Source organism: Metopolophium dirhodum, chromosome 1, assembly GCF_019925205.1.
Source record: "Metopolophium dirhodum isolate CAU chromosome 1, ASM1992520v1, whole genome shotgun sequence".
Taxonomy (NCBI): Eukaryota; Metazoa; Arthropoda; class Insecta; order Hemiptera; family Aphididae; genus Metopolophium; species Metopolophium dirhodum.
The window spans coordinates 5,469,766-5,613,944 of NC_083560.1; the positions used below are offsets into that span (position 1 = coordinate 5,469,766).

Consider the following 144,179-nt stretch of genomic DNA (forward strand, 5'->3'; position numbering starts at 1 on the left):
TTAAAATGTACAAATATAATAGCAATAAGTAATCTGTGTAATTTAATACATGTAACACAGGCTAATCACCTTGTAGTTGATGTGTTTAATAATTAACTAAAAAAAAAAATTCTTTTATACTACTCTTCATAATATATTATTTGTATCTATTTATTGTATGAATTGGTAGTATAACTAAGAATTACTCTTATATAACAACTACCTTTTGTAAATAATTAACTTCCATCATATATTTTAGTCAAAAAGTTATTTATAGAAGATAATGATTACTAATGTTCACATACAAAATGTTCAATTCAAAAACTACTATTTTAATAATATTATAATGATTCAATACATTTTCTTCGATTCAATCAATTTAAACCCAAATATTTGGTATATTATTATGTTCAAAAAAAAAAAATGATTAAGTTTTATATGAATTATAAAAATTATATATATATATATGTAATATGTAGGTATATAATATGAGTTTAACGGAATATGAATATGTGTTTAATATAATAATATATGCCTTCTACCATTAAATTGTAATTATTAATTTTTGTTTTTATTATTATGCATGACTGTTGAAAACATCTGAATTATTTTAAATAAATATTTTACACCAACACTTAATAAAATATAAAAAGAAATTATTCAACATATTTTATCTATTTTTTTTAACCATGAAGTATTCTTTGTTCATAATTAATATTATGAAATTGTAATACCAATAACACAATAGTACCATCGATTTTGAAATGTAATTGTGGAACTAACGAGTTTTTTACTCTAGTCATATTTTAAAATATTACCACGATTTATTTATAATATGTAGGTTTTGCCGTCTGATTACTATTATGCATTTGTTTATTCGTTGGGAAATTAGCTATGAAAAATATGATACACTAACTGATGCCCAATATTGATGAATACGTTCATTTTGTTTTCCCATTCCCTCACGACAGTTTTTAATATAAGTAATTGATAATTATTTTTTCGATTTGTAATTTTGTTTTACTTTTTGCGTTATAAACCTATGTGAATCAGTGCTAATTATTGTATGTGGTATTCTAGTTCGAAAAAGACTACTCGGTATTTTCCACTTCGAAGAAAAGTTACGAACAGTAAAATAATGTTTTTAAGCGCCACTGTAATTTGAAAATAAATAGAAAAAAGTAAAATAAAGCATAATTTATTTTTGTAGTTTAAACATCAGTTACTCCCAACAAAGGTCTATGATTAATATAATGACTGATAATAAATTTTATGCTGAAAAAAAATATGTGTACCAGCCCAAAAACATATTTATGTTAAAATATGACGTTAAAACTAACGGCTGATTTTTGCCATGCAATTTATACAAAAAACGTTTTTCCCGATTTAAGTAAATTAAAATATGGAAATCATGCTAGCATTATAGTCTATTCACAATGAGATCATTACTCGGCGGCGACCAGTTTTCGTCGGGCGGCGGTCAGACGCTGTCCCCTGCCACGGAACAAAGCCGCGCCGATGCGCACAACTAGGCAGCCGAGTAATGATCTCATTGTGAATAGTCTTTAGAAATATTGTTAATTAAATCATTCTGTATTATAATATATTTAATGGGAGCCAGTAATTTTTACCAAAATATAAATGCATAGCTAGCAAAATGTTGTACTCGACCGGCTATGCTCACCAGCCGGTTGAGGTTTTAGAACTCTCTTTTTTATCCTACTATTGACATACTCGACGAAAGTTTATTAGACAAATTTGCCAACAATGGCAAAGAAAGAAATTTAAATTTAACGAAAACATTAAAAATATAACAAAAATTAAAATTGTGTACTAAATTCCTAACTCTTGTTTTTAATAGGCTGGCTGAATTGGGGAAAAAAACCAGAAAAAGAATATGATTGTGCTATTATAAAAAAATCACTCGCCTACCGCCTACTGCCTAAATTCTGCGTTGGATAGCAAAATTTTGTGTTAAGAAAGGTATGTTTTAAAATAATAGCTAAAAAGAATGCAATTTTCTATAACTCACAACCCTTATAGGTATAGTATAACAATATGTGTATAAGTATATTTTAATTTGGCCATAGGTATACTCACCAGTCATGTATTGTATTCTTGATGCGTAAATATTGTACGCGTCTTACTGCATGTACAATAAAAAACGTAATGACGCTTCTCCCAAGTACATGGCACACAGGACCTGCAAATGACTCAGAAATTTCCCCCCCTCCCTCACTCTTGTCTGGGTTGTTTTTGCTGTGTGGATAAAATGCGTCCTCCAGGCGGCGCGACGGATGCCGTTTCGTTCGGCTTCGAAATTGTACCTTGTGGAATGTTTATTCCATGGGTAATACTATATTCGTGTGTAGTTAGGTTAGGTTATATACGATAATACTATCATTATGCCGTCCTACTTAGTCAGTAAAACTAGTCCGTTTTAAAGGAAAACGGTTTGACAAGGGTCAATAGAGGTAAAACGATAATAGGCCATTGACAATATCGCCGTAGTTTCTGTTAAAAACGACTCGAGATTGTGTCTCAACAGTTGCAGTCGACATCTTCGACCGGTACTTTTTGTTATACCAACGGTAATTTAAAAGTCTGAAAAATTAAGCGGTTACTTAGAATATATAATATTATATAGTATTTCAGTGGCGGAAGACTATATTATTATAACAGTGGTGGCTAAATTGTCGATCTTGGAATATTTTGAAACACGATTGTAGACTGCATTATGCTCTATATCTATATAACCTAAAATATTTTTTTTTCTATCCAAAAAATTACACGATACCAGATGAAATGTAATATTATGTTTTATACTTAAAGAACATTATATTGAAGACATAAAAACACAATTTTTTTTTTAAATTTTAAGTTAATTTGTGTATTATTGTAGTCCAAATTATGAAAAACTATTTGGTAATAATCCAAAGTTAATAAAATTACTGTTGAACGAGATAACGATAGTTTATAAATTACCGTGTGACGTCATAGAGTCGACGAGTGAGCAGCCCCATGTTTTACGTGCAAAAGTAGTTACTAGTTTGATTTACACTAAGGTTTTAATAACTGAAAGATAGAAATTCAGAACTTTTCAAAAACCTAATTATATTTATTTGCTTTAGACGATGGTGTTATTTTCATATATTTTGTTATTCTATTCATATTCTAAGTTGTAATTAAGTAAAATTATTGAGTTCGTGACTAGCGTTGTGTTACCTACCGTATAAGTGACATTTTACGAAATGTACTTTAACAGTTTCATCTACAATTAAAAAAATAGAAACTATATAAAATTTATAATCACACGCCAGTGTCATAAACATAAAAAAAAATATATATTTAAGGTGGAAAATCTTAACGAGGAATCTTGTATTACATTTCAAATCTAAGAGGTCAAAGAACAATTTTTTACGTATTTATAAATCAAAATAATGTGCAAATTTTCGCGAGTTTTACGAGTTTTGTCAAAATTCTAACTTTAAAGGGCTTTTAATAATAATACCTTGACAATGAATTTTCGATAATTTTTGAATTGTATAATCACCTGATCAATTTATGAGCAACCTTGTATAACATTTTCCAACTTTCTGACCAAGCGAAAATATTGTCATAAAAATAAAAATATAGAAAGCTTTCAATCTACACACGAAAAAAAACCTGTGGAAAGGATTTTGTTAAAAACCTATGGAAGGTATCTATTAAACATTTTAAAAATATCCGTTTTTCCTTAATTTATATTTCATTATCCCAATTATAATTAAAAAGTCATGAGAATTTTCGATTTTTTAAACCGGTTTAGAGTTTTATTCATGACATGTCAGTATATTTCAAACACTTCAACGCCTATAAAATATAAATACAAAATTCATAAAAAATCCACAAAAATATTTTGAATAAATTTGTACACAAAATTATTAGGCGAGTAACTATTTATTTTCATTTATTATTTTTATTTTTACACAATGTTTGTTTATAATTAAAAAAATAGGTTAAAAACGTAATTCAAAGTGCTTCATACGTTTTTCGATACGTGTAATTCCGTAATTATTTTTCGTAAGGATACTTGAACGTTTTCGCTACTTGTAAATACTTAAATTAATTTTTAGCTATTTACCAATACCAAGAACGGCATGAACCAATTCACACCAGTTAACGCTAAAAACTTCATAAAAACAAAAAAAATATAAAACACAAATTAAATTTCTAACTTTTAAAATAATATATTAAATATGTACAATATATAAATTCAATTTAAATTAAGACAATGTAATGTGGTAATGTAATAATGATATTGTTCTGCTGAAATTGAGTAAAAAAATGTTGACTAAAAGAGTATATTATAGTTTATAGAGAAATATTGGGTATTGTTCGGTATGCTGTAACAGTGTGTAATATTGTTTTTTCCTTAACCAATTTTTATTTTTAGTCACAAATTATGATAAACATCCTAAAACTATATTGCTAAAATCATGTGAAGCAAGAAATTCAGCATGTAGCAATCAAGAAATGTTCAATATTGATCAAAGTTCTGCAAACATTTCACAGGAACTCACTGTATAAATGGCTAGCGGCACCTATATGTTATGTAAGTAATATCATTCAAAATTCTTTATAATATGTAACAATTAAAATTAAATAAATATATTTATCAATTCTAAAACTACAAAATGTATATTTAATGTTCCTGTTGTAAAATTTTTTTAGTTGCAATGAACACATTATTAAACATGAATAATCAAAATGTAAATGTTTATGAGTCTGCATCTCCTTTGTGTTCTGAAAAGATAACACAGATGTCACAGTTATCGACACTCCGCCTATTACTATCTGCCTCAGCTATACTAAATAACGATTCTAACAATTTTGCTGTAATCGTGGTGAGTTTTAGTTATGTCTTAACTTTAAGATTTTTTTAATGTAAATATGTCACGTTTAAAAGGTGACAATTTAAAACCATTTAACCATTGCAAAAACATTGATGCACTCATGTAATTTACATACACGTTACATTAAATTATGCTTTGCTTAAAACTAAAAACTGTTTATATTTACTAAAAAATATACATGAAGATATCTAATATCATGTAACTTATTGTATTTAGTACCTATTGTTGTATAATAACTATTAAAAAAATAATATTTTTCTACTTGAGATGCTGTACAGTCAAATATATTGAATCTTATATATTATGAACAAGGTATTGAAACAAATGCATATTTAAAACTAATTGATGGAAGAATGGATTATCTAGAACAAATCATAAAAAATATGTCTGGTACCCAAAATAATAATAATTCTGTAAACAGTGCATTTTTAACCATGTTTCCTTTAAAAAATATTGATTCACTTAAAGATTTTGAAACTCGTAGGTATTATAAATGATCCAAAAAAAAATTAAGACAATCGGTCGAGTAGTTTCCAAGAACATTAGCATTAAAAGTTTAAAAATATTAACTCTCTTAAATCGTTACATTATTATTTAATTGCACTGTTATATTTTCCAAGTTGAGCTTCTACTTAATGTACTATTATTACGAATGATTACCTACTCGTTTATAAATAAATAAATATTTATTTATCAATATTATATAATATATATACCTATTAATCAATATTATAATAATATACCTACTTATTTGAATTCGTTAATATGTCTACTTGAGGTCGATCAGGCCACTTTTTAAAATGTTGTTCCTAAGCTCGTATACATTTTGTTTGAATATTTAAAATGTACGAAATTTAATATTAAATTAAATATTATAAAACGTGGCCTGATCGATCCCAAGGAAATCGTAATAAAATTCACGGAATAAAAATCGCGAAATCAAATATACTTATATTATAATATAATTTATTGTACATTATAGAAATATAAAATATTCATAACTAGCTTTAAAATTAAAATATGATAAAAAGCTTATGATATTACCTGATATATGTTACTCTATCAGAATTATATTATAATAAATATTAAATATGTTTGACTAGTTAAAGTATCAAGCAGATACTTTAATTTTACAGTAGAATCTCGACGAATTTGTTATTTGGAGTCGTATAAGAATAAATTGTAGTATTATTAATTTTTCTCGTTGAGAAATTGTATTACTTAAAATTATAAAATTGTAGTATATAGAATATTAATACTATATTTTACTTTAGTTAAAAAATGATTTACGATGTTAGGGTGCATAAACATTAAACAGGTATACGATTAATTATAAAAATATTAACTCATTTAAAAAATCATATTATTTATTATCACTGTTATTGTTGCGTTATTATCTGGCTATTATCTAGCATTTGGCCGGGCTACTAATAATAATGAAAAACCGTGCTGTTCACTTTAGTATGGATAGGTAACCAGTAAATATCCCTACCTATGACACCACGGGAGGGACGACGATCACAGCATCTCAGGTCCACAAAGGACACGAACATGACTATCAGGGCAGCGGACTCCGGTCGGCCCTCAAAGAGGACCGATGAACGAGTTTTCCAGAGCGGCTGACTCCGGTCGGCTCGAGAACCCAACGGAACGTCAAAACAACTAGTTAAATGCAAATACGCATCATAAAATGTAAAAGTAAATGTAAGGGGGTAAGTCAGGGGATTGTCCTGGCTACCTCTATTTTGGCCATCGGCCGTATTGTTGTTGTCTTGCCAATAAACGACGGAGACGTCGCGGAAGAATGTGAAAACAGATCCCGCGGCGTCGTCGGTTCAAACAGCAAAAAAAGGTAACCAGTAAATATAAATAATAATACGTATTAAATACTTGATAATAATGTATTAAATAACACGACAAGTGTAGGAATGTTGGCTGGTGAAGACGTCTCTTCCCGAGCGCAACTCAAAATAATAATAATTCAGCGTACTGATTAGTATAATAACAGCAATAAATGGACAATGATAATAAATTATCAAAGTTATAAAATCATCATAAGATTATAAAATCAATTAATTATATTCTATTTTATATGAATATAGTATATTATAAGAATGAATCATGATTTTGGAGACGAATTACACTAAAATGTAAAAAAAACCAAAGAGATGCCCTAGATAACAATCTTACCTATATATTTTGTTAGTGGTAAATTCACTCTATTTTTTAAACTAACAGAGTTAGACGTGATCTGCTGAGTGCAAAATTTGCTATGTTACGCTCTTGCAACGAATGTCACGTCACTTAATGGAGACAACAAATGTCGGTGTAACGCCCTCATAAATTCAAAGAACACTTGTGTGTCAAACACAACATTACTGTGGAGCTAGAAGAGATGACTTTTGATTTAAAACACATAGGTAGTAGGTATATTATGGTTTTATAAATTCTTTAAATTTGTTGAGTGTAAATTAAATGTCCTAATGTATGTAGTAGAAAGTGGAACAAATGAATAGTGTTATGTTGACTGAAGTGTTAAACATTATTTAATATTATTAATTACAAGAAAAATGCATAGTTTTTGAAAAGATTTTTTATCTAATAAGTATTATTAAGAAATTTTAAACTCATCAATAGATGCAATTTGTTACAACACTCTCAAGGTTTTGTAAACAAGTGATTTTTGTTCAGATCCTCCACTAATATTACTCAAATTATTTCTCCAATTTCTATCGACATGCCAGGTACATAACTATATATATGTACTGGTAACGGCTAAACAGACAACAGGGATATAATGTGTTCCAAATTCAATTAAAAGGTAATAATATAATGATTAAAACTTTATAATTAAATACAAATACATCAAATACATTTTATAAATTAATTATTAATAATAACTTATATATTCAGTGACACACATCGAGGAAGTAGTAGGAATTATTATAATTACAAATCCCTACAAAACAAATCCTGTGTGCGCTACTCTATATATTTGTGTTTTGTACAGTAAAATAGTGTTAATTTAGTAGATAAGTAACTTATTATTATTTTAATATTAACTGTTAATATTAAAATAAAAATATTACATGAATATTAGTTCCAAATTATATTTTACAGTGTGATTTATCAAGCACCCTCACTCCCATTTTTTTCCTTTAACAATGAAATTATTCAAATTCTTTTTTGAATATTTGAATATACTCAAAGAGTGTATATTTTTTTAAATTCTTGAATTTTTTTTTTAGTCTTTAAGGAGTGTGGTGACTTAAACTTCTGTTTTTCAAATGAGAACCTCACTTTTTGAATGTAATTTATTTACTGAAAATATCAACGTATCAGAATCAAAATTCAAACATATTGTTTTTGAGTTATTCTTATTTAACTTTGTGTACTAAGGTTAATAGGTTCATGATAATGGGTTTAGAAGATATGGGGCCTACGAGATGATTTAAAAATATTGGTGAAATTTGCATATAAATTTTTAATATTGGTTAATATTTTAACATTAATAATTTGTAGAAATGGTCAAGTATAACAAATACTAGATCCAATATAACCAGTTTTAAGGACTATTATCTTAGAATAAATATTTTAATAATTGAGAATATACTCGTCCAAATTTTGAATTGCATTAATAAAAATTTTCAAAAATAAATAAATATCCACTAAATAGTTAACAGTAAAAAAGAAGGTTAATTTTGAAAAAAAAGTTTGTATTGCCAGAGGAAACACTTTAAGTAGTACAAAAAAAAACAAGATTTTGAAAGAATGTTCTTTAAGTATAATTATTAAAGATTTTAAAAACCTAATTTTGAATAATCGCATTATTAAAGAAAATGGGAGTGAGCTTGCTTGGTGAATCACTCTGTATATAATGGGTGTTAATGCAGAAAAACATTTATTAATAATCTCATTTGTATATTAGTAAATTTAGCGGCATAGACACTTTTTTACTAAAACTTATAAGTAAAACTATGTATGTAATATGAAATATTATGCAAATTAGGAAAATAATATTTAGAAAAAGTAATTTTGTTTTAAGTTAATTTAGTCAAAAAATATTTATATTTTAAAAAATTCTAAAAAACAAACTACTTGATTTAGATAAATGTTTTTACCATCAAAATTGTTCTTATAATCAGACTAACAAATTGGCTATTTTAAAACCAATAAGAATTTGAAAGAAATTTTTAAATTTTTAATTTCATTTTCAAGAAATAAAAATGAAAAAATTTATTCTGGAAATAGCAAATGTTTATAAATTATATTATTTAGGTAATATATGTATAAAAAAAAGTTAAATCTTGATTATAACAAAAGTTATTTCATTTGACTGGTCTTTCTGTTATACCATGTCTAACGATAAACCCGATAAGGTACATTATATACAAACTGAGGCAATTTATTGTATGTACTATATTATAACTTAGTAGTTTAAACTTTAAGAAATTATCCACAATTACTGACTAATAATATTTCATATATTTGTATAAATTTATAAATTATAAAAAAATTAAATATCACCCACCATTTTCCAAGGATATTAATGAAGTACACGAAGTTCTAATAAATTTGAATATTACGGCTAACAAAAATGAAAACTTTTTAATTAGGAAACAAATATAATTATAAGTATTATACCTAAATAAACGATTAACTTATACATAGGTTATCGAATCTATATGTATATAGGAAGCTGTGTATATAGAAGGAATAAAATAAATCGCCGCAATTTATAAAATGTATCTTATCGGTTTTGTCAAAGATCAATAAGATGTAAAAATTTTTTGTCACAGTTTACATATGAACTTTTAGAAAAAGGTTAATTTTGCCGCAGTTTACCCATCTCGTCGTGTTATTTCCACCTGATTACTGGCAAAATATTATTACGGTATTTATATATTTAATTTAAAACAGAAATACCGATACAAGAAAATTGAATACCTTTTACGCGCTGTAAATCTCTGTAGAGATATGTGAAGATTATAGTTAGAAAACAACTGATTTGATATTTATAATAAATTTTCAAATGTAATACTTTTCTTAAAATTTACGTTTAACATTTAACATTATCTTATTTCAAAATGCTCCATTACATTAATTACAGGGTTATTTTATATTTTCTAAGCACACACATTTCTCTTTAATATTTTCGTAGCAAAATTATATTCCAAATTCTTTTCTTTTTTATTTTATACTTATTATTATAGATTAATACTTTCTTTACATATTACATATATTTTAATTTTATCAAAATGTATTAAATTTAAAATTTAATAATTATTTTGTATTTAAAATGTATAAAATGTTCTACAGCCCGCATCTATCTCTGTTCTTCATTATTTTACCCTCAAACTTGAAAATATGTCTAAAAAAATACAAGATAAAAAACATTTTTTTTACAAACTTTTTAATACAATTATTTGAATTAAAATACAAAATCAAAGATCGATATGCGGGCTGTAGGAAGTCTTCTTCTTTCAGATAAAAAAATAATCCGACAATTCTACAAAGCTTGAGAGTTCTTCCCCTAAAGTCATTTTTTGCGATATAATTCACCCTATAAACACTCCCCTCCCTAAATAGGTATCAAGTAGTTGATTAGTGGAAAAATGTTACGATTGATGTGGCAACAAAAATAAATAATTTAATTTTCAAATTTTATAGAATTGTGAGAATTTAAAAAACCTGGCACCGGGACCCCTACATGAGGAATTTTTAAGGTTGAATGGTTGGTATGTTAGTTCAATATTTATTATTTAAATAGAATTTAATAACTTTGAATATAAACAAAAGTTATAATATAACCTTTTCTTGTTAAATAAAACATTTAAACATATTTATCAATTATACCTACATAGTTGTGACGTGTTGTCTTGTGTTAAAACTAGGTACGACGTAGTTCGTATAATATCTAAAAAGTAGGTACTCATATATAGTAGTTATTAAAGTAGTAATGTTGGAAATAACTCAAACAATAAATAATAAAACATAGGACAATAGAAAAATCAGTACTTTTAGGAACACGCTTATACCTACACTCAACATTTATGCTAAAGTAAAAGTAAAATTCTTTAATAATAGATAATAGAAAATTTTTAGAATAATAGATATTATAAACTTCTCATTTTATTAACGAGTTCAATATATTAAACAATTAGGAACACAGAAAGTTACCATATTCTATAGTTTAGGAATTTAGAATTTTAAGTGGGTACGTAGTACGTTTTTAGTCGATTTTTATTTATAATGTTGTGCATTAATCACACTAACATTTCGTTACCCGTATTCAGTGAGTCTGAATTAACTGAATTAATGTCTATTTAACTATCTCTTCTCTTCTTCTTTCATCATCACATACAGGAAAGCTCAAGCAAACACTACACTGAAATAATATTCATTTTTCATTCAGTATACCCCTTGACAATATAATATGTCAAGTCGCTCACATCCGTGTTATTATCAACTGTATAAACTCATCGTAATTTCGTCACAATTTTGTTTGTATACTTTGGCAGTTTCTATTCAAAAAGCTAGAAAACAATCGAGTAAAGATTAAATAACAATAATCATTTTATTTCGATGTCTTTTAATTTTGAATTTTCGAGGACACAATTAAACAACTTGGAACATAAATAATTGCCTTATTTTATAGTTAGGAATTTAAAACACGAAGTGCAAACACACAAAAGTACATATAGGTATACAAAAAGTTGTATATACAATAAAAAATATGTTAAATATAAGTAAGCAATGTATGTTAGTTTACTGTTTTTAGGCAAAAATATCATAAAACTAATTAAATAACAATAATACGAATTACTACAGCCAATAAAACATAAAATTATAAACGTAAACTCCTAACAAAATTATCGTCGTCTATAAGGTGGTAAATTTGAACGGATCGTAATTTCCGATAGCTTTGTGTAATTCATTGTGTCTATTCCATTGCTCTTTGTTATCGAAGTATCTACCGCATGTTGAACAGCGATAGACATCTTCCCCTGGTTCAATTCTAGAAAAAAAAATATAGTTATATTAATTAGGAATATTTTAATCATATTATAATTTAAATTCAAATTTTTCGGAGTAGAGGAAAGTTCAAATGCTTGATGAATTGTTTTGCATTATGAAATAATTAATATTAAATCTATTGATATGGATAGGACGGTAAGATGGTGGTCAGCCCATAGTTCTCTTATAATATTTTTAAATAACAAAAAAGTATCATCAATTATAATCTTTGAATTGCAACAAAATAAGATCGTTATATGAAAACAATATGTCAATTTAAGGGTGAATATCCAATGTCAAACTTCAAACGCTATTAAAAATAAGTGTTTGAGTTTCCGGTAATACAATTTATTAAAATATTCGAAAATATCCGACTAACTATATATTCACTGTCCCACCAGAAAAGTTACTGAAGTTGAGATTCAGAGCATTATTTCAACAACTTATCGTGCACACAGACACAATAAATACAAAATAAAAAGGAATACACACACATATTAAAAGCTCAAACATATAATATCACAGCAAATAAAGCCCTATTTAAAATATATATTTTTTAGTTAATAATGGTACCTACAAAATTAAGACAATTTACCCATAACTATCGAAAAACCAGTCATTTCTCAATGGATTTGTTTGAATTATATGCTAAATATATCTAATAATTATCAATTTATACTTACGCGGCCAATAATTGTTTGGTACATTTACGATGATATACTGCCGTCTCTCTCGACAACATGAAATGCTTGCAATTCTTGCACATGAAATAGTCTCCAATCGCGGGGTCGTTCATTTTTATAATGCATCTCCTCATGGCTATTCCGGGCATTTTGGACTAAAGAAAATTGATTTTTAGTTTATTATAATATAAACTTCGTCATAAAAAGAATAATAATAGTAATAATAATAATAATAATAGTAATAATAATTCACTGTACTATCGAAATTTGCCAAAACAAAACACACAATCATGTATATTGTAGAAAATTAGGAAGGTTATAAAATAATTTATAATAAATGTTGTATTATAAAATAATTAATTTTTTAATTCAAAACAACAAATCATAAGGTCTTATAAATGTTCTCATGAATATTTTTAAAAAATTATAGGATAGGTAACAGTGTCAAAGTACGAATAAATGCGTGTTAAATAAACGGAAACTATGTTATTCGAAGCTATATAAATAGATATATGATAACATTTTAATAGTATTATCAATTGCGTACCATTAGGGTGACATAACGGGCAATAAGCCACGGGCCATTTGCCCAAAAAATAAAATTTTATTGATATTTGTAGAAAAAAAAATAAGAAAATTGAAATTCGAAAGTGGTCATAAACAACTTAAAACGAGTCAAAATATTTTCAAAATGTTATTGTTTATAGAAAAATGTATTTTCATGTATTTATAGTTATTTGTTTTTAAATTACAACAAAATAATAAAATCGCTATATGAGAAATCAAAGTGACTATCTAATGATGAAAAAATATGGGTAACCGAAAAAAATGAATGAAAATATATCAAAATTGAAGTGTAAATATGTTAAATTGTATTGAAATATACATTAAAGTTACATCAAAAATCATATAATATCATTAAAAATAGTAGGGAGTTTTCAAGTTCCTTAATGAAGATCATATTTTTGGCTTTTGCTATAATTTAGTAGTTTATTATTAAGTTTAAGTGAAATGATAATATGGTATATATCAATTTGTATAGATAATAATTACATACGAAATTACTAGAGATACTTATAATTTGAACTTTGATGAAGAACATTACATAAAAACAAACGCTTAAATAAATAAGCAGTGCAAATTTCATGTATCTACGGTCAAAAAGTTACACCGAAAACCAAAATCCATTTTGCGTAAAAATTACCGTTTTTTCTTAATCATTGTTTTGTTTTTCCTGTTTGTCCCGATTTAAGTAAATTAAATTTGGCAATTAATCATTTGAAATGTGGTCAATTAAATCATTCTGTATTATATTTAGTGAGTTAGTAATTTTTACCAAAGTATTATTGCACGGTATAATGTCTAAAATAAAGCAAAATATACTTACGATAAGTGTATGTTTCTTGAAATCAATTGCAAAACTCTGTACTGCGAGTAACGTCCGCTTCGTTGTCTCTCGATAAATATCAGTTATTCTGCCGATGGTTGAGAGCCGGTTTGAATAATGCTGTATGTCATAACTGTAAATTGTACAATAAATATTAGACGCCTGTGATAGTAGGTACATAATATTATTACATATCCATATAGAAATATTAGATAGCAAGAACAATTAGGCGCCTATTAAATTAATTAAATTATAAATATTTTAACATCCGATAACATATTACTAAATACCTTACAACAATTAGTTAAAAATAATGTATTATTATGTGATTTCATCTAAACCGAAACGCGGATTGAGGATATGAATGCGCTATAATAAAAAAAATTCACCCGCGTCCCATCCCGCTTCCTGTCTAAATTACGTGTTGGGTAGCAAATTTTGTGTTTACTATGTTATGTTTTAAAATAATAACTAAAACTAATGCGATTTCCAACAATTCACAGCCCTTACATAATATTATATATTTATAAAAGTATATTAAAAAGTAAAAGTATATTTCATTTGGCCGTACTCACCAGTTGAAATCTCCAGCTCGTAGGTGCATGTGCGGACGTCTTACAGTTAGCTCAGTGAAAAACGCAATGAGCCGACTGCCTAACACGTAGGACACTTGAGCTGCCAGTGACTAAGAATTTACCCCCCACCTCTTACTCGTCCATCAGTAGTCTGTTTTGATAAAATGCGTCCACCCGGCGGCATGGCTGACGCCGTCTCGATCGGCTTTGAAATTGTGCCTTTTAGAACGTTAATTTCATGCACAATACAATGTGTACATATACAGGTACGAAATGGTTATACACAACTAACCCCTAAGCAATAAAACTAGTTTGGTATGTTCGTTTTAAAGGAAAACTGTTTTTTTCTATTCCGCAGTAAGTCAGAGGACACTAAATACCTATATTATATTGTAACGTAATATGGGTCAAAAAAGGTAAAACGAATATCGGTCTTTGTCAATTTTTGCTTCGGAGTTTCTATAGGTGGTGTGCCAGCAGCCTGTTTCTAAAACGTGTACCTTGGACATTTTTATATAACAATATTGTGATTTTAACTTCCTAAGAAGTTAGTTGTTTCTTAAAATATAATATTATAGTATTATAGCAGTGCCAGACTATTATAACAATAGTGCGCCCAGATTTACGATGTAGGACTATGTTTGCGCTTCTGGCTATTTACTGGCATTTGGCCGGGCAACTAATAAAATAAAAAGGTTGTGTTTACAACTTTGGACGGGATAGGTGACTCAATATAAATATAAAATATATTAAATATTTGACGATAGTATATTAAATAACACGACAAGTGTACGAAGGTGAAGACGTCTCTTACCGAGCGAAACTCAAAATACTAATAATTCAGCGGAGCCCGTCGTCTCACGGACCGGTTGCTAAATGTTATAATAAAAACAGCAGCATGTTCGAAATAGTCTATTGGGAAGTAAATTAAAAAGAAAACATATTATCTCATACATTTAGTGGGTGGATATAAAATTATATGAAATGCGGTATAAAAATCCCCATGAATAAACATTCGTCTCCGGAAAAATCCCACGCTAGAAAAAAAATCTCAGAATATAATATTACTCACAACCATATGAATGAGATGGAACAAATATTTTTAAACGATATTATTAGTGTAATATTTTACCACATTATTAATATTTAATTTAAAACAATATATACTTATACCTATCTCTATAGCATAAGAATACCGTGACGTACGGGATGGGTGATAAATCAGTTCGCGAAACACTATTTGCCGACACCTGAATTTCCGATATCCGACACATGCACACATTATATATTTAATTCAAAATTAATTACATATCATACTTAAAAATATATTTTCAAGTCAGTTTATCAACTATAGCTCAACTAACCTTATAACTTAAGTCCCTAGCGCTAATTATAGGTTATATATTAAAAAATGTGTTCGCACCCAAGCTATTTATATTATATTATATTATATTATATTAAATCACTGGTTGTCGTTTCCGCATCACAATTTATTGTTGAACTTCACCCTTTTGTAAGACAGTTGTTTATTGTTGGAATTTTTGGTTATACTTTCACTATATAACTGATAAAAATGTGTATACCTAAAAGCGCAAGTTGTTTTCTAACTATAATCTTAATATTCACACATGTCTATATTATTTTATTCTCGTTATAGATATTCAATTTTCATATATTGTATAGGTATTTCTATTTTAAAATATCTGTATATATAAAAAGACTTGTCCTGGGTGATTCATCATCGCCTAGCCGGAACTGCTGAAGCTATGGATATGAAATTTTCAGTAAATGTACTTATTACTATGTTTAGGCGCACTAAGAAAGGATTTTTCGAAATTCGCATTTTAAAGGGTAAAAAGAGCATAAAATAGTTAATTTTTAACGGTGGGTGAGGGGTTCGCGGTGCGGCAGCCGTCGACGCGCGGTGGCTAGACGTGGCCGCCCAAATTTCTCCTTCCATGTCACCGCCGCCGACACCGCCAACCGCCGCGCCGCCGACGAGCAGACGATAGAGCAATAGACCGACGAGCAGATATATAGATATGTCTCGGATATTCAAAACTTTATCGATAACACATTATAATATTATTAATTTCGATTTTAAATTAACATGGCATGACGTGTCATTTATGATTCTATTATAACGCTTGCCGCAATAATCGACGACGCACACAGGCTTTCCCAACAGGAGTAGAAGTGGGGGTAGGCATGCTGTACTCTATGGCATGCTGTCCTACGCTCGCACCACTGACCAACATACGCGTAGCGTTTATATTTCATTTGTATAACGACACTCATGGCTTGCGAACTGTTTTACTTATTATTGTAGTATTCGGCACATGCTGTGAAGTTGTGATACGTCTTTAGCGTTTTTTCATTTTCAGGTGTTTTACTTATTATTTTTGAATAATAACGCGTCTTCGTATACGCACACTTACCTACATACTTCATGAACGGTTTTTTCTACATATTGAAAATTGAAATGTATTAAAATAACATGAAGTCGTGTGTATAGGCGCACTATGAAAGGACTTTTCAAAATTTGCGTTTTAAAGGGTAAAAAGAGCATAAAATAGTTAATTTAACGGTGGGTGAGGTTCGCGGTGGCTAGACGTGGCCGCCCAAATTTCCCCTTCCGTGTCACCGCCGCGCCACCGACCTGCTTAATACCGAACCGAAAATAAACCGAACGACGAGCAGATATATAGATATGTCTCGGATGTCGGATACTCAACACTTTATCGATAACACATTATATTATTAATTTCGATTTTAAAATAACACGGTGGCATGAATCATTTATGATTCTATTATAACGCTTGCCATAATCGACGACGCACTCAGGCTTTTCCAGCAGGAGTAGTAGTGGGGGGGGGGGGGTAGGCATGCTGAGAGTTGTTGGTATAGATAAAAATGAATGGTTGTGTGTAGATTAGACCTCTGGAAAGAAGATAGGCTAATTTAAAATGTGTTAAATTTGTTTTTTTTTATTCGTCGGATTTTAGTTCGGTTGCGTTAGGCTTTTGTATTAATTGATTATATTAATCCTCCGTGGGTGGAATTAAGTGAAAATGACAAACTTGGTACAATTTTTATACTTTAGAGTTAAATCATACACTTACGTACAAACAGCACGGGGTCCGCGATCTACCGCAGGTAGATTGCCTACCTGTTAAAATGCTGCTGCGAATCAGAATTTTTATTCCGGGCAACAGAAAAGTTAGGATAAATCGTGAATACCATACACCATACACCGAATATTAAATAACGAATTGAACAAAGTTTGAGTCTTATAGAATTGGTACATTTAACGGACAACGAAGTGCCAGCGGGATCAGCTAGTATATATATATATATACCGTAATAATATTGTATAGTAAATAAGTTATCTATCAGGTAAAAAGTTAAGTTAGTAAAAATTTATAATGAAAACGCTCATTGATGAACTTAATTCAACGATAGAAATATAATATATTATTGGTATTTTAAATAATTGCAGTTGCGCAAATGACAAAAATATATAGGCTAGGTTAGGTTACAAGTCGGTAGAAGTCACCGCATAGGACCGAGCGGCTACAATATAATATAGACTAACGACACATCGCCGAGTACCTTAAAATAGCAAGGGCTGTTATAATATTATTATGATACATTGGATTATGTGTTTACAATATTTTATTATTGAGACGGGCAAAGGCGTGTCCTTAGGTGAGCCATATTAAGACGCAAATAGTTTAACTAACGTATATATTTTATATGTACACGATTGTCATAATATTTTAAGTTATAGGTGAAAGGTATTGTTCAACTAGTAGGTCGCGGGTCCGCGGGGAGGTAGCGAAAATTTGTCTGCAGGAGGGAGTCATGACACAGAAGTGTCCCTCTGCTAAGGGGCTAGTCAGGGAGGACTTTAACCCTCTCTAAAAACAATCCAGCCCACCCAATGAAATTTGTAATAAAACGTCTGATGTCACATTCTATTTTTATAAGAGTTAAATTATTAATTGTATCAATAATTATTATTTTTAAATAATGTCAATATTGTTTTCTACATTCCAACAAAATATACATTGTTAATCAAATTCTTAGATAATTATTGATGACAAAAACGTTTAAAGTAAGTAGAGCAGTCTTATTTAAATTTTGTTTAAAATATACAATTTTATATCTGAGTAAATTAATATGAAACGTAATAATTTTTGTTAAAATATTCCTTTTAGGAATTTACAGACATACAACAATAATACATATATGTGTAGGTATATATTTATAGTTTAATAAGTTTTATCTACTGTTGGGTTAAAAATTAATTTAACTGTTTTAAATTTATAAAATTAGTATATTATAGTCATATATACTATTATTCACTTATTACGATCACTTGAATGAATTTGTAGAAGTGAATTAGATATTACCAACGACCATATCGTTTCTAGCGAATACAATCGTTGTACCTGATAATATCTATATGAAATAATATTTTATTGACGATCGTCTACAAAATATGACACTACGTTACTATAATATAAATGATAAAAAAAAGGTGCCGAGTAAAATATAATTATATAGTCGCTAAAAATATTAACGTTTCAGAGTATCATTTGAATTTATCGAGTAAATTGCAATGAAATTGTTTTATGAAAACACTATTTGTTAGTCAATGTATCGAGTACAATACACAATTGACTAATAACATGTGTTGAAATACAACAATCACACGGCAAGTCACTCAATCAATTTAAATAGATAATTATTAAATATATATTGATAATAATATTCTTAATTTACGGAGATAATACATAACTTTACTTAATATAAATAACAAATAACAGATTTATGGTCAGTACCTACTTGGTTTCACAAATCCATCACTGTATTACGAATGTATAATATATAATATTATTATGATACAGTATCGCCATAAGTGTTAAAATATTTTTTTACTGAGGCGGGCAAAGGCGTGACCTTAAAGGGCCATATTAAAAGGCGCCAAATATTTATAAACATATACACGTCGACAATGCGCTGTATCGTTATAAATTTTGATTATCGGTATATGTATATAGTATATTGTTCAATGTGTCCGTTATTATACTTAGTTATTATTTTTATATTATGTCAATTGTTTTCTACAAATGGCGGGTGTCCACCAAACCAGTAAAATGTTCTTATATATACTTTATTTATGGATACTTGCGTTACAAGCACGAATGTATAGTATATAATATTATAATACATTGGCGCCATATGTGTTTACAATAATTTATTACGGAAAGGCATGTCCTTAGGTGAGCCATATTAAAAGGCGCTAAACGTATATATTAACTTACACGATTTCGTAGAAATCAGCCGGTTATGGTCCCGATATAATACAATGACGATACATCGTCGGGTATAATAGTGAGGGTTGTTATAATATTATGAGTGGACCTGTGTAATATATTATAATATATCGGTTCATAATATTATATAACACAGGCAGGCATTTGTTGTGGATTGAAACAGTTTGAATGCCTCAGCTCGGTAGTTATTATATTATATAGGTGGGTAACATAGTACATAATATATCGTCGCAAATATAAAATATTAATTAGAACTCTTCCTACTAAATGTATTAATTTATTATTAACTTATACCTATGATAATAGTTATTAATATTAGTTACAAAGACTTATTAGCAAAAAAATACATTTTTAGTAGTGAGTATATTATTATAAAACAAAAGTATTAGAATGAAAAATGTGTTTGCTATATTATCGTATATTGAATCACTGGTTGTCGTTTGCGCATCACTATTGTTAATACATTTTCACCTTTTTTAAATGACAATTTCGCATCTCTCCATTTTTAGGTTGAATATACATATAGTATGTGCACTGAAAATATAACTGATATATAATTATTATACCCAAAATCGCTAGTTGTTTTCTAACTATATTCTTAAAATTCACACATCTCCAAACTTACTCATTCCTGGCATTTCTGTTTTAATTTACATATATATAAATACCGTTATAATTTTAAGCATGTAATTAGTTATCTTCAATAGTAGTTATTAAGTAGTTAGTAAGTTATTAAAATCTATAGGGCAAACGCTTATAAATGAATTTTAATTCAACGACATAAATATAATATATTAATATTATTTTAAATATGCGCAGTTGTGCCAAAGACGTTAATATATAGGTTTTTTATGATTTACAAGTCGGTAGACGTCACCAAATGGGGTGCGGTGGTTACAATATAATATAATGATTAACGACACATTGTCGAGTACAATACAGTTATAATGTAATTATTACGAATATAATATTATATATAATATTCCTATAATACAGTGGCGACATATGTGTTTACAATATTTAATTACTGAGGTAGTAAAAGGCGAGTCCTCTCGTGCCACATGTATAGGTGCCAAACGCGTATATACTTTACATGTACACAACGACAATGCGCGGTATTGTCATAATACTTTGGTAATTGGTGAAAGGTTTAGAGTTTAACTTCTTCGATGCGGGTCCGAGAGCATTGCAAATTGTTTAGGTCTGCAGGAGGGGAACCTCTCTAAAATTGATCCAGCCCACCCAATGGAATTCGTAACAGTATGTCACATGTTAGTTTTATCAATTGTATCAATAAGTATTATTTTTAAATAATGTCAATTGTTTTCTACAATTTCAACAACATATATTTTATAATTTGTAAAAAAAACCAAAATCCAAAATCGATTTTCTCGAAAACAGATTTTGCGTAAAAATTCCCGTTTTTCCTTAATTTTTCTTTTGTTTTTCACGTCGCTTGTGAAAACTACTGGGAAATTTTTACTTTTGACCCCCCAAAGTACCAACTAGATTCACTTTTCTATCAGAAAAGTTACTATTGAAGAAAATCCAAGCACTTTTACTGTCCTAAAAGGTGATGACAGACACAAAAATAAAAAAAAATAAGAAAACAAAAAAAAAAAACACACATCATTGTAAAATCAATACATTCATCGCTTCGCTCAGAATCTAAAATGTAAACTTTAAAATATTAGATCATTAAACTATATTATATGCTCGGCTAAATGTTGACAAAAAATAAAATTACAATAATTTTATATTATATTTTTTTAGTATCATCGTATATTATAAAAAAAAATTAAATGTATTTTAAATAATTTAATGATATAATATATTATTCCAATAATCACAAATAAACGATTAGTCTATAGGTTCTAATACTACAATATTAAGTATTTATTTTTTCCGCATAGGAACTAACATTCAACGTCCCACGGCCTACGGACCCGCGAAGCACACGATGAACAATACACACTTACCTAGTATATGGCTATAACCAAAGTATTTGATAATATAGCGCATTGTTTTCATGTACATGCTCATATAAATTTGGCGCATATAACTGAAACTAATAACATTTCATTCGGAACATGATTTAAGATAGTACTAGCACACATCAGTGTCTGTGCCTTAGATAATAATATTATGCTTGTGATATAATATAATATAATATACCTAGATCTATGATCTATGAACTACTGACTATATAGGCGAAACACAGGGTGATATTATAAACTAATATCAAAAATAATTTTGATATGAAAAATAGTAAAACTTGTTATATAATTAACATCAATTTAGATCCACATTTTAATAAAAATTATTTTGGACACTAGTTTTTACCCCCCCCAGTTGCCAGTGATCAGATATGAATATGTATGATTAAACCACACTAAAAAGACCGACGGCCGTTTAGGGGGTGTCGCAGTGATGATTGTGCGTGCCCACCTGTGTGAGCACAACCCCTACCTAACGAGTAGCCCAGTAAACATCGTACCCGGGATGATTGATCGCCTCAGTCGGTGTTCGTACGCGCCATTTACACTATTTTATGTGATTGCGAGTGTGTGCGTAGACACATCTCCCAAGCATTAACCTTTGCGACGTTGACCACCGCCTCTCTCATGACAAAATAGATATGTAATCTATCAACTCATTGATTCTCCCATCATTACTTCATCCAATCTCTGATATAATATGTTATTATTATTATTACTATTATTATATCTCTTGGCGAGTGCGGCTTATATTCTTGTCGAAGTACGGGATGGGTGCGCGTTCTCGACCAATATTAGTCATCATAATATATTATTATACCAATCTATTTTGTCATGGCCTCTGTCGTATGTCGTACCTCTAGCTGTTGCGCTGTATTTAAAACGGCAACGGCTATAGGTAATAGCATTGATTATACATAGTATAATATAATATATATATATTATACTATGTAAAATCAATGGTAATAGCCATGCTCGGAACTTTAAGCGCTGAAAAGTACTCAAATATGCGTATACATATGCGTTGAAAAATATCAAATTATGCAGTAAAAAAAATGGAAAATATGCAAAACTATGCAATTTATTGAACAAAATAAATTTTACATGCAAAATTACAAATGTACATTATGTACCTCCCTAAAAATATCACCATTCATCAAACTTTAATCTTCTCGAGTTCCTACAAAAAAATTAATATATTTTTAATTTATATCATGGTACAAAATATTATTGCAGTGGTAAATTTGGATAAAAATAAATACGGGCTGGTCGGCGGTCACGTAAATCACGTATCTATAAACCTTGACTATTACCTACAATGAGTTATAGTTATAGTTATCTCTATAGTTCTCAGTACTATAGAGATTATAATATTACATAACATGATATAACACGGTATTATAAAATTTATAATTTTGGTTGTCATTATTGAAAGTGACGCTAAACGGACTAATGACTTCAGTAATAGTATAAATCAATGTTAACACGACACTATGATTAAGTTTAAGTATAATATATAATAACGTACAACTGGACTATTTAACTGTGAAAGTTCAAACACAACGTATACGCACTGTACGACAGCGCCTCTGCAAGTGAGTATTACATACTTCAAAAGCTCTATATATATGCACAACCGAGGTCGTGTTACATCCGTATTTAGTAGATACTAAATTGTACACACGTGTCAAGGTTGACTACTAATATTAATTGTATATTTCAACAGTCATAAATCTAATAATTTTTTATTAAACTATAAATTTCTAAAAAAGAAAAGGTTTTTGTTAAATCTATGAAATATGCATAAAAATTTTCTTAAACCTAAAATATGCAAATTCGTAAATAAAATAACGAAACATGCAAAATTATGCAACAATAATGTTTGATTTTGAAACATGCATATTCTGAAAGAATTTGTTTGAATCAGAATTTCAATAATATGCACTTTCTAGAAATATATGCAAATGCCTAAAGTTCCGAGCCTTGGTAATAGCTAATAGCGACGTTACAGCAATGTGTAGTCATTCTCGCGTTTCGTGTAAGTTCTGTACAAAAAAAATTACTTATTCCAAAATGTTGGTTATATATATTATAATGAATCTAATATATTATGTATATTGTACTTATATAATAAATATTTTGAATTTAAAAAACCGAATTAAAAACAGTGCCAAAAAAATTGAACAAATATTTTTTAACTTCTGAAATTACGAGGCAGTGCTTCACTTGAACCACCCCCCCCCCCCCCACAAATTACTACAATGGTGAATTATAGTAGCCCTCACTGTTGTACTTGACGGTGTGTCGTTAATCATTGTATTATATTGTAACCGCCGCTGACCTATAGGTCTACCTACTTTTGTTTCTACCTGTAACCTAACCTGACTTATATATTATATACGTCATTGGAGCAACTGTGCGATGTGCATATTTAAAATATTATTAATATATAATATTTCTATCGTTTAATTAAGTACATAGATGAGCGTTTACTCTATAGATGAGGGGAGGGGGGGGGTAATGTTCCATGAAATAAATCAAAACTATAAATATTGTATTTAGGTATTTTTATATTATTTTATACATACCAACTAAACAAATAAATATTAATACAATTTTTCATAGGTACATTTGTATACATATGCAGGAGACGGGCGACAGTGCCAGCGTCGCGCGTCGTCGCAATGTTTATTATTATTAATTACTTTATCTAGACATCTGATTTCCAGAATTAATTCCAGTATTCTAAGAACAGACTAGTTTGGTGGCCGCTTGCCCGCGCGCTCGCGCACACTTATTGATGTGCGGGTGCGGGGTGTGGTGGGTCATTCCAGTTAATATCAAATCATTTACTTGATAATCACTGTGAATCAGTTACAATGAATCTAATATATTATGTCTATTGTACTTATATGATAAATATTTTAAATTAAATTCAAAACAGTACCTAAAAAAATTGAACAAATATTTTTAACTTCTGAAATTACGAGGCAGTATTTCACTCAAACTACCCCCAAATTACGACAGTGGTGAATTATATTATTATAACAGCCCTCACTATTGAACTTGACGGTGTGTCGTTAATCGTTGCATTATATTGTAACCGCCGCTGACCTACTTTTGTTTATACCTGTAGCCTGACCTGACCTATATATTATTTACGTCATTGGTGCAACGTTGCATTGTGCATATTTAAAATATTATTAATGAGTCATATTTCTATCGTTTAATTAAGTACATAGATGAGCATACATACATACCCTATAGATTTTGTATAAAAACACTGTTATGCATATGCGATACGATATCTACATTTATATTTTAAAACAGAAATACCTATACATTATTTGAAAATTGAATACTTATTAAGAGAGTAAGTTTAGAGATGTGATAATTTTGATATCATAGTTAGAAAACAACTTATGCTTTTGGGTACACACATTTTTATCAGTTATGTTGTTGATGCACAAACTACTATATATTAACTATAACACTAAAATCAAATGATGCTTAAGTTGCTACGATGCTTAATCTTACAAAAAAAAAATGTGAAAATCAACAATTGTGATGCGCAATCGACAACTGGAGATTTAATATATTATAATAAATAGCTTTTTTGGATATATTGGCAAATAGATAGATAAGAATTTTAAATATTAATAATAGATTTTACAAGTTTTACTTATAGATACAAAATTTAAAATGTTATAAAATAAAAATATTTCGAATGATCGATACAATTAATTATCAAACAATAATTTATGATTGTAGTTACCTATATTCTTTTAAGAGAACTATATAAACATAGGTATGTTGTTTCAAATCGTGATATAAAACAAAATAATATTATTGTTTATGTTTGAGAACTATTCAGTATATACCTATTATTTTTTTTAATTAAAAGTATTCCTAAACCTTGTATATTATATTTGTAATTAAATATTAACAATGTGGTAATTACACTAATAAGGTTTTAAAAAAACATTTGATCAATCAATTTCATGTGATTGTGAGTAATGTTGTAGTCAGGGATAATTTTTTCCTAGAATTCGGGGATTTTTATTTCACAATTCGCTGTCTGTATATAATAGTTCAGTGCATTTATGTAAAATATACTGACTGTTGATGTTGAACACTTGTACAAGTGTGTTATTTTTCAATTTCTATCATATTTTTATCTTAATTATTTCACTCTTAACACTTGTGAGATCTGAATGTTTGGTTCATAAGACATGTGCTATATATCTTATGTATTTTGTTAAGCAATTTTGAATTGCGTAGGTATATTTAACACAAACGATAGATATGGAATTGAATTTTCATGAAATATTTGTGACATACTCCTTAGCCCAATTTAAGACAATATCGCAACAAACCATATCTTAATCAAGAATAACCTTATTATTATATTCAACCTTATCAACCATAATAATATGTAGCATTGATATTGAATATTTTTATAAGCTAATAACCTAAGTTATTGAAACTGTATCAAGAATAATATAATAATAAAAAACACTATAAATTGGTAATCGCATAAAATTATTTAAAATGTATTGAAAATAATGTTATTGTTTAAATGAAACGTAATAAAATACATACAATTAATGTACAAATTAAAAATGTTATGATATAAATAAATACTTGGTCACAAAATATAGGTACTTACAATAAAAAAAAAAAAAATTAAAAAAACAATACACTCAAATATTACTCATAAGTAACAAAAGAACATAGGTACTACTTTAGTTACATCATTGTTACATTATATTTTAGTCGTTATTACATTTACTAGAATACTTAACCTATATAATTCTAAATTTAATAGTAAAAACTTGATAACAAAATATACAAGAAAATAATGAGAACATATGTACACATCCGAATTTGAAGCGTTATTCCCGTCTTTGAACGTATACAGGAATGTATGGCTATAAAAATAATTCAACATTTATAACTACAATAATTATAAATATTACTAATTCATTTAAATAAATTATTGTTTTGTTATGCGTATTACCTATTTAGAAATACAATTTCCTTTTGAATCTGAAATAGGATAATTTAATAATTATTGTATCTTAGCTTCAACACAATTTATTTAATTAATTAGTCTTTGAACCATTATCTTACCAAAATCACCCAGAACTGCTGAAATACCTACAGAATTCCCATCAATAGGAAATTTTAATCGTCTTGCTGGAATTTCTGAAATGCATTATTCAATGTTTTAAACAATTATTCAAATCAAACTAGGTAAAATAATAAAGTAATTAGTGAAACAATGTTTACAATAATAATTAATATTTATGAATTTTGATATCTTTAAAAAAATTGTCTAAAACTCCACGGTAAGGAAAAGACCTACAAATTGTATTGTTACCAATTGTAACTCTGCGCACATAAAAAACAAAATATAATAAATGAATGATACAAATATTTCATACACGCATTGATATTTTTAAATTTAATACAACCTACAATGTATACTCAGACTGTGTGTTTAGTATTATTTTGTTTTTAATTTTGTTACACCAATAAAACCACACACCCAGTCACCCACCAAATGTTATATGTGTTGCTGAAACAACACATAGACCATAAGATGGCTGCCACTACTATATTTGTTGCCTACAGACTCAAAAACATATGAACGTGTAATCAATTGGTTATTAGTTTTATTAGGGGTTTGAGAGTTTCATAAAGCAAAGCATTTAAAAAATGAATACTATAATAATGAGAAATCATACTTTTAATCACCGTCTGGCATTCTGCACAGTTCCATTTCTCATCAAATCTAATCGAACTGCAGTATACATGCGTTTGTCTGTACCCACATGTTCTGCAGAGAACTAGCTTCCATCCACTGTTTGGAAAATAAAAAAATATAAATGCCAATTGTATATATAATATAATAACAATAACATAAAAAACATACCTATATACCTAATTATGTCATTTTGGATATATATTAAGATTTAATTAAGTAAGTATTTTTCAATTTGCGGGGAAGGTAATATTATATAAGTATTACATGTCAACAAAGATTAATTTTTGACTTTGATTTATTATTAATTTGATACCAATGGAATGAAACTCAATGTGAAATAGAAATTTGGATGATAATTTATTATTGATTGATGGTTAGAAATATAGAATATAAACAGAGTTAGGGATATTATTCTACACACATAAATTATTTGATAGATAAAACAAGTTTAAAATTTATAGTGAAAATGATTTGAATTAAATTTACTTTAATATGTCAAATTCATAGATATTTCAAACAATTTAGGTAGGTTCTTATGATTTAATGAGTATCTTATTAATTTACTGTACCTAATATTTAACTTTGGTGCGTAAAATTAATATTATGTTAATAATTAAAACACATTACTTACAATTCGTTTTGGAAGTTGCGTTTGCCTTCATGAGGACAGAGACAATGTATAGCATCACATTGCATAGCCCTTTGAGTGAACTCTTCAAAACGGTTCTGTAGAGTATTCAGTAAAATATTCTGTGAATACCTTCTTTTTTCCCAAGTGGCATACCTGTGATTTAAATGTTTAAGTTAACTGTATATAAAATAAAAAGTATTTAAAGCGTATTCATATTGTTCATAATTTTAAACTCCATGTCTTAGTATTTATTAAAATAATTTATTTACAGTAGGTACAATTAGGTATTATAGAATGATAATTTAAAACTAATAGTTAGGTTTTTACTAAATTTTTAATTAATTTCTATGGTTTTAAATTTACTTTTTTAAAAATTTAGATAACTAGACTTCATTATTATGAAAATTTAAATTTCTTGAAAACATTTTAAATTTGTTCACAATTTTCAATGGTATTTGTATGTTTTTTTTTTTGTTGAATGAAAACATTTGAAATTTCATATACTGAAGCAGAATATATTTTGTACCACTCCAATGTATAAAATTACAATTTTGTACAAATGATATTTGTTCCTTAGCAATGAACTAATATTAAAATATATTCTACTTCTATGAAAATTATATTTTAAATAGTTTATAATTTTTTTCTAAAAAAGTGACTTTTGAATACTTTTATCATTTTTCTATACTAGTATTACTTATATAGTTTTGTACAAACATATTGCATATTAATAATATTAGGATAAATAAAACTCAGTTTTACCGTGATGGTATATATATTCCAAGAATGAGTATTCTGCTCTTAAATTGATCTACATTTTCACATCTTGGGCATTCAATAAAGTAGCCTTTCCGCAATGCAAGATCTTGAATACAGTCTCGGTGGAACCAGCCATTAATCCTGCAACACGGCACCCATATCGAAGTTGGTGAAGCTGATGGTACAATATTATCATTACAAATGCCACATTCTACAGTAGGATAAGCGAATGGGGGTAACTCTGTTACATCTATAACTGGCTGAACGCGGTGCTGTTGGCAAAACGACCTAAAGATATTTGTTTCAATAAAAATCATATACAAAATAGGTTAACAAATGTAAAATTAACTACGTACTTGAATGGCGGAAAATAATGATGCATAGACCCATTTATCAACCCACAAGGAAGATGGAACAGTTTTCGACAGCTTACTTCACCGCACATTAATGTTGCTCCCTTTTTATTGCAATAAACGCAAGTCTAAAATTATGATGTAACTGTTTAGTACACGGTACACGGTGCATAATAGCATAATAATATAGAAAGAACATACCACCCTGGATCCTCGAATTATTTCAGCTCTAATATCATTTAATAAATAACCCCAAATCCCCTCCTTGTCTCCACCATTTTTCACGGCCCTTGATGATAACATCTGAAAACAAGTAAATTATAGTCATATTCTACTATTAACACACTTATATGGCATTTAATATCTGAGGAAATAGGTATAATTACAATGCAGAAATAATGTACTATTACATCATTTAACATGTACAGTGGACTGTTTAACTGTTGACTTATTTCTTTATGGCCACATAACATACACTTTTTCTTCTGACTCTTATTAAGCTCTACCTTCTGACTATAAGGTTGAAGGGCAGTTGACATATGTGTCTCTCGATGAACTGTAAAATTATAATATATCATTAATTTGCAGTTTTAACAATGAACAATAGTTGTAATATTCAGTTTTGTAACAAATGATTTTATAAAATTATTTGAGTTGAAGGTCTCTAAAAATAAGTATTTCAAACACTACTAAAATGCATTTCTGGTAAATATTAATTGCTCACTACTATTCCGTATCGTAGTGAAATTGGTTAGGATGCTAGGGAATTTCATCAATGGCTTTTTGTTATGTTTCAAACAAGTTTACAACAGTTTAGGTACAGTAATTGGTATAACAGATTATAATATATCATAATACATAATAATATAATATTTTATAACTTTTAAGCTTTAAATTATATTTGTCATAGTGGTCGCAGTATAAAAGAAATATTATATTATAATTTTATAGTCAATAATATGTACAATAATAATTTATTTTAGTATACTATATATCTACTATTGAGTATTTTACTTGTTAATATAGAAATATTGACACTAAAATAATTTATTAATATGTTTAAAAATAGAAATTGACAACATTAGAACACAGATATTAATTTATGTAGATGCATAAAAAAAATTATGGTCACTTTTCAAGCACCTATTAGGGCAATAATTATTGTTCCAGGCTCGACTAGAAATTGTAGTCCGTGAGTGCATAATATTTATAAGGATAACTGTGTTATCGGTACTTGAATACGATAATAATGTGTTTATCGTTAAAAAAAAATCAGCTAGGTACCTACTTGTAAATAATTTTTAATTGAAAACAAAATCGAAACGAAGTACCTATCTATTTTTATTTGAACTAAAAAATACATAGTTTTATTATTGTTTGTTATCGAAGACCACACACAATCCTAAGCATATAAATGGTTATTTCGACGGCGATGTTATTTTAATCATGTTTTGGTCGACGGTTGCCGATTTAGTAAACCACGGTCCGGCAGTGTCAATCGTAGATTCTTGTAATAAGGATTAATAATATATTTGTATCGCCGGTCGGACGGAGGGGACCCGCGGGGAGAATGAACCGCGTTTTATAAAGGCACCATCGGCCATAGGTTCACGGAAATAATATTATTATAACAATACGCCGGGCGGCGGCGGCGGCGTCGTCGTCAGTCCCTGTGCGCCGTTTCTATTAGGTTTGGTTACGGTCGTGGCGCGAGTGAAGTAAACAAAAAAACAGCGGCGGCAAGACAGTGTACATTTGTTATCTCGAAGCAGGAACAGCCCGTTTAAATGGTGTAACTTTTGATGTATTTTTTAACCAGACCTAACTATAGTTATCTACTGAATCGATTAATACCTTTGATAAAATGGAAAAAATCAGAAAAATTGTGCGGATGATCCTTTTGTAAAAATCGAATAAAACGTGCTAACATTTTAATGGGAAATCATAATGAAATCTGGAATGACGGCGGCCGCATCTCGCGTTGTTAATATACGCAATTGCTCGCCAAGTAAATAAACTATTGAAACAAAATAAACGTAGATATTTTAATCAAATAACTTAGCATTTAATTATGATATCACATCTTTAAAGTGCTTAAAGACCTGTTTTTTTTTTACTTAGCCGTTCGACGAAGTTTTTTGTTGTGATATTTAATAATCTTACGAAGTTTATGTCTTGAGCAATTATAACATTAAAGTCTCCCCAGAATTTTTACTCACTAACCACTAATGATTCTATATTAGTAAACTAAATTAAAACATCAAAACAGAATCAGTATTAAACGTACACAATAATACTATAATATATTATAATTGAAACTCAACAGATGACGAGAACGTTTTAGGTACGATTTGCTGCGGCCGCCTGCATGGGATACGGCTTATGACGTCAAGTGTACATTCGTGTTTTACCCATACCCACGAATATAAAAAAATACTAGACAGCCGACTTCGGTATTATTATTACTGTCGCCAATAAATTTACTGCCACCGTTATCTAAGAGGTGGATATTTATGACGTATATTATACAGATTTCGTTCGGTTGAAAATCGTACGGTATTTTATATTATTATTGTAAATGAGATTAGTTATATTGTATTTCATTATTTCTATAGCAGTCGTTTAAAAAAAAAACAAAATAAAACAATGTAAAGACTGTAGGTTATAGTATGTATATATTATTTATCCGTGATATGTATAAAATATTATCTGTCAACGTGTCGCATCAGTTTAGTTTGTAAACAGTAACCAATTAGATAATGACTGGCGGTTTTTTTGTAGGATCATTATTTAATACGTAGGTGTGGACTACAGCAGAAGCCGGAAATCTAGTATTTTCATATATATGTCCCCGTCAACAACAATATTATATTCATTACATTTTGAAATGTAGTATAAAAGCCAAGCCTTATCATAAAATGTAAAATGTACAGAGTCCGAGATTCGAACATACGAAAATCGAAATAACATTCGAAAATAAAAACACGAATAATAAGGGAAACTGGATACTCACCACTTCTAGTAGTCGGCGCCATGTTTGCGATAAATATCTGTGCGGTGGTTCTCTGTTTTCTCGCAAAATATGTCCTGTGAAAGCAACAGACACGTGCTCCTGGGATAGATGTTCAGCGGCAAATGAATGCGGTAAACAGTGGAGTATAGTGACTAATAGTGGTGGATGCGGGCAGCGTTCACCAGGGGCCAGGGAGCGTGTCGGTATTTGGTCATCGGGAAAAAACATCTTCTTCACCAGTGTTGTCACATGTTGTCCGCAAAGTCGTATTGACCGTCCTGAACCCATAGATAATAAAATAATTGATAGGCCATGATATCAGCTTATCACACGTGCATGGACGTTACAAGGAGTCTTATAATAAAGTAACGATAAAACCCCTTGCAAGAGTGAGAAGCACTACTATATAAAAGCAGTCTGTCTCTCATCCACATTCCTGCACGCAAACCCCTCGTACATTAATATAGGAATGGTCTATTCATAATTTTATTATCTATGCCCGAACCGGTCCAGTTGATACACGCACCATGTATATTTTTGACACCCACGACAGTTCTTAAGCGGCGGTATTCCAGGGTATTTTTTAATCATTTTTCTCTGACTGCACAAATGTATTTCCACAATTGGATTACAGTAGGGCAATTTCCTACGCAGACCAAACTCCATGGACTGTTATCCATTGAACTGTTCCGGCTATATAACTGTATACTACTGTACTATCTAAATTTTTTAATTTTACGAGACCGCATATTATTCTCAGAAATGATATGTAAAAACATCTAAATCCAGACTCTACCCATGATATACCGAATAAATAAATCGTTTTATATTAATGCACTATTTTTATTGTAAATAATCATTTTAAATTCTTTTTGTAAGTAATATATTTTACTAAGTAATATTTACTTGTAATAGGTAATTTGTTATCATAATTGTTTATAAAAATAAAAACGATAAATTTACTATGTAACTTCTTTTTAATTTTAATGGAAACATTTTTTTTTTTAATTTGAGGTTTTCGCAATATTATTTTTTTTATTATACCTACAATAATTAATATAATCCTGAAATTATTTTTTTAAACAGCAAAATCACATAAATTTTCACTGCACAAAATGTGTGTCTTTGTACACCTGCAGTATTGTAAGAATCCCGACTGTACAAATATAATTTACGTTAAAGTGACTTCCCGGATAGCAATTTGTACAACGATAACAATATTAATATTATTACATCAAACAAATATTATTATAAAAATAATCTTATAGACCAGTGGCGACAGTTGGCGTTGAAAACGGCACCAGGTCCGTCCTAATAGGCCGAGTATTATTCAAATGATATATTTTTGTTATCAAGTCGTAAAATGGTTAGGTGAGGAACTGGTAAAGGTAATAGGTAAAAATACTTTACATACGTCCAATATTTTTTTTAATAAGGCTACAGGACACTTAGGTATCAAGTTTACGTTCAATATATAAAAACGCTTGTTCTAATTTTAAAAATTTCGAGGGGGTGAGGGCTACTAATACAAGTAAATTGTATACTTTTATTTATTAAAACTGCCATAATTGAATATTAGTATATTTATAATAATAAAGTTCGACATTTGCGAAAATTCAATTGTTGGTAGTGAATAAATGTACAGATATATGGTGTACAACTGTATATAATGTACCAAGTAGAGTCTGAAAGAGTATATATGAATGTCACTTTTACATACATTTTTACTGCCAGAAAATGGAGCCAATGTATCTGAACGGTGGGCGTGGTCTATCATCTACCGAGGCAACCGTTGAGCATCGCGTATTTCGTAAGTTTGTGGAAAAGCTTTGAAATTTTTTAAATATTATCATTTTCCAGTCATAATATGGTTGATATTTTAATCGTACCTATGCAATACACGTACGTCATGTAATTTTGTAAGCGTTATCACCTAAACTGTGTTTTAAATCCTATTTTATCTAAACCATGTACTGGATGTATACTGTACTTTATACTTGAAATCCTATCGTATACAATATAAATGTAAATTTGCAATCGCTATCACCTAAATTGGTGTTTTAAATATATTTTATTCAAACCCTGTACTCAGCTGTGGAACTAATAACAATTTGTGGGGGGGGGGGGGGGGGGGGTGAGCCGGGGATTGATCAGCAGGATATTAATTTAGTTATCTATTTAGTATATTGAATTAACAGGTAGATTATTATTAATTTATTTTAACAATGTAAGATGTAGACATTGCTATCAAAATGTATCATACCTATTTGGAATTCAAAATGTGTTGCTGAAAATTGGTATTCAAAATATATTTAAGGCACTTGGAACGCAGTTTTTAAATCGATGGATTGAGCTCATCTACTTAATTTTTCCAAGTCAAGCACTGTTAATAATAATTTATTTAATATTATTAATTATTATCAATTAGGTATATTATTATAATATTAAATACAAAAATACTTTATAGTTAATATTTAATTTTATATTTATATAATTACTAGTAATATTGTTCAAGGATGTCTATTGATACAATTATTAAATATATTAATAATAAATGATTCTGAAATTGATTGGGCTAAATGATATCATGAAAAAAAAGTTTTTACTGTGCAAACAAACATTACAGACTTAAATTCTGGCTTGAATTATTTAGCTATAGAGCCAAATAGTAACTGGATGGAACATTTTGAATTACATAATCCTCAAAAGTAATTTTCTATATTTATATTTTAATTTTTTGCTTATTTTTCTTATACAATAAGATCTTAACGTTACATTAAAACATATTAAGTAATATTAAGTAAGATTTCCACATTGTTAAATAAAATAAAAACAATGAGTATGTAGGCAGGTACCTATACCTAGGTAATAAATATTATATGCTCTTAAGGTATATTAAACCTACTCAAAAAGCTTTAATCTTAATAGTTAATTCTTAAGATGGTATGTGTACATATTATTATAGTTCAGAAAAAAAATAATTTTACCTTATACTTAATATTTACTTATTAAAATAGGCAGCATTTCGGAGGGTAATGTGAAGGCAGTAGACCCACCATAAAATAATATGCTAGGTAAAGTATAATTTTTCACCCCTCAAAAAGTGCAAATTAAAATGTTAATAAATATTTTACTTTTTATAGATCTATAATATTTCTATTTTGATTTTGAATATAGTAAAAATCCATTAAATTATATTATTAAACTCAAAAGTAAATTGAGAATAAAATAAATCAAATTTTTTTTAGTCACGTTTAAAAGTTAAATATGAAATAATAATTATCATCTAGTGACTAAATAATAATTATTATTTTTGAATAGATTATAATCAATATTGTAAAAAATAATTTTAAAATTGTATTTAAATATAGATACAAGTACACTCACACCAAAAAGTACTTTAAAACAAATACAAATATTTGTCATGAATTTAAACACTTTAGTTTTAGTAATTTATTATTAAGTACAAGTGGGTATGTAAAATTGATTTTCTAACTAAAAATTAAAAATTGTAATGCCACATATTATTATAAGTGTCATTAGAACTTATCTTTGTACTATCTACATAATTTTAAAGTGAAAAATTAAAATAAATAAAAATGTATTTTATTTTAATTCTGAAATACTTCAACAATTATAAGTGAAAAATAATCAGAAAAATGATTTTTGAACTTTTTAAATAAATTAGGTAAGTATTTTATTTTTAATTAGAAATACATCCAATACAGTATTTGAATTACCTAGGTAACTTAAAAAGCGTTCTAAATATAGTTAATGTTGCAATCCTTCAGTGGTTAGCGGTTGTGTTAAATACTTTACTAAATATTAATATAGACATTTTTTTTAACAATGTGTATACAAAAAATAATCACAAATATAAAGATTGTTTGGAGGTGGGGTGTTGAACATTTTTTATTTATAATTATTCTTCCTTCCCCTTAAAATACAACCAAGTGCCGCCTACATTTATAAGTTATTAATATCTTTATTTAAGTACCTCTATTTATTATTATTATTATTGTTTATTAAACGCCGAAACGGCAATTTTACATATTATTACAAGTAGGTATGGTATAAGTACAGTAAGGTAGAATACATAAATAATTAATTAGGTACATAAATAATTTAGATAAAAGTATAAATATTTCAGAGTATACATGTTATAATATAGATAAATAGTATAATTATAAAGGTAGAAGTATAATTAGTGGCCTAAAGATTATTGGTTGTTCGCAGCTCTGAGCATGCGGTGTAGAGTGTGGTTGTGCCTATACGAGGTCTTGTGGGTTGGGACATAAAATTGTGATTGGTTTCTGGAAGAATAAGAAGGAACTCTGAATGGTATAGCTGCAAGGAGATCAGGAACGTCCAAAGAACCACTTAGAATTAAATTTAGAAAGTCTAAGTCTGCTTTTGCACGACGAGAGGTAAGAGTTGGGATGTTCAAAACTTGCCTTATGTTGGAATAATCATGATATTCGTGATAAATGTTCATTTTGAAGACAATAAAGTTAAGAAATTTATTTTGGACGCTTTCAAGTCGTAGCTGGTCTTTAACTAAATACGGTTGCCAGATCACAGATCCAAATTCAAGAAGAGAGCGGACAAGGGCATAGTATAAAGTACAAAGGCATCCAACCGACTTAAATAATTTAGTATTATTTATGATGAACCCGAGGACTTTAAGTGCTCTATTAACCATCGAATTTTCAAAAAACAATCAATATTTATAGTAATTTTGAATAATATGTAGTCATTTTTATATATGTTTGTAGCTAAGAAGCGTATAATTCTGTTAAGTTGATAGTACCTATATAATGTTAAAGAAAATAAATGGAGTTTTCTGGTAAAGGTAATATCATATTATAATCAAAAGTCAGATATGTTTTTTTTTGTATAACCTAAAGCATTTAAAAGTTTGAGTATGTTTTAAAAAAATAAAACATTAGGTATTATTTTTAATTATAGAATAATAGATACAGATGCATAGTTACATATTACTTATAATTTTTCTCCAAACCATCAGATAAAAAAATATTTTGGATTTGAAGTAAACACTATTTTGTTTTAATAACCAAAATATTTTGTCATTATTAACACCTATTTGACATTTCATGTTATAAGAGTCAGTAAATATTAATAACAATAACATACACTTGGTAGTAGAGTTCACAATATTATTCTGTTCACAAGTATCTATTTATTTTATTGGTAAAAATTTTACCAACATTAAATTATTTTACAATTACAAATTAATTGTACCTATATGATAGGTCGGTATAAAAAAAAATCTATCATTGCATTATACCTATCTATTATTTTAAACTGACTACTCAGAATAGAAACATAAATACAACATGGCAAAGTACCTAAAACAAACTATTTTATATTTTAGAGTTATATTCCATAAGTATTAGATTTGTCAACATCCAAGCTGTTTACGGACATTGTAAGTTTTCAAATTTTTTTTGCTTTTTTTCTATAATTATCAATAAAATTTTATTTGTTGAGTACAACAGCGTGAACATTTAATACAAGGCTCCTGATATATTTTTACAATAGCTGTTCAGAAATATTAAAAATATGTTGGCACAATTTTTTTTATAACCATTTAAAGTACGAATTTTGTCAAAATTTATCAAATTTAAAATTTAATAATTATTTTGTAGTTAAAAAATGTATAAAATTTTTAATTTTTATATTTTAGTATAGAAAATTTAAAAGAAAGTTCCACTTAAATTGGTCATATATAAATTATTTTATACACAATAATATCACCAAATATGCTTAGTAATATCATAGGGTGACTGATCGTCATCGCTCAGAATCGTTTTTCTTATACAATGCTATTATATAATCGAATTCAAATATAACGCCATCCATTACAGTGAAAAACTTGTAACCTACTGTACAGCAGAGTAACACCCACTTGTCCACCCTTTTTTATTATAATTTCCTAAAATGTTAAAAATTTAATTTTAAATTTATTTTTCTAAATGCGCCCGTTGCCGATACCATTTTGTCCTCAAAAATGGACTAACAATACTGCCTTTTAGAATCAACCAAATTTCATAATTTTTTTTTTTTATTGCTAGACGGAAATATTCTACTGCCCGCATCGATCTCTGTTTTTCATTATTTTACTCTCAAACTTTATAATATTATGTATTACCGTGGTGTGTGTCGCCAAAGTATATTATTTATATATTAATATATTACATATAGTTTCATTTGACATATATGATATTATTTCAGCATTATGACGAAATAGTAAAACCCAGAGATAAGAAAAACAATTATGAAGATATTCTTACCTCGTAATGATTTCGACGTAATCATAACTGATAAATAGTAAATTGGGATTATGTGTTTTATAGGTAGGTACGTAAATAAGCACGTTCTCACTATTCTCATTCGTGATCACCGTGTTGTGCGCGTTGTGTCTGTGTAATTTCGTTATATTTTCATATTTTCTTATACATACCGTATTAAAGAAGGTACATTAAGTATGGACAAATTTATAATTAAATTATATTCAAAAATCCATTTAAGCATAAATCAAAAAACGGAATTAAAAAATATAATGTACGAACATTTATTGACACTTTCTCGAAATTTAAAGAGTTATTTTCCATCACTTCTAACAACTGAAAAACAGTGGGTAGTTTCATTATATGGTCCATGTGGAGAAGAAAATATAAAAAATGCTAACTTATCTTCTACGGAAAAAGAACAATTACTAGAAATATCATCAGATACCACGTTAAAATCTAAATTTTATATGTCTGAAAATGATTCATTTTGGATTTCTTTGCAAAACGAATACCCAGAAGTGAGCAAAAAAGCGTTGCAAATTTTGCTTCCTTTTTCAACATCATATATGTGTGAATCAGCATTTTCGATATTAGAAGTAACAAAAACCAAAAAAAGGTCAACGCTTAAAGATATTGAAAGTGAATTACGCGTAAGTTTGTCAACAATTCGCCCACGAATTGAAGACCTATGTTCAATTCGCCAATCACAAGTATCGCACTAATTTCCATTATAAACTAACGCTGTTTTTATAATAATATTTTTTTAATACCTAATTTAAATTGTTTATATTTTAATAATGTAAATTTAAAAGATTTGTTTTTTTTTTCAAATAAAATGCTAACATGAACTTAAATGTATTAATTTACATAGATTTGTAATTTTTACTTTTTCAAAAATCCATAAAAAAAATTTTAAGTGTGTCGCCATTTTTATGGATCTAAATTAAGGTGTCGTCGTACAAAAAAGGTTGAGAACCACTGAGATAGTTAGTTAAATATTTATTATTTAAACGGAATTTAATGACTAAGTACGTAGTGCAAAAACACAAGAGTACAAGTAGGTATGCAAAAAGTTGTATATACAATAAAAAAATATGTTAAATATAAGTAAACAATGTATCATAGTTTACTATTATCAGGCAAAAAAATCATAAAACTAATTAAATAACAATAATACGAATTACTACAGCCAATAATACATAAAATTATAAACGTAAACTCCTAACAAAATTATCGTCGTCTATAAGGTATGCAAATTTGAACGGATCGTAATCTCCGATTGCTTTGTGTAAGTTATTGTGTTCACTCCATTGCTCTTTGTTATCGAAGTATCTACCACATGTTGAACAGCGATATACATCTTCCTTTGGTTCAAATCTAGAAAAAAAAAATTATAGTTAAATTAATTAGGAATATTTTAATCATATTATAATTTAAATTTAAATTTTTTCTGAGTAGATGGAATTTAAATTGCTGGATGAATTGTTTGCAGTATTAAATAATTAAAATGAAATCATCGATATTGATAGTAAGATGGTTAGACTTATAAGATCAATTTATACTTACGCGGCCAATACTTGTTTGGTACATTTACGATGCAATTCTGCCGTCTCTCTCGACAACATGAAATGTTTGCAATTCTTGCACATGAAATAGTCTCCAATCGCGGGGTCGTTCATTTTTATAATGCATCTCCTCATGGTTACTCTGGGCATTTCGGACTAAAGAAAATTGATTTTTAGTTAATTATTATATATATTTTATCATAAAGAGAATAATAATAATAAATCATTAAAAATATTTTCAAAATGCTATAGTTCATAGAAAATTAAATATAAACATTTAGTGAGATTTTCATGTATTTTCATGTATTTACAGTTATTTGTTTATATATTACAACAAAATAATAAAATCGCTATATGAGAAATCTGACTATCTAATGATGTAAAAATATGGGTAATCGGAAAAAAAGTCCCGAAAAAAATGAATGGAAATATATCAAAATTGAAGAGTAAATATTTTAAAATTGTATTGAAAAATACATTAAAGTTACATAAAAAATCATATAATATCATTAAAAATAGTGGGGAGTTTTCAAGTTCCTTAATGAAGATCATATTTTTGGCTTTTGCTATAATTTAGTAGTTTACTATTAAGTTTAAGTGAAATGATAAAATGGTATATATCAAATTGTATAGATAATAATATAAAAAGTTTCATATTATAAATTATTCATCATAAACTGAAAGGTAATTAGCAGAGGTAATTTTTAAAAATATTTAGTTTGTTATAATAGGAATCCATTCTGGATAGTTTTTCGAATATAGCAGACTCATAAATACATACGAAATTACTATAGATACTTATAATTTGAACTTTGATTAAGAACATTACATAAAAACAAACGTTTTTTGGTATAATAATAGGTTATATGTATACCTATAAACAGGCCTTTTTAATAGCCTTAAGTCATAACATAAGAAAGAGGTGTACCTAATCATAATATTACATTTTTATAGCATTATTATTATAATTTTATAGGTACTATATTACTATAATTGTAATTATTATTGACTATTGTATTACATTTTATTATTTTAGACTTGTATAAAATTTTATTTTATTATATTTAATATGTGATTTAAGTTATTAACATTTTTTATGATATAATATGGTTTTTTATGTAACTTAAATTTTTTTTTAAATACAATGTTAACATAATTATACTTCAATTTTGATATTTTTCATTCATTTTTATCGGGATTTTTTTCCGTGATTCAAATACGCTATACGCTCATAAAAATGTGATTTGATTTTCTTATAGACATTTTTATTTTTGATCGAAGAACATAAACTGATGAGGTATCTTGTATTACATTTTAAAAACGAAAAAAATGAGTGAAAATATATCAAAAATTACTATAGATACCTATAATTTGTACATTGATTAAGAACATTACATAAAAACAAATGTTTTTTGGTATAATAATAGGTTATATGTATACCTATAAACAGGCCTTTTTAACAGTCGTAAGTCATAACATAAATAATAGGTGTACCTAATTATAATATTAAATTATTATAGCATTATTATAAAAATTATATAGACACTATATTACTATACTAAATTGTATTAATTAAGACTATTGTATTACATTTTATTATTTTAGACTTGTATAAAATTTAATTTAATTATATTTTAATATGTGATTTAAGTAAGTTATTATATGATATTATATGATTTTTTATGTGACTTTAATTTTTTTTTTTTGATACAATTTTAACATAATTATACTTCAATTTTGATATTTTTTATTCATTTTTATCGGGATTTTTTTTTTGCGTGATTCAAATACGCTATACGCTCATAAAAATGTGATTTGATTTTCTTATAGACATTTTTATTTTTGATCGAAGAAGACAAACTTATGAGGTATAATCTTGTATCACATTTTAAAAACTTAGATTTAAAAAATAATTTTTTTGAATTTCTAACTGTTAATAATTGGCACGTTTTTGTGATTGTCATTGTAACAATATAAGTATTATAAGCCTTGTATTCACTATTCAAACTTTTTTGGCTAACAAATAAAATTTTATTGAAACGTTAAGAAAAAAAAATTGGAAACTGAAAATGTCCGTAAACAGTTCAAAACAAAACCAATATTTTGAAAATTTTTTCGTGTATAGAAAATGCTAAAATAAATAAGCAGTGCAAATTCTACAGTCAAAGAGTTACACCGAAAACCAAAATTTATTTTGCGTATAAATTACTGTTTTTTCTTAATCATTGTTTTGTTTTTCCTGTTTGTCCCGATTTAAGTAAAATAAAATTTGGCAATCAAGCATTTGAAATGTGGTCAATTAAATCATTCTGTATTATGTTTAGTGAGTTAGTAATTTTTACCAAAGTATTATTGCACGGTATAATGTCTAAAATAAAGCAAAATATACTTACGATAAATGTATTTTTCTTGAAATCAATAGCAAAACTCTGTACTGCGAGTAACGTCCGCTTCGTTGTCTCCCGATAAATATCAGTTATTCTGCCGATGGTTGGGAGCTGGTTTGAATAATGCTGTATGTCATTAAAACTGTAAATTGTACAATAAATATTAGACGCCTGTGATAGTTGGTACATAATATTATTAAATATCCATATAGAAATATTAGATACCGAAACGCGGAAAGAGGATATGAATGCGCTATAATAAAAATCGCGTCTCATTCCGCTTCCTGTCTAAATTACGTGTTTGGTAGCAAATTTTGTGTATACAATGTTATGTTTTATAATAATAACTAAAACTAATGCGATTCCCTACAATTCACAGCCCTTACATAATATAACAATAAGCGTAAAAGTAAATTTTATTTGGCCGTACTCACCAGTCATCCGTTGAAATCTCCAGCTCGTTGGTGCATGTGCGGACGTCTTACAGTTAGCTCAGTGAAAAACGCAATGAGCCGACTGCCCTAACACGTAGGACACTTGAGCTGCCAGTGACTAAGAATTTACCCCCCACCTCTTACTCATCCATCGATAGTCTCTTTTGATAAAATGCGTCCACCCGGCGGTATGGCTGACGCCGTCTCGATCGGCTTTGAAATTGTGCCTTTTAGAACGTTAATTTCATGCACAATACAATGTGTACATACAGGTACGAAATCGTTATACCCAACTAACTCCCAAGCAATAAAACCAGTTTGGTATTTTCCTTTTAAAGGAAAACGGTTTTTTTGTATTCCGCAGTAAGCCAGAGGACACTTAATACCTATAATATATTGTAACGTAATATGGGTCAAAAAAGGTAAAACTAATATCGGTCTTTGTGAATATTTGCTCTGGAGTTTCTATAGGCCGTGTGCCAGCAGCCTGTATCTAAGACGTGTACCTTGGACATTTTTATATAACAATATTGTGATTTTAACTTCCTAAGAAGTTAGCTGTTTCTTAAAATATAATATTATAGTATTCTATATTATAACAAGTGTGCCCAAATTTTCGATGTTTGCGCTGCCGGCTATTTACTGACATTTTGCCGGGCAACTAATAAAATAAAAAGGTGGTGTTTACAACTTTGGATAGGATAGGTGACTCAATATAAATATAAATAACAAAACGTATTAAATATTTGATGATATTATATTAAATAACACAACAAGTGTACCAAGGTTGGCCCGTGAAGACCTCTCTTACCGAGCGAAACTTAAAATAATAATAATTCAGCGGAGACCGGCGTCTCACGGACCGGTTGCCAAATATTATAATAAAAACGGCAGCATGTTTGAAATAGTCTATTTGGAAGTAAATTTAAAAAAAACATATTATCGCATACATTTAGTGGGTGGATATAAAATTATATGAAATGCGGTATAAAAATCCCCATGAATAAACACTCGTCTCCGGAAAAAACCCATATAATATTACTCACAACCATATAAAAGAGATAGAACAAATATTTTTAAACGATATTATTAGTGTAATATTTTACCACATTATTTATATTTAAAAAACATTGTTCAAGTCAGTATATCAACTATAGCTCAACTAACCTTATAACATATGTCCCTACTACTAATTATAGGTTATATATTCAAAAATGTTTTCGCACCCAAGCTATTTATATTTCATATATTATATTTTATGTAATAAATTGTAATATAGCGACGCTATATCGGTTCATAATATTATATAACACAGGCAGGCATGAAATTGTTGTGGATTGAAACAGTTTGAATGCCCCAGCTGGGTAGTTATTATATTATATAGGTGGGTAAGTACCTACATAGTACATAATATATCGTAGCAAATATAAAATATTAGTCCCTCGTTAGTCTGTTTTGATAAAAGGCGGCCACCCGGTGGCACGGCTGACGCCGTCTCAATCGGCTTTGAAATTGTGCCTTTTAGAACGTTTATTTTACGCAGAATACAATGTGTACATACAGGTACGTAATCGTTAATCCCACCAACCTCCCAAGCAGTAAAACTAGTTTGATATGTTCGTTTTAAAGGAAAATGGTTTTTTTTGTATTCCGCAGTAAGCCAGAGGACACTAAATACCTATATTATATTGTAGTCCGTGGTGATATAACGTAATATGGGTCAAAATTTTTTAGATCAATTTCCGTTTTCTTCCAAAATAAGTGTTTTGGAATGTGAAAGCAAATTAAGTTCAGATAGTGATATCAATGAAAAATTTGTAAGTAGATATTAGAAAAAATTGCATTACAATATTTTTTTATTTGTTTTTATTGCATTCACAACTTATATTTGATAGCAATTGATGATTTGCTCTGTTGGTGGTGTTGATGCAAAAAGTAATATAAGAAGAATTCTCTCCAAATTATTTACTAACAAATTTGCGATTGAATGTTCATGGACAGGTAGAGCTTTTGAGAAGGATGCAACTAAGTTCAGAATTCAGGATTTAAAAATTATTGCTATAATGAAAAGTGTGTTGTGTTATTTTGGTGCTATAGTATTGTGTACTGAAACATTTTTTTTTGATAGGTTTAATCAAAAATCAGTATCTCCAATATTCAGATTCAAACTTTGAATTAGATGTCCAGTGTTGGTTTAGAACTGCTAAAACGAGATTTGACAGAGAAAAACAATCTGAAAATTTACAATAATAATTGTTTTAAACTAACTTTAAATTTTACCAACTTTTAAATTGTCATTTTGTAGTTTTTCCAACAAAGTAGTTCAGAATTTAATATTTTATTTTATACATAATAAAATGAGTTGTTTTATTATAATTTGTTGCATTACCTAACTAAATATTTTTTATGATTCATTTTATTTTTGTTTTAAACAAATACTGATGTTAATTTTTTTTAGGGTCGATAACACCTCGTAGAAGAGTGAAAAATATTGGATGCATATCTAATCGGCAATTTAAAAGGCGACTTAAGAATGAACTTGAAGTTAGTAATAATAATAGTAAAATTCTTAAATCCATTGTAACCCTTTTAAATTTTTTTTTGGTTGGTAAGTTAACAATTTTATCTCACAAGTACAATTTTCTTTTAGATTTTCAATCAAACAGTAGATCCAATTAAAGTAACAAAACATTTCAATGAGCATAAAAAAGTAAAACCATCCAATGCAGAAATTAGTTTGGAACCATTATTTATTGAACACTTACAAGAAGAAACTCTGTTACCTGTAATGGCAGCACGTGCATCTTATAATGTTAGTATTGATGTAGTTAATTTTTTTTTTACATATTATTAATACATTTTTATATATTGTTTTTAGGATATTTCAAAAAAAGTTAAGCCAATTTTTGAAAACAAAGTTATTACTAAAAAAGATTTAAATCAAGACTTAATAAAACGACTTTGTAAATGGGCTGTAAACTTTAATGTATCTCATGGAAGTGCAAATGAAATATTATCTATTCTGCGTAGTATTGGTTTCAAGGTTCCAAAAGATATAAGAACTATTCTACATGAATATAAAGTTAATCATCCTATCATTGAAATTCAAAATGGTTCATATTTAGATATAGGTATATTAAATATAATTAAACCTCATTTAGTTAAACAGATACAATATATTCCTAATAACATGACAATTAAGTTAAGTTTTAATATTGATGGCCTACCTTTAGCAAAGAGCTCAAAAACTCAGTTTTGGCCTATCTTATTATCCTTTACTAATTTACCTATTTTTGTGAAAAAGATTTTTCCCGTAGGTATTTACCATAGTTATAAAAGCAAACCTGGCAACATAAATGAATATTTTAGACCATTTATAATTGAGTTACAAAACTTATTAACTTGCGGTATTAAAATTGAAAATAAACAAATTAACTTTGAAATTAATCATTTTGTAGCTGATGCACCAGCAAAAAAATCATTCTTATTAAATGTTAAGAACCATAATGGGTATTTTTCGTGCAACTCTTGTGAAGTAGAAGGAGATTATATAGAAAGAAGAGTATGTTTTTTAGATATGTCTGCTCCGCCACGTACTAATGATTCATTTAGATCTAAATCTAATCCTGAGTATCACAAAGATGGGTTAAGTCCTTTAATCGAACTTCCTATAGATGTGACGAGTACAGTTGTCCTCGATTATATGCATTGTGTTTGCCAAGGGGTAATGAAACGTCTTCTTGAGTTTTGGATACGGGGGAAAAAACCTGTTAGAATTATAGAAGAAAAAAAATCTAATATTTCTCTATCTTTATTCAATTTAAGAAAGTCAGTACCATCTGAATTTGCTCGCCTGCCAAGATCTCTTGATGACCTGGAGTATTGGAAAGCTACAGAATTTCGACAAATTCTTCTTTATACAGGAGTTATTGTATTAAAATCAAATATAAAAAAAGAATTTTATGAACACTTTCTTCTTTTAGTTGTATCAATTCGAATATTATGCTCAGATCAAATAAGTGATGAAAATAATAATTTAGCATTGAAGCTTTTACGACAATTCGTTGAAAACTATTCTTCGCAATATGGTCCTCAATTTATTAACTATAATGTCCATAGTTTAATCCACTTACCATTTTATGCACACTTGCACGGATCTTTAGATAATTATAGTTCATTTAAATATGAAAACTATCTTCAGATACTAAAAAAATCTATGAAGTGTTGTAGATACCCTCTTTCAGAAATTCAAAATAAAATATTTGCATCTGAAGGAGAAGAACTGATGGCAGTTTTGACTTATGATGAGAATAATTTAATTAAATCTTTTAAGATAAATGAAAATATTTCAAATTTTGGAACCATTTATTATAATCAAATTACTTTAAGTTCAAATAATTATGTTCTTAGCTGTAGTAATCCAAAAGATCAGTGTATTATCTTAGATGATGGTAATATTTCAATAATTAAAAATATTTATAAACAAAATTCAAAAATTGATAATACTATAAAACTAACTGTAGTAAAAATATTAACCATTAGCGATTTATTTATAAAACCCGTGCCCAGTAGACATGTTGGAATTTATTTAATTAATACCAATCATATATCAAGTCCTTATGATATTGTTTTAAATACTGTAAAGTATAAATGTTTTTTTTCTCAGCTTGTTAATAATCAAGCTGTTGTGATTTCATTATGTCACAATGTTTGATATAGTTAGTAGTTGTACAATATATATAATATATAATGTTTAAATATTTAATTGTATGTCAACATGAAAATATATTGTGTATTATTTAAATTAAATAAGTGTAAAAATGTAAAACTAAAGTTTAAATTTAAAATCTATACCTATATTTTATTTCAAAATCAATTATTTTTAATTTTGTATTAAGGGACATACAATATAATAATATTATTTACCCAACTAATAAAAACAATAATGAAGTAGTTGAATTTTATGGTACCATAATATGTAATACACATAGGTACTTATATAAATTGTATATATATTTTATATCTAGGTTTTATATGGAAATTTATTTTAAAATAAACTTATTTATGGTACAAATTGGATTTTTTTATTTTATTTTTAATTATATTTCAACTAATCTAATAACTGTGTATATTTTATGTAATTGTTAATTATCTAAACTTAAGTGTTTCCATTGGTTACTAAATTGATGATAATTTATTGGCATAATGTGTTATTTATTTACAATTATTATAATTTATAATTATACTTAAGTATAAAATTATAAATGTATATTAATATGTTTCATTGGATACATATGAGGGGGGGGGGGGGGTCTGCAGCAAATGTTCCTATAAAGTTACAACAAAAACATATCGGGAACATAATATTTCAAACTATTAATCGATAGTACATACAAACATCCCGGGAATAGTTTTTAGAAAAATATTACTGTAGTGTTTCAAAAAAACCATTCAGGTAACATAAATCTGAATACAGTTACATAATGTTTTATATAATGTTTCAAACAACATGGCATAAGGCGTTTCTGGAATGTATTTGGAACTCGTATGGAAGTTCCAAAGGAATATTCCATAGTTCCTTGGGAATGGTTCTTTTACATAACTGTAACGGTTTTTTGCACAGTGGGTTCTTCGGACATTAAAATCATCAATATTGTTATATCAAAATGTCCAAGGTACACGTTTTAGATACAGGCTGCTGGCACACCACCTATAGAAACTCCGAACAAAAATTGACAAAGACCGATATTCGTTATAACTTTTTTGACCCATATTACGTTATATCACCACGGACTACAATATAATATAGGTATTTAGTGTCCTCTGGCTTACTGCGGAATACAAAAAAACCATTTTCCTTTAAAACGAACATATCAAACTAGTTTTACTGCTTGGGAGGTTGGTGGGATTAACGATTACGTACCTGTATGTACACATTGTATTCTGCGTAAAATAAACGTTCTAAAAGGCACAATTTCAAAGCCGATTGAGACGGCGTCAGCCGTGCCACCGGGTGGCCGCCTTTTATCAAAACAGACTAACGAGGGACTAATATTTTATATTTGCTACGATATATTATGTACTATGTAGGTACTTACCCACCTATATAATATAATAACTACCCAGCTGGGGCATTCAAACTGTTTCAATCCACAACAATTTCATGCCTGCCTGTGTTATATAATATTATGAACCGATATAGCGTCGCTATATTACAATTTATTACATAAAATATAATATATGAAATATAAATAGCTTGGGTGCGAAAACATTTTTGAATATATAACCTATAATTAGTAGTAGGGACATATGTTATAAGGTTAGTTGAGCTATAGTTGATATACTGACTTGAACAATGTTTTTTAAATATAAATAATGTGGTAAAATATTACACTAATAATATCGTTTAAAAAATATTTGTTCTATCTCTTTTATATGGTTGTGAGTAATATTATATGGGTTTTTTCCGGAGACGAGTGTTTATTCATGGGGATTTTTATACCGCATTTCATATAATTTTATATCCACCCACTAAATGTATGCGATAATATGTTTTTTTTAAATTTACTTCCAAATAGACTATTTCAAACATGCTGCCGTTTTTATTATAATATTTGGCAACCGGTCCGTGAGACGCCGGTCTCCGCTGAATTATTATTATTTTAAGTTTTCGCTCGGTAAGAGAGGTCTTCACGGGCCAACCTTGGTACACTTGTTGTGTTATTTAATATAATATCATCAAATATTTAATACGTTTTGTTATTTATATTTATATTGAGTCACCTATCCTATCCAAAGTTGTAAACACCACCTTTTTATTTTATTAGTTGCCCGGCAAAATGTCAGTAAATAGCCGGCAGCGCAAACATCGAAAATTTGGGCACACTTGTTATAATATAGAATACTATAATATTATATTTTAAGAAACAGCTAACATTAGGAAGTTAAAATCACAATATTGTTATATAAAAATGTCCAAGGTACACGTCTTAGATACAGGCTGCTGGCACACGGCCTATAGAAACTCCAGAGCAAATATTCACAAAGACCGATATTAGTTTTACCTTTTTTGACCCATATTACGTTACAATATATTATAGGTATTAAGTGTCCTCTGGCTTACTGCGGAATACAAAAAAAACCGTTTTCCTTTAAAAGGAAAATACCAAACTGGTTTTATTGCTTGGGAGTTAGTTGGGTATAACGATTTCGTACCTGTATGTACACATTGTATTGTGCATGAAATTAACGTTCTAAAAGGCACAATTTCAAAGCCGATCGAGACGGCGTCAGCCATACCGCCGGGTGGACGCATTTTATCAAAAGAGACTATCGATGGATGAGTAAGAGGTGGGGGGTAAATTCTTAGTCACTGGCAGCTCAAGTGTCCTACGTGTTAGGGCAGTCGGCTCATTGCGTTTTTCACTGAGCTAACTGTAAGACGTCCGCACATGCACCAACGAGCTGGAGATTTCAACGGATGACTGGTGAGTACGGCCAAATAAAATTTACTTTTACGCTTATTGTTATATTATGTAAGGGCTGTGAATTGTAGGGAATCGCATTAGTTTTAGTTATTATTATAAAACATAACATTGTATACACAAAATTTGCTACCAAACACGTAATTTAGACAGGAAGCGGAATGAGACGCGATTTTTATTATAGCGCATTCATATCCTCTTTCCGCGTTTCGGTATCTAATATTTCTATATGGATATTTAATAATATTATGTACCAACTATCACAGGCGTCTAATATTTATTGTACAATTTACAGTTTTAATGACATACAGCATTATTCAAACCAGCTCCCAACCATCGGCAGAATAACTGATATTTATCGGGAGACAACGAAGCGGACGTTACTCGCAGTACAGAGTTTTGCTATTGATTTCAAGAAAAATACATTTATCGTAAGTATATTTTGCTTTATTTTAGACATTATACCGTGCAATAATACTTTGGTAAAAATTACTAACTCACTAAACATAATACAGAATGATTTAATTGACCACATTTCAAATGCTTGATTGCCAAATTTTATTTTACTTAAATCGGGACAAACAGGAAAAACAAAACAATGATTAAGAAAAAACAGTAATTTATACGCAAAATAAATTTTGGTTTTCGGTGTAACTCTTTGACTGTAGAATTTGCACTGCTTATTTATTTTAGCATTTTCTATACACGAAAAAATTTTCAAAATATTGGTTTTGTTTTGAACTGTTTACGGACATTTTCAGTTTCCAATTTTTTTTTTCTTAACGTTTCAATAAAATTTTATTTGTTAGCCAAAAAAGTTTGAATAGTGAATACAAGGCTTATAATACTTATATTGTTACAATGACAATCACAAAAACGTGCCAATTATTAACAGTTAGAAATTCAAAAAAATTATTTTTTAAATCTAAGTTTTTAAAATGTGATACAAGATTATACCTCATAAGTTTGTCTTCTTCGATCAAAAATAAAAATGTCTATAAGAAAATCAAATCACATTTTTATGAGCGTATAGCGTATTTGAATCACGCAAAAAAAAATCCCGATAAAAATGAATAAAAAATATCAAAATTGAAGTATAATTATGTTAAAATTGTATCAAAAAAAAAAAATTAAAGTCACATAAAAAATCATATAATATCATATAATAACTTACTTAAATCACATATTAAAATATAATTAAATTAAATTTTATACAAGTCTAAAATAATAAAATGTAATACAATAGTCTTAATTAATACAATTTAGTATAGTAATATAGTGTCTATATAATTTTTATAATAATGCTATAATAATTTAATATTATAATTAGGTACACCTATTATTTATGTTATGACTTACGACTGTTAAAAAGGCCTGTTTATAGGTATACATATAACCTATTATTATACCAAAAAACATTTGTTTTTATGTAATGTTCTTAATCAATGTACAAATTATAGGTATCTATAGTAATTTTTGATATATTTTCACTCATTTTTTTCGTTTTTAAAATGTAATACAAGATACCTCATCAGTTTATGTTCTTCGATCAAAAATAAAAATGTCTATAAGAAAATCAAATCACATTTTTATGAGCGTATAGCGTATTTGAATCACGGAAAAAAATCCCGATAAAAATGAATGAAAAATATCAAAATTGAAGTATAATTATGTTAACATTGTATTTAAAAAAAAATTTAAGTTACATAAAAAACCATATTATATCATAAAAAATGTTAATAACTTAAATCACATATTAAATATAATAAAATAAAATTTTATACAAGTCTAAAATAATAAAATGTAATACAATAGTCAATAATAATTACAATTATAGTAATATAGTACCTATAAAATTATAATAATAATGCTATAAAAATGTAATATTATGATTAGGTACACCTCTTTCTTATGTTATGACTTAAGGCTATTAAAAAGGCCTGTTTATAGGTATACATATAACCTATTATTATACCAAAAAACGTTTGTTTTTATGTAATGTTCTTAATCAAAGTTCAAATTATAAGTATCTATAGTAATTTCGTATGTATTTATGAGTCTGCTATATTCGAAAAACTATCCAGAATGGATTCCTATTATAACAAACTAAATATTTTTAAAAATTACCTCTGCTAATTACCTTTCAGTTTATGATGAATAATTTATAATATGAAACTTTTTTATATTATTATCTATACAATTTGATATATACCATTTTATCATTTCACTTAAACTTAATAGTAAACTACTAAATTATAGCAAAAGCCAAAAATATGATCTTCATTAAGGAACTTGAAAACTCCCCACTATTTTTAATGATATTATATGATTTTTTATGTAACTTTAATGTATTTTTCAATACAATTTTAAAATATTTACTCTTCAATTTTGATATATTTCCATTCATTTTTTTCGGGACTTTTTTTCCGATTACCCATATTTTTACATCATTAGATAGTCAGATTTCTCATATAGCGATTTTATTATTTTGTTGTAATATATAAACAAATAACTGTAAATACATGAAAATACATGAAAATCTCACTAAATGTTTATATTTAATTTTCTATGAACTATAGCATTTTGAAAATATTTTTAATGATTTATTATTATTATTCTCTTTATGATAAAATATATATAATAATTAACTAAAAATCAATTTTCTTTAGTCCGAAATGCCCAGAGTAACCATGAGGAGATGCATTATAAAAATGAACGACCCCGCGATTGGAGACTATTTCATGTGCAAGAATTGCAAACATTTCATGTTGTCGAGAGAGACGGCAGAATTGCATCGTAAATGTACCAAACAAGTATTGGCCGCGTAAGTATAAATTGATCTTATAAGTCTAACCATCTTACTATCAATATCGATGATTTCATTTTAATTATTTAATACTGCAAACAATTCATCCAGCAATTTAAATTCCATCTACTCAGAAAAAATTTAAATTTAAATTATAATATGATTAAAATATTCCTAATTAATTTAACTATAATTTTTTTTTTCTAGATTTGAACCAAAGGAAGATGTATATCGCTGTTCAACATGTGGTAGATACTTCGATAACAAAGAGCAATGGAGTGAACACAATAACTTACACAAAGCAATCGGAGATTACGATCCGTTCAAATTTGCATACCTTATAGACGACGATAATTTTGTTAGGAGTTTACGTTTATAATTTTATGTATTATTGGCTGTAGTAATTCGTATTATTGTTATTTAATTAGTTTTATGATTTTTTTGCCTGATAATAGTAAACTATGATACATTGTTTACTTATATTTAACATATTTTTTTATTGTATATACAACTTTTTGCATACCTACTTGTACTCTTGTGTTTTTGCACTACGTACTTAGTCATTAAATTCCGTTTAAATAATAAATATTTAACTAACTATCTCAGTGGTTCTCAACCTTTTTTGTACGACGACACCTTAATTTAGATCCATAAAAATGGCGACACACTTAAAATTTTTTTTATGGATTTTTGAAAAAGTAAAAATTACAAATCTATGTAAATTAATACATTTAAGTTCATGTTAGCATTTTATTTGAAAAAAAAACAAATCTTTTAAATTTACATTATTAAAATATAAACAATTTAAATTAGGTATTAAAAAAATATTATTATAAAAACAGCGTTAGTTTATAATGGAAATTAGTGCGATACTTGTGATTGGCGAATTGAACATAGGTCTTCAATTCGTGGGCGAATTGTTGACAAACTTACGCGTAATTCACTTTCAATATCTTTAAGCGTTGACCTTTTTTTGGTTTTTGTTACTTCTAATATCGAAAATGCTGATTCACACATATATGATGTTGAAAAAGGAAGCAAAATTTGCAACGCTTTTTTGCTCACTTCTGGGTATTCGTTTTGCAAAGAAATCCAAAATGAATCATTTTCAGACATATAAAATTTAGATTTTAACGTGGTATCTGATGATATTTCTAGTAATTGTTCTTTTTCCGTAAAAGATAATTTGATAAAAGATGTATTATTTACACCTTTTACCGAGTAATTTATTTGCCAGTGATCATATAGGCATTTTTAATATTAAACCACACTCAAAAGACCGATGGCCGTTTAGGGGGTGTTGCAGTGACAATTGTGCAGCGCCCACCTGTGTGAGCATAGCTCCCACCTAGCGAGTAGCCCAGTATACATCGTACCCGGGGAACTGATTTTAGAGACGGTAGATTTTGATCACCTCTGTCGGTGTTCTGCGCACGCGCTATTTACACTATTTTACGTGTTTGCGAGTGTGTGCGTCATATATTATTAATCCTAGCTATACTCAGCTCTGTATTTAAAACAGCAACGGCTATTGGTAATAACATTGATTATACATAATATAATATATATATATTGTACTATGTATAATCAATGGTAATAGCGACGTTACAGCGATTAGTAGCCATTATCGCGTTTCGTGCAAGTTCTGTACAAAAAAAATGTAATATTCTAATATATTATGAATCCAATATATGTATATTATACTTATCTAATAAATATTTTAAATATAAAGAAAACTAATTAAATTCAAAACAGTACCTAAAAAAATTGAAGAAAAATTTTTAACTTCTGAAATTACGAGGTAGTGCTTCACTTGTACCACTCCCAAATTTCGACAGTGGTGAATTATAATATTATAACAGCCCTCACTATTGTACTTGACGGTGTCTCGTTAATCATTGTATTATATTGTAACCGCCGCTGACCTAGGTCTACCTCCTTTTGTTTATACCTGTAGCCTAACCTGACCTATATATTATTTACGTCATTGACGCAACTGTGCAATGTGCATATTTAAAATATTATTAATATATAATATTTCTATCGTTTAATTAAGTACATAGATGATCGTTTACCCTATAGATTTTTTATGAAAACACTATTATGCATATGCTATACAATATCTACATTTATATTTTAATTGAATACTTATTACGAGAGTGAGTTTAGAGATGTGCGAATTTTAATATTATAGTAAGAAAACAACTTGTGCTTTTGGGTATACAAGTTTTTTATAGTTATGTTGTCGATGCACAAACTACTATGTATAACTCAAAAATCAAACGATGCCTAAGTACCTATCTTACAAAAAATGTGAAAATCAACAATTGTGATGCGCAAACGGTTACGGGCTATTTAATATATTATAATAAATAGCTTCTTTGAATATATACCTATGAATAACAATGAATAACAATATTTTTTTATGAGTGCCGACTAAACATTTTTTTACTAATAAGTCTTTATAACGATTATTTATAATTATAAACATTGGTACTTATATAAGTAAATAATATTAACTAATTTACTATGAAGAGTTCTAATTAATAATCGATACTTGTATGCATCTCATCTCATAAAAAATAATTATAACTAATATTGACATTAAATATTATGTTAGTGAAATAAAACAGTGCAGATACCGTCTCATTCGACCGGATAAACGACGATAATAGTAATTACTGATAAATGTGAATCTGCACGATTTTATTAAGTAGTGTAATCGCAACCGCAGACCGAATTGTACGATCTGCGTGAATCGGCGTGACGACGTGTTGTAAATAATAATTGTAATTTGATGTACATGGCCCTTCTCCGTTGCCCGGAAAATAAATGACTGTGTGTTAAATAAACTCGTAATAATCATTTTATTTTTTTTCCGCTCCGGATCGAGAGCTACTTGCTTAGATCCACGGTACTCTATATCTACATTATACAAATTGTTGATCGTTAGCCTAACCTAGACATGATTATAAAATTTGTATCACAGTAGCAGTAATTGTCTCAATATTGTAAAATTATTAAAATATTTTTTAAATGTTAACAATAACAGGTAAATTTAGAATGTTATCTATGATATCTAAATAATTAATAAAATGTAGAAGGCAGATCAACACATAAATTTCCTTCATTGTTTTTGTTAAAATAATAATCTTCAACATACAAAAATATATTTACCCTTTTCCCATCTCGATAACCAAAATGGTTATAACAGCAGAAATGTAGTTATTATCACGGAATAATAAAATTGAGTATAATATTTCACTGTTTACGGTCTACAGTCTACTCCAATAAGTAGGTGCACCTACCTGTATGTATATATTATTTTACATTTAGTTTCTTACGATAAAATTATGGTATAATAATAAATAATGCACCTACCTATAAATAATTGTTTTAACACTGTTGGCGTTCTTGCGTTTAATAGAACTACATTTTTATTATTCGAAAGCAGTCAATGGATTTTGAGTTGTGGCAGTATTGTTCTAGAGGTACTATTTATTACCGGGCTACCAACGCGAATTATTCGCTTTGTTAAATTTAATTCGTTTAATTATTTCATGATATTGTAAATTTGTATCATAAAAACCATGTATGTTATTATTGTATATGAAATATGAAGTATTTCACAAAAAAGTGAAACTTTGAAATTGCTGTTGATACAAATATTAATGATGGTTGTTTTATTATTTATCAATTATTAATTATATATAGTTAAAGAGTACTAGGTACAATCATTTATATTAATGAATGGAATATGATTTGTGCCCTGGTTGACATATTATTACTATAATATAGTATATTATATTCATATAATTTAAACATTTTTGTATGTTTTTCGTCAATATAAAAATGTCTGGTACCATTTTAAATGCTTAATACCAAAGGTTAGGTTATTTTTTTTATGTTTTTTTATTTAGCTTCCAATGTTTAAATTATTATGCCTCAACAGTAAGGTATTAGAGAGAGAAACAGTAATGAACAAAATGTTAGGTATAAATATACCATACAATTATTATGAAGGTAATTTATTACAGTTAACTTACTAAAAATTACATTTATTAAAATACTGAAATATTTCGTGGATATTTCACGATATTAAATTTCATGAAATTTTTAAACATTAATATTGTATGGACTCGTTTTTCGTATTAATGTATTATCATATTGTATACAATACCACCGTGATATTTTCATTCATGTAAAGTATTCGAATACAAGTATTTTTAATGTATTTTTTAAGTATTTTGAATACTTTTTAAAAGTATTTTCAACAAAATTTGTCTGAATGCGCCACTGGTACGCGCAACATGCTTTTACAACCGTGCAGATATCACCGCGGACGCCGAAAAACGGAGTTCACCACTCACGGTACCTGCTGCAGGTCGTCTGCCGAGTCGTTGTCGGTGCAATAAGTCTGGGTGGGAGACGAGTGGCGACGGTAGCTGCAACTGGTTCAATGGGCAACTCGATCTCGGCATAAGTTCCTGTTACTAATTATTGGGAAAACCGGCGCGAAAGCGCCTTTTGTACTGAATCTACTGATGGTTAGGCGGTTTCCCCCCTATGCGAAGTCGGGATACTATTACCTAGGTGGCTATAGGTACTGGTCTGTATGTATTTTCCCGACATTTCGTATACGGTTTGCTTTAAGTAAAGTGCTTTATTTGATAATATTAGTAGAAATTGTACTTACCAGCGTATTAAGTTGCAATAACAAAATTAATTTATTAGAAAAAGTAAAATAACTGATATAATACTATATCTATATACCCCGCCGAATCGGAAGGTACAAATTGTCTCCATCAGAGCGCGTTTTGTTAATTTGTTTTCCCAATAGTCCACGACACTATACGCACCTATGCAAGCTTTTCTTTTATAGAATTGGTTTATTAAGTAGTTATCCATACAAAGTTGAGAACAACATTTTGAAATAAACCATCAACGATGTTACATTGTCAACGGTACTTAATAGTCAATTATTGAAATTTTAAAGACCTTTTAATTTAAATGTTAAGCTCTGTAGTTTATTCTTAAAATAATTTAACTTCATAAAATCATAAACATAATATTAATAATGTCGTAGATGGTGAAGGGAAATAAAGATAACTGATATCGCGGAGGAGTATCATTTTCAATTTTTGTCGACAGTCGCCGCGCCGTGCTGCGACGCGAATGCTAAATTAACAGTTACACGAAAACATCATCTACTTTTACTATCGATCGCCTGAGCAGTCTAATGAGCTCAATATTATCTTAGATAATATTTTTATATTCCGTATGATATAATATAATATAATATTATATATTTATATTGGATTAATACAAAACAATATTTATTTCAATCAAATTTAAAAATTTTTCCGCCTAAAACTGGATTTCAGACGACTGTGCGACGGCGGTGACGAAAATATTACTCAGTAGAAATAATAATAAATACAAATAATAATGATAATATTTCCGTCGCCACGGTGATAATATTAGTAATAATAATATTATTTGATATTATTATTGCCACCGCCGCGACCATTTCTTTCAATCGCCGTCGACCTGGACAAAATAAGTTGACAACACTCAGAGTATTGTCTATTGCAGTGAACATTCTATGATTTATATTACTATCGTATTTATGGGTGGTGCCTGTGGCGGTGACGTCCGGTGCACGTGAATAATATGCAATGCAAGTACGTTCGTACTCACATGCGCGTTGTGCGGATTATCATAATCGGTCGGGTCGTGCGGGACGGGGGGAACTCGGCGGCGTCATAAGACCTAGTGGGCAGACGACCGCGGCGCGTTGTTTCGCGCGCCGTTCTCGGATGGTAGGTGCGGCACTCAGTAGGTGGACCGTGCAACGTCGACCCCCCTCCCCCCATCGCTCCACTGACCAATAAGGTGGAACGTGTCGTAGTGTCGTACTATTGTCGTCTTTCGCAGTTATGCCGGCGTCAGCGTTCAGTATTATATTTTGAGGGCAAGAACAAAGGTTTCGTTGTAATACGGCCGAGTCACAGTTACATTGGTATTATAAAATATTATAGTATTATTATTATTTATTTAATATTATATTAACAAGTAGCAATGTTTTTTGGAGTCGACCAACGGCTTTACTCATCTTTAGTCGTACCAGGCGGCGTGCGTTAGCCGCCGGCGATGACGTTCCGACGTATAAAATTGTGCCCATAGTTATAAACAGTACGATTGCGGTACATTGGTTCAGTGGTGTGCAGGTGCAGAACGGTAATTTCAGAGGCAATTATTTCTGAGATTTTTCTTAATAAAGAGGTGGGTATAATAGCCGGTGGGTACCCAAGTAAATGTATCTAATCGTTTCTCGTAATATTATTATATTAATTTATACTATAGTGAGTGAGACGCGTATAATATGCGTTAAGTAAGTAGGTACGTTAAATTTCAATATTGTCATTTCAGCTATTCTTTCGTAATGGAATCAAAAAAAATCAATTCCGTGTTATATATATGTTACGGGCAAAAGTCGAAATCGGTCAAACCTCAGAAATGCCCGGGCAAAACGCGAACTGCCCATAACCCTTGGGCAAAATGACACATTTCGGCTTTTAACTGTGCAAACCTAGTTATGACCAACCTCATTTGGGCAACACCGTATACTGACTTTTATCGTAATGGCAAAATCGTAGTGTCTTATAAACGTTATTTATTAAGTACTCATATAAAAATACACAAATAATAATATTAGGTACTCTTTTAATGTTAAAAATGTTAAAATTAATAATTAAAAAAATTAATACATAATAGACCTCATTTGGGCAAAACCAGCGTCTTAAATAACATCACTAATATTAAATACAAATAAATAAAATAAAATAAAATCATAAAATATTGTAGAAATATAATTGAATACACATAAACAATAATAAAAAAATAATATTTTTGTTTATTTGTTGCTACACATATTAGACCTATGGCATTTAGAACTACACAAATTTTTTATATTCTGAGCGAAGCGATGAATGTATTGATTTTACAATGTGTGTTTTTTTTTTTTTTTTTTTTATTTTTTTTTTTTGTGTCTGTCATCACCGTTTATGACAGTAAAAATGCTTAGATTTTCTTCAACAGTAAATTTACTGAAAGGAAAGTGAATCTAGTTGGTACAAAACAAGGCTCCAAGTAAATAGGTTATATATAAATTACTTTATTCACAATAATATCATCAAATATACTTGGTAATATCATAGGCTGACTGACTGTTTTCGCTCAGAATCGTTTTTCTTATACAATGATATTATATTATTGAATTCAAATTTAACACTATCCATTACAGTGACCCACTTGTAACCTACTGTACAGCAGAGCGACATCCACTTATCCACCTTTTGTTGTTTACATTTATATCTTCTCGCGGTACACTTAGTTTTGCAAAAACAAAAAATAAATCCTTGTCCTCCAGTTAATGAATTTTGAATACTTGAAGTCCTCAATGGTATTTCGATATTCGGTACATCATCGCTACTAATTAATTGTTCCTTGCACTGAAATATTTGGTTTCTGGCATATAGTGATGACAAAATTCCATTTATAGTTCCTATTTTATAGAATCCATTGTCAGTAATACTTAATATGACACCTAACACATTATTCGCATCAACTTTTCATCTATCAACACAAGACACTGGAATTTTCACTGTAGTTTCGACTGTTAGAGGTGGAAATTGATTTTCAATCAATAATTTCATTTTTTTCGCTTGCGCCAATCCAATTATTTATAGAAAAAAAAATAAAAAAATTGAAAACTGACAATGTCCGTAAACAGCTCAAAAAGATTCAAAATATTTTCAAAATTGTATGGTGTATAGAAAATGCTAATATAAACATTTAGTGAAATTTTCAAGTATCTACAGTCATTCGTTTTTTAATTACAATAAAATAAGAAAATTGTTACATGAGAAATCATAAAACCTTCGAAAGTCGAATATACTTTGATGTACCTACTGGCTAGAGCAATGGAATCAGTATATACTCTTTTTACATGAATGCTAAAATAGTGTACTCAACAACAGATAATGGATCATATTTTGTTAAGAGTTTTATGTATGATTGAATTGAATTTATATGTAATTTATTATTTATTATATTTGGTTCATAGTAATAACGGTCTTAATCAGAGTAAACTATAGTTGTTATATCCTTTTTCAGAGTTTATGGTCAAAAAATTATGTCGATTGTTGATTCACAAATTGAAAATAATATCACTATTTTAACTGATAGTGAAGATTCGGAAAATTTAATTGATGATATAAGTGATGAAAATACAAATGGTTCAGCTTATATAAATATTGCAGACTTATTTGATAAAACAGAAGATCTAAGGTAATGAAATACGATATAATGTAAGAAATAACATTTTTATTAACGTATATCTTTTATCTAGCAAATAGCAATTTAAACTGAATGATTTATCTTATACTTTCAGGACATAGAAAAAGAATTGGCTTCTGTAAAAGGTAAATTTTCAACACTATAAAGCTGCAAACAGCAAATTAGAGCTATTTTTGCTAAGACTAATAATCTGTGGAACAAACATACTGCTCCACTCAAGTTGCAGAAAGTATTAAAGAATGTTTTGGTGTGTATCTAGTGACTCCAAATGAAACTAGATGGAATTCCACTTATGATTCCATTACCTTTTTATTGAATCATATTAAAGTGAATTTTTCAAAATGTGTAAGATTGTGTGACTCAATTGGTATTATGCGTTTTTAAAAAGAAGATATTGAATTTATGGAAGATTATATAACTATCATGGAACTTGTGGCAGTTGCCCTCTATGGGTGAAAAAACATATATTTAGTTTATAACTGCCTACTATTTCTATATTGTTATCAAATCATGATGATATTATGCTTACAAAAAAGAGATTAAATTATTGTGCAACATTTGTTAATATTATCAAAACAAGCATTGAAACACGTTTTCGAAATCGAAAAAAGAACAAGGAAATAAGTTTTTGGATATTGCTTTTTTTATCTCATCCATATTTTAAGACATTGTGGATAAAAAATAATATAATCAAGATTTGGCTGCTATTTTTATTATTAATTTGAACTGACTGTTTATATTTAAATAGTATATATAACTGACACATGTCATTACGATTTAGTTTAACACTAACTAAAGATATAATTATGTATTAATTTATGAAATATTGTATGCGACATAATATTATTATTATTTTATTAAATGTTTTTAAAATTTGATTTAAAAATATGCAATGTATCTAATTAAATAAGTATTTTTATTAATATTCCTTTTTAACTAATTTTTTAATTGGATATTTTGTCCTATACCATTGGTTATTTTATCCCTGGATATTTAAACTTAGTAGGTAGCCTATAATGTGCACTAGTCACTACCATCTACCCCAGTGTAACACCCACCACTGACCACCACGGTTCATGGGCTACAGCACCACCCACCTTTATAAGGTATGCCCGTAACCTCACTCCAAAAAAAAATTTAAACATAAGTAAGGTATTTTTACCTTTTACCTGTATTAGTAGGTACCTCTCTCAACCGTTTTACACCAATGCATCATACACATGATATTATTATGTATTTATTATTTTCATTAATTGTTGTATATTTTCATAGTATTTATAAAGTACATAAATCATTATTAATAAACTATTTCAAATTTGCTAAATTGGTTTTATTTACTGATTAAATGTAGTCCCTGGGTAATTGTTTTTATATATTTCTATATATAATATTATCCCTAAGCTGTTGTTATTGTAATTCAGTAACTGGTAATGTTAGCTGTGAGCAAAATCTTAATGCCATACCTACATTTTTATAAACATTACCAAGATTTTAATATAGATTTATTGTAAAGCTTAAATAGGTGATAGAAGTACCTTTTTGGCTTTTTTATTATTATTTCTGAAATAAGGTTTAGGTTAAAGTTCATTGTATGGTGAATACAATTACACTATACAATTCAGTTGCAATTACCTATATATCCATGTTTTTAACTATCTGCAATAGAATCTGTAGATCATAGCAACTCTTTATCAATGTTCTAAATCAACAGCAGATAAATAATTACCAATGTCAATGAGAAATTCAATATTAATTTTGTTTTTTTTCATTTCGAGATAAATATTACCTATACTTTTCACAATATTTTGTCATGCTTTAATGTTACCTTAATATCTAATTTAAAAAATACAAATTCCAAGCAATACACAAATTATGTACTTATTAAATAATTGTTTGGCAAAATAAAAAAAAACCAATTAGTTATTTAACAATCATTAATATTATTTTAATTAGTTAATTAATACAAGAATAAACTAAAATTAAGAAAAATAGTTAACTGTGAATCAATCTGCGAAATTGTCAATTGTCATAAGGGAAGCTACTTTATGGTAAAGTGACTAACAAAAAGCTTCAGACATTGTATTGACTCTCTTAAACTGTCAGTTCTATAAGGTAAACGTTCAGCCATGCATTAGGTATTCTCATTGCTTGACCTGAAATTTAAAGGAAATGTTGAAATGTATAAACTATAAACTGAGATGCGACCACAAATTATTATTATTGGTCTTGGACTAGAAAAAAAACATTGTAAATTTAATCATTATAATATTGTATTAATGAGTTTCTTACGATGGTTATTGGTATAAGTCCAATATGTGACCTGGAACCGTGTATGTTTGAGGGATGTTCTCATCATTAAATGAATGGAAAATGAAGTTGAATTCCACCCTACATACTGGACAAGTTGGATCACGCTAAAATATATAAAAACATAACTGTTGTTTAAAGAGTAAATATAGGTAAGTATGAAACTATTCAATAAATTCCTAAATGTTTTAACAAATAAAATTTACTTAATTTTCTTATTTATAATGAGAAAAAAATTAAAACATTTTTGATACAAAATGATATGAGTATGTTCAATAATTAATAACTTTTAAGTTTTTACTAAACTTACAAATTTGCGTAATTTCCAACATTTCTTAGACCATCTTTTCAAACATTTAAAACAAAATAAATGCATACATTTTTCTGTATAACATGTATTGTTTAAATCAGATAAACAAATTGAACATTTATCCATATTGACAATTTAATTCTAAAATAAAAAAGTTATATTAACTATAAAGTACAATATACTTCATTAACATTAGTATAAACATTAATTTTTACAAATTAATTTCTACACATTAGAATATGAATTAGATTATCTAATGACATTAGTACATAGTATGACATTGCTATTTTTTTAAAGTTTGTTTATTTCTCTAATTCAAGAACTTTCAAACATTATTGTATGTTAATATAATATATTTTTGTAATGCTATAAGATTATATCTGATAATCGTTGACAGCAATAAATACAATGTTTATTATTATAATTATATTATTATTAAAATAAAATAAAAATACTACACATCAAATATTTTAGTATAATATAGTAATTATTAGTCTAGTAATTTACCGGTGAATTTCTATAAAGATTTTAAATTCAAAAACTCATAAAAAATTAATATTACATTTAATTTTTAGTTAACTTGACTGACTTAAATATTAAAATATTGTAAGAAACTACTGACAAAACACAAATAATGTTCTTACATTTAAGTTTTGATTATTAGATTTCAGTTCACTCTAATATTTAAGCTATCAACACAAAATTTAAACTGCTAGTACATTTTAGTATATTATGCATTACCTACAGTGTTCGGAACGTTCACTAAAAAATTGAATTTGCCCACGTTCACGTTTATGTTCTTTGAAAATGTGAATGCGTTAATTTAATTTATTTTATCTTATTTTAATGTATTGTTTAAACATGAATATAAATTCGTGGAAATCATAATATTATTGTTATTTTATGTGCAGGCATGTCCACTGGAATTTCATTTATTTTATTTTTATAATTCGTAATATATTATATCATAATAGTATCAATCAATAATTATTAAATAATAAATAAATATGAACGTCTTAAAAATTTAATTAAATATATAAACGTCATTCACGTTTACGCTCTATTTGAAAAAAACGAGTGACGTTCACTCGTGAATTCGTGTTCATGAACGACGTTCTTTCCAAACACTGATGCGTTCGTATAGTAGTATACTAGACGGAAACAACATACGGTGGTACGACGTTCGCTTAGTCTAAGTGACTTAGATATACAAACCTGAGATATTACCGTGGTAGTAGTACACACAATGATTTAATATGATTTAATATTTAACACAAAATATATTATAAATTTTTTAAGGATTTGTTTGTGTACTACTCAATAAATGGTGGTTCCGCTGATATCACCAATGTAACAAATGACACGACAACCACAAACTACGTGCACCTTCGCATAAGTCCTAATGACCTAATAGAATAAAAAATATCCATACCTGCTAGGTTAGGTCACCACACCCCCACCATATGAGTGTGGCAGCATTACCCAACCAATGGGTGGCGACGCAAAATTGGGTTGCGATGTTTGTACGCTAAGAAGAAAACTAGTTTTGTTGGTTCTAAAAAGAAAAAAGAAAATAATTTTAGACGTAAATTTATTAAAAATGTATGTTATATTTTATTTCATAACTCAAACGTCTCAAACCTACTCAACTATAATAATAACGAGAAGTATACTGGGCCGTATATTATTATGTATTATAATATACCTACCTATTTAAATTTATTATACATAATATTATGATGAACAACCCACCTTTTAAATTAATTATTCAATCTTGATCAAAATTAGTTCTGGCCTGTTTATAGTAGAAAATATAGCGTAAAAGGGCCTAATATAAATGTTGTATTCTAGGAATAAAACAGAAATTAATTAATTTCGTGTTATTTTTGTCTGTTCTTTCGAATTAATATTTTTTTTCTTCGACCAGCTACTTATTATTATTGTTTTTTAAAAACTTTGTACCTAATTCATCTATAAATATTAGTAATATTATTTTATATTATTATATTAAACAGTATGTTTATTTCATCAACTGCAGACAAAACCATTTTATCGATCGCGGTTCGACTGAAACGACATAAAACGTCGTAGGTGGTTGTGGGCTGGGGCAACTATTCGGTCCAGGAAATTTATAATTTGACTGGTCCGTGTCATTTCGTCGTCACAAAATGTAAAAACTTAAATATGATAGGTACCAACGTTTTAACAAATTAAGGTTGCATCCTTTACTCGTCTTCAATTTTCTCAGGAAACAATTTAAGACTAAACGTGTTTAGTCATTTATCTCAAGTACAGTATATTACTTTTTTTCTATTGCTAACTAACTGCATTCTAACTTGATTTTTCTGAAAGTTTCCTTTCTCTCTCTCTGATATTATATTTTATTATTGTGTGCAGTACCTATATTTATATTATATTTTTAGTGTGTACGAAATGTTAGGTAATATTAAGTAAATACCTACTCATTGCTATGGCTAGACGACGTGAATATATTAATAGATTGGTAGACGTGAATATTACAAGTGAGGCGACCCTCTAAAACCGCCACTGTAGCTATTAAGCACGGTTTTTTTTGATAATCATTTTAAGAAAAAAAATACAAAATATACCAAAATGGCAAAATTTACAAATAAATTATTTTTCATTAAGCAATTCAATTGATATTACTTTAGCAAACCTGCAATTTCCTAAACCAATACAAAAACTAGCACGAAATTAGAAAGAATAGTACAATTTATTTTTAGTAAGTATTTAAAAAAATTTGTATATACGTAGGGTTATACGTAGGCTTATACGCAGCAAATTATGGCGGCGTCTAAGAGTAGTACCTAATCAACTCAATCAATGAAACTGCGACTGCAGTTGAATTAAGTTCCGGGAACCTATAGTAAATACAATGCCAAACTATAGGTGTGCCAACGGACTAACCAAATTTTTATGACTTTTTTTTTTTTATTAATTTATGTCATACAATGTAACTTACTCCCTACTGATTAAAATGAAACTGTTTTAGTTAATGTTTGGTTAACTGGAGAAGCAGATGAATTAAAATTGTCATTTTTTTTTTTTAAATGCTCGTAACTTTTTAGAATACCTAGTCATGATTAATTCATATTATGTAATTATAAGTTTTGCTAATTATAAATAATTAGTTTAATTTATCTGGTTGAGATTCAATAGGTTTTATTTTATTATTATCAACTTGTAAAAATCTTTCATATTAATATCATTATTATTTCCAACACTGTCCCAATCATTACCAATTGCATAGTCATCGTTTAATAGTTTTTTAGTAATAGTTTCTGTAACTGAAAATTAGATTATAGTTAATAAATTATAATATAATGTTTCCACATTAATATTATATTATGTACAATGAAAGACAATAATTGGCAAGGACGTCATAGGTGGTAAATGTTTGTAAATGCCTAAAAATAGCTATTTATACTGGCAAATGTTGTACTAAAATGTTCATCTTTTACTTCCAATGTCGTCATTACCAACAACAATATGCGTCTTAAACTGAGTATTATATATTTACACCAACATTAGTTTTTAAAATGGTGAACCATTTTCTTGCGATAGCTGTTTACGCTTTGAATAATTTGAGAAATTGGACTTATCAAAACTATATACAATTGGGATGTATTATTTTTATTTACCTTTTTTTAATAGGTATTTAAGAAAAGTAAGTATTTAACCCAAATTTCTTTTTTTTAGAGACTGTGACCATCCACTATACATTAGTGTATTCCTAGCTTTAGGTTTATCGATACTATTGTCATCATAGTCCTCAGACGCTAAATTAAAAAAAAAACTTATTTGCTTAACAAATGTCCAAGTACTTACTTTAATATATTTAAAGAACCTGAGTCAGTTGGGCACGAGGACTTGGGCTCCATTATATTTTTTAATGTTGTAGACTTACTCTTCCGCTTGGTGTTTACATTATCATAGTCTTCGGAAGATGATATATCTGCTCTAGTTAAACTTTTTTTTGTAATTTCTTGAGCTTTAAGCAAATGAATCTATAATATTGTAAGTATAATGTACAACAACTATGAATATGATTATAGTATGAAATATCAACATGGTTTATTGATGTTCTTATACTGATTATTTATAAATTTAAAATATAAGTTACTATTAAGGTTATTTTATAGCAGGGCTTGAAATCGAAATAAAATTTTTCGATTTTAATTTCAATTTTGCTTATCGATTTTAGTTTTTTTTGATTTAAATTTAAAAATAATTTATCGATTTTAGTTTTTTTCGATTTCAATTTAAAAATAATATATCAATTTTAGTATTTTTTGATTTTGATTTAAAAATAATATATCGATTTCATTATATTATGATTTTGATTTTAAGTATAATTTTCTTTTTTTCAATTTTAGATTACATTTTAAAATTTAAATATCAAATTTATACTATTATTATTTCAATGTCACTGAAATATTTTCAATTTATGAACTTAAACTATACATTTTTGATTATTCTTTATTACTTTTACATTTCAATCAATGTGAAATTTAGATTAGATTTTAGATTCTGATATTGATTAACTTTATCAATTAAATTTCTGTCGCAACCAGGCCCGTATTTAAGGGAGGGCTCGGAGGAGCAATTGCCCCTGGCGGCAGTATAAAAATTAGGTTTAGGGGCGGCAAAATATTGAAATGGTCAAAAATGTAAAATGAAGGTTAGCCCCTGGCGGCAATATTTGTTAATACGGGCCTGGTCGCAACCATTTAAAATTTAAATAATAATGCCCAAGATCTAACGTTTACCTAGTGTTTAGACTTTTTTAATAACAAAACACTTAAGAGCCACCAAAATTAAAGATATTACCCAATAGATTGTTATGCTTTTTCAATTTTACCTTCAATCTTACATACGGACTCATTTTTGTCAATATTGTAAGAAAAAAATAATTTTTACACGGGATTAGTTTGAGGTCTACCCATTTAAAATGATATAATATGACAATTTTACAACGTGATAACTAATAACCGGGCATGAGCGGCATACACGGCAAGCTTCAGCAAACTGAACAGTCAAATCGACAAAATGTAATGATTGAGATTGACGACGCGTAGCAAATTAAATTATTAAAACTATTTTAGTATTTTAGGTTATTGGTTTAAACTTAACAACATACGCGCCACACACTAAGATATTATTATCTTACCTCCATAATACAAAATATCTATATACGGAATAAATAATGTACGATAATGGAAAAATTATTTTTCCAAGCATTTTACTTAATAATAAGTTAAATGTGTGTATGGAAATAAAACTTGCAATAACAACAACTATCGCCTGTCGAACGCTGATTCCTTTTATCCTATAATATGTAGGTACACTATATTGTAAAGATTCTATTTTAACTTTCAAGAAAACAAAATATTAGACACAAGTTATTAATTATTACTAGTAATTAGTTATTACTATTGTGCATAATACGCAATATGGTCATTATGTAAGTATATAATAGTCAATGCTATAACTTATAACCCAATATATCAATGCGTGTGCCTATTAACAATATAAAATATAAATAGACCTGATGGCTGTATGCCTGTATACTTTTTAATTTTAAATTAAATGTTTTTTGTAATTTCTTTAAAATCGATATTATTATGATATGATTTCGATATTGATATAAATTATCGATTTCAACTTTTTTCAATTTTAATATAAATTTTGGAAATCATTAACCAGCATTAATGATTTCGATATTACTTTTGATTTTTTAAAAAATTTTTAACGATTTTTATCGATATTTAAAATCGATTTTGAAATCGATTTCAAGCCCTGTTTTATAGTAATATTATGTTTATGTTATAAGCAGGACTTATTGCTGTTTATATAGCTATAAATAAGTGTCATATGGAAATCAGATTCAAGATATAAACCTTTTAGGGCTTATTTATGAATTCTTTTTTTTTAGTGCACAAACTTACAAGTTATGGTGGTTTAAAATAATCATTTCTCACTTGGAATGCAAATTAAAAATTACTAAGATATCCATAGATAATAAGCTATAGCTAAAAATATAACATATATACCAATTAAAAAATAATTGTTATCTTGGCAATTGAAAAATATTAAAAATACATTGTCACTAAGAAAAAACGAGGATTTTTAAGGAAAACCTGTTTTTGACAAAAACTATATAGATTTTTTTGATTTAAGTAAGAAAATAATAATAACCGTTGATACCTTAAATTTACACCAAATATTTATATGACACTTTAATATACATGATATTCAAAATATTTTGCCTCTTTTTGAGCGGTTTTAGCTAACCATGACAAATATTAGATTTTTTTGAATTATTGTCGATAAATAATTTTAAAATATCTTAAATTTAATAAAGGGTTACTCATAATAGTTGTTGTTAGTGGAAATTAAAAAAAAGTTGAGCGTAAATCCAAAATAATAATTTATGTGCGTATAAAGTTAGAATTTTGATAATTTCGCTGATAAATGTGAAAATTTTATAATTATTTTGTAATTATAAATTCATATTTTGTTATAATTTAAAAATATTATTTATTGGTACATGAAAGTTTTAAGTACCTATATTATTATATTTTATACAAACAATGATATTTTTAAATGCGACTTTTTATTATTTGTCGGATGTCGCCACACCCGTTTACACCAAATAGACTTATTTGACGCAGAATATCTGGTATAATACAATAATAATAATTATTTTATAAGATATATTTTAATTCTTATATTTTTAACACAACAAATAATATATATTATATAGAAATTATATTTAAATGTTTTTGAAGGGGTTGTTACGGATGTTTTATATGAAATTAGATCTCCTTTACAACTTTTAACCAAGATACTTTGCTCTAAAACCATTCAGTAAGCCGTATTATTGGAACGAAATTGGTATATTTTTGTACGGTATTTTCTTCCGTGTGGGGTCCTCCTAAGTTCACCGTGCATCACTTTATCGCGTTAATCGTCGTCGTATACTTGTATTATAATGTATCTACTATGTCATTAGGGTGACAGGTGTTGTTTATGTTATGCACCTATCTTAATTGACAAATTGCGAGTGCGATAGTTCCTACGTCCATATAAGTCTAAAATAAGGTTTCAGAATCATATACGATATGTCATTCCATATAATATAATATAATAATCTATAATAACTGATGACAACTCGATATCATATTGGAAAATTAGCTAGATAAATTACAATTCATTACTTTTGTAGGTAAAGATCATGGTACTGACTTTGTTCGAACTTGCCGCCGTTTTCATTACGCCGTGTGGCAACCGGTCCGCGAGACAGCGCATCGCGCGGCCTGTGGACGCCGCCGGCGACACTAAATTGTCTTTCTGTTGCGCTCGAGTCGAGCTATCGCGTCCGGCCGTTTCCAGCCCCTGCGCGTTCACCTCGTGTCGCGTATCTATTAAGTTTCAAGTGCGTTGTTGGTTTTCGGCGGCCGTGTCCACCGTGTACGGTTTTGCGCGGTTGTTATTGTCGCCGACGTTGTACCGACTGTCGTCGATCCGTCACCAATTGTGTCCAGTATTATAATCGGGTCTCGCGTGTTCACCGCGCAATGTCTGTGGTGGTTCGCTGTGCGTTTTGGTCAGTTTATCGATAGAGACCTGGGCCCGACGCGCTGCAGTCCACGACGAATTAGTCGAGTTGGTATCGTGTGTGTGCAATTCGTCGCCCACCGTCGAAGTTGGAGTTTCCGCGTATCTCGTACGACGCCGTCCATATCGCTGGGATTACGTAACATGGAGCGTTACGTAATCCGGTCCTTCGTCGTCGTCCAGCGCCCGCCGCCGATAGTCACCGCCGCTCACCGCTCATCAGCGTGTCTTCGACATCGTCGCTGCAGCTGTTGCAGTCACCGCCGCCGATACACCGCCCCACCGCGGCGCATGTGCCATCTGGTAATTTATTATTATTATCATTGTTATTTATCGTTGTTATTATACTTATTATTATTGGAATTTGCGCTCGGGAAGAAACGTCTTCACCGGCCAACATTCGCACACTTGTGTTATTTAATATATTATTGTCAATTATTTAAAGCGTATTATTATTTATATATATATATTGGTTACCTATCCATACCCAGGGGGGCATTAAGGGTTTATATATTTGGGGGGGGGGGGGGAATGTGTATTTTATGAATGTACCTATATGAAAGTATAAAAAACTTAAAAAAAATGTCCTCGCTATGCACGGAATTAAAGTTAGTAATTTACATTTCATACAGTTATTATACCTACAGGCTACATAGAAATATTATTAAACTAATTAGTAAATATCTATTTAGAACATGGAACAATAATCCTTTCTTTTTAATAGTACCGGAAATTGGAATATTTATTATATTTCATTAACTATTAAATACCTACCTAATAAGTAATTCCTATATATTTTTAGTTATTTATGGAGTGCCTATGTATTAAGCATTGACTTGTAATAATAAATGTATCTTTATTAACAATAAAATATTATTACTTATTATAAAACTATTTAAATGACAAATATTGGAGAATAGTAATTAAAATATTTTTTTTTCTTATTTTTTTGTTCACAAACTCTTTTATAATACTTGACCAATCAATACTTCTAAGCATCTCATTTTATATTGACAACAATGAAAGGGAAGATATTTTATCTTGAGATAAGGTAGATTTTAAATAATTTTTAACGCGTTTGAGCACTGACAATTATTGTTCCCCTCTCGCATTGATGCAAGGCATACAAGCAAAGATTCTTAAAATTATAAGAACATTGTAAATAATTGCCAAATTTATAAATAATACTTCGATAACCTGGAAATGTGAGAATTTTGAGTGTATTAATTGTAGTATATTACGAGTAATACTGCAGTAATAGCACACCCGTTGTTAATGTTGTTATAGTGTTATATAGTGTTTTTATTAGACTATGGAAAAATTATATAATTTTTGACTAATTTTCAATCACCCTTGTTCTATTTTTATGAAAACTATAATTTATTTATTCATAGTTTTCTTAGAGATTTAAAACTATTTTAGGTAGTTTTTAGGTATTAATTATATTTTATAATATTAAGATAATGTAATTCCTACTTAGCTGAACTGGTGTATTATATATTTATACATTCAAAGATAATACAGTTTACGCCGTTATTAAAATTTAATAGATATTTTTAACAACTTAAATAAAACAAATTAGATTTAGATTTAAAAAGATAATGTAATAAATTATTTAAGTATAAAACTATAAAGATTTTTATTTATTTATGATTTAAAGTGACTGTGGTATTTATACATTTTTAACTGTATTACCTATAAATAGTTATAATTATTTTAACTTATTTATGATTTAAAATTACTTATTATATTATATACTACGTTTTTACATTATATTCCTTTTTTTTTTTTACTATTAATTTTCGCCGAAATGGTCACTCGCCGAAACGGACATCGTCGAATCGCCCTCGCCGAAACGTCCTAGATCCAGAAAACACATTATACCCAAAGAACCAATTATTTTATATATTATATAGTTAGTCATAAATTTATATATTATATATTAAAATATAGAACAAAACGCGATTTTAAATCTTGACGAAATAGCACCATATATGACATTATATGCATTTACTATTTAGATATGATCGCAAACGAACAAATCGAAATTAAACAAGCTAACATACGTGATTAATATTATTGTATTTTATTTGCTCGCGACTGAACATGCGTCTTTATTTCGTATAGGTATGCAATGTATATTGTATATAATGATATTGATAAATGTAACGCCCCTGAGCACCATTCCTTTAGTGAAAAGTATATTATTAGGATATCATAAATAAAATTAAAGTTTGAGATCAGTTTGAGAATATTAGGATTTTTTTTTCATTTAATTATAAAAAATTATTGAAGTATGCTATAAAAAAATTAAAACGCTACGACACAGATAAAGTTGTTCCCTATGCGCTGTGAAATTTCGGTAATTCTACTATAAATGCCAAGGGAGTGGTTCTATCCCGCGCAAAACAGTTTTTTGCTGTGTTGTACTTTTGTAAGACAGAGACAACGCATACGGGTATCACGTCCTCTTAACTTTTAACTTAGGTATTAACTCGTTAATACCCAGCCTTACATTTTATGATATAGAATCGAAAATAGCATCACCAAGAATTATTTATTATCTGTATTAGTTAGCCATTTCAATTAATTAAACAGCAAAACTAGTTACCAGTTCAGTTGTTGTCGATTTTTATTTCTAGTTTTTCATGAACACAAGCACTAACTAACACACAATAGACATTTAATGCTGTGGTTACCTATTTAATGTACCTAATTCGTCTATCAACATTGTTAATGGTGATTAGTTGGGCACGGTAAATTCAATAGATTACAATAAATTATAAACTAACAAAACATGAATATTATGTTCTTAAAATATGCGTCATGCACTTAAAATTAATAAATTTCATTAAAAATAATTATAAAACAAATTACCTACAGCTAAATGTTTATTTATTAATTTATTATCACTTATCTAATTATAATTTCCATTGGCCTAAATTCTAATATTATTCTAATAATAAATATTTCTAATTTTTGGATGAGTCTCGTATGGTATAGGTGAATATTTAGTGCCTATAGGTATTATTATAAATTCGTAGATTTTAGTCGGATTGGTTTTAGTTCGGCCTTACATATTATTATACAATATTTCGTTTAGTCGACTTCAGGGGTATGAATACCGATGGTTTTTAAGGTGTTCAATATAAGCAATTTTTATTTGTGTGCATGCAGGTCGTGTAAATTGTGTGAGTAGTAAGTGATCATTGAAGTCTATACCATTTTAAATGATATAATATGTACCTACCAACGAGCATATAGTAAATATTATAAAAATAATATTAACGTTAAATAAGTATACAAAATTCGTGAACAGATCTACAAACATCTGCGATGAGATGAAACCCAACAATTATTATTGAACCGTCGAAAAGTAAGTGATCGAGTGGTAAGGGAGGAGGGTGAAACAATATACCTTGGTATTTAAAACATCTATGTTTTGCTGATTATATGACACCGTTGTCGCTCGTCCAAGTCAGTAAAATAATTGTCACTTGTCGGTGAGCTTTTTTACGCCGTGTTATTATATTTTAGCAACCCATTGTTTACGATTAAAAAGTTAATGCATTTTATAATGCTTATAATCTAAAAATAATAACAATTGTTGTATTGGAACAAATGCAGTTTAGTTCCCACGTGATTTTTTCGATTTTTTTTTTTTTTAATGTGTGTTTTAAAGTACCAAATACAAAAGTCCAATTCCAAAATGCTCGCATTCTTTTACTTAAAAAGTTATACCAAAAAAACTATAAAACAGTAAATTTTTCAAAAATACGTGATATCCACGATAAAAACATCGAACAAAATTTTTTGATTATTTTTAAAAATTGTATGATTTTTTATGATGGATGGAAATATGCAAATAGATTTTAATAATCGTATTAGCTGTTTAAAAACTCGTAAATTGAAACCAAAATTTACACAATATCACAACTCGATATCACAATGTGATATTAATATTCCTCGGCAGTGACTGCGCGTGTATCGGCACTCGTCGCTTCGCTCCACAAATTGAAAATATCCCCCGACGTGCTATGTAAAACCACCTCATATAGGTCACACTGGTCACAGATATATTAATTTACATTTTTCATCAAAACTACTTTAGAGAATATTATAACAAGATAAAATAACATAATTAATAAGAGGTGACAATCCAATACGAAAACTTTGGAAAGCAAAGTGCGTGAATAAATACGTAAAATCGTAAATTTTGGAAAAATATAACTTCCAAAATAATCATTTGCGAGAATTTTTGAATTAGACTTTTGTATTCAGTGCTTTATAACACACATTTTTGGTAGAAAAAAGTCGAAAAAATTGCATGGGAACTAAACTGCATTTATACCGTTCTATTAATTTGTTGCCTCATTGTAATTTTGTTGAATTTAGGTTTTGCTATTTAGTTAAAAAATATGATATTGAAATAATTATGGGGTGGGGGGTGGGTGGGGGAGGAGGTCCAGACCCCCTGGACCCCCCTCAGAAACAGCCTTGCCTATGGGATATGACCAATAACTATATTACATATATATTATAGTCTATAATATTAATGTTTATTGCAATCATTATTGAACTGTCCGTTCAATCTTCCTAACAAATTAAGAATCCAATTTATATGAATAATATACGTAACCCAAAACTGGTAAACTACAATAAAATTTAAAAATATTCTTTTCAAATAAACGTCCTAATAAAACCTGTGAATATTGTTAAGCTTTAATAACTTTTTGTTGAATGCTAATAAATATTTTTTAAAAAAGTGGATAAGTTGGTGTCGCTTGCTGTACAGTAGGTCAGAAGTGGGACACTGTAATTGTATGGTATTAAATTTGAATGTGGACATGTAGATACATAAAATGTATTTTATTCTAGCATCCTGGTGAAAAGTTCAAACTACACCGCTAGGTACTTTAATTATACATAGCTCAATAGCTGTCATACGCGCAAAATATGGCCCAAATACTACCCAAAAGCGAATAAAACACGTATTTTGAGCACAAACCAATCATGTTTTAAACTACGTCCATGCGAAAATAATATATATTTTACTGCCGAGTGCGTATACACAGAACGGGTTTTGTAATTGGATGCGTATCAATTAGTATTAATATAAATTGTAACTAAATGATTCACCTAACGAAAATAAAATATATGCTTAACAATAGGTAGGTAATTAATACTTGATGCTTAATTAATCTGAGAAATCATTATTATATTTTAAATAAACAATTAAATTAAACACATTTTTATAACTGAATAAGTAATTAGCTACAATACATAAAACTGTGTAGAAACTATTAGATTTCATTTCTGATTGATGAATTAAATTAGTAATTACCTAGGTAGCTTATATTATAATATACATTTAAGAAAATAAAATGATGTGAAAAAAATCTATCTATTGTCTTCAATTGTATAACTTGCCACATAGTATACGTCATTTAACTTGAACATTATCACAATATTTAATCATTGTCATCATCTGAAATTAAATCAATACCTGCAAAATGTCAAAATAAATATATATACTCAATCTTATCAATACTAAATAAAAAACAATATTCGCACAATCTATTTAAATTTTAAACATCTTATGCAATATTAATATTATAAATTGGATATATTCTGAAAAATATGCGTTTATATTTTCTAGATTCTAGTATTCATACAGATTAAAAAAAATGCATTTTCCATATTTTTCTTTTATAAGAGTAACCTCATAGAAATAGGTTATGGAAATTGGCAATGCTAACGCGCACTGAACTTCACTTCATTATTTCAATCGCCTAGCTAATATTAGTATGCCATTTTCCGCCCATGTACAATTGTCGAAAACTAACGTAAATGAAAACCGATTTAATTGAGAGTATGGCATGTCAATCTTAAAGTATTAACTGGGCCTGATGGAACAGGATAAAAATTGATCGCTTCCTGAAGTGACTCTTATATGAGACGTTGTATAGTATAATAACATACAATTTAAATTATACTGAATATTATCATACGTATATATCATACATAATATTTTATTACCTATATATTATAAGTATTTAATAATATTTTAATTAGAATACTTACTCATTGAATGGTTTGCAAAAACAGGATATCCATGCCTGTTAAAAAAATCACTCATAAAGCCTTCTTGAATTGATCCGTAACTAGATATTATTGGCAACTGTATTTGAGGCATTTGCTCAACTTGTTGTTCATCGTCAGATATACACTAAAAATAGTTGAACAATTTATTATAGTATGAAAATATATTATTTGGTGGTTAATAGACTGGTAGGTAATTTAAGTAATTAAAAGCATGTATTTACATATCCAAACGCTATGTTATCTGAATATCTATAAGTGCTGTAGTAATTATGTTGACATGTATAATTACATATTTTCTGTATACTATATTATAATAAATATTAAATAAAATTTAGAAAAACGTGTTTACAAATAGAATGTCCAAATGTAAATTAATACAATTACATAGATTAGTAAATTTTTTTAAAAAAATTAGCTCAAATATTAACTTATAAAATTGCAAGAATGCAAAGTAAAAATATGTTCTATACGAAATAGATAATTATTATTAAAATACTCATGTCTAAAAGCACACTATTATTGAATAATATTTCCAATGAAATATAAAATTATTTTAACATTAATAATTCAAATTATCCACTTGTATTGTGTTATATTGGTACTTAGACAATATTGTCAATGTGTAAACTATTGTAAACATAAGCTGTTCAAAGCTAGTATCAATGTATATAGTAATACATTTGGCTAAAATGTAATATATGGTAAATTAGTATGTGGGCCAGTACTTTTTTATTCTCCTGGGCTGAAATCCCCCCTCTCCTTTCTGCCTTTGATTTGAATTTTTATTTGTTTTGAAAACAATGATAAAAAAATAATAATAACAATGTGTTTTAATATACTATTTGACTATAACGACTTATGTTTGTGGGTTATATTTTGTGATTATAGTATATAATAATATGCTATTAAGAGGTAAGAATATCGACCGTTTCTAAAGATTTCAATATAGGCAATTTTCTATTTGTGTGCATGTGGGTCGTGTAAATGTGTGCGTAGTAAGAGATCTGTAAGTGACTGTGTATAAAATAAATAGCGGAGCGCTCCGGCATGACGTGTCCACACATGTCAGTAACAGTAACAGTATTTTCTATAATAAGGAGAATATGTGTATTTACTATCAAATCGCTCAATAAACTATATTATTGGAAATACAAAAATAAATTTTCATAGAATTTTTTAATACTATTCATACCCCTTAAACTAATGTATTTACTATTATTAATACAGCGTAAGTAGGTTGATTTAATTTTAAGAGCTTATGTTATAAATTAATATTTAATCTAATTTTATAAGAAAATAAATATGTTATCTTGCAGGTAATCTACATGATTGAATTATTTTGCATTTTAGCCAATATTTTATTTCTTATTATTATTAAAATGTTTTTCATGTAGTTTATAAGTTATCTAACCTAAAATAATTCTAACCTAACCAGAGCAGACGCTGAATGTACATTTTTTATAATACTAAGCATGTTAATTATACTGTGTAGTATACTAGTATCCGATATACACAGTAGTTGCTGATTTATATTACGACTCATAACACTGTTATACATAACATATAATATGGTCAAACTTTTTATTATATTCTATAATATATCCTATCTTATTATAATATACATTTAGCTTCAATATAATATCTGTGTACTTCAACCACAACATAAACTAGAAATCGGCTGAAAATATTTTAAGTGTATTACCTGTACACTGCTATTACTATCATTGCTGTCATCTGAATCCAATATAAGTATTGAATCATCTATGATACTATGACGTTTTTGAGATACTTCTCCGTTGTGAGTCGAGACTTGCCCTTCAGACATACTCGAACTTCCACTACAATTTTCTAATTTAATTTTCTTCTTTGCTGCATCCTTATCTGAAATTCAATATTTAATGCTTTATAAAAATTGTTTGAACAAGTTAAAATCATCAAGTTACCAGTGGCAAAAATATTTTCTATGTGTTACATTAAATAGTTGAATACTAGAATTGATATTCTCGTTTAATAGCTAAATGAGTTAGTTTTTTATATCCACTTAACAGTAAAATAAATAACAATATTTAATATTAATGAATATACAGAGTGATTATGTCGTTGTAAATGTGTTGTATTCTAACCAGGCAATTAATAATTTAACTCTTATAAAAACAACATCTGTTGTTCATTCTGTTGTTCAATTCATGTTGAAATGTAGATGGGCTTAATAATTAAAATTTTAAAAGAAAACCTATGAGGTTCACTAGATAATAATATTATTCTTACACCTAAATTTTATAAGAGGTCAATTCAATCTAGTTTATAAACTAACAGACCTAAATGTATATTTTGTGAGCGTACAATTTGCTATCTTATGCATTTGTAAGACAGAGAGAATGTATGCGGGATAGTGCCCTCTTAATCAAAGATAAAAAGTGACCACACCATTATTATACTACATTGTTGTGCCTGTTGGTTGACTTTTATTTCATTGGACTTTATTTTGGGAATTTGTGTTAGGTTAGACATGTATTAATCAGTTGGTTATTGATTTTTTTGAGTGAGTTTCATATATTTAGCATATATAACAAATTAATCAAATAATAATAAATCATACCTGTAACTCTTTTGCAAACTGCACAGCACCACTCTTGTTCAGCTTCAAGAAAACTGCACAACCTATGTGTTCCATTTGATCCACATGAATTGCACAAAAGAATTTCCCATGGTCCGCTGTTTAGAAAATAAAAAAAAAGTATATATTAACGCAACGTGTATTATTATTTTTACATATTTTTTTTAATTTTTAATTTTTTATAATTAAGTTTATCTATATTATAACAAAAAGTTGAATATTTTTGAATAAGAATCAAATTTATTTTAATATATCAATGTCACAAATATTTCATACGTTATTTAGATACATATGGATTATTTAATGCTGTTAGTTTAAAGCTGGTTGCTTTTTTGTGCATTTAATCCAATATGCAGAAGATAAAAGTATATACAGTAAACTTTCGGTAACTCGAAGCTCACAGAAAAAGAATTTTAAGTTATCAAAATCTTAATGTGTTGTTGGTATTTGGTAGTGAATTTTATTCGTTTGAGGTGTCGAGAATTTTGAGTTATTAATGTTTAATTACCGACAGCACACTGTACTTCCAGAAGTCCTATTTTAATTTTGAAAAATATTTGAATTCCCAATTCTCTTTGCTTAATAATTAAAACTATTATTGTTATAAAAAAAAATTACTTACGATGGGAGTTGATACTCTTCGTTATGTGGACATAGACACGTTTCTATATTGCATTTTCTTTGCCTTTCCGAGAGCTCGGCAAAAGCATTGGGTACAGTTTCCCAAGAGGGGTCCCTGTGAATAAATTTTTTGTTGAAACTTTTTATAGTATTAAATAATTTAAAGCGTAGATTAAATAACACTATAGATAGTACAAACTATTATAAAATCTGAATAATGAGTGACAAATGGCTGCATTGGTGTTGCCTATATCATATTATATTATAGTGTTATTTAATCTATGGTATCAGTGAATGCATATTAATTTTGTACAAGACTTAAAAGTTATTAAGACCATTTATTTACAATACAATTATAGAAGGATCATCTTTTAAAACTACTTAATAGGTAATTATTAAATTAGTAACTTCTAGTTCCAAATTTACTTAAAAAAAAAATGATATTTAACGTATAAAGCATCTTTAAACAAACAAGGTAATTTTAAGTGCTTATTAGTTTGAAATATTATTCCATTTGATAAAAATGTATTAGTTTCTTTTCGTGTTTTCTTTCGAATGATGAAAATTTTAGTTTCATATTCAGAAGCAGAATATTTATCGTAGTACTCCAAGATTCATGAAAATAAAATCATATTTGAATCGAGCCCATGAAGTAATATAAAAATTGAATTCTTCTCATATGAAAATTAAATTTTTTATTGTTTATAATTTTGTACTTGATAAGGGAAACTTAACACTTTTTCTTATGGTTTCATACATACATACTTATTACATTTCAATAATTGGGATAAATAAGACTCAATTTACCTTGATGGTATGTATATTCCAAGCGTTAGCATTCTGGATTTGAATTTTTCAACATCGTTGCATAATGGGCATTTAAAATAGTAGCCTGTATTTAAGGCCAAATCTTTAACACATTCTCGGTGAAACCAAGCATCACCTTTGCAACACGGTGCCCAAATAGAAGTTGGTATAGGGGACGGTACAACAGCATCTTTACAAATAGCACATTGAGCAGTAGACTTTTTTAACGCAGATAAATTAACAGTTTGCGTAACACAATGCTTTTGGCAAAACGATCTAAAGATATTTGTTTCAATAAGAATGATATAGAAATAGGTTTACAAATATAAAATTAAATACGTACTTAAATGACTGAAAGTATTGATGTATTGATCCGTTTTTCATGCCACAAGGTAGATGAAACACTTTTCGACATTTTCCTCGACAGCATGATATGGAAGCGCCTTTTTTTTTGCAATAAAAGCAATTCTAAAACAACAATCATGATGTAACTATAATCATAACAGCAATTAGGTTGTGGCTTGGGGGGGGGGGGGCTTAGCCCTCCCTGATTGAATTTAAGCCCCCCTATATTTATTCATATATTAAACCTTGTTTTAGTTAATCTAATATTAATTTATCATGTTTTATTGATAAAATGTGCCAAACAATTTTATTAAATGTTTGAATGTACTTTAAAATAATATTTGACATTTACTTTTTTACTTTTTAAAATTAATTTGTAATGAATAACTCTAAGGATTTATGAAGTGTTTGGAGGATTTCATAAGATCAGAAATTGTTGTTACCAAAAATGTTTTAAAAGTTATTGGCTTGGAAATTCTGCAAAACCCCTTAAATTCATTGAAAAACTAACAAATTTTTCCAAATTATTAAAAACTATTTATTATAGCAATAACTTTGCTATTTAATATGAAAGTTTATTTTCGGTCTATGCGAATATTGAAAACATTGATAAAATAAACAATTTATGCTACAAGAACGATTTAGTTGTGTTCTTCCACCCTTTCTCCCTTCTATTGCAAGTTTTTTCAATTCTTTGTAAGTTCCTTTATCTAAATCTAACATGATTTGTTTCATATAAGACCGTCTTCCTGGTTTTCTTTCAATTTTCAAATATTTTTAACTATTTATGTCTATAATACTAGACACTGTAAAATATAGGAAGAACATACTTGCTTAGATGCTCGAGAAAGTTCAGCTCTAATATCTTTTAATAAAAATCCATAAATGCCTTCATTGTCTGCACCATTTTGAAGGGATCTTGATGATAATAGCTGAAAATAAGTTTATAGTTATATTTTACTAATAATATATTAATGTTTTATAAATCCACTTACAATACAATAATGATGAATAATAACATCATCTAATTGGTATAATAATCCATATAATTTTTCACTTATTTCTTTATGTCCACACAACATACATGCTTTGTTATGCATTAAATTCAGCTCTACCATCACATTTTTGCGTATGGGTTGACAAACCGTTGGCTTCGATGCATTACCTGTTAAAATTATAACATTTCATTAAAATTCAGTTTTAAAAATTAATAATAGTTGTTATATTTTAGATAAGTAAATCAACATTTTCAAGCATTTGATTATGCAACTGTTGCACATTATCTATTTGGAGTAATCATTTTTCATCACCTTTTTTTTTTTTTAAATTGGTGTGACAGAGAACTTATTTTCTAAACTGATAAGAATACAACACTTTCTAGAAATTGAGAAAATTATATAGGATAGGATATGGAATATGGAGACGGCATAATGAGCTAAGGAGTAAATAGAAATATCATCGGGACAAGGTGACTTAGAAATTTAAAGGAAACACACTCTATCGACCATCAGTAACTGAGTTAACTGAAATGCAACCATGAGAGGGTAGATACTGAGAGAGTGTTCATGCATTATAGGGTTGGATTGGAGAGGAATTTTTGTTAGAGGTTTAGTTTTATATACTGATGAAAAATATTTTATGATGAGGTCGGATATGCCCTCACCATTTCTGGCTATTTCCACATCTAAATGTAGAGACTTAGAAATAGTTTGGGAACGCGTATTGTAAGATACCCACTTCCAAAAATATTTAGGATCAGTCCTGTACGTTCTGAACAATGTATTAAGTCATTAAACACTAATTTTTATTGAGATTTCTCTTGTGATCTTTTTTTTTTTAACTGAAAACCATGTATAAAAGAGAAGCTTTTAATAATAGAACATCCTGTAATAGATGTGAGAAAATGTGTGCACTTAGTTATACCTGATTTTATATTTAGCCCACCAAAGAGATGTAATAATAATATGTTAAGCAATACATACTATATACATATATACTTTTTAACTCAATATTCAATTATGTCCTCCATAGGTACCATATTAATTAATTAAAATGTATAATGATACTTAAACCAAGAATTAATAATGTTTATGCAAACTTAATTTAAAGTGATATATTTTTAACTTAACAATTTATTAATATGGATATTATGGATAATTTAAATCAAATTTAACAATATTGATTAGAATTAATTTTGAAAATAAAAATTCCGGCAAACCGGACGGTGGATACTCACGTGTTCTAGAAACTGGCGCCATGGATGTTATGAATATTTGTCCTCGTGTGGATACCCGTTCGTCGCCGCTTCTGCTGACCCTGTTGCTCTGACGGCGATAACGAAGAAGAATGCAATTTGCCACGGCTGCTCGACTTGTAGTGGCTGATTACGATTTCTGACTAGGAACACTAAAATGACGGTAGAGGTTACTGATGAAGCACTGACACTTATACTGATACTGATGTACTGGAATTCTAAAATATTATTATACATTCCTTTGTATTTTCATAAAAAGTGTACTGTATGTCATCTACCAGTACGATATTATTATATTTTACGATTAAAATTAATATTTTATTAGGATTTTTTTCACTGAGTACTTAATATCTTCGATTTTAGAAACCTTTTTTCTAATAATATTCACTATATACGAGTACCCTTAGCTAAATTCATTTCGATACGCAAATTATATAAAGTATAACACAAGAATTTTTACAATAAAAAGTGGATTTACATTATTGTTGTTTTTTTTCAAAAATCGTTGTGTCGCAATTGCAGTAAGATTTTCTCAAAAACACAAAAAATTGCATATATTTTAAAATGTTAAAAACGCGAATATTTCCCAACTTAATTTTTTTAAATAAAAATATAATACTTAATGTATCCGTATATCAGGGTTATGTTTATTTTCCGTAGTTATTTTAGTTCATACTATTCAACTAGTGTTTTATTTGTTATAATAGTCCCTGCTAACGTTTCGTGTTAATTTTAATCATCATAACGAACAGTAACATTTTGTCAGCGTAGGATATTTTATATTATATTTATATTGTAATTATTAGTACGGTAGCCGGTAAGTTGAACGAATATTATTTGCACATGATCATATAATAATTCGTATTTAATAATATACTTTAGAAGGTTCAAGTATCCAAGAATAATATTTTTAAATTATAACAAAATAACTAAAATTGTTATTTACTAAAAATAACTATAAAAAAATTGTGTTTACATATTTTTTTTAGATTTTTTGGTTACAGAATAATTAGTTGCTTACATAAAACATTGTTTTAAATGTTTAATCCTTAGCTATAAAAGTTAAACATTTTATTATTATTCAATTACTAAATAATTAGTAATTTTTGAATTTGCTTAATTTTTTATAACATTTGAACATTAAATTCTTATAAAAAAAAATCTTGCCTATGTACTTTTAATATTTTTATACTGATAATGTAATAATGTGTTAATAATGCCTTGTATTTTCAAGCTTTTTGACCAACAAATAAAATTGTATTGACATATTTAATTGAAACAATAACTAAAATATCGGGCAAGTGGGTGACGCACTGACGCTCTGCAATATATTATGCAAGTGGGAATGCAATGAAGGAGATACGCGCTGTCGGACGAAGACCGGTCGTCGCCTCGTGTCTTCTCTTTTCGATCAGAGTATAATAAACTATATTTCGAATTTTATCAAAAACGTTTGTAAACTTATATATTGAACGGGACTGTTACTTGCAATCAACAAATTTGTTACAGTGGAGTAATGGACACATATTAGCGAACGGTAGTCACTCGACGAGAATCTTGTAACCAGTTCAATACTAACAAACAAAAACACGAGTAGACATAACCAACTGATTACAATGTGATTTTAAACAAAGGTGTGTGGGATTGCAAGAGGTGCTGTCATTTTGGGTTAAAAAGCTTGAAAGACGACACTCTATTAACAGGTGGCGTCGTGCACAAACGTGCTCAAAAAGGCATTCCGGCCGTTGGCTTGTGAATGTACAATTGCCTGGTCAAAAGGTAAAAACAAAACGGTAAACGAGATCAAATAGTTTTACTTACCGTTAGTAGAAGACTTGCAATCTAAATTTCAGATTCGAACGGATGAAAATTCACCAGAAAACTATGATACCGATACGGGCGGTGACAAAATGACGACCGTCTCGAACAATGATATCGTAGTAAATGCCGACCGTGTGGATGTGCGGCTGTCGTAGCGCCCCTGTCTGGGTTAGGTGAGATAATAAACATGGCTGCCATCGCGTCGGTACCACACCGATAAATAAATAATTATACGTTTTTATTTTTCTGGTAATGTTTAAAACCAAAATTTTATTGTTTGCGAAATGTATTTTGTTTGGGCTATGATATAGATATTTGCCCTTTTTTAAGTCCAAATTTGCGGTTTCTGGCAATGGGTACGAGATTAATATTAACGAAAGTAATTTGGTGTCTACTGTAACTGTAGAGTTGCCAACCCAAATCACACGTAATTGCCAAAAAGAGGTGCTCCTATTTTCATCGATCATCTTAAATATTATATATTATTGTTAAGTCCTGAATATACTGAATATTTTTATTTGGCTCGTCAATTATTGGATAGTTTTATTCGGCATTTTGAAAGTATATAATAATATGGTCGTCACTCAATATCACACAATATACACAGACTTTTGCATTGATGTGATGATTATGCCAATTTTGGTCCATTTGACCAATGTTCTACTTTTCCCTTTGAAAATTATGTGGGTGTTTTAAGACATATAATACAAAAATATTATTTGCCATTAGGATAAATTGTAAATAGATATAATAAGAAAACAAGTGTTCCAAAACACATAGATATTAACCAAGATAAATTTCATCTTTCTGGTCCTTATTACAATGGACCAAAACATGAAAGTACTACGAGATATTCTCAATTTAAGGTTCTTTAACTTTTTTGCAGCCGTGAAGCTGTACCGCAGTCTTCTATAACTAGTGTTGAATGTATTGCAGATGCCAACCAAAGTCAATCAAATTATATTGTAAATCATGTAAGTGTAAAAGATTTGTGGAAGATGTAAAAGAATTTTCATTTAAATGTTCCTTTTTTAATGACAACTGTAGTAGTACTTCAATAACTACACCAAATAATTTTATTCTTGGACAGAAAAAATATGTTAAGGATCAGTCTTATGACCATAGTTCTGTACACTACAGTTTATGTGTAAGTTGTGAAAAATGTCATGGTTTTGAATCTATTAAAAATGAAAAATCTTTAAAAGATTTGACTGGGTGGGTCTTCGTACGCTCTTTTTAACTTACTTTTAAATATGCTTCCAGATGTAGGTATAAATAGTACCTTAACAAACAGTAAGAAGCTTCTACTAATTTTAATGAAACGAAAACTTGGTGTTACCTTTTCAGCTCTTGGAGTTTTATTTAATATTCATTGTACCACTGCCAGCAGAATTTTTATAAACTTACTTTCTATCTTATGTGATAAAATTAAACATTTTATATTTTGGCCTAGTAAAGAAACTATCTCAGAAACTCTCCCATATGCTTTCAAAACAAATTATCCAAACTGCTGTTGTATCATAGACTGTACAGAAATAAAAGTATAGTAGCCTACAACAGTTGAACAAAGAGTATGCATGTACTCTAGGTATAAGAGTGCCTACACCATACAATTCCTTGTTAGCATAACACCAAATGGTGCCATTAGCTTTCTCTCTAAATATTATGGTGGACGTTCTAGTGATACATTTATCACTAAAAACAGTGGATTTCTTTCAAACCTAGAACTGGTAGATCAAGTTTTGGCCGATAAGAGCTTTCCTGGTATTAAAACGAATTGTGAATATAATAGTTCTATTTTAATTATGCCCCCAATCTTACACAATGGTAATTTTATTGAAGAGGACGTTATAGAAACTTATTATGTTGCAAGTGTTAGAATACACATTGAGAGATTCTTTGCCCTGCTCAAAACATTTGATATATTAAATAAAATTCAAACAGAGCTGCTCCCTTATATTGATGATAAAATGCATATCTGCTGTTCTTTGACCAATTTACAACTACCAATCATTAAACAGTAATTCAGTTTAATTCATAAGGTAATATACATTTTGGTTTTGTAATATATTTTTTCACATTCTTAAATACTAAATTGAGAAACATTTAAAACAATTAAATAAACTAGTATAAATAATAATAAGTAATAATTCGTATCATTTTTTTATTCATACATTATTTAATAATTATTATTGATATAAAGTAATATGAACATGAACATCAAGTAAAATTTTTATTGTAACACATTGTTTGAAACAAAGAAAACAAAATAACAAGTTCACACAATATATAAATATTATTAAATATAATATGATAATGTAATATTAACAATTTGAATACATTTGCTCAATTTTGGTACGTAAAAATTAAAGTAGAAATATTCAATTTTAGGCAATAGAGAACTCATAAATTTATTATCTTGATTAATAGTTAATAAACTGGGTTAAATGGTATTATAAATAAATGAATCACAGAATTTTAAACCTGAACAGTACATCAATAATTGGACTTCAGTGTAATATAAAGATCTTTTTAACTCAATTTAACCTTTTTCAATATGTAAGTATTTTAAATTAGGCACATTATTTTCAATTAGTTGTTTATTTTTACATGAAATAGAACATTCTATCTCAATTATTTTGTAGATTTCTCCATTGTGGAGAACAAAGCCATCAGGGCTTGCAAAAACCCATGATGTTTTACAATGAATAACTAATCCAGAATTAGTACCTCTACTTCTTTATTTTTTAAAAGCTGCAGGCTCAATTTCTTGACCATATTTGACATTAATACTACCAGTTTTACCTAAATTAGTTTCTTTTATAAGAGTGTATGTAAGCTTGTTGAGGCCAACAGATGTCCAATCTCTGCATGTATTAATTGTATGCGCCTTAACACTTGCTGGAATATGAAAGTGCCTACAAGCTTTACAAATAGCCAATAATGACTGAGCCATGGTTTCATTATAGATATTCAAACAAGTTTCAGATGATAAAGCAATATTTTTTATGTAAAAATCATTTTCTTTGAAATGAAGTGGATATTTTAGGTAAAAAATATTATTTATGAATTGTTTGTTTTGGTTAAGTATTATGATTAAAAAATGTTTTCGGTTTAAACTATATATGATACTTTGTTCAACTTGTGCAATAATATTATTTAAAATTTGTTTACTCTCCCTTTCAACTGTAGTAAGGCTTTCTTCTTTTAAAAGTTTACTAAAAGTAGATGGTATATTTAAAATATTATGTTTTAAAATTAGATATTCATGACTCACAGGTTCTACAACACCTATAGTTGGTTTTTGTTTCTTACGAGGAAATAGTTCTTCGATGGTTTTTCCTTTTTAGTTCACCCACCTTCGATGGTTTGCACCATTGCTGCGGTATATCTGTTTTTGAAGTATTTTGTTCATTATTAATGTAGTATATCAGCTACATATGTGCTTACATTTCCGCCTGCCCTTGCAGGACAGTCACATGACTTTTGATTCACTTGTCTACCTGAATTAATCTATTAAATAAAAAAATACTATTATTTATAGGGAATAATATTGTTATTTTTATTATTATAATTAAATGTAGGTGTAACTAATTATTATAAATATTTAATTTAGTACCTATGTGCTTTAAAAAATAATTTTTAACTTACCTACTTCAAGAGTATCTTGCCATGGGTTAGAGGACACAAAAGTTTGTCTAACACAATGTCCATTTATTCTAGAAGTAACATGTTCGGTTTGCTGAGGTTTTATTTCTTTGACATCAAACAAATGCTCACTTTCAACTAACTTTTGTCCATTATTGTTAGAAAATTCAAAATTACACATCACAGATTGGAAACCACATCTAATAATAATTACATCTACCATTTGTTAAGTGATTTGCAATTGAAGGTAATTAAATTTAAAATAATTACAATTTAAATTCAAAAAGTATAACAAGTATAATAATAATTTTAGCTAATTTCATGTTTTATTAATGACATATGTTTATTATTGTTCAATACATAATCATATAAATATATTTATATGTCCTATCAGTATTTCTATGGTTCAATACTATAATTTATATTGTTATTACTGATAGGTACCCATATTTAAAGTATTGAATGAGTTTGAAATTTTACTTTTTTTAATATTTTATAGTTAGTACAATAATACTGCCAACAAAAATAATTTATTGCTGATTAAATTTAGGTAATACCTACTGTCCTACTACAAATTAAATATAATCATAATATGCATGTGTGTATAGAGTGAGTTATATATTTATGAATATAAAAAAGTCATTGCTAATTTTTTGATTTTACGACTTATTAAAAATTACTAAAACCTTAGGGGGGTTATTGACGATTTTATGAATGAGTCTAATATTGCGCGTAAAATCGGCGCTACCAAGTAGTACGCGAGTTGTCTCCCCAGAGCGATAGTTGTTTTCCTGCACTGTGTGTTATCCTCGTGCGACGCCGCTCCCAGTGCCGGGATTACGTCATATTGTACCTTACGCAATCCTGTCATTCATATAGCATACTATTTGTATTAATTTGTTATTATTTATTGGGCCAACCAGGCAACTACTGCCGTGATTATTATACATACCCGCTTGTTGGGACTCAATTTATTAATCTTATTCAAATTATTACTTTTAATACTTTATTACTAATATTACGATGTAAATTCTTTGTATTATTTTCTTTTATATAAGTAAAATAATTACGAAAATTATATAATTAATAACATTAATAACTATATAACATTCAACAATCATTTTTTTAACTTCGCATTTTTAAAATAAAGTTTTCATAGTTTGGACTCCAATAATACACAACTTTAACTTAAAATTACAAAAAAATAATACTTAAATAATATTCTTCATGTATAATACATATTATTACTGTCAATAATATAGTAATAACATATTATACCAAATAGTATTGTATATGCCTCACATGAATATAGTATGACGCATGAAGTAAACGTCCGACAAGACACAATTTCAAAGCCGATAGACTCCGCTAGCCGCGCCGCCTAGGGGACGAATTTTATCCATACAGCAACAACAACCCCGTCAAGAGCGTGGTGGGGTGAAATTCCTGAGTCATTGGCAGGTCCAGAGTGCCACGTTCTTGGCAGTCGCGTCATTGTGTTTTTCTCTCTACAACAAGTAAGACGCATATTGACGCATCCACTACAACACTTAACTGGTGAGTATACCTACGGCCAAATTAAAATATACTTATACGCATATTGTCATGTTATACCTATAAGGGTTGTGAGGTATAGGAAATTGCATTCTTGATTGCTATTATTTGAAAAAATACCTTTCTTAAGAGGATGTCAGCGCACTATTTGTTTTCTCTCTCTGACCCACGCGCAACATAGTCAAAACGCATTTGCGCAGAATCGTTTTTTCTATGTTTTTAAGTAATCTTAGAGTAAAATCCCTCATTACAAAAAAGATAGAGAGTAATATTTTAGAGGGAATGAATCGATTTTATATTTTATTGTTATTCGACTTTCAAAATAAACAAAAACATTTTGTAAATTTAAATTACGTTTAAATTGTTTTTAAACAATATTTAGAGAAATTGATACCTATGTCATTCCCTCAAAAATATTATTCTCTATCCATTTTGTAATGAGGGATTTTACTCTAAGATTACTTAAAAACATAGAAAAAACGATTCGACGCAAATGCATTTTGCGCGTGGGCCGGAGAGAGAAAACAAATAGTGCGATGACATCCTATTAACACAATATTTTGCTATCCAACGCGTAATTTAGGCAGTAGGCGAGTGATTATTTTATTATAGCACAGTCATATCATTTTTCTGGGTTTTTTTCTCCAATTAATAAATACATAAGTTAGGAATTTAGAACACAATTTTAATTTCTTTCTTTGCCACTGTTGGCAAACCCGTTTCATGCGCTTATCGCACCGCCGGTCGCGTACGTACACGAGGTATAATTCCCACCAATGGGCCTCCGCCGCCGCCGTGTTCTCCCGTTATCAGTTATAGTACCTACTTATACCATACGAAATAATAGAAATTCTTAATGAATTGTAGACTATCCTTAAAACTTTAATATCTAATAATAGTCTTAAGTGTTTTAAAAATATTAAAAAATGTCCTTACTAGCTCAGTTAAATGCTCCATATGGTATTTTCAATTTAATTTATTGTCATAGACCAATCATAAATATTTTATACTTGTTAGTTATTTTAATTCAACATAATTACAGCCAATCGTATGTTTACAATTAGCATTATGAAAAATTTTTTGAAATTTTTAGTACTATTTACATTATTATAATAAATATTACATTTTATAAAATAAGATTTGTTTAAATTTATTGCCATATAGTTACCATCAAACTACGCCTTTATAATTTAATCGATGTATTACCTAATTTAAATAACAGGCCATTTGATTTTCCTTTTAATAATACTATGGTGTCATCACAAAAGTGTCTTGTATACGGGTCTATGTCGTTTGTTAAATATTAATATTAATCAGTTTGATAATTTAATGTCATTTAAACCCCATCTTAAGTCTAAAGATTTTTCAAAGATTATATCATTATAATAAGACTGTTATAAAAACCCGTACTTAAATAACAGATTGTTTTTTCAATTATATTTTTTTGTATTCTTAAGGTGATGAAAACTCGCTCCCCCAGCACAAGCTTTGCTTTTATGGCCAATATGTCTATGATATCTCATGTTATTCTTTTTTGTATTATTTATGTTGTTGCTTTAAATTGCATTATTATTATTATTATATTATTACTTAAAGAAATATAAAATATAGAAAAATAAATGTTTAATATTTAAGAAACGGCGCAAAACTGTTTGAAATTCCGACATATTATTAAACTGATAGAAATAGTTTAAAAAAAAAATATATTTAAAAAGTTAGTACAGGCAATCATTTTCAATTCAACCAAATAAAATAATTATCATTAAAACCCAACGTTTTTTTTGAACTTAATATTTAATGTGTAATTTACAGTGTAATATCTAGTGGTTAGGGATGTTATGATTTTATTTTAATAATATAATAATAATAATAATACACATACTTACATTATATAAAATTAAATAAAAATATGTTCAAATTTTGGCTTAGTTATATTTTTTTTTAATAAGGTAAAATTGTAATGAGAGTATAGATTAATATTTAATTTTTACAAAATTAATATTTTTCATTTCTTAATTCTTTGTTGCCAACCTAATAGACCCAAATAAAACAATGTAAAATTTAAAATGTAACCGAGCATATAATCATGATATCAGAATTTATGCTTTATCACAGATATTAAATATATCTTTAATTGTGTTCTTTACTATTCTGTTCTTATTGACATGATGGCAATAAGGGGGAAGGGAATTAAATTTTTGCAGTGGTATTCAAATTAACATTAAATTATTATAATAATATTATGTTCTTTAAATTATTTTTTTTGTTTTAGACTAAAATTTCAACATGTCCCAAGACTGTCCAATTTGTTTATGTGACATTGACAACAAAAGCTATACAAATGTGTGTAAACATTTTTTTTGTTATACATGTTTAAAACAGTGGTCAAAAGAATGTTTATTTCTACGCCCAAATGTAAGTTTAGATAAAACATAATAGTTATTAGTTGTTAAACGTAACCATATCATATTATATAAAAAATGTATGTAATCTAAATTTAACTTCAGGAAAATGTCGTATTACTTGTTGTCTGAAGTATTTATTTGGTACAACAGAAAAAATCTAATTATATTGATTTATGCAGATAATATAAGAATTAATTTGATTATAACTAATTAGAAACGTGTTGAGTAGTTTGTGTCTTATCACAAAAGTTATGTTTTATATTTTTGTTATTTAGTCTGAACCCACTTGTCCAGTATGCAGAAAGAATTTTATACATATCTACCATTCTTTTGATGACTTAGAAAATCATAAAAGCACATATACCATCATTCCAGGAATAAACCATGACATTTTACCATCGTAAGAAACACATTATTTTTTTACATATGAAATTTATATTATGTCTAAATTTACAATATTTTAATCACAATGCTTGTTTTTCTAGTGCAATACCTAGAACTTTAAGTGTAAGAACCTTTAGTTCTATGTCAAATGGTAATAGGTAAGATATTAATAATTATTAACTATTAGATAAAGACTATTTAACATAATTTTACAATAGTTGTACATTGAAATTTCAAGATAAAAAACGTGTCATAAAATTTTTGTAAATATATTTAAAACATTTTTATTAATGATAAAGCAATTCACAAATGATTCCAAGTCTGTTAACACAAGACATCGATAATTTTATTAGTATATTGCAGCATACTATGAACAACCAACTAAACATAACAATATTTTTATACTATTTGCTCAAATGCATTATATTACACCAATAGTCCCTGTTTTATATACAGGGTTGTGGTTCAGTACCACGAATAGGTTAGGATGTCACAATGACAAGTATAAAATTTATTAATATGTCTTAATGACAAAGTTGATAATTTATTTTTATATGTCTTAATGACAATTACATTGATATAACATATTAGGTTTAATAATAAACATGATTTTTAAATTACAATAAAAAATAAAATACGGACTAACGCACTATGCCTGAGTAAAAGGCCGCGACGACGAACGCACTGACGGGGAATCACGGGGGGTCAAGTCGGACTGGTAAACAGTCGGAACAATGCCGGAATAGCTCCAACTATTGCCCCAATGACTGTGGGCGGCCGATCCAATGCCGGAATTTCTCCAACTATTCGATCACTGGCCGCACCACAACCGTCCGACGAGGTTCCGTCAAAGCTGGGGGAGTCCGTTTACCAGCAAAGCGTAAGTCTGCCCGGGTGGGTCTCACTACAATGCTGGTAAGGGAATGGTTGTTCGTTCGTCGTTCGCACAGCCTTTTATATGTGCGTTGTCGGCGATAACACTGCTCCGGTCCCGTGTTCTGTGACAGACTTGAACAGGTAGGTGCCGTGTTCTGTGACAGAATTGAACCGGAATAGTGTAATCGCCGAAAGTTGCGAATAATAATAATGGTAAAATATGGATATACGATAAGATACGATATTAACAATATTAATAACAATCGTAATAATTAAAATAATAATAATAATAGTATCAATTAAAAATAATAATAGTAATAATAATAATATAGATAAGGTGAGTACAATTTGGCGTAAACATCCTGCCCACCTTAAATGCGTTCAGCGTTTAACAGGTTGGAAGTGGACAGAGTTTCACGATTGGTCTCTTGATGATTCCGGTGCTGGTTTGGACGGTAGCAACTCGAACAATCCCATCTTGGCCGGGGTGCACCTGGAGAATCCGACCAAGTTTCCATAGAAGTGGAGGTGTTGGTTCTCGTATTAGGACCAAGGTATTGGTTTTCAAGTTGTCACTATGGTTTGTCCATTTGCTGCGTCTTTGGAGAGTTTGTAAATACTCGTTTTGCCATCGTTTCCAGAAGTGGACTTGGAGGTCCTTAATTAGTCTCCAACGTTGAAAATGAGATAGAGGGATTTTCTCTAAATTAGGTTCGACAGTGGCTGTACTGGACATAAGAGTGAGAAAGTGACTTGGAGTAAGGGCCTCAAATTCGGATGGATCAGAACTTAGGGCACCCAGTGGACGTGAGTTTAAAGTAGCTTCAATGCGACTCAGCAATGTGCTCAATTCTTCGTATGTTAGTCGTTGCAACCCAAGGGTTCTGTATAACAGTGTTTTGACTGATTTGACCCCAGCCTCCCATAATCCTCCAAAATGTGGTGCGGAAGGGGGGTTAAAATGCCAACTGATATTCCGAGCCGTTAGATATGCCTGACACTGATTCTGATACTCCTTGGAATGGGTGAATTGATCGACGGGCTGTAATAGGTTAGCCGCCCCCTTGAAATTTGTTCCGCAGTCACTGTGTATTTGTTCAATCGGTCCGCGTCTGGAGATGAAACGACAAAACGCCATCAGAAAGGTTTCGGATGACAAATCTGAGGCCACTTCCAAATGTAATGCCTTGGTTGTCATACACACAAATAAACAGATGTATGCTTGACTGGGCACCGTTCGACGTGTTGTAGAGGACTTTAAAATGATTGGGCCGGCATAGTCTACGCCTGTTGTCATAAATGGTTTTATCTGTTGCAGACGATATTTGGGCATGTCACCCATAAAAGGCTGTGGATTGCGTGGGCGCGTCTTGTAGCAAGCAATACAGAGTCTTAATCGGGATCTAATGACTTGGCGACCAGATATTATCCAATACTGTTGTGCAATTATTGTTTGCAGAGTAGTGGCACCGGGATGTTTGTGTTCTTTATGAAAATCATCAATGAGTAGGTTCGTTAGTCGGTGGGAACGTGGCAGAAGTATTGGATGCTTCTGTGCATATGGAATCGGTGCATGATTTAGACGACCACCAACACGTATTATTCCGTGATCATCTCGAAACGGACTGAGTTTTCGTAATTTGCTAGTGTTTGCATAGGAGTAATTACCTGTTTTGTCAAACTCATCCGAAAATGATTGCCCTTGTACTGTTCGAATGATCCGTTGCAAGGCATCTACTTGTTCATGAGGAGACAACTTTATGGTTATTGGTTTAGATTTGGTAAAGATTCTTGAACAGTATGCGACAACATGTATGATTGTAGCGAGTGATGAATATTTATTTAATAGATCTTCGATGACAGTCTGATGTAGTGTGACTACTAGAGTAGTTTTACGTTCTTCCGAATTTGTCGTATCAGGATCGTTGTTGATAACTGTTGGTGGCCATGTATTATGGTCTTGATAGAGAAATCTGGGACCAGACCACCAGAGTGGATGATGAAGAACCTCAGATGGATAGAGCCCCCTTGAGGCACAGTCAGCAGGGTTGTCATTTGTGGGAACATAACGCCATATAGATGGTGGTGTAAGTTCCTGTAGTTGACTTGTACGATTGGCGACGAATGTTGCCCAACGATGAGGCGATGATTTTATCCAAGACAGAGCGGTGGTTGAGTCAGTCCACGCGTGCATTGTAGTGATGGATATAATTGAAGCGAAAATGTGATGGACTGAATGCAACAATTTTGCAGCAAGTAGCGTTCCGCAAAGTTCCAACCGTGGAATGGTGACGTGTTTAAGTGGAGCTACCTTTGATTTTGCTGTGATGAGGTGACACTGAATCGTGGAACCACTAATACAACGCAGATACACGACTGCAGCATAACCCTTTTCTGAGCTATCGGAAAATGTATGTAACTCATATGTTGGATGCCCATCTATCGTGATTCGACGAGGAATAGTTAATGTTTGTATGCTTTTAAGCTCCTGTTGATATCGCTTCCAAATCGTTAGTATTTGTTCCGGGACGAGATCGTCCCAACCAATTCCAGACGTCCATAGTAATTGCATTACATATTTGGCCAGGAAGGTGACGGGTGCTAAGAAACCCAATGGGTCGAAGATACGTGCCATATCTGATAAGACCGAACGTTTTGTTGTTGTGAGGCTTGGACTATGATAGTGGTACGAAAAGTAGTCCTGTGTAGGGTTCCAATGCATGCCGAGGATCTTGAGTATTGCTTGCCCTTCGTCATCAAATAGTACAGCGGGATCCATAGAGCATTCAGTAGCGGGTACTGCTTGTAAGATGCTGGGTAGATAACTAGCCCACTTCCTTAGTTGGAACTTCCCCTGAGCACACAGAGCTATCACCTGTTGTTGGCAGAACAGGGTATCCTCTTCTGACTGAGCTCCTGTAAGAATGTCGTCAACAAACATGTCATTCTTCAGCACTTTAGCAGCAATTGGAAACCTTGACTCTTCTATTGTCGCCAGATATTGCATCGTGCGTAGTGCTTGGTGTGGAGCACAAGAGGTGCCATATGTAACCGTACATAGGCGATATTCTTGAATTGGTGAGTCTGGTTCAAAACGCCAAAGTATGCGTAAATAGTCTCGATCGGTTGCATGAATTTGGATTTGTCGGTACATTTGTTTGATATCCGCAGTGAATAAAAACTTGTGTACTCGAGCTCGAATCAGAATGTTGGTAATTTCTTGCTGTAACTTCTGTCCAGTGTACACGCTGGAATTTAATGACTGTCCAGAAGTAGTTCGAGATGAGGCGTCAAAAACTACCCGAAGCTTTGTAGTTTGACTTTCCGGACGCAGGATACAATGATGTGGTATATAATAGCAATAAGGAGTGATTTTATTGCTCTCGGGAACTACTTCCATGTGTTTACTTTCCAAGTAGTCTTGCATGAAATCTGAGTATTTTTTGCCCAAGGTTGGATCTTGAGCCATACGCCTTTCGAGAGCATGAAATCTTCTGAGCGCTCCACCTTTGGAGTCACCTAGTATTGGACGTAAATGTTTAAATGGCAAGGCAACACTAAACCGTCCCGAGGGTAGACGTTTGATTGAAGATGTAAAGATGGTCTCCGCCTGAATTTCATCAGGACTTAGATGTTTTACCTTTGGGAGTTCCTCCATCTCCCAAAACTTTGTTAGCGTTTTTTCTAATGTCGTATTCGTGGTTACTAACAATGAGGTCATTTGGTTGCTGGATGTTGGTGATATTGGACCCATCAAGATCCATCCAAATATCGTTCCGAAAGCGGTCGGTTGTAATGGTTGTCCTGCAATGCGAGTACCAGTCAGTATGGTTGGTGCGACATCTGCCCCGAGTAAGATGTCAACTGGGCCGGGAGTGTGAAATGTTGGGTCAGCTAAATCCAAGTTGTTTACGTGTGACCATGAAGTAGATGAATAACTAGACTGCGGTGTTGCATCAGTAATTTTACTGACAATGAAGACGTCGAGTGGGATGCAAGGCTCAGTTTTCCCTACTGGTGCCAGCTTGATCGATGATATGCCAGACACTGCATTAATTGATGCCCCTGAGAAAGTGTTCACTCTGGCAGAACAGCGGCGTTGAACTAATGACAGTCGATCGGCACATTTTTTGGTAATGAAGCTTACTTGGGATCCTGTATCCAACAGTGCTCGAAAAGTGTAGGTTTCCTTATGGATTGACGAGATATTGACGAGTAAGGTTGATAATAGAATGGATTGTGGTCGTGGATGTACCGCTACCATTGAAATTGGTGAAACAACATCATTTGTTGATGTCTTTTGTTCTGGAAAATGAAGCAATGAATGATGACGTTTACGGCAGGATTTACACGAGCTTTTCGAAGGACATGCTGCAGATGAATGACCGGAGCCCAAACAATTTATGCAAAGATCTAACGTCTTTGTTATTTTGAATCGTTCAGTGGGAGGTTCCTTGAGGAAAACTGAACATTGACGTATTGAATGGACCGTTTTGCATAGCGCACATTTAGTAATGGGCGTCTGTGGAGCTGTTGTAGTTAGAACTTTGGCAACGGGACGATGGCGAGCTTTAGTATTAGAGTTTTTAAATGAAGTTGGTGGTGCCTCATTCGTTGACGTCGAGCTAGACGGGTGGACTTCTGCCGATCGGATGTGAGTGTGTAAAAAATCCACAAATTCGCTGACCTGGGGCGAATAGTTTTCTCCTACCCGTAACTCCCAGCGAGAACGTAACTCATAATCGAGGTGTTGTTCGAATATGTGCACCAGAATTGGCCCCCACTGACGAGTGATAAAATTCAGGTTGTCCAACGCAGCTGTATGTTCTTGAATGATGTTAATCACGTGTTTAATTGATGCGGCGTTGGCAAATGTAACCTTTTGAGGTGCTAAAAGTGCATCCAAATGGATACGTGCCAAATCACGTTTGTTCCCGTACCGACTTCGTAGGATTTTCCACGCACTTTGGTAATTGGCTGAGGTCAACGATAGATGCGATACCAGAGAGAGTGCTTCTCCTTCTAAAGATGTCTTTAAATATTCAAATTTTTCAACGTCCTGGAGTTCTGGAGTATGCGACAAAATTGAATTAAACAGATCTTCAAAGCCTTGGTACTCTTTTAGACTTCCGGAGAAGGTGGGGAATTTCCGTTTCGGTAGTTGATAGATCGACGAGTTTCCAAATTGAGTTGTCTGGTTTTGTGAAATTTCATGTTCTTTAGTTAATGGAATCGTATGTAAGTGAGCCATAGCAATAAGATCGTAATATAGTTGGTCAAATGAATCGCTCAGGGAAGTGCTGCATGTATTGTCAGTGACGTCGATAGGCGATGTCTTTGATCCTACTGCTGTCTCCATAACTTGGATATCTTGATCAACATTGGCACGTAGATCATTTACTTCTAAGAGCATGGTTTCGACCTTTGCCCGTTTGCTTGTACTGGTTTGGTCTGCGAGATATTCATTGGTTGCCTGTGTGAACCTCGTAATGCGGCCGAGTGCTCGAACCACTCGAGCTTTGGCGTCGAGGTATTTTATAGACTCTGGCATGACCATCTTGATGTGAGTTTATGGTAGACTTATGATAAGGTCTAGGTTTGTTTTGTTTAATCCGGTTCGAAGGACCAATGTTTTATATACAGGGTTGTGGTTCAGTACCACGAATAGGTTAGGATGTCACAATGACAAGTATAAAATTTATTAATATGTCTTAATGACAAAGTTGATAATTTATTTTTATATGTCTTAATGACAATTACATTGATATAACATATTAGGTTTAATAATAAACATGATTTTTAAATTACAATAAAAAATAAAATACGGACTAACGCACTATGCCTGAGTAAAAGGCCGCGACGACGAACGCACTGACGGGGAATCACGGGGGGTCAAGTCGGACTGGTAAACAGTCGGAACAATGCCGGAATAGCTCCAACTATTGCCCCAATGACTGTGGGCGGCCGATCCAATGCCGGAATTTCTCCAACTATTCGATCACTGGCCGCACCACAACCGTCCGACGAGGTTCCGTCAAAGCTGGGGGAGTCCGTTTACCAGCAAAGCGTAAGTCTGCCCGGGTGGGTCTCACTACAATGCTGGTAAGGGAATGGTTGTTCGTTCGTCGTTCGCACAGCCTTTTATATGTGCGTTGTCGGCGATAACACTGCTCCGGTCCCGTGTTCTGTGACAGACTTGAACAGGTAGGTGCCGTGTTCTGTGACAGAATTGAACCGGAATAGTGTAATCGCCGAAAGTTGCGAATAATAATAATGGTAAAATATGGATATACGATAAGATACGATATTAACAATATTAATAACAATCGTAATAATTAAAATAATAATAATAATAGTATCAATTAAAAATAATAATAGTAATAATAATAATATAGATAAGGTGAGTACAATTTGGCGTAAACAGTCCCTATAATTATACAATATTTGAATATTGTATTGTATATAAAAAAAATATTTTTATCTTAAAATATCTGAATTTTTATGTTCTGTCTAGAGAGTTCAGTGGAATGAACAGGTTACTTCGAAATAATGGCTATCCTGGACAAAGTGGACACCAATAATTGGTAAGTACCTTCTTATTATAATTTTGTTAAGAGAACTCCATTCTCCATTATGTGTTTGTTCTTTGTTATAAATGTACAACATAGCAAAATGTACGTTCCAAATAATACATTTAATAAATTATTTTAAAACTTATAGTGGATTGAGGTAACTATTATACAATTTAATAGTAAGATTGTCTAGAGCATCTCTGAGACTTTTATTGATATTATAGTTTTGAATTTTGTTTTAAAATGCTCATAATTTTTAGTTGAAAAGTCAATGATTAAAAAGCCTCCATAGTTTCCTGCATATTACCTTTAAATTTGAATAATATAGTGTTTTAGATTCTGATGTGTGTGTGTTTCTGTTTATATAGGATTAAAATATTCCTAATTAATATAACTATTATTTTTTTTTTCTAGATATGAACCAGAGGAAGAATCTACCGCTGTGATTCTTTAGCTGAGATTAAATCAAAATCGTCAATTTCTTCCCACTTTATTAAAAACATCAATTCTCCACTAGCATCATTTGCACCAATAATTCTCTCAGCTATTTTTGAAGCGACTTCTTTTACACTGGAATAAAAATACATTAACATGTTAATAAAAATAGATGTATCATTAATTTAAAAAGGTTTCCTGCAGATGACACCATAAAATATCAAGTAAACAATAGGCCATTATTTTTAACTTTGTCAGTATAACAACTAAATTATTTGTTTTTTATACACTATACCAATTGTACCAATAAACATTATTTTAAATAAATGTTGAAATCAATATTTATATACTTAATTAGTGTACACATTTTGTTTGAAAAAAACAGTTAAGTATATTCCACTCGTGTAAAAATATAAACCACAACAAATGTATTAAATTATTGTTATCAATCTGGCTCCGTTGTGTTTGGACCTAGTCTGATGCGTTCTGCTCGCTTATCTAATAAAACATATTTTATTGTTATTATTCCTGATATTGTTATTGTTACTTTAAAATGATCTGTTCAATATACCATGTTGGAATTTCCAGGGGAGAAGATACAAAATGCAAATTATGTACTTGCACTTTGCGTGGGCGGGCTTCAGAGAAGCTGTTTTTAGAAATTGAAGCCTTAGTAAATTCTGTTGACTTTATGAGCGACCAATTTGATAGTTTTAAAAATCATGTTAAAAAAATTTTTTGTTCTTTAAAACAAATTCAAACAGAAAATAAATTGATTAAGGATCAGAACATTAAATAATTCGAAATAGTTTTACGCCTTAACAAAAAAATTAACTCACTGGAACAGAGGTCCATTGAAAATAATATTGAACTTGTTGGTATCCTCGAATCCCCTGAAGAGTCGTGTACTGATATAGTTAATAAAATTACATCAAAGATAAACGTTGAAATTGTAGTTCATAACACGTACAAAATATTCACAGGTAAAAATAAAAATCCAAGAAAAAATGTTGCCGTAATTAAGTCAAAAGATTCCGGACACCAATTCTAACTCAATCAAAATAAATGAAAATCAAGGCTAATCAACTTCACCAGAACTGGGAAAACAACAATATTTTAATCAATGAGCCATGACACAAGTAAACAGAAATCTCTTTTAAGAGGCGAAAAAATTTTCACGAGAGGTTGGAATTAAGTTTAAATGGTTTAAAAATTCGAAAAATTTTTGCAAAAAAAAGTGAAATGTCTAACGTTTTTAATATTGATGACGATAACTCACTATCTAAAATAGTGTAGTAAATGCTTGTGAATTTGGCTTTTATTAAATTCAGAAACATGTATAATTTATAGAGATTTAGCGAACAAAATACAATTTGTAATTCTATATAGGTACTATTCATTTTAAATGTTTATGGATTTTAAAGTATACTGATCCGTATATTATATATTATATATTTAAATTTGTTATACCTTTGATTAGGAGGGATATCAAATTAACCAAATTAATTACTTAAATACTAGTTTGCTACGTAGATGATACAGTACTTTTTGTTGATGGCCAATACTGGAATAAAGTATTTGCTAGTGTTCAATCAGAGATGAGTAAAATACAAAAATGGTTATGTGAAAATAATTTATTCCTAAACTTAGAAAAAACCTACATATTACCACACTACATAGTTAATTTGAATCAACCAAATAAAGCAAATTTATGTACACATGAGAGTGATGTAGGTACCTACTGGTAAAGGTAATAGGTAAAAATACTTAAAGTATTTCATAGTTTGAACTTTAAGCTAGTACTCAACAATTTGAAGTATATTTCAAAAAGAAAACAGCTTGATCTTACAAAAAAATGTTGGCAAGGGCGAGAATTAATCGGTGAGATCCTTCGCAATCTAACATTCACGGGTTTCTATCACATTGAAAGGGAGAAATCTGGTCGAGCAGTAGTAGTTGTTCAATGCACACTACAACCCACAGCTAAACAAGACAACTACCTAACCTGCTCACTACATCACAACAGTGGCCAGCCGTGCTGCTGGTATGACTCCAGCTAGTGTTCAGCGTCCCCTGTACACCTGAACAGTTGATCGTGGTATATATATGAATCATTGTGCGGCGGTACGTTACAAGGTAGAGTAGTTTTTTGAGACCGAATACAGCGCAATCTAACAAAGTAGGTACGCGCACCACTCCGCGATTTCATTTTTTAGAAAACGACAGATGGACGTATGGGAATGACATGAATAATGCTTTTAAAAATGCATCTTTTAATTTAATTAATGTCTCTCGGTGTTTGTTTTCCCAAATCCATATTTCCCCATCCTTAGTCAGATCAATTAATGATAGTATGATGTTTGCGAACTCTTTCATGTATTTTTTAACTACTTACTGTTTATGTAAACCGCTTTTCAGTTATTTGTTTTTGAATTATAACAGAATAAAAAATCATTAAATGAGATAAGTTAATTTACGAGTGAAAATACAATGCCAAAAAATTAGAAATTTCAAACTTCAAATGCTCATAAAAATTTATTTGACTCCCTTTAACTTTTTTTTTTTGTTAAGGGCAGGAAAATATATAATATGAATCTTGTTTAAAAATTTGACGGTCAGTCAGCCTATGATATTACCAAGTATATTTGATGATATTATTGTGAATAAAGTAATTTATGTATAACCTATTTACGTGGAGACTAAGAGCCTTGCTTTAAATTTTCAATCCTTAGCTAAAAAAGTTGAACATTTTATAAATTTTTAACTACAAAATAATTATTAAATTATAAATTAGATAAATGTTGTCAAAATTTGAAATTTTAAAGCTTATGAAAAAAAATTGTGCGTATGTATTTTTAATATTTTTCAACCGCTATTAGAACGATATATCAGGAGCCTTATAATAAATTTTCACGCTTTTTTAACAAACAAATAAAATTTTATTGATATTTATAGAAAAAAAAACTAAAAAAATTGAAAACTGACAATGTCCGTAAACAGCTCAAAAAGAATCAAATTATTTGGAAATTGTTATAGTGTATAGAAAATGCTAATATAAACATTCAGTGAAATTTTCAAGTCTCTACAGTCATTTGTTTTTTAATTACAATAAAACAAGAAAATCGTTACATGTTAAATCGAGTGAATATCAAATGTTGTAAAAATATGAATTTCAGACGTTCAAAAAAATTTAATTTGAACTTCTTGTAGGCATTTTTTTTTTTTTTGATAATGGTAGGCAAACTTATGGATAATCTTGTATTACATTTTCAAATCTTAGATTTAAAAAGAAAATTTTTTATGAATTCTCAACTTAAAATAATTTGCTAATTTTTGTGATTTTTCCGTAAGTTGTCAAGATTTGAACTTTAAATGCTTAGAAATAAAAACTGTGACTAAGGATTTTTATTTTTTTCATCTGCCTTTGAAACAACAACCTAGCAGCCTTCTATTAAATTTTCAAGCTTTTTTACCCAACAGATAAAATGTTAGCACTTTTAATGTCCTAAAAGGTGATGACAGACACAAATAAAATAAAAAAAAAAACACACATCATTGTAAAATCAATACATTCATCGCTTCGCTCAGAATCTAAAATACTTAATTACTATCTACAAATTAGTTTAATATTTTATTCCTTTCATTTTTACATTTTTTTTACACATTACATTTAGATTTTATTTTACAATAGTTCAATATGTGAACATAGTTTAAAGTTAAAATACTCATGGATTAAACAAAATTTATTGAAACTATGACAAATATTAAGACATATTTATAAGCCTCAGTGTTTGCCTTAAAAGTAATATCGAGTTGTAGTATTTTAAAGGTCTGGTATCTAATCAAAGATGTTACTAATTCTTCTTCTTGTGACTATAAAAATATTAATGGTATTATGAATTTAACTTATTCTTTAGCAATGTTGTAAATAATATTTCATATTTTTATTTTATGGTGTACAGTGGTCTATTATGCATGATAAATGTCCTATTAGTGACTCAATCTTCTTAACACATATTACTTTAAATTAAATAGAAGAAAATATTATAAACATTAAAGAAAATTCCTCTTTTTTTGATGGTAAATAGAATACATGCAAAACTATATCGATACCTTTAAATATTTTTTTATAATGAAGCATCTGGAATATTTCCTACAAAATTTAAAAAAAATCCCTCATCATTTCTTCATATAAATCAGGAGCTTCTGAAAATATAACTGATTATAGAGCTACCTCTCTCAGTCTCAAACGCTGTCTATTTAAAAAATGTCTTAAAAATGGATTAGTAAATTTCTTAAATGATCATTATTTTTTTTTCTAATAGTCAGTTTGGGTTCAGGAAAGGTATATCTAACTAATGGTGATCTACTGCAGACTTTGAATTTCATTCATTCAAGTCTGGATAGAGGAAATAAGGTAATAGGTATGTTCCTTGATTTGAAAAGAACATTTGAATCGTCGGTCAACTATAATATTTTTTATAAAGAACTTAAAGTATTGTGGTATCCGTTAGAATTCTCTATCATTATTCTCATATTACCTTTCAAATAAACACTCAACACAGGTAGTTAGAATTAATGAGTGCTTTAGTTTTTCGATTTCTGTTAACTGTGGTGTTCCTCAAGGTACCGTCTTAGGACCTATACTATTCCTTATATACATTAATGAACGTATTAATTTAAAAACTTATGGTAAGGTAATTTGTTTGGCGTATGATCCATCAGTGTTACCTTGAACATGATAATATTGACAATCTATATAGCTTAACTAATAAATGTATCAAAAACATTAGCCTGGTTAGATAAAAATTTTCTTGAACTTAATGTTAACTTAATTGTTATTTAATTTATAAGAACTATTTAATGTATTTATATTTCAAATTGTGAACTCATGGGCCCCCACACGAACATGTGATTTATTGAAGAATAAATGAAAATAAAATAATATGTAGATTAAGCTACGACGTGACATCGCGGGTCAACGTAGGCCGCCGGTATCGCATACAGTTCGCTGCAAAACGGTCTAGCGAAATAATATTGTTGTGCGTGTGCAAATCGCAGTTTTCGGTATTTTGATTGTTTTATTTGTGGGCGCGAATCACCACAACGTTTTATTGTTTATATAATAGTTTATAGTGTGGGCGCTAATCGGCACTTCGCGAGTCTTCGTATATTGTTGTTATTTTGAAGGTGTGCGCACTAATCGCTGCAGACATATTATTACCATTTTGTACCAAAGGCGCTAATCGCCGCAGAATTAATTATTGAATTTGTAAGCGCAATTTGTGCATTTTTATTATATTATTTTTAGTGTGCGCTAATCGCCACCCTTGTGTGTTTTGTACGTGTGTGAATCAATCACCGTATCTTTTATAACTGATTGTGTCAACTATCAAATTATTTTATACAGGCACAGGTATAGCGGCTGGCCAGCAGAGCGCCGACAAATTGTGAGTTCTTATTATTTATTATTATATATATATTGTTTTTACTGTAATACAGCAATTTAATACTATTAAGTTTTAGTTACCATTTTTCTGAGTTACCTTTCTGTTGTTGGTTTTAAGTATACACACATATACACGCCTACACACCCACCACACACTAGCACTCGGGGTCTTTGCTCGGCAATCCCGTCCACTACTCTCCAGTCGCTTATCATACATTATTATACACTATACAGGTTGGCCGGTGCTTGCGTGTTGAGCGCATACGAAGTATTTCGGTACCGGGCGCACGTATTATTATTGTATGTTCCCGGCCCAAACAACTGGTATAATTGAATAATTTACTAACAAATCTCAATTTGGCATGTTTATTCAGGTAGAATGTTATGGAACCGAATGAGAAAACATTTAATAGAACTCATAAAATACGGCAGTCAGCAGTAAAGTATTATTAATATTAACAATAAAAAATAACACGACAACACAACTTAAATGATAAATGCCGACCATCGGCGTTCATCACCGGCCGACTACCAGCCGGTGTGCGTCCGTAATAGAGGAGAATCGATGGGCCGCCACGTACACGATTTTAGATGCGAACTCTCCTGAGCCAGAGTATATATTATTAGCATGTTTAATATGGCAGTATGATGAGAATTAACTTTAATCTAAAATCTATTCCTAAGATATCACGCTTTGCATTAAATAGTTAATGGCTGCTACTAGTTCACAAATCTACCTGTGCGTCATCATCATGGCGCCTATTGGTGAGTAGCAGTCACCGTACTCGCGCATTCCTGCAGGGCGAACAGTGTCGGCAGAGCGCGTTAATTCAACGACAATTATTGTCTGTTCTTATTCTGAATAGAGTATAGGTAGTAAATTTTACAATGAATTAAGTAATTATGTCTTATTACAACCGTATTCGTTAATCGAACATAATAATGAAATTAATTAATAATTAATTATATTCCCTATCATATTGCATCAAGGTCAACACTGCACATTAATGTTAACAACCCTCCCTAACCTATAACCACGTACCCTACATTGGCTGATGGACGCCCTCGACCACGTCATTGCGTCATTGGACCTGTTGTTGTGATCACGTTTTCGAGTATCCTTAGTTTTGCTCAAATCATAATACATTATCAGACTCATTACAAAGACATTAGTTGGAATTCGTCACTTATCCCACATTCTTCAGTAAGTACAAATTGCTCTATCTAGTCTATCTTATTTTACGCGTTGAATAGTGATATTTTACTATTGCGGAACATATAATTATTATACAATATTAAAACAGCATGGATCTACTATTTGATTTGAAAAAAAAAATTCTCACAACATCCAATTCTATAATACCTATACAAAATTAATGTGTACAATTATCATTATTGATCATGGTGTAATATCGTATCTCCAAGTGGAATAAATTAATGTAATATTCAACGTAGATAGAAGATAGTACTGAATATCAAATTTTCTCTTTTTTTATTATTTGTCAGGCGTCAACAAACACATAATTGCTAAAGCCCTGAAATATATTTAAATTTTAAGCACAGTATAAGCCATATTGTTTAAATTTAAAAAGATTTTTTCTTATTATATTTCTTATTATAATTGTATCATATTCAATAATAAATTATATATTATTATTAATATAATAATTTGTGTTACCTATTGTAAAAGCGTTTTAAATGAAATTCCATTAAGTTGATTTGTCAATTGTTCTGATGTTCAATTAAGTTCAAAATTCAGCATTTACTAGTTTAGTTCATAATCTAGTTTGTAACTTTTGGTTAAACTTTTATATACCTACCTTTGGATAAATTAGATTCAAAAAGTTGAAATCATTTTTATATGTAAGTAAATTTTTACACCACATGATTTTTTTTTTTTTTTAATTTTTGTAGGGTTTTCAAAGAATAAGGGTTAAGATAATTAACCTACCACGGTTGTATTAGATGTTTTTAGGGGTTTCATTACCACTTGTTAGATAAATAATAAGTATACTTCAGAATACACAATAATTAAAATATTATATTTTTTGGCAATCGACAACAAAATGGATAATCAAGCGTACAAACCATTAAACTGTAAAAAAAATTTGATAAGATTAAACGATATTAAAAAATTGTTATTTTTAAGTTCAACCCTCAAATATTTAATCCAATAAAATATGAATATTATATAATAACTATAAATTGAAGATTATAATGAAAATATTATGTTCAAATTATCTATTCATAACTGATCCTACATAAAATGTATGTTTTGTTATTAGAATTACAATGATGGCAAACCTTATAAAGGCGTTGCTGCTATTTTGTGTGGTCGGGTTAGGACGTGCGATGGTAGTGCAACAACTTGACCCTTACTGGGATAATATTGACAATTACTGTGGCTCGAGATTAGCTAACGAAATGCAAGTCATTTGCAAAGGAAAATACAACGAGTTACCTGGTGAGTTTTTAGCTTTAAATTTTTAAATACTTTAAGTTCCTACAATTCTTTAACCATAGTCAAATCTTTTACTCTTGCCATGAAGACGGGAAGTTTAAACAGATGACTCACATGTTATATGATATAATAGTATTATGAATGCACTCTGGGCAATATTTTCTAGGATAATGAATATAGCCCTAATACCTTAGTACCATATGCATTTGCTTTAGTTTTTGGTATCTCTAACACTGTTATATTGACATGCAAATTTATCATTTATAGCTGGAGAGGAACAGATTTCAATCGGACAACGGAGACGATTAGGACCACTAATCGCCGATGAATGTTGTACACTTCCCTGCACTAGACGAACACTCAAAATGTATTGTGCTCCGGATGCTTAAAAGGTACTTAACCAATATCAATAATAAATTATCAAATTGTTAAGATCCATATCGATCAGCGTCAACTAGTTTCATTCCATTTACTAATATTGATGATTTTTTTTTTTTCAGATAACTTACAAAATGTTTGTAATATGTTTAGGATATAATTTGTAAATATAATTTTGTTTTGATTTTAATAAACCATGTACCTATATTGTCTATCATTTATTTAATTGAACTTGGAAATTTTAAAGATTTTGATACCATATATTTTTTATACCTAGGTATAAAATATAGGAGAGATTATAATAAATTAGTATTCGACACTAGTATTTATTATAACCATATAATATTAACTGTACTATAAAGTTTCTGTCAGGAGTCAACAGACACAATAGGGATAAAAAAAATGGTTAAAAATGGTTACCTACAGTTTAATTAAATATTATATCTGGATTAACATATTTTTATTTTTAGTACTTATAGTATATTAGGTACTACTTAAACCAAAATGTGTGCACAAATACAATTATATTGTTAATTCTAGAATAATAGTACCAAAATCGTCTACAGTCAAAATGTACTTGAACATTGACGAATCGTATAAAATGACAACAATGTTAATTTTGTAAAAATCTGAATAAACATTAATAGACAATTTGTTATCATGATTCTCTAAAACATTTCAATCACAAATCATAGGATGAGTTATTAGACTGAATTATTAATCAATCTATTAAATTAATTATTACTTATTAGTATAATAGATTACTAAATAATATTATATTTTTTGATTTCTTATACTGTACTTACATAAGCATGTCGAATTGAGATGAGTTCATTAATACCAAACTACTCGAATTTAAATTAACTGGTGATCAGTACCTGTGGGTAGGCTGATATTACCATGCTGATACATGCCGTTATATTTTTTTTTTATTTATTTCATTTCATTTCATTCATACATACATACATACATACATACATACGACATACGTACATATGAGAATACTGAGCCCCACTGAGAGAACTCATGCTGGAGTCCAGGAGTTCAAAAATATTGTTACATTAAAATTATAGGTAATTTTATAAAAATATGTATAATATACCTATGTTAATAACACACATTAAAATATCTTTAATATTTTTATCAGCATTGCAATTAAAACAACTTATGAGGTACCTTGTATTACATTTTTCAAGCTTTTTGCCATAACTTAAAAAGTTATTTTTACACATTTATAGGAATAAGATTAAAAACATTGATAATTTCAACTGTCTATAGGTAAGCTCAAAAGGTGACAAAATATTTTGAAAATTCTACCATATTTATCAAAAACCGATTTATTAGAAACCAATATCGAAAAAATGTCCACTTATAATGCTTATAAAAAAATGAAAGTGAATTCTCGGTAAACTTATTTTTGTTATAAGTGGTAAATCTTAACTAGGAATTTTGTATTACATTTCAAATCTTAGAGGTAAAAGAACAATTTTTCACAAATTTATAAATCAATATATTATGCAAATTTTCGTGACTTTTACGAATTTCATCAACATTCTAACTTTAAATGGCTTTTAAAATAATATCTTTACTGAGGTTCGGATTTGAAAGCAAAAGCCTTTTTTTTTAATAATAATAATGGAGAAATAATTTTTATATAAAAATTCTTGTCATTTAATATGTAAGATGATCAACGTATTTTTGTTTTTCCTTTTTTGCCTTTTTTTCTGATCAATGCTTTTATTATGTTTAATTTTCATTTGATTTAATAGTTTTATACAAGACTTACGTATAAACGGTACAAAAAGATACGATTTTCTGAAGACTGTGCATTGTCAGCTGTTAATTAATTTTAATGGGTTTTATGAACGATGATATTTCCTGATATATATTTTATAGAGTATTCGGTTAGTTAATTTAACGTTTATAAAAGTATCCATACTACCTATGAATAGATTAAAATATGTTCATAATGCGTATATACTTACTATAGATTCAACATTTTTCGTCAGTCCGCTCTGATTACATTCATTTCTATATACAAAAATATTTTAAGCCCAAACCGTCAACGTTTTACTGAAGACAATTTATCTAAGTACATGATAATGATTTTTTTTTAGTTCACACTGGTTAAATATTCAATATAAAAACTAATTAATTTTTTAGTAAATTCTTTTTGTAATTGGTTTTTATATAAATTAAATGTTTTTTTCGACATTTAAAATTTTTTTTCACTGATTATATTGCCTTTAAATCTAAACCCTATTCTTTACAATGAATTTTCGATAATTTTTGAATTGTATAATCACGTGATCAAATTATGAGTTATGAGCAACTTTGTATACAATTTTCCAGTTCTCTGACCAAGCGAAAGTATTGACATAACAAGTAGAAAAAGTACCTACATAAAATAGAAAACTTCATATTATGACTAAAATAGCTTTCAATCTACAAAAAAAAAAATAATATTGTTTTTGTTCAAAACCAGTAGAAGGTACCTATTAAAATGGGGTGTGGTACAATCGGCCGACAGACATTTGGTCGACAGACATTTGGCTGACACGCAATAGGCCGACATACTAAATGGCCGACAAATTTATAGGCCGACACGCATTAGGCCGACATATTAAATGGCCGATTAAGTAATTTTATGTTGAGATAGGTAAATTATGCACACACACAGATATATATATATAGGTGATACTTATTCTTAAAAATAAAATTTAGTGTATTGTTAATAATTATAAGTACATTTTATATTCCTAATATGTTTTAAAAATTAAAAAATTTGATATTTATACATAAAAATAAAAAATACTAATAAATTATTATTGAGTACATTTTATATTCCTAATATGTTTTAAAAATTAAAAAATTTGATATTTATACATAAAAAATAAAAAATACTAATAGTTTATAAAATTATAATTGATAATTATGTTATATAGTTAAATGTTAATAAATAAAAATTAATAGTGCAAATTGTATGCAATACCTCTTATTGTCTCGAGGGTTGTTCTGTTTTCTTTATCATTTAGAATAGTTTGAATTTGGTTTTGACGTTTTACGTACTTTGAACTTTGTTTTGGCCTTGCTTGTCCGGATAAAATAATTTGAATTTGCCCTGGAATCAAAATGTATGTATAAATAAATTATATTTTATTGTAATATTAGTAGAATATTTTTATTCGTGAACTTATCTTACCCACAACGTGTTGTTGCTCTTTTCTCATTTCCTCAATTATACGATACACCCCAACGTGATCAGCTCCTACTAATACTTTCCATCTTTTGTGCCATGCTTCGACTTTGTTTTGTGTCCTTGGAATATTGTTTTCATGATTGAAATGTATTGACCAAAATGATGGTGGAAACAATGGCTCATATCGAGATACTATTCCATTTCTAAATTTCCTTCGTACTTTTCCATGCACGTAATTTTCTTCAAAGTAATTTTGAATGTCATAGGGTAATGAATCTTTCAATTGATCAAAAGCATTAGGTATATCTGATGGGTGTAAAAATGCAAGTGACCACATACATCGAAGTTGTAAACTAAATTCTTCATTTTCTCCATATTTAGTAGCCAATCCACTAGACTGGATTTTTCGCCAAATATTTTGGCCTAAATGAAAAAAACACCCTTTTTGTTGGCATTCTGGAAATACTTTATTAGCTGCATTAATTGCAGCTTTTTCGAAATCTGTTATAATACATTTTGGTGAAACATCGAAACCGAAATCATCACAAATTGATATTAGGTCTTCGAATAAACGTTCGTAACAACATTGTTGTTTACTGGTCATTAAAACATATACTAATGGCAAAATTCTAGAATTATTTCCACCAACAGGTGCATGTATGGTGTACATTTGTAAAAATATACTTGGCACAGTTTTAAATGTACCATCCATAACCCAATAATTGGCATTGACAAGTTTTGATATTTCATCTTTAGTAGAAAAAATATATATTTTGTGACTCTCAATAGTACTTTCTTTTAGTAAAAATGTTTGACCATTAAAAGACTTACATAAGTTAAGAGGAATATCTATTTGTGAAAGACTTGTTGGTTCTGGTGGATTCTGATGTTTTCTACACCGTGAAATAATTTTTCGCGTTGCTTCAACTGATGGCATGTATGGCTGAGAATTGACGGGGATGCGACTCGTTGCTTCCTGTATTATTTGCGAAGGTTTATCTCTCGAAGACAGAGCTTTTGAAACAATATATTTTATGTTTTTCTTTACCAACAATCGGCATGGGTCAGGCCCATGGTTGTGATTTAAAAAAGAATTATCTTTAACAATATGATTACCATCAACAAGAATTGTTACTGCTCTTGCATTACAATATTCATTATTACTATTATGCCGTTTAGTATGTTTCCTCTTTTCACATTCCCAATAATATTTATTGTTACGGTTTTTGTTTTTAATCATGATAAAATTGTCAATTAATAATTTTGTACCAAAAATTTCAATTTTATATTCCATAATTATTTAATGCAAATACATAAATTAAATTAAACAACGACACAAAAATGAATGCAAAGACGCGGCGTGGTTACGAATCAACTGAAACAGTATTTATGAACATGCAATAGCAATACCCACTGTAGATTACAGGCTATAGGTATTAGGTATCGTTAAATTTCGATAAGTTATCGATAACATTATTACAACAAAAGACAACACTACGTTATCGAATTGAAAATGTATAGCTTATACTTAATTTATTTTAGTGTCGGCTTTTCGTAGTGTCGGCCTTTTGACCTTGTCGGCTAAAATAGTTTCGGCTATCTGACTGTCGGCCTATATAGCCGTCGGCCGTTTGGATTCGGCCGGATGTCCGTATTCCATTAAAATGTATAAAAATACCCGTTTCTTCATTAATTTATATTTCTTTTTCGTGATTATAATTAAAAAAACCTGAGAATTTTCGAATTTTACCTTTCAAAAGTACTAGCTCCATAGATGGAAATCAGGGGGGCTAACATACTTAACATAAATGTGAGTGGGGGGTTTCGATTCCACAAAGCTAAGAAAGGAGGGGACTTGACGTGATATTATATCATTTAATTCAAATTTTACACCGCATCCATTACAGTGACCTATTTGTAGGTACCTACTGTACAGCAGACCGACATTCTTTTACCCGCCTTTTTATACTTAGGATTACGATTACCCACCAATTTTAGGGGTACACCCACCCCCTAAAATAGGTGTGGCCAGTGGTGTAGTGGGGCGTATACGCGGGTATACGGCGTATAACGACTTCTCCAGTTTTTGGTTGATGCGTATACTTATAATATAATTTGTGATACGCAGGTATACACTATACGGGTATACTGTATAGCTATAAATCAATAATATAAATAGTATTAACGAATAACCAATAATACCAAACATATTTCCTTGTGATCATGTTCATTAGAAACTATTATTATTTTTACATTTTACACATCTATTTTTAACTTCATTGCATGGATCTATATTTATTATATATATATATATATATATCATACGTCTAAAATTATAAGCTTATTTATAACGATAGCCGACGCCGAGATTCACGGTCACATGCATTACTGAAAATAATTTTGTCAAAAAATATTATTTTATGTACCTACACTGTGTCACACAATAATTACATAAATAAAACAATTGATCTACAAAAAATGATGTTTTCATTTATTTTTAATCATTCAAAGTTGTGATACTTAATTTATATACTACCGAGTATACATTTAAGACTATAAATATTAATAAATATTTAGGTTTTTTGACTTAAAAAGAAGTGGGGATAGGGGGGGTTAAGAAATTAACATAGGTAATCATAAACAATTTAAATGTATAATCATATATTTTAGGAGTATGATTGTAAACTATAGAGACTCAATTGCGGTAAGGTAGTAGTAAAGTGTATGTAATTATAAATATATCATTAGTAATAGCGTAGTATATATAGTGGTTGGGGGGGGGGGGGAGAAGCCCCCCACGTTTACATATCAAGCACATTAAAACGTATACTCAGTAAAAAAATTACGACTACATCACTGGGTGTGGCAGCCGCCACACCTAATACACGAGTTCGGCACCACTGCTTCCATACTACTGAATACTTAGGTACTTATAGGCAACTTCTTATACATTCGGCAATCAGCTTTGTCGTTGTAATAGTTGTAAATTATCGTTAGTAGTAGTAACCCGCATAGAACTGCCTACTCACCACCCAGCCAATAGATACTAGTCAGACGTTGATCGCGGCGGTCACGCTATGTCTTCTTGAAATAAGTCCCGTTCATTGTTTCCGCGCGTAATGATAACAATAATAGTCACTCGGCTTTTTTTTGTTATTCAGTATTGAAAAACCAATAACCAATAACCATCGAGAACTCGTAGCTTCGACCATTCTGCGTGACCACATTTAAAAAATCAGTGCGCAACCAGGATTTTTTTCAAGGGAGGTGTCCGCCAGTAGCGTATACAGTTGTTCCCCAAATTTCAGATGACATAAACATTATATTTAGATAAAAATCACATATAGTTTTGATAGTTATAAAATATATAACTTCTTAGGTATAAGGGAAAAAATATTATAATACTAAGTTTATAATGATATATTGATGATATAATATAAGTAGGTACCGAAAAATTTACAACTTTATTCCCCCACCCGGGTATGGCAGATACCTACTGGTGCCCAATCAAAAATTCTGCCAAACTAAACACATACGTGTTCCTCCCCCTACCGACTTAATAACCTACAGTAAAAACTAAAAATAGCTAATGGCCTCAGCTGCCGGGCTCAAGATCAATAAAAAAAAAATAAAATATTCATTATATTTTAATAACATTATAATAACATTTATGTATTTGTATAGTTTCTAGGCCTATGTCGACAATTCTACGTCCGAATAAACTTTGTATTTTGGGATCATTGTTTTTAATGAGTAAGGTGCTAGTATTCAATTTTGTATTTTCTACTTCAGCAAACAATTGAGTTAGGGTGTCATTTTGCATTTCAGAAATCACTGGTTTACAACTTGTATAAGAGTTTTGATCAAAATTGCCGTTTTATCTGTATAATCCAAAATTTATTAAAATACCAAAAGTTAAAACAGATGCTTTTTTAAAAAAATTAGTGTAAGAATTTGGTGAATAATTTTTTCAAACAGATGGATCGATTTCATATTGCAAACTTTGTCAAACAAAAATAAAAATATAATATATACGTTGTTTATTTAGTCGTCGTGCCGTTTCAGCTCGTACCCGCGTACTTTTAAGTCGTTTGTTCTGCAGAGGTCAGGCAACACGTCACGCTTATTGGCATTTGTATTTGTCATTGTTCAGCGTGATAGAACCAAGCCCGGATTAAGAAGTGTGACAAGGGGGGCACGGTCCCGGGGCAAATTGGTTTGGGGGCCCATATTTATCTCTAAAATATATTTTTTTAACGTGATCATTTTACTGTCAAAATGTTCAGAAAAAAAGCTTTACCAGAATCCATCAAAAAATATAGTAGTTACCATTTGAAAAAATAAATTCGATTTTATTATTGGTACAACTGCGTGTTTAAAAATTTTGAAAATGTTATAAAAAAATTTCCTGTTAAAAATAGAGAAACACGTCTTTTTTTTTTTAATAAAATTCCATATCATCGATCCTTAAGAAATCCTTAAAAAAGAAAGGCCCCGTACAATGACATAAGATACATCCTGTTTATTTTTTGTTTAGTAAAAAATTATAGAATTATATAAAGTCGTTAATATTTAATGATACAATTATTTTGAAGTTAAAGTTGAAAGGGGCCAACTAAGTGTATGGTGTCCCGGGGCCCAATTGATCCTATATCCGGGCTTGGATAGAACCCGACGCAACCGTAAGCGTCTGTTCTCGTCGAGCCGCTCGACGGGCTATTGACATAATATATAATATATTATACTAGCTGAACCCGTGCACTTCGTTGCCGGTAAAAAATCGCAACTCTTAAAAAAATGTTGTTTGTTCAACTTCTTTTGGGTGTAACTTGCGGCAGTAAGTGCAACTCAGCCACCTTCCGACTACGTCAGATCGCGGACAAAGAGCATAACCCTTTCACCTTGGTAGGCAATGTTAAATAATATGATTTGATGCAAGCTTGTACCTGATCTGCCCGAATATACAATAATAAATAAATACTAATTTCTACTGTAGACTGTAACCAATGGCAACTATTAATAAATAAAAATAAAATTTAAAATTTCCACCGTGAACCTCAATGTCCCTGTTTCAGCACCTCTTTAAAATGCAAAAACACAATCCCCCTCTCCCCTCCTTCTCCAAAAAAAAATTAAAAAACAACTGTGAAAAAAATTGTTAAAATATTAAACAGTGCCGTTACAAAATTGGAACATAAAAAAAGCCTGTTCTTTTATTTTTATATATAAGGACTATCTAAATGTGTATACAACATTACAACGTCGTAGCAGCGAGTTTCCAGTTATCACCAGTCCAGTATTCGCCTGCGCAGCAGTCACGCCGCCGCCGTCGTTATCGTCGATACAGACGACCATAGACCTATAAATGGACAGCGCTTAGAGAGAGAGGACAGGGGTACGATATAGAGTAAAAGAGAAAAGAGAACGTGGGGGAAATATAGTATTAGTTTCATACGTCAATGTTATCCCCTTTATGTTCTCTCTCTCTTTTCTCTCTTCGTTATTCTTTCTTCTTTCTTTCTCTTAATATATATATATATATATATATATTATCGATGGCGTCGTCTGCATAGACCTATAAACTAATGGACAGCGCATTCCACTTAGCCCTGCCATCAATGCACGGGAATCATATCATATATATATCCGTTCAATTGTAGGCAACTTTACTGTGGTCCTGTGTGCCGTCCGTCATACGGTATCTATTATCACGTACTGTATATTGTATAACACTGTTGTATTTGTTTATATTATGTATTACTATTATGTAAATCATTTTGGTGCCCACCTATTAAGTATTATTTATACTATTGATGTATTGCTTATTATTATATGTCACAATTTACGTTCAATGCCATTTTGAACCATTCATTTTTATATAAAGCTATACACATAACTTTGGGTAACCTTTTCTCGTCCACAACACATCGCGAGTCGTGTCCGATAACCGCGAATACCAAAAGTAGGATCGGATTCAGCGTCAACAAGTGGGTCACTGTATAATGGATGGTATTAAATTTGAATTCAATGATATATTAATATCATTGTGTACGAAAAACGATTCTGAGCGGTGACGGTTTGTCAGTGTAGATTTTTATATTATATTTATGTTGTTATTACGTATTATTAATACGGTAGCCGGTAATCAAATTAATATTATAAAATTACAACAAAATAACTAAAATCGTTATTCTTGGTTATTTAATATGTAATTTCCTCCAAATTTGAACATAAAATAACTATAAAAAAAACTGAGTTTTTATATTTTGAGATTTGTTGGTTACAGAATAACCTACTTACTCTACGTTACGACCCTAACCTTGTCGTAAGTTTTTAATCATTAGGTATAAAAGTTGAACATTTTATAAATTTTTAACTACAAATTCATTTTTTAGTTTTAAATTATTGAATTATTGATATTTATATCTGCCTAGCTTCCATCGTATGACACGTATAAAACGTCTTTGAATGCGCTCATGATTTTCAACAACTAAAATGGGTTCCAAATCGTGAATCCAATTTATATTATAATTATTTATTTTGTGTACAATACAGCAACTCATTTTTACCAGTAACCGTGTTACCATCTTATAGTTACCTCTTGTCCAATCATTTTAAGCTTACACATCCACACATATACCCACCTACACACCCACCGCATACTTGCTCTCGGGGTTTTGATCGGCCAACCCGTCCACTTCTCCTGAGTCGCTATACCTAATAACACACAGATACACAGTTCGGTCGGTGTGTGATTATCACTGACAAATATACGCTGGCCGGGCGCACGGTCTAATATTGTACCGTACCCGGCGCGAACAAGCATACTGTAACTTGTAAGAATAAAAAGCTACGATATTGTATACAATTTTGCATATTTTCCATTCATCTCTATCTACTCAATCAGGGGTGGATTGGACCACTGTGCTACTATGCAATTGCACAGTGGGCCGGTGTCATAATATTATATGTCTCCCATAATACACAAAACAGACCAACATGATCCACTCCGCTCAACTATACTTTAAATAGGTACTTATATTTATATATGGCCCTCATTTTAATGCAAAATGCATTAATTTTTAGAAAGTCCCCGGAAATGATTTGCAAGTATAAAATCTATTTCATACATCAAAAATTTAAGCTTTTATTTTGCATTTTTATCAATTTTAGCGTTTTTTGAGCAATAATATTATTGTAATTTTTAGGTTATTTTGTTAATTATATCTTTTACGGAATAAAATTAATTCCAATTCTAACAAGACAGTGTAAGTAATACAGTTGCAGTGTAATATGCACCGTTGTAATATTTAACATTAACACATAATATATTTATAGAATAAGTATTTTCAAAATAAAACATAATAATATAATTATCTATTATAAGTAGCCAAAGTAGGTACCAACCTATAGATATAAGGTATATGAGTTAAGTATAAGAATACAATATAAAACTATGTATGAAATATGAATAGATAAAATTATACCTAATTAACGCAATACTATAATTATAGTTTTAAACAGTTATAATTGTAACGAAAATTCGTTGAGATAAATTGAAATAATCGAGATATTTTCTACTGTTACCTATAGGGACATTGCGTGGCGAATATATAATTATATTATTGCACTGTCAAATCTCCAGGGCTTAAGTTAGGGGTGGGGGGGAAATGTGGCATTTATCCGGGGCCTCTGCATTCTAAGGGTCTCACACTTAAGCCTTAAAATGTACATTGAAAATTTTTTGTACGGAAATCTTGTAATAAAACAAAACCACAATATAAATTATAATTTTTAAATATGTAGGACCGACGTCAATCGGTATGACACGCAACACGGTTTAGATGCCTCGGATTGAAAGATTATCGCATTTCTTAAATTTAATTTGTTAATTACCTACCCAATATTGTTATTTCCGAGTAGGTACTTATTATAGTATTGCACCGGTTAAACGATTTGTTTAATAATTTTATTATAGAAAATATGATATTGGTAAAGGGGTGTTTAAGGGTTCAAACCTTCGAAGTTTTCAAATAATATTTTTTTCTCGACATGCAACTATATAAAACACAATTTAGAATTTTTTTTAATATTATTTTGTACAAACACTTCTTATTCGACAATATTAACGTTGACGCGCAGGTACACTGTAAATAAACTTTATACAAACTGTAGATACACTGTGTAATTATTGTACCTACAGTTTATCTACATATCCTTGCCATATCCGCTAGTGTTTTACTGTTATGCGTTATTTCATGACGTACATCGCAGTTTTTTTTCACATCTAGTGATGGTTTGAATATTTCTTGGAACATAATATTATAATGATCGTGTGGCGTTTATAGTTTATGATACTGCAGGTCGGTGGTCACTATAATATAATCTGTATAAACGCAGACCGCAGTACCATGCTAACTTTCAGTATATCTAAAAATTACTGACGGATACTTAATTGGCCACCCTTTAAAATGTTACAATTTTTGGCACTATGTGGGCAGTAGGGCACTTGCACTATTTGGCACGGTTCTGTATAAACAGCTATCGAACGATTGAGATCGTTATACCTTTTGGGCCGAACGATTGAGAACACTTAAAATTATCAAAGAACTTATATCTTTGACACAAAAAAAAACCCAAAAAAGAATACGATTGACAAAGAATTTACGTGCAACGTTGCTATTTCATTTATTTAGCTGCATGCCCGTATGCATAAAATAAATATTCTTGAATAACGTCATAAATTAATTAATATAACCTAATACAAATATACGGGCACCTAATAATGTGTAATACAAATATATTATATATTATAATATATTTTAAATCAATTAAAACTTATATTAAAAATGTCAGTAAAATTTCTTAAACATTTTTTAGTTAATGGATTATTTTTAAATCAATTGAGACAGCATTTAGCATGATCTCAAAATCAACTTTTTCAGATAGTGACAACTATAACAAAACTATTTAACTGTCTGTATATAACGGTCGAAAACATAGCTCAAGACTTTAATCACTACGCCCAATATAATATTCCAATATTAATTTTGAAAGCAGATTTGAATTCATCACTAAAATATTGCCGGTTTAATTTTCCTGATTTTAATTTTATTTACTTAGAAATTTACTTACAAAAAGAGTAAAAATAGATCATATTCATAATTCAAATTTAAATAAATTGATATAGAATATGAAAAACAGACGACAGTCAAAGCATAGTAAATTTAGTGGAGATTTCAAATCTGCTTTCAAAATTTAAATTGGAACATTCTACTGAGCGTAGTAATTGGAGTCACGGGCAGTATTTTTTGGAAAAAAAATGTTTGTAGTTTTATAAACTAATATGTTGTGAAATGTGCATGCGCGTATGTAAAATGCAGACGTACATGTCCGGTCACTATGATGCCTCTTGTAACATCACAGCATTTTTTGCCTTATTATTATAAAAATAATGAACATACCCATACCCATATTATCGTTTACGAGCATACCTTATTGTTCTATTGTTATGGTTATCGCGCGCTAATGCAGAAATGACCGCAGTATTATGTAACAATCGTCCCCCGGCCACCACAACCCGCAGTGATCGGTGTCTGCACGTCGCAGCTCACGGCCGCCGATGCTGTCGGCGCCTCCATCGTGTCCGGCGGTACCGCACCGGCATAGAACAAACTGTGAACATCCCCGATTATTGTAAAAGTTCCCGTTACGATACGACACTGACCTGCCCCACTTCAACAAAGAGCTCCATCGCCGTCGTCGGGTTTCTACAGTACAATTCTATTCGATTTCTCCGTTCAACGACGCTCCACCTGTCTATTCGATTTCTCCGTTCAACGACGCTCCACCTGTCTGGTCGACGTTCTGACCCTTGATTCACATTTGTCTACGTCAACCACGTGTCCACGTTACGCCGTCCGACATGATCACCAGCATGATGGGCTAAGTACACCACGAGGGTCCTGACTGCGGGCCCGGCTAATCCAGTCAACGTCACCACCACGCAGTCAACCGTCGTAATATAATTTTTCCACCCTTTCCCCCCTTTTTTTATAACATTTTCCCGGTAACCCTGTGAGGGCACACCATGAACAACATGGAGTGCCGCCTCCAGTGGGCCGAGAAAAATATGTCAAAATTGTTATAATTGCCATGTGCCAACCCGTATTATATTATACCTTAATGCCGAAATTTTCATTCTACCTAATGTCAAAACTTATTATTATTTAACATAACCATGTAAAATAAATCCACATTTTTACCAAAAACTCCCATATTATTATTTAACTTAACTATGTTTCCCCAAATAAATCCTCGGCATTCAGCTTGCCATTGCGTGTAACAAAGCCTATGAGCTCCACCGACTTGGCCCTCGGGTCATCACGCGGTGCGGCTCATAGGTCACGACGAAAGTGTTCCCCTTTGGTCGTGGGTGGTTTTTGGTAGTCTCACAAACTACCAGATTCTCACACTCTATACAACGTGATTGGTACTACGAATTACACACACGAATGCTCCAGTCCCATTTACACCTAAAACCCTTTAACATTAACTGGCTCTAAACTGGAGCCTCATTGATGGTACGTATTATATATTTGATAGGAATATAAAATATTATATAGACGCACAATTTTTTATTTCTCTTTCCGAGTACGCGTTACGTTTAGCAGAATCATTCATGTGTAGTTGTTGTGTCGTTTGATTTAATGTCGGAGCGAATATTATGAAACTAATGTCGAGAATACATTCTCTGGTTCGGTTTTTTATTCTTATTTTAGTTTAATACACGAAGTAGTTTTAATCAAATATTATAGTATATTGTTCGTACCTAAGTCTTATCTTTAAATTTCAAGTATGGATGGTCATAAATGCTAACCAGCGCTAATTATAAAAAAAATCAAGCCTACAAAATTATTACTATATTGCAAAGAAATTTAATGTAAAATATTTAAGGCTTTTACAAAATCGATTTCAGATTTTAAGATAGCTCTATAAAAAAAACATTACTGTATATATATGACATTTTCAACAAACGTTTATATTAGCATTTTCCATACACCATGAAAATTGAAAAATATTTTGTCTTTTTTCGAGTTAATTATAAGCATAATACAATTTCGATTTTTATTAGTTTTCTTTAAAATTATTGATGTCGATAAAAATTTATTGCTTGGCTAAAAACATTGAAAATTTAATAGAAGGTTCGTCGAAAGTTGTTAGTGGAAATTATATAAATGAAAAATGAGCATAAATCCATGGTAATTTTCATGAGCGTCTGCGGATTTAGAATTTTTGATAGAATTCGTTAAAACACAGAAAACTTCAAATTATTTCGCATTAGAAATTCTTAAAAAAATTTATTTTTGTATCCAAGTTTTGATAAATTAATATATGATTCCTCATAAGTTTTCCACATTCAATCATCGGTAGAAACAATAAGTTAGGTTTCTTAAAAAACAGATACATAGGTAGAATACAATATTCGAGGTTTGTATACTTATATATTGCTGGTATGGGTCTTACACCGGCGTTTTACGTTACTTAGGATAATATTTTTTGTTAAATGTCCATATCTAGGTACCTATATTATAGTAATGATTAGTGATTCGACAACAGTTATTGTGGCCGTGAGTAACCCAGTATCCGTTAATACAATATACTCGGTGCATATTCTTCACTTAAAATCGTTATAAATACTGAACAAACTCAGGTATTGGTATACAAAATATAAATATTATAAATAATTGTACATGTATTGTCAAGTAGTATTAGGTACCATACCTGCATTTTGCTTAGGCATAAAGTGTTGGCCGGCGTATTGTATAGGCAAAATAGGTACATTTGCAGTGTTCAATATAATTATCCATAATTGTTACATTTTAGCACGTCGCAATTTCGTTCGTCGATAGAATATGGTTGCGCACAAAACAAACCACATCGTACCCCACAGTTAATACTTAAATACTGTTGGAGTACACAGATATACAGAAGTTAAAGCTAAATACTAATAAGATCGGATATATATAATATAATAATAAGTATAATGATACGATGTACAATAGTGTTACGAGGCGTAATATAAATCAACGACCAACTATGTATACCCGACTACACTACACAAGACATAATATATGCTGTAGTATTATAAAAATTTATAGTCAGCGTCTGCTGAACTACAGTGTCAATATAGTACTTATATACTACATTATTTAGGGTGTTTTGTTTATAATTTAAACAAATACACTAATGTACTTATATGTATATTTCAAAAATGTTAAAATGAAATAAACTACATTACTTATTTGAATGTTCTTACAATTTAAATTTTTTTCAATAGCAGATTTACAAATTGGCTATTTTAAAAATATATTTAGATATTTTTATTTTCAGTATTAATAAACGAAAATGTTATACTTATGTGTAGACCAAGTTGTCAACTATTGTAATAATGGTTCAATAAAATTCTTAGGGGCTGTCATTTGGTTGGTTATCACTTATTTTTCAAAATTTAAACATAATTTAAAATATTGGAATGTAGAATGCATCGTAACTATACCACAGTATCAGATACAAAGGTATGGATGAATTCTTATTGAATTCAGTAGGTTAGTAAAAACTAAATGGATTTAATCGTTTTATTAAAATATATCACGTTTAATTCATCTTTTCAGGTTATCTCCTATCTAAAATTGATAGAAAACAACACCAGGTGGAACACCAGAAAAACCACTTTTCAGCTTAGGCCAACTGACACACAGTGCATATTGGATATGTGTTATATTGGAAGATTTAGATAAATACATAGGTAGTAAGCTATATATGTGTTAATAATATCATCACTAAAATTGGTAATTCAAAAACATTTAGTTTACAACTTTTTAATCTGAATTTTGTGAGATAAATATAACAATAATAACAACTTTAATTCAGGTTTATTGAGACATAACAGATAGTTTACATTCTTTAAACATGGTTGTGGAAATATATAACAAAATTACAATATTATAAATTGACTTAATATTGTTGATGTTCATATAAAGAGGATAAATGCGCCTTCGTCGTCCAAATACTACATTTTAGATTGACACACCAGTCTTAAAACAAAGTTCTGGAAGGAAAGCATGATTTCTTAAATCAGATTCAAATAAAACTGAAACAACCTACCTTTCACTCCCTAGAGCCGAGACAAAAGGAAAAGGGTATAGAAAAAATGAATTCATAACACAGCAAAGCTTATTTCCTATTAAATTTATTAAGAAAAAGTAAAAGATATGATTAAAATAGTGGGTTATTTTTTGTACCACCATAAAGCATCGGTTTCTAATTTGGTGGGTTATATTTTGCTCCGTCATGCATCAAAGACTAGATAAATAAATAGATTATATAGATAGATAGATAGACGAAATACTTTTATACTTTTGAAACCTTTCTATAACTTTTTTAATACTTTTTTTTTACATAATTTTAAATAAAATATTTTTGATCCAATTTTAAGTGTATATTTTGTAGCACATTACCGCATTTTTAAAAGCATATTTTGAGAATATTTTGTGCATATAAATCCGGTCCTTAAATTAATAATTAATATTATGATGCGTATCTTTATCACTGAATTTAAGTTTAATACAATCCATTATAAATTGACCCATTTGTAACCTACTGTACAGCAGAGCGACATTCACTTACCCGCTTTAGTTTTAAATTATACTTAATATCATGCGGTCTTTAAAAGTAACCGCTGGTACGATGATTTTCATTTTTTTGTGAAAATAAAACACTCCATTAAAAATTTTTGACACCTCATTCTCCTTATTACTTTATTATAGTACCTACTCATGTAAAATTGCTTCGAAATTAAAAAAAAAAGCTAAGAAAAGATTTATCAATATTTGGACGCATAACAAAGGTCTGAAAAATATCGGTTTTACAGTTGTATACCTACAGCGATAATTTATTCTGGAGACCTGCGTGTTGGTGTATCCGAGACTTTATTTTTCCAGTTATCTGCGAGAAAGAAAAAAATCTCGTCTTTACCAACGAGTAACTGCAGCAGTTATACTGCAAAATATATTGGTAATATAAATATAAATTTATTTTCACAATTTGATAAGCTGTTATACTTTGAAGCCGTGATCATACAGAATGATACTTAATATATAATTACAATCATTAAAATATTTTTGAATAGCCAAAGATTTTTGAATCACCATTAAGGTTTTTTCTATATTTGCAAATTTAAAAAGTATTTTTGCAAATGAAAATTTTGTTTAAAAAGTGCATATTTTTAGAGCATATTTGTACCTTTTTAAGCGTATAAGTGTATGCATATTTAGTACTTTTTAAGTGCATTAATTTCCGAGCACTAGACTCATAACTCTGGTATGATTGAGCTACCCATTGTAATATAATAATTATATTAACAAATAGTGAATGCTTAAAATATATGTGGTTACTGATTACCCGCAAGAATTACGATAACTTCACACACGTACATTTTTCATAAAACACAAAAAAAACACTTTATGAGGTGTTAATATATTAAAAAATGGTTTATAACGTCTGCGAGTATTGAATAATTGTATGGTAGCCAACATAGTAAAATAACATCAAAACTAAAAAAAATATAAAATCATCATAATAAAATAATAACAATATCAAAGCCAAACAGCCACGGCAATGTCAGGTAAAAATCATAGTAAAATCATACTAAATACAAAAAAGGATTAGCCGACCCACGCTTAATATTATAGTATAAATGGTTTAATAATTATAAACAATTAGTAAAATAATCACGTTGTATTTTTAATAAAACTTATACTTAAAACAAAAGACAAAGTTTAGATACCTAAATATTTTAATATTTAATTACAATTTACTTAATATAAATCATATTTAATTTATAAAAGTTTTACTACTCGGAACCTTCGTTTTATACAAATTTTTTTTCTGCATACTTATACTGTTTACTGGGTTAAATAGTTTTTAATTTTTTTTTTATCAATTACTTACTTAAAAATATAAATATTATTTTGAATAATTCGATACAGATATAATAAACTCAATTATGGTTTTATTCCCTTCTTCGCCGAGTCTACCTGTCTTATAACATGTAAAATATTAGTTGGCCATTAAATTTAAAAAAGTGGATGTCGCTCTGCTGTTCAGTAGGTGGGCCAGTGGGTATCGCCCTGATATACAGTAGGTTACAAGTGGGCCACTGTATAATGGATGGTATTAAATTCGAATTCAATGATATAATATCATTGTATAAGAAAAACGATTCTGAAGGGAGTCGGTATGTCAGTCTAGGTATAAGACATATATTAGGTATACTTATCTATGGTATTAAGAAAAAAATTATAGGTACCTATAATAAATTCCAAATTTATCATATTACAAATACCCATTAGGTAGGTATATAATAGTATACTTTAGAAGTTTCAAGTACCCACGAATAATAATATACAATCACAACAAAATAACTAAATTAGTAAGTTGTTCTAGGTTATTAATATGTAATTTCGTCCTAATTTGAACTTAAAATGACTATAAAAATAAACTGTGTTAATGTATATTTTATACATAATCCGTCACATAGTTTCCGCCGGGAAAATATGCCAACATATATAATTTAATAATTCAATATATAATATAATTTAAGTTGTTGAGACTTGATTTAAAATGTATATCATATTGTAAAAATTACTAGAAAAACAACAAAACAATTATTATTGTAAATATTTAGTATTTTCTTATATACAAATCAAATACCTTTAAAAAATATTCTAATTAGTTATTCAGAATACTGTTGGAAAAAGTATTTTAAAAGTATTCTAAATACTTAAAAAGTATATATAACTTCCAAATATAACTTTATTCAAAATACTACCCAAGACTGGTTATATTTTTATTTAATTTTATTACTGAAAAGTACCTGTGGCTATTGAGTTAATAAGATAAACAATAAACAATATATTGTAACGGTCGTCGGTCATACAATACTATAATCAGTGGTTTAGTGGAGGTTAACAAAAATCGTGGTATACTGGTAAGGCGTAGCCCCACACGCAGTCTTATAAAAATCCTTTGAAAAAGTAATAAGATACTAATACTAGTTTTCGAATAAAAAAGTATGAAGACAAATTTTGAAATACTATTATAAAAATGAATTTTACGAATACTCACACAGTATTTGTATACAAATACAAGTATTTTTTTTTAATTTTATGCTATATAATATATGTAAATGTATATTATACACATCAATAGATACCTATTATGTTACTACTTACCATAGATTTTAACAATTACTATCACATGTCTGACTATTTAGAGATAAATACATGTTCACATATTTCATTCTATATTTCAACTAATATTTGGATACTTGTATTCGAATACTTTACAAGACTGTTTCCACGTTATTTTTTACAATGATTAAGGCGTGCACCCATGAACTTTTTTAGGAATACATCACTGACTATAATAGCTAAACATTATGAATTATACTGGTAACTATCTGGTAAATTTTAAAATCGATGTTGCCGAAAAATTCCTGATTTTCCTTAATTTTATTTTTGTTTTTCTCAGCGCTTTTAAAAATTAATGGGTTTTTAGAATTATGATCAATATACCAAGTAGATTCACTTTCTCATCGAACAAGATACTGAAGTTGAAAATCGAAGCATTATTTTGACTACTTTTTGTGTACATAGACACTAAAATAAAAAAGAAAACATACATCATTGTAAAATCAATTTATTCATCGCTCCGCTCAGAATCTAAAATAAAGTAAAATAGTATAAAATGATAGAAACAATTAACAAATTCTGATATTTACAATCATTGAACTATATATGAGATTGTATAATATTGTAATATATATAATTCAAATAATAAGGATAAAATGAAAATAGTATTTATAAATTTTATTTTTTAAATTATATAATAGGCATGTCAATATTAAGTAGTTAAAACTAGTTTTTCTAGCTAAATCCAGTACAAACATCCACGTTGTGTTGTGTTGTACACTTGACTGTTGCAAGTAAACAACTTAATAAAGTATAATTACCTACGTACAGATCCTAATATCATAACGATTAATAAAGCGATAAACGTTCGACTTTTACTCAAACAAAAATGAATGATTCTGAACGAAGGCAGTCAGCCAGCCTATGATATGACTAAGTATATTTGATGATATTATTGTAAATAAAGTAATTTATATATAACCAATTTACGTGGAACCTTGTTTTAAATGTTCAGTCCTTAGATATAAAGGTTGAACATTTTATAAAATTTTATCTACAAAATAATTATAGAATTTTAAATATGATAAGTTTTGTCAAAATTTGAACTTAAAATGCTTATAAAAGAAAGTTGTGCCTATTTTTTTAATTATTTTTCAACTTCTATTGTAACAATATATCAGGAGCCTTGCATTAGATTTTCACTCTTTTTTGCCCAACAAATACAATTATTTTATAATGTATAGTAGAGTAGAGTATGCTAATGTAAATATTCAATCAAATTTTCAAATATCTACAGTCATACGTTTTATAATTACAAAAAAATAAATATATTAATATTATTCAACTACTATTGTAACAATGTATTAAGGGACTGGTATTAAATTTTCAAGCTTTTTTACTCAACAAATAACGAATTTTATACGAATTTTATTGACATTCATAGAAAAAAAACTAAAAATTTTGGAAACTAAAAATGTCCGTAAACAGTTCAAAACTAATCAAAATATTTTTAATACTTTAACATGTATAGAAAAAACGTATATAAACAACCGTTGAAAATTTCATGTATCTACAGTGATTTGTTTTAGAGTTACACCAACAACCAAAATCAATTTTGCCGAAAACTTCCTGATTTTTCTTAATTTTTTTTTGTTTTTCTGCGCTTTTAAAAATTAATGGGATTTTCAAATTATGATCAATGTACCAAGTAGATTCACTTTCTCATCGAACAAGATACTGAAGTTGAAAATCGAAGCATTATTAGGACAACGTTTTGTGTACATAGACACTAAAATAAAAAAGAAAACATACATCATTGTAAATTGAAATTTATTTTTGATCTAATTAATAATAATCAATGTGTTATAATTGTGATTCAGTAAAATCAATAACTAATTCAATGGGTCATCCCTTCCCTACAACAATTCTTAAATACGCCGCTGTATTATAGGTACCACAGTTTACTTCTCATGATTACGATCTCGTGTTAAGTATACGCTTTTCTTATCTGCATGTACAACGATAATGAATTCAAATTTAGAAGTAAAATTAATATTCTTATATTTTTATATGACAAAATAAAATTTCAATGTAAAGTTACTGAAGGGATCGGAAATAAAGAAGTGCAATACTTCCAGATGACTACATTACAGAGTGTATGAAAAAATACCAGTTTCTTCCGTGTTTTTGTTGTCATCATAACCACGCAACTCAAAAGGTTTTTAATTGACACTGACAACTAATGAAACATAATAAAATGCACAAATGGTCAAATCTTTTACTCTTGCCACTAAGACAGGAAGTTTGAACAGATGCCTCGCATGTTATATGATATAATAGTATTATGGTTGCACTCTGGGCAATATGCATTTGTTTTAGCCTTTCGTATCTCTAACACTGTTATATTGACATGCACATTTATCATTTATAGCTAGAGAGGAACAGATTTCAATCGGACACCGGAGACGATTACGACTACCGCTAATCGTCGATGAATGCTGTATACTAGCTGTCCTGCACTAGACGAAAACTAAGAATGCATTGTGCTCTGGATGCCTCTTATTGGATATTGTACTTATCCAATACCAATAATAAATTATCAAATTGTTTAGTTCCATATCGATCAGCGTCAACTAGTTTCATTCCATTTACTAATATTGATTATTTTTTTTTAGATCACTTACAAAATGTTTGTAATAACTAATAAGTATAGATACAATTTTGTTATTATTTTAATAAACCATGTATATTGTCTATCATTTATTTTAATTGAACTTGGAAATTTTAGAGATTTTGATATTATGTATTTTTTATACATGGGTATAAATAGGACTTAGGAGAGATTATAATAAATTGTATTCGAGTTGATAGCAGCACTAATAATTGTTAGAATCATATAATAACTGTATATATATATATATATATATTAACTGTACAGGTTTTTAGTCAGGTTTTTAGTACGGTTTTTGTCAGGAGTCAACAGACACTATAGGGATTAAAAATGGTTACCTACAATTTTATTAAATTGAATATTATAACTGCATTAACATACTTTTTATTTTTGGTACTTACAGTATATTAGGTCTAGTGCCGCAAATAAGGTTCTTAGGTCTGGAGTGCAAAATAAATTAATAAGGCCTCCTACTTTCCCGATTTAACAAAATATTTTCATGAAAACTGCACTTATGCGTGTAGATTTTAAGTACATACCACCATTTAATTTTCCTTTAAACTGAAAAATTCATTTTTACACTAGATACAAAATGGTTGATATTATAAAAATAATTACTTATTTTTGTTTTTAAAAATACTTAAAAATAATTGTTTTCTGTTTTTTGATTAGCAGAGTCTAAAATGTATTGTTTTATTTCCAGATCTTCACTACGAGCTCTTGCTATGTTTAAGATACCTAATTATTTCGTTAATAGGTCTTGAGATATCGAGTTTATTAAAGAATTTCCTTTTTACATTTTACAAAAAAAAAATGTGACTTTATACGATTGAAATGAATCGAATAATACTATAAGTATACAACATATGAAGGTATTGTACCTGTTCTTTTGTAATATTATACCTACTTCGACATAAGAACACGTAGGTAACTATTAAGTTATTATTTTGAATGTTTATTGGTAGGTTTTCTGTGATTTTTAAATGTGTAATTTTAAATGTTTTGCAATTACAGGTATTTACAGTGAATTTAAGTAAATTTTAATTTTAATTTTTTCTTTGAATATTTTATAATATTGCTTAAAATATATTAATCTATTAAAATTTTGTTACATTTCTAATTATTTGGGTATTTTTGTTCATGATAAAAAAATTAATAGTTGATTAGTTCATTATTATTACTATTCTTGGTGTAAAAATAGTGTTTTATTTTTTTAAACATAATTTATTAAGTTTAATACACATATAATGCATTTTTTTTTTATTTTTTTATTTATAAAGATTTATACAATTACAAACATAACATTTAAATACATACAATCGAATAAAAATTATCTACCTTCCGTAAGCATAGCTTGTGTTGAAGGTAGAGAGTTAACTATTTTTATAATATATGTAAATTTACTATTTAGTTATAGGTGATTATATACTAATTATGAACAATATAATACAGTAAATTACAGATTAGATTTGAAAGAGAGAAGAGAATTTTCATTTACAGATTCAAATAATTATTGATCTAGAGACATTAACAACCATTTTATGACTAATGTTTTGGCATTAGAATATTTACAAACAATGTTTTTTTTTGTAATAATAGGCATAAAATTAAAATAGGTTGAACCAAGGTAGTCTACGAATTTTTGACCAAATAATTTTTTGAAATAATTAACTTTAGCATCATAAGCTACTGTTTCTCTTTTATTTAGATTTAACCAGTTATTTGAGTTATTTAACACCCATAAGATTAGACAGTAGGTCCACTGGTAAAACATTAAATAATGTGAAATTAGTAAAAGTTGAACGTTCGAGAGTGGATTTATGTAAACATATACGAACTATTTGTCTTGGATGTATTAATAATGGTTTCAGTGCATTAGCTGAGAGACCTCCCTAAATGAATAGTCCATATTGTCTTATTGCTTGGTATAGGGCTAATATAGTGTATAATGCATATAGTGTACAAATCAATGCATATAATTACATATTTAGCCACTTTTCGTATGTATACATGCATCATATTTGAAAATTCCGGGCTCTAGAAAGAATATTATCGCCGATTAAGAGGACGTTACACGCCCATTTAATGTCTCCGTCTTACAAGTTCAGAACATAGCAAATTTTACACTCAGCAGATCTGTTGTTTTAAAGATAAGAATGAATTGAGTTTGAATCATCAAATTTAGAAGTAAGAATATTATATAGACAATCACACAGACTTTTTATTATATTTTAATTTTAAAGCGAGTTATGAGTATTTTAAGATGTACAAACAATTTACTAAAATTTGCAATGTTAAGCGCTCATAATAAGACGGAGACAGCAATTGTCCGCAGTGTAATGTCCTCTTAATCGGCGAAAAAATTCTACAGATCGCACTAAACTCCGTATTTTAATACTTTAATCTCCCACTTAATAATAATATGTTATTTAGAAAAATTTCATTTTGAAAATCCAAGTCCAACGCAACTTGTAAAAAGTTTTATAAAAAAGTATTAAAAAAAATTATCGAAATCTGATCACTATACGAGGCGTGGGAGTTTTTCCTCTAAGGCATGTTTTCTAACAAAATAGAGATCAAGTGCACATCTAACTTTAAAAAAACAATTTTAATCATATTTTATAAATTATTCAGAATACGCAAAAGTAGTACATTTACTATCTATGTAAATTTGTGTAGCAAATTAGGCATGTTCGAGGCGATACTTAACTAACAATTTTTGTTACTTGATCGACGAAATCGCAGCACTCGACGACCTTTTATTTATCGTACGCTATACATTTTGTATGTATTTTTTTTATCTTAAACATGAAACCTGCATGTAACACATTTATAACCTTATTCTTACTTTTAATAGTAGTATTTATTTTTTTATTTATTTATTGAATACAATTCCAAAAATAACAATATTAAAAAAGGTGGGTAAGTGGATGTCGCTCTGCTGAACAGTAGGTTACATGTGGGTTGCTACGAACGGGACCCCTCTACTCCGCTCCTACACATAGTTAGAATATACGAATATCTAATGTACTAGGATAACACATAGATGGTTGGGATGATGTCAGTGTAGTACACAAGACCCTGGGAGAGCAACATTATAATTGTTAGCAACAGATTCAGCATCCGCCAACAGCCAGAAGATAGAACCCGAGCCAGTAAGAATATCTGCGGAAACTCCACGACGCGCATTAGATTCTATGACTTAGATCTTGGCACTGTGACAACACGGCCGTGGGTATACGCACTTATTATAACGATACCCCGCATCGACCAAAGGCACATCTGCAACCCTGAGTCATAGGTCAGTGTTCGCACTAAGAAATAGTCAACCATCTAATTATGGAAGGCCCCACGGACTGTGAAAACCACCGACGCAGTCCGCCAGGGATCTAGTAAAGGGGGGATAGGACTATATAGGAGCCCTGGGAGCGGCCCATTATTCAGACGTGATCTTGCCACCATACATACACACTCCTGTACCTCTTCGATTATGGTAATCACTATTTTCTCGTTGGACTTGGTTTATTTTCATTAACGGCGTATTTCGGACTTAGATAATATTCGAGCAATCGCTTATTACCTAAGACACCAGGGATTGTCGTTAATTCGAATAGCTAGCCATTATTCATTTAACTTGTCTCTTTTACAATTTTTAATAAATAATTCATAGAACTACAAATTGTTGATCATCCTATCTTGTCACCATCTCCTGTAAGACGGGTGCCCACATCAGGGTCACTGTATAATAGATGGTACCTATATTAAATTTAAATTCAATGATTTCAAACGATTCTGAGCGGTAACGGTTTGTCAATGGGGATATTTTATATTATATTTATATTTTTAGGTATTACTTATATTTTTATAATACGGTAGCCGGTAAGTTAAATTAATATTATAAAATTACAGCAAAATAACTAAAATCGTTATTCTTGGTTATTTTATTAAATAAATTAAATAAATTAATAATATGTAATTTCCTCCAAATTTGAACATAAATTAAACTATAAAAAAATTGGGTTTTTATATTTTTGAGATTTTTTGGTTACAGAATAACCTACTTATGTGGGACCTTGTAAGTTTTTAATCCTTAGCTATAAAAGTTAAAAATATTATAAATTTTTTAGCTATAAAATCGTTTTTAAATTTTAAATTATTGAATTTTCGATATTTACGCCTGTTCTTCCATCGTATTGTTCGCGCCGTCGTCACCGCTGTATACTTGCATCCTAATTGTACACACTACTACACTATATTATAGTATATTCCACCGACCGACATACACACAACACGTATTCGTTATTGTATGTCATAATTTTGTATTATTTTGTTGTTGTGTATTATATCACACCAAAAACACTTCGTTATAAGTTTATAACTCTATGTAAAAAAACCTAAGTTAAAAAAAAAAAATGTTGTAATGATTAAATCTTTAAAAGACGTGATATAATATGAACTAAGTCAAATGGCATACTTAAATTAAGTATACTTCTACGTCCTGCCAAGTAGTTAAACAATATGTCGACTATGTATTTAATATTACAATATTGATCTTATTTGTCATCATAGGTACATATTTGTAATATTATCGTTGGAATTATAAACAAAACACCCTATATAATGTAGTGTATAAGTAATATATTCACACTGTAGTTCATCAGACGCTGACTATACATTTTTATATACTACAGCATATATGTCCTGCGTAGTGTAGCCGGGTATACATAGTTAGTCGTTGATTTATATTACGCCTCGTAACACTATTGTACATCGTATCATTATACTTATTATTATATTATATATATCCGATTATATTATTATTTACCTTTTAACTTCTGTATATCTGTTTACTTCAACAGGTTATGGGCCCAGAGTAAGGTCTTTATAATAAAGTCGTGAATAATTAGTAAAATAATAATTGATTAACGAATTGCGTGTTTTTTGTGTACAGACAGTGTACAGCAATAATAATTCGCGAAGTAAGTGCAGTGTAGTGTGCGTGCGTTTCTTAGTGTGCAGATAGTGTACATCTACGTTTTGTTTAAATATGGAAAACGAACAATATAAAATCAACAAACTCAAAGATGCATCAAATTGGGACATGTGGAAATTTAAAATTAAGGTTATCATGAATGCAGCTGAAATATTTGATGTAGTAACAGGAAAATCAAAGAAACCAATTTTAGCAAAAATCGGTAATGAAACTGAAGATGAAGCGATAAAAAGGCATAGTGTTGATTTTTCAATATGGAAAAGGGCAGATAATAAGGCTCAAAAATGTATCGTCACTTCGCTAGATGAACAACCTCTACAATACATTATAAACTGTGACACAGCAAATGGTATGTGGAACAAATTACTTAGTGTGTACGAACAAATGTCGGACACAAGCATAAAAATAGTAAAAACAAAAATTCTATGGTTATACAATGGATCCTAAGGACAATATAGCCGGTCATATTTCGAAACTAGAAAATCTAAGTAGACAACTAAAACAATTGGGAGAACCTATCTCAGAATCAATGTTGATTACAAAAATTTTGATGACATTACCTGATAGCTATAGGCACTTCTACAGTGCATGGGACTCAATGAATAGTACAAATAGAACGCTAGAACAGTTAACCACTCGATTGATGGTGGAAGAAACACGACAAGTGCAAGGACAGGAGGTCCGTAACGATGGTGCTGAAAGTATTGCTTTGACTGCAAACAAAGGCAAGTATATTAAAAGTCAAAAATACGGGAACAAAAATGATAATACAAAACCAGGAAAATGCAACCACTGTAAAAACCAGGACACTGGAAAAGGGACTGCAGGATATTCAAAAAGGAACAAGAAGAAAAGAAATCAACTTCCGGTTTGGCGCTTATTGGTGTACAAAGAAAAATTGAAGAAATCGACGACTCAGACAAATGGTATGTGGACTCAGGTGCGAGCGACCACATGACAAATCGGAAAGAGTGGTTCGTCGATTATAAAAATTATGATGTGCATTCGCCTGTACGTATTGGAGATGGTAAGCACATTATGGCAGTCGGAAAAGGTAACATAAATATTCATACTTATGTTAACAATAAGTGGATAAAAGGCTACTTAAAAAATGTTTTATATGTACCTGATATAAAAGTAAATTTATTTTCTTGTGGGGCATGCCTTGATAAAGGAATTACAATGGTGACAGACAGTAAAGGTTGTACATTTAAAATGGATAATCGTGTAATTGCAGTCGGTGTTCGTGAGAATAAATTGTTTTCAATGCTAATCAAAACAGATATTTCACAGGAAATTGGACACTGTGCTAACGTTGCAGTTAAGAAATTAACATTAGAACACTGGCACAAAATACTATGTCATCAGAATGTCAAACATGTTCATGAGTATTTAAAACACAATCAAATACAATTTACAGATATACAAGGACAGTTATTCTGTGAACCATGCATCTATGGCAAACAGCATAAGGAGACGTTCACTCAGAGCGAAACAATAACTATTGAACCAGGGCAAATAATACACAGCGACGTATGTGGACCCATGGAAGAGAATTCATTAGGAGGTAAAAGATATTTCATTATTTTTAAAGATGATTATTCTAAATATACTTATGTTTATTATATGAAACATAAATCTGAGGTTAAAGAAAAACTTAATTGTTTTCTGAGTATGGTTAAAACTCAAACTAAAAATGTTATTAAAACTATTAGAAGTGACTGTGGATTAGAATATAAGAATTCTGAAGTTCAATCAATTCTAAATATTTTTGGAATAAAGCATGAAACAAGTGTACCTTATACTCCTGAACAAAATGGAAGAGCTGAACGTTCAATGAGGACTATTTATGAGGCAACCAGAACAATGATCTATGCCAAGAATTTTCCATAATCACTGTGGGCAGAAGCATTCAATACAGTAGTGTTCTCATTCAATTATACTGGTAATTCAAGGAAAGTATGTAAAACTCCATACGAGTTATGGTTTGATAAACTTTCTAAAACAGAAAAGTTCATAGAATTTGGAATAAATGCATATAGTTTAGTTCCAAAACAACGACGAAAGAAGTGGGATGCAAAAAGTCGAAAAGGATACTTTGTTGGATATTCAGAAACTTCAAAAGGGTATCGTATTTGGTATAAAGAAAATAACGAGGTGTCACTTAGTAGAGACGTTATTTTCAAGGATGAAAGTGTTGTAAATGACCAACGTGTAGAATGTTCTAATAATTTAAATGATAGTAATAACATTGATGTTCTTAGCTTACACAAAGACGGCTCTTTAGAACACAGCAATACATCAGAAGGAGATGAAGTCATGGAAAATAAATTTGGGTCAATAAGTGTAGATGACAATGAAAAACAAGAACATGAACAAGAAAATGGATCAAATTTCAACGTGTACAACTTGCGAGACAGAAGTAATATTAAGAAACCATTACGTTATGATAATTCAGCCTTTTTCGTAGTCGAATCCGATCCAGTGAATTTCAAGGAAGCTGTGGAGTCACAAAATTCAGAAAAATGGATAGAAGCCATGAACAATGAAATGGAATCTCTTGAACAAAACGGAACATGGTCGCTCGTAAGTTTACCTAAGGACAGAACTATTGTAAATTGTGGTTGGGTGTATAAAACAAAATATAATGTTCATGGACATGTTGATCGATACAAGGCTAGGCTAGTAGCAAAAGGGTATAGTCAAATGTTCGGTATTGATTTTAATGAAACCTTTAGTCCTGTAGTAAAGTTCGATTCAATTCGGTCTATATTAGCTATATCAGCAGCAGACCAATTACAACTTCGACAATTTGACGTTCAAACAGCCTTTCTATATGGAGATTTGGACGAAGAAATTTACATGAGACAACCAGAAGGGTTCAGCGATGGTACCGAAATGGTGTGCAGACTTCAACGCAGTTTATATGGCCTAAAGCAGTCACCACGATGTTGGAACATAAAGTTCAAAACATTTCTTCTTAACTTTAATCTATTAGAAACAAAAGCAGATCCCTGTGTTTTTGTTAATAGAAAAAATAACAGAGTATTAATAGTCGCTATATTTGTTGATGATGGTCTAGTTGCAGCTACATCGAGTCAGGATGTACATGCATTAATGGAATATTTGAGACAACATCTCAATATTACCGAAGGAGAATTGAATCAATTTCTAGGTACAGAAATTGAGCGAAAATCTGATGGATCAATTGTAATGCACCAAGGGTTGTATTGTAAAAGAGTATTGGAGAAGTTCAATATGACTGAAGCAAAATCAGTTCAAATACCAGCAGACCCTCAACATTCATTAGATGACAAGCAACAAAATACTAATTTAACTAGTAAAGTCCCATATCGTGAAGCAGTCGGAAGCTTATTATATCTCAGTCAGATTACAAGACCGGACATAACTTTTTCAGTAAATCTAGTTAGTAGATACATTGAGGATCCAAAGGAACAACACTGGACAGCAGTGAAACGAATTTTAAAATATTTAAAGGGAACTATTAATTTTGGATTGGTATTTAGTTCTAGACAAAAACTCATGTTAAAAGGATACAGCGATGCTGACTATGCAGGTGACTTGGATACAAGAAGATCAACATCAGGGTCAGTATTTACATTAGGATCTGGAAGTATAGCATGGAGTTCACGTCGTCAACAGTGTGTTAGCCTTAGCACAACTGAATCAGAGTACATAGCTTTAAGTCAAGCAGTACAAGAATTAACTTGGTTAAAATTGTTTTTAGGTGAATTGCTGGACCAGCCAAAAACGGTGCCAACAATGTATGGAGACAATCAAAGTGCGATTAAACTCGTAAAAAATCCAGAGTTTCATAGAAGAACGAAGCACATAGATGTTCGCTACCACTATATAAGAGAAAAGTTCAATGAGGGATTGTTTTCATTGGAGTACATATCCAGCAAGGAGCAGATTGCGGACATTATGACAAAACCAACTCCACGAACGCGGTTCAATGAGCTAAGGGAGATGTTAGGAGTTATAAATATTGATGTATAAGGGTAAATTGTTTAAGGGAAAGTGTTGGAATTATAAACAAAACACCCTATATAACGTAGTGTATAAGTAATATATTCACACTGTAGTTCATCAGACGCTGACTATACATTTTTATATACTACAGCATATATGTCCTGCGTAGTGTAGCCGGGTAGCGTATTTACGGATACTACTCGAGACTGGCCAATAGATCCCGAATTCAGTTAGGGTTCGTAAAACAAATTTATTTTACGGATACTACTTGAGTCTGGCTACTATGTAATATACCGCTATACTCAAATAAAGGCACATGTAATTTACCGCTATACTATGAATTTATCTAAATTTATTCTAATTTTGTTGATAGGTTAAAAATAGGTATGTAAAAACAATATTATTAACAGTGTATTTGCGACTATATCTATAAAAAAAATTAACTTATAATCTAATATGTAGAATGTAGATATATTACAATAATTTTAATAACGTTCATATACTAGTATTATTTAAATGTCTGTATTTTTTGTCTACGATATCTACATCCTTTCCTAGATAAGCAAATAAATAAAAACTATTATAATATTCTTAATTAAAATCCTAAAATTCAATTCCTATGATTTTACCTACTGTATCTACGATATCTACATCCTTTCATATGTTTTTATGTTTATAATATATCCACGTATAATTTAATATTTAAATATTAATTACTACTATTATAATATTCTTCGTTAGACATTAACAGATTAAAAATATGGTATCAATTGCCACGTATAATTTAATATTTATATATTAATAGCTAAAGGTGGGAGAGTATCCTAAATATAAACCTTAATGTCGGGTTGTATATCGAGGATTGCATTAATTTTCCTATTACAAAAGTTATTAATAGTTATTGCTTTCGCAGTTACACTTATGAGTTATGACTTATCACACTTAAATATTATTAGTTGGTAACTTACTACGTAGGTACGCACATTATGATATTTTGGAAATATAATTTTATTTACATTTATATCATCTACAAATATGTCTCACTTTTTTAATTTCGATTCTAATGTCCAAGTAGTGAAGTCTTATATCGTTAATGATAGTGATTATAATGCTACAATTAGAACCAAAATTTGCCAAGTCGATGATTCATACAGTAAAGGTTGCGATGATTGGGTTCGGAAATATTAATTATATTCAAAAACAAATTGGATAGTTAGATGTACATTTCCTAACAAACAAATGTATGTTTATCGTAGAGACTACATATGCCAACATTCATCAAAGAATAAAAGTCATAATTCTAATTTGACAAGGTTACGTGATAAAAACTGCAGTGCGTCAATTAAAATTGTAGTAAAAAAAAATACTGTGAACACACAAAGAAAAGATCAATATATGCGTCAAGGTTTAGACACAGAAATAAAGGTAAGACAATTTTTCCAAACAAATAAATAATTTTATTTTACTAATTTTTAGGTTTTTAATTTATTTTATTTTCGGGTAGGTAGTATTTGTCCATACTCATAGAGTTTATAATGCTGAAGCATATAGCTACCTTAGAGTAAGTAAGGAGGTCCGCGAAAATTTCATTACCTATTTTAATGGTGGAATGACCTGCTGCTGCTAAAACATATCACGAAGTACAACTCACTAGTTCTATTGACGATGCGGATAATATGGAGTGCATTAAACAATTAGCTAATGCACAAATCAATCCTACCGATCGTCAAATATATCAACTATTTGAAACATGGAGGTTAGTAAAAATGAAATATCTTATTTTTTTATATCTATAAAATATTATTTGTATGAAAAAATGCACTTATTTAAATTAGTGAATCACACGAACATTAATTGTTGTACCTCTAAAACAAATTACCGTAAAAACATTAAATTTTCACTGAATGTATATACTGGCATTTTCTATACATGATAAAATCTTCAAAATATTTTTAATATTTTTAAGCTATTTATAAACATTTGAAATTTCCAATTTTTTTTAGTTTTTTTTTTTTATAAATGTCAATAAAATTTTATCCGTTGGTTAAAAAACTTGAAAATTTAATACAAGATTCCCCATAAGTTTATATAATAGCAGTTTGATTAAACATTAAGCAAATATTAAAAATACATAGGCCATTTAAAGTTCAAATTTTGACAAAATGTATTTAATTGAAAGATTACAAATTCTTCAGTTAATAAAAATAAAATGTATAAAACGTTTAAATTTTATAGCTATGAATTGAAAATTTAAAACAAGGTTCCACGTAAATAGTTAATTCTGCTGCAAAAAAAATCTAAAAACGATTCAAACACAGTTTTTTTTTT

The 144,179-nt window shown here is 29.4% G+C and overlaps 8 protein-coding genes, 2 long non-coding RNA genes and 1 pseudogene across 11 annotated transcripts in view; 6 read left to right on the plus strand and 5 right to left on the minus strand.

The window, feature by feature from the left end:
- Positions 1-6,376, plus strand: part of LOC132935647 (uncharacterized) — a 15,160-nt gene extending 8,784 nt beyond the window's left edge. Inside the window, exons 2-5 of one of the 2 annotated variants that reach the window (XR_009663311.1) lie at positions 1,841-1,962; positions 4,415-4,573; positions 4,693-4,865; positions 6,337-6,376. This is a non-coding gene — a long non-coding RNA (uncharacterized LOC132935647). Of the gene's footprint in view, positions 1-1,840; positions 1,963-4,414; positions 4,574-4,692; positions 5,067-6,336 lie in introns of those variants that run through there. The other variant, XR_009663310.1, reaches the window with a different exon arrangement.
- A 5,213-nt stretch (positions 6,377-11,589) lies between these two features.
- LOC132933795 (GDNF-inducible zinc finger protein 1-like) lies at positions 11,590-12,708 on the minus strand. Its single transcript, XM_061000074.1, has 2 exons — positions 12,575-12,708; positions 11,590-11,892 (listed from the first exon to the last, which is right to left on the minus strand). Exons 1-2 carry the CDS (start codon positions 12,706-12,708, stop codon positions 11,757-11,759), a joined length of 270 nt encoding a protein of 89 aa, XP_060856057.1. The 3' UTR covers positions 11,590-11,756.
- A 15,564-nt stretch (positions 12,709-28,272) lies between these two features.
- LOC132939358 (pineapple eye protein-like) lies at positions 28,273-32,423 on the minus strand. Its single transcript, XM_061006509.1, is given in 6 exon segments — positions 28,273-28,453; positions 29,039-29,323; positions 29,392-29,516; positions 29,590-29,691; positions 29,775-29,944; positions 32,402-32,423. Coding segments are annotated over 6 exon segments (885 nt in total).
- A 6,561-nt stretch (positions 32,424-38,984) lies between these two features.
- On the plus strand, positions 38,985-39,437 carry LOC132939431 (protein FAM200A-like). The gene has a single exon (XM_061006627.1). It carries the CDS (start codon positions 38,985-38,987, stop codon positions 39,435-39,437), a length of 453 nt encoding a protein of 150 aa, XP_060862610.1.
- A 483-nt stretch (positions 39,438-39,920) lies between these two features.
- LOC132939508 (uncharacterized) lies at positions 39,921-42,745 on the minus strand. The gene is made up of 3 exons (XM_061006751.1): positions 42,674-42,745; positions 40,282-40,436; positions 39,921-40,092 (listed from the first exon to the last, which is right to left on the minus strand). Exons 2-3 carry the CDS (start codon positions 40,428-40,430, stop codon positions 39,921-39,923), a joined length of 321 nt encoding a protein of 106 aa, XP_060862734.1. The 5' UTR covers positions 40,431-40,436; positions 42,674-42,745.
- A 2,271-nt stretch (positions 42,746-45,016) lies between these two features.
- Positions 45,017-46,030, plus strand: LOC132935685 (uncharacterized). Its single transcript, XR_009663319.1, has 3 exons — positions 45,017-45,645; positions 45,752-45,913; positions 45,980-46,030. It is a non-coding gene; the product is annotated as an uncharacterized LOC132935685 (long non-coding RNA).
- A 4,914-nt stretch (positions 46,031-50,944) lies between these two features.
- LOC132939581 (uncharacterized) lies at positions 50,945-53,770 on the plus strand. The gene is made up of 3 exons (XM_061006865.1): positions 50,945-51,016; positions 53,255-53,409; positions 53,599-53,770. Exons 2-3 carry the CDS (start codon positions 53,261-53,263, stop codon positions 53,768-53,770), a joined length of 321 nt encoding a protein of 106 aa, XP_060862848.1. The 5' UTR covers positions 50,945-51,016; positions 53,255-53,260.
- Positions 53,771-68,065: 14,295 nt separating this feature from the next.
- On the minus strand, positions 68,066-84,912 carry LOC132939657 (G2/M phase-specific E3 ubiquitin-protein ligase-like). The gene is made up of 11 exons (XM_061006984.1): positions 84,742-84,912; positions 83,501-83,670; positions 83,336-83,437; positions 82,504-82,628; positions 82,161-82,436; positions 81,355-81,468; positions 80,715-80,830; positions 79,818-79,996; positions 78,095-78,239; positions 68,238-68,381; positions 68,066-68,169 (listed from the first exon to the last, which is right to left on the minus strand). Exons 1-11 carry the CDS (start codon positions 84,761-84,763, stop codon positions 68,066-68,068), a joined length of 1,497 nt encoding a protein of 498 aa, XP_060862967.1. The 5' UTR covers positions 84,764-84,912.
- A 2,593-nt stretch (positions 84,913-87,505) lies between these two features.
- LOC132939732 (uncharacterized) lies at positions 87,506-88,604 on the plus strand (annotated as a pseudogene).
- Positions 88,605-91,427: 2,823 nt separating this feature from the next.
- On the plus strand, positions 91,428-102,867 carry LOC132937164 (E3 ubiquitin-protein ligase Topors-like). The gene is made up of 6 exons (XM_061003992.1): positions 91,428-91,785; positions 94,055-94,197; positions 94,463-94,587; positions 94,673-94,729; positions 101,962-102,031; positions 102,434-102,867. Exons 2-5 carry the CDS (start codon positions 94,069-94,071, stop codon positions 102,026-102,028), a joined length of 378 nt encoding a protein of 125 aa, XP_060859975.1. The 5' UTR covers positions 91,428-91,785; positions 94,055-94,068; the 3' UTR covers positions 102,029-102,031; positions 102,434-102,867.
- A 10,389-nt stretch (positions 102,868-113,256) lies between these two features.
- LOC132935161 (uncharacterized) lies at positions 113,257-115,596 on the minus strand. Its single transcript, XM_061001629.1, has 2 exons — positions 113,945-115,596; positions 113,257-113,863 (listed from the first exon to the last, which is right to left on the minus strand). Exons 1-2 carry the CDS (start codon positions 115,233-115,235, stop codon positions 113,709-113,711), a joined length of 1,446 nt encoding a protein of 481 aa, XP_060857612.1. The 5' UTR covers positions 115,236-115,596; the 3' UTR covers positions 113,257-113,708.
- Between the last annotated feature and the right edge of the window lie 28,583 nt (positions 115,597-144,179).

Bases quoted from the DNA above. Each gene is read 5' to 3' on its own strand.
- LOC132939657 (XM_061006984.1), bottom strand. From the start codon at position 84,763: ATGGCGCCAGTTTCTAGAACAC. The intron at 83,438-83,500 runs GTAAGTGGATTT...ACTTATTTTCAG, and splicing joins TTATTCATCATTATTGTATT to CTATTATCATCAAGATCCCT. The intron at 68,382-78,094 runs GTAAGTATTCTA...ATTTGCTTAAAG, and splicing joins TTTTGCAAACCATTCAATGA to CTCAAGAAATTACAAAAAAA.
- LOC132939508 (XM_061006751.1), bottom strand. From the start codon at position 40,430: ATGCCCAGAGTAACCATGAGGAGATGCATTATAAAAATGAACGACCCC. The intron at 40,093-40,281 runs GTAAGTATAAAT...TTTTTTTTCTAG, and splicing joins ACCAAACAAGTATTGGCCGC to ATTTGAACCAAAGGAAGATG.
- LOC132935161 (XM_061001629.1), bottom strand. From the start codon at position 115,235: ATGGAATATAAAATTGAAATTTTTGGTACAAAATTATTAATTGACAAT. The intron at 113,864-113,944 runs GTAAGATAAGTT...TTTTGATTCCAG, and splicing joins AGAGCAACAACACGTTGTGG to GGCAAATTCAAATTATTTTA.
- LOC132939431 (XM_061006627.1), top strand. From the start codon at position 38,985: ATGTACGAACATTTATTGACACTTTCTCGAAATTTAAAGAGTTATTTT.
- LOC132937164 (XM_061003992.1), top strand. From the start codon at position 94,069: ATGTCCCAAGACTGTCCAATTTGTTTATGTGACATTGACAACAAAAGC. The intron at 94,198-94,462 runs GTAAGTTTAGAT...TTTGTTATTTAG, and splicing joins GTTTATTTCTACGCCCAAAT to TCTGAACCCACTTGTCCAGT. The intron at 94,730-101,961 runs GTAAGATATTAA...TGTTCTGTCTAG, and splicing joins TCTATGTCAAATGGTAATAG to AGAGTTCAGTGGAATGAACA.
- LOC132933795 (XM_061000074.1), bottom strand. From the start codon at position 12,708: ATGAGGAGATGCATTATAAAAATGAACGACCCCGCGATTGGAGACTAT. The intron at 11,893-12,574 runs GTAAGTATAAAT...TTTTTTTTCTAG, and splicing joins ACCAAACAATTATTGGCCGC to AATTGAACCAGGGGAAGATG.
- LOC132939581 (XM_061006865.1), top strand. From the start codon at position 53,261: ATGCCCAGAGTAACCATGAGGAGATGCATTATAAAAATGAACGACCCC. The intron at 53,410-53,598 runs GTAAGTATAAAT...TTTTTTTTCTAG, and splicing joins ACCAAACAAGTATTGGCCGC to ATTTGAACCAAAGGAAGATG.